The 136,517-nt window shown below is 55.0% G+C and overlaps 8 protein-coding genes and 1 long non-coding RNA gene across 47 annotated transcripts in view; 4 read left to right on the plus strand and 5 right to left on the minus strand.

Annotated features, from left to right (window-relative positions):
• The window catches only part of LOC136005664 (dedicator of cytokinesis protein 2-like), a 47,121-nt gene extending 46,471 nt beyond the window's left edge, over nt 1–650 (plus strand). The window contains exons 50-51 of one of the 2 annotated variants that reach the window (XM_065663328.1): nt 21–214; nt 562–650. In XM_065663328.1, the coding sequence (XP_065519400.1) occupies nt 21–213 (193 nt within the window). In that variant the 3' untranslated portion in view covers nt 214; nt 562–650. Of the gene's footprint in view, nt 1–20; nt 308–561 lie in introns of those variants that run through there. The other variant, XM_065663338.1, reaches the window with a different exon arrangement.
• Nucleotides 651–2,253: 1,603 nt separating this feature from the next.
• On the minus strand, nt 2,254–13,928 carry AUP1 (AUP1 lipid droplet regulating VLDL assembly factor). 2 transcript variants are annotated; one of them, XM_065663393.1, is made up of 15 exons: nt 13,600–13,928; nt 13,241–13,378; nt 12,632–12,782; nt 11,602–11,789; nt 11,447–11,519; nt 8,768–8,841; nt 7,966–8,032; nt 7,347–7,452; nt 6,937–7,080; nt 6,606–6,769; nt 6,325–6,413; nt 3,273–3,402; nt 3,085–3,179; nt 2,826–2,975; nt 2,254–2,608 (listed from the first exon to the last, which is right to left on the minus strand). In XM_065663393.1, the coding sequence occupies exons 1-15, from the start codon at nt 13,647–13,649 to the stop codon at nt 2,560–2,562; spliced, it is 1,668 nt and encodes a 555-aa protein (XP_065519465.1). In that variant the 5' UTR covers nt 13,650–13,928; the 3' UTR covers nt 2,254–2,559. The 2 variants fall into 2 exon arrangements, with proteins under 2 accessions (XP_065519465.1, XP_065519455.1); XM_065663383.1 differs by lacking the exons at nt 2,254–2,608; nt 2,826–2,975; nt 3,085–3,179; nt 3,273–3,402 and adding an exon at nt 4,577–4,682 and having other exon boundaries at nt 13,600–13,919.
• A 32-nt stretch (nt 13,929–13,960) lies between these two features.
• On the plus strand, nt 13,961–20,250 carry HTRA2 (HtrA serine peptidase 2). Of its 3 annotated transcripts, none has more exons than XM_065663417.1 (8): nt 13,961–14,403; nt 15,374–15,578; nt 15,648–15,842; nt 16,100–16,132; nt 16,562–16,670; nt 17,166–17,235; nt 19,568–19,637; nt 19,920–20,034. In XM_065663417.1, the coding sequence occupies exons 1-8, from the start codon at nt 14,027–14,029 to the stop codon at nt 19,938–19,940; spliced, it is 1,080 nt and encodes a 359-aa protein (XP_065519489.1). In that variant the 5' UTR covers nt 13,961–14,026; the 3' UTR covers nt 19,941–20,034. The 3 variants fall into 3 exon arrangements, with proteins under 3 accessions (XP_065519489.1, XP_065519476.1, XP_065519483.1); XM_065663411.1 differs by having other exon boundaries at nt 13,967–14,403; nt 19,568–19,663; nt 19,920–20,250; XM_065663404.1 differs by having other exon boundaries at nt 13,964–14,403; nt 15,374–15,842; nt 19,568–19,663; nt 19,920–20,250.
• A 1,349-nt stretch (nt 20,251–21,599) lies between these two features.
• LOXL3 (lysyl oxidase like 3) lies at nt 21,600–38,761 on the minus strand. Of its 6 annotated transcripts, none has more exons than XM_065663435.1 (16): nt 38,553–38,761; nt 31,698–31,998; nt 30,888–31,051; nt 30,241–30,452; nt 27,239–27,298; nt 26,830–27,055; nt 25,925–26,105; nt 25,537–25,691; nt 24,614–24,787; nt 24,318–24,473; nt 23,915–24,077; nt 23,376–23,619; nt 22,984–23,099; nt 22,723–22,859; nt 22,282–22,393; nt 21,600–22,145 (listed from the first exon to the last, which is right to left on the minus strand). In XM_065663435.1, exons 2-16 carry the CDS (start codon nt 31,984–31,986, stop codon nt 22,072–22,074), a joined length of 2,463 nt encoding a protein of 820 aa, XP_065519507.1. In that variant the 5' UTR covers nt 31,987–31,998; nt 38,553–38,761; the 3' UTR covers nt 21,600–22,071. The 6 variants fall into 6 exon arrangements, with proteins under 6 accessions (XP_065519507.1, XP_065519498.1, XP_065519517.1 ...); XM_065663426.1 differs by lacking the exon at nt 38,553–38,761 and adding an exon at nt 37,934–38,016; XM_065663445.1 differs by lacking the exons at nt 27,239–27,298; nt 38,553–38,761 and adding an exon at nt 37,934–38,016.
• Nucleotides 37,498–38,778, plus strand: LOC136006644 (basic proline-rich protein-like). Its single transcript, XM_065664673.1, has one exon. The coding sequence runs from the start codon at nt 37,498–37,500 to the stop codon at nt 38,776–38,778; it is 1,281 nt and encodes a 426-aa protein (XP_065520745.1).
• Nucleotides 38,779–38,908: 130 nt separating this feature from the next.
• On the minus strand, nt 38,909–57,598 carry LOC136005728 (protein O-GlcNAcase-like). 22 transcript variants are annotated; one of them, XR_010608864.1, is made up of 18 exons: nt 56,097–57,593; nt 52,210–52,261; nt 50,547–50,752; nt 48,169–48,266; nt 47,558–47,688; nt 46,960–47,131; nt 45,964–46,656; nt 45,556–45,684; nt 44,142–45,127; nt 43,898–44,072; nt 43,633–43,689; nt 42,725–42,810; nt 42,390–42,494; nt 40,767–40,858; nt 40,214–40,406; nt 39,970–40,141; nt 39,405–39,645; nt 38,909–39,305 (listed from the first exon to the last, which is right to left on the minus strand). XR_010608864.1 is itself a non-coding variant. In XM_065663491.1 (17 exons), exons 1-17 carry the CDS (start codon nt 56,288–56,290, stop codon nt 39,509–39,511), a joined length of 3,678 nt encoding a protein of 1,225 aa, XP_065519563.1. In that variant the 5' UTR covers nt 56,291–57,593; the 3' UTR covers nt 38,909–39,508. The 22 variants fall into 22 exon arrangements, 20 of the variants coding, with proteins under 20 accessions (XP_065519563.1, XP_065519717.1, XP_065519612.1 ...); XR_010608862.1 differs by having other exon boundaries at nt 38,909–39,325; XM_065663491.1 differs by having other exon boundaries at nt 38,909–39,645.
• Nucleotides 55,882–64,127, plus strand: DOK1 (docking protein 1). Of its 2 annotated transcripts, XM_065663652.1 has the most exons (5): nt 55,883–57,468; nt 57,774–58,067; nt 60,546–60,657; nt 60,806–60,978; nt 62,707–64,127. In XM_065663652.1, the coding sequence occupies exons 1-5, from the start codon at nt 56,425–56,427 to the stop codon at nt 63,790–63,792; spliced, it is 2,709 nt and encodes a 902-aa protein (XP_065519724.1). In that variant the 5' UTR covers nt 55,883–56,424; the 3' UTR covers nt 63,793–64,127. The 2 variants fall into 2 exon arrangements, with proteins under 2 accessions (XP_065519725.1, XP_065519724.1); XM_065663653.1 differs by lacking the exon at nt 57,774–58,067 and having other exon boundaries at nt 55,882–57,468.
• Nucleotides 64,128–67,844: 3,717 nt separating this feature from the next.
• Nucleotides 67,845–111,863, minus strand: M1AP (meiosis 1 associated protein). 6 transcript variants are annotated; one of them, XM_065663684.1, is made up of 13 exons: nt 111,595–111,863; nt 110,532–110,664; nt 109,750–109,891; nt 107,235–108,897; nt 91,186–91,478; nt 87,509–87,691; nt 82,361–82,538; nt 74,183–74,356; nt 73,318–73,468; nt 72,001–72,142; nt 69,951–70,157; nt 68,969–69,124; nt 67,845–68,886 (listed from the first exon to the last, which is right to left on the minus strand). In XM_065663684.1, the coding sequence occupies exons 5-13, from the start codon at nt 91,432–91,434 to the stop codon at nt 68,746–68,748; spliced, it is 1,581 nt and encodes a 526-aa protein (XP_065519756.1). In that variant the 5' UTR covers nt 91,435–91,478; nt 107,235–108,897; nt 109,750–109,891; nt 110,532–110,664; nt 111,595–111,863; the 3' UTR covers nt 67,845–68,745. The 6 variants fall into 6 exon arrangements, with proteins under 6 accessions (XP_065519756.1, XP_065519746.1, XP_065519764.1 ...); XM_065663674.1 differs by having other exon boundaries at nt 109,750–109,870; nt 110,532–111,863; XM_065663692.1 differs by having other exon boundaries at nt 109,797–109,891; nt 110,532–111,863.
• Nucleotides 111,864–121,719: 9,856 nt separating this feature from the next.
• LOC136005838 (uncharacterized) lies at nt 121,720–128,112 on the minus strand. 3 transcript variants are annotated; one of them, XR_010608937.1, is made up of 4 exons: nt 127,456–128,112; nt 125,701–125,788; nt 124,610–124,816; nt 121,720–122,226 (listed from the first exon to the last, which is right to left on the minus strand). It is a non-coding gene; the product is annotated as an uncharacterized LOC136005838 (long non-coding RNA). The 3 variants fall into 3 exon arrangements; XR_010608935.1 differs by having other exon boundaries at nt 121,720–124,161; XR_010608936.1 differs by having other exon boundaries at nt 121,720–124,161; nt 127,445–128,112.
• Nucleotides 128,113–136,517: the final 8,405 nt, after the last annotated feature.

Consider the following 136,517-nt stretch of genomic DNA (forward strand, 5'->3'; position numbering starts at 1 on the left):
ACCCCGTATGCGGCCCCCAGGCTCCCGTGGCACCTGAGCCATCCATGCTGGCCCTGCTGGCTTGTCCCTGCCAAGCACCAACAGTGGAGACGGTGCTCGGTCTGGCTGGCCCATGCCATAGCCCTGCTTCCCGTTCCCTGCTGCCCGCCCCTCACCAGCCCCAATGCTCCCCAGCGCGGAGACCCCCCCGACTCCAAAACCCGCCGAGAGTGAGGTGAGCAGGACCGAGGGCAGGGAAAACCGCTCCAGCACCTTCTTTGGGCACCGGTGGCAGAACCTGTGCCAGTCCATCTCGGAGCTGCCGGAGCCCAAGGTGATGCTCAGCCCAGCCCCGGCGCCTCCCCCCATCCTGGGGTCCGCTCATGCTCCCCAGGCCTCCTGCAGCACCAGGGACCCCAGCACGGGTGGGACTCGGGGTGCTGGTGGCAGGAGCAGCTGGGTGGGGGCACAGGGCAGGAGCTCGGGGCTGCAGGCAGGGTGCTGGGGCGCGCCAGCCCAACCAGAGGCTCCTGCGGTGCCGCCCGTGCCCCCCCGCGGTGCTGAACCTCCCTCTGCACCCAGGACGAGAAGCGGAGGCTCCCCCACGTGAGCGAGAGCACCTCCGCCGGGAAGCAGCCGGGGCCAAGCCGCACCGGTGCCCAGCTGAGCCCCACAGGTACCGCCCGAGCCCCGGCCCGGCAGCCCCCAGCCCATAGCCAGGCTCAGGGCTGTGCCCCAGCCATAGCAGGGCGGGTACGAGCCCCCCCCCCCGCACAGGCACCCTCAGCCCTGCAGGACGCTGCGAGCCGGGAGCACCGGGGGCACCAAGAGTGCGAGCGGATCCCATGCGGCTCCAGTGCCTCCCACCCAACGCTCCCGGTGGAGCACCCGCCGCTGACCGCAGCCCCGGTGCCGATGGCTCTTGGCGCTGAGCCGCGCTCCATCGCTCCCCGCTGGGCTCGCGCCCCATCGCGCTGCAGCCCCGCGGACAGGAGCGAGCTGGCCCCGGCAGCCCCGCAGGCACCCCGCCGGGTACCCCCCCCTTTCCCTCCCCCCGCAGGGCCGTCCCCGTCGCCCACGGGCTTCGGGGGCCGCGTGAAGAGCGCCAGCAAAGCGCCGCCGCTGCCGCGCAAGATCAGCTCCGCCGTGTACGAGACCTTCCTGGAGCTCGGCGACGCCGCCGGAGCGAAGGTACCCCCCGGCCCGGCCCAGCCCGGCCCCCGGTAACGGCCCCAGCGCCCGGTAACGGCGCCTCCCGCTGGCAGGTGACCCCAGCACCACCGGCAGACGGAAACAAAGGCCCGAAGTCGCCGCCGCTGCCGTCCCCCAGGTTCAAGCGCCTCTCACAGCTCTGAGCCCGTGCCCGCATCAGCCCCATCTGCCCAGGGATGGAAAACCTCACCGCGACCCCGCTCCCACTGTGCCTACGGCCCTGTTCCATCCCTGCCCCCTGTGCCAACAGCCCTGCTTCATCCCTGCCCACTGGACCCCTACCTGCACCCTGCACAGCCCCAGGACCCCCCTGCATGCCCCAGCACATGCACAGCCACCCTGGGTCCTGCCAGTGCTCGCTCCTGACACCCTTCAGGTGGCCCCAGGGCTGGGACCTCCCTGTCCCCAGACTCTTCCCCACCCCAGTGCTCCAGAGGCCCCAGGCCAGGCTCCTGCTGAGCCCAAGGGGCTGCACACCCACCTGTACCAGGCCATGTCCCAGCTGAGCCCTGAGCCACGCAGCCCCTCAGCACCACGCTACACTGGAAAGGATCTTCCTCCCTCCACCCTCAGCTGCCTGTGGACCATGGCACACACAGGGTAACAAGCCCCCTCCCATCATGGGCCCAGCTCTTCCCTCCCGCTCACACCACCAGGGGCAGCTCCCGTCCCTTGTCCCTCATCTTCCCACCCCATCCCACAGCACCAGAACCAACTCTCTGGCCCAGCCAGCTCTGTGTGCAGCCTGGGCAGTACCAGCTCTCCTGCCACATGTGGCTTTGCAGTCCCTGGCCACCAGCACTGGGCTCCCTCCTGCCTCAGTCATGGCTAATAAAGCACTAATGCACCAGCCTTACATGCTATAGCAGGGCTGAAAACTGTCTATGAGCCCAGCACTCATCCCTGCACACATCCAAGCCAAGCAGGAGCCCTTTCACACCCAGGCATCCCCCCAGCACCCCAACTGGCAGTGAGCTCCTGCAGCCTGAGCCCATGGGAATGCCACAGCACCCTGGGGAGCTTGCCTGCTCTCTCCCATGGCAGGCTGTGTGGGTCTGGCACTGCTGGTGACTCAGGGCTCTTTATTCGCACACTATGTTGCAGCTCAGGAGTCATATTTACAGTCTGTGTTAAAAAGGAGGAACATGGACCCATAACCAAGGGATGGGGAGGCAGGGGCTGCCTACCCCGGGAGCTGCCATCAGTGGGCTTCTGTCTACGGGGGAGAGTGGAATCAGCTCCTGGGCTGGGGCTAAAGAAGGAACGAGGGGAGATGATGCCTCGTGCCACAGCCAGGAAGCCTGGGAGCAGTTGGGCTGCACTGGTGCCTGGGCTCCCCCCACACAGAGCCTCACCGATCCCAGCTTTTCACAGTGGGTTGGCCGAGGAGGCTGCCAGTCGCTTCCCGATGTAGATCCTGGGTTGGAAAGAGAGGCTGTAAGTGATTCCACAGAGATGCTCGAAGCAGCACCCAAGGAAGAGCACTCCACATCCAGGAGTGTTTCCCCAGCCCAGCTCCATGAGGGCAGCCTCCTGTGACAGGCCAACCAGGGGCTCCCAGGCTACAGATACCCATCAGTGCAGGGCTCCCCCTGCGTGTCCCCAAGCCCAGGTCAGGCCCATCGGAAACTCACCCAAGCCCCAGTGTCAGCACATGGCTGAGCAGCAGCGAGGGGATGAAGAGCAGCAGCAGCTCTGAACTGAACAGTTTCTTCTTTCTGCCCACTACTCCTCCCTGCAGGCTCCACAGCACTGGCTGCGGGGAGCACACAAAGGCAAACTCCCTGGGAAAAGCACAGTTAACGTGGAAGGGAGGAGGGCAGCTCACTGCAGGAGGGCACAGGGTGCAGGACAGGGGACAGCAGGATGTGCTGGCAGGGGACATGGCCTTACTTTGGAGAAAGATGCTGAGGGTGGTGGGTGCAGGCCCAGTTGAGGGATGCTGGCAGGCGCTGTTCCCTCCGCTCGGCTTCATCCGGCATGTCCCGCTAGGAAGAAGCACAGGACAGGTAAGGCCAGGGGCACAGTCGGCACAGCACAGGGCTTGGCACAGGGCGCAGAGCACCTTGTAGCTCCCTCACCTGCCGGGGGTGCAAGCAGCCTGGATGTGGCTGGCTGCAGGGAGGCCGCAGGTCACTGTCCCCAGGCCGCTCGCTTGCTGGACCGGCTCCATCCTCATCCCAGACTGGGGAGCCCATCAGGAGCAGGGCACTGCAAAGCAACCCCGGGTCACCAGGCCTGTGCCACCCCAAGGCCCCTGGCTCACCCATTGCCGGGTCCCTGGGACTCACCCGTCACCGCTCTCGGTCTCCAGCTGGGCCTCCAGCAGCATCCGCTCCACGTCGGCATGGCAGGAGGAGAGCCGCTCGGGCTCGGGACCCCCGGGGCCGCAGCGCAGCTCCACCCAGGAGCCTGGAGGGGCCGTCAGCCCGGCACCGACCCCAGGCCCACCCGCACCCCGCTCTGACCCCCCCTGTGCATCCGGCACCACTGCCCAGGGACCACGGGAGCACCAAGCCCTGCCTCTGACCTGTGCATCCGCGACTGCCCAGGGCTGCCCCTCGCCGTGCCCTGCTTTGCCGGGACCATCAGGCACCTTCCCGGGATCCCCACTGACGCCCGCCACCCTCCCCGGTGCGCATCAGCCCCCCAGGACTCCCATGGAACCAGCCCGCCCACCACACACAAGCCTGCCCATGAGCCCCAAGCTCCCCATCGACCCGGACCCCGGTGCACATCAGCCCTCCTGGGACCCCCGTTAACCTAAATCCCCCCCATGTGCGCGCCGGCCCACCCAGGACCCTGGGCTCCCATTGACCCAGATCCCCCACGTCCGGCCAGGACCCCCAGGACCCGCATTCACCCTTCCCCCCGGTGCCTGCCCGGGACCCTGCCTGCCCCAGCAGACCCGGCAGCCCCCGGCTCCCGCCCCCCGCCCGGTGCCCGCACGGACCGTCATCGCCGGTGCACGCCATGGCCCCGCCGCGCTCGGCCGCCGCGGCTCTGCCCGTCACGTGACGCCCCCAAGCCCCCATGTAAATAAAACCACCGGCACCGGCAGCTCGCGTCTTAAAAGGGCACCGGCTCCGTGCGCCGGGGCCCGCGGGGTCGGCACCGGGGCGGTGGTGCCGGCGGAGGTCCGGTCCCCACAGAGTTCCGAGGCAGCACCGCCCCGCGGCCGCCGGCTGCAGCTCGCCGGGCCCGGGACCAGCCGGGGCCGCCGCGTTGCCCCTTTAAGCGGCGCCTACGTGCGGCGAGCGAGCGGGCGGCGGCCGCGGCGCGTGCGGGCCCGCACGGAGCCGGGCCGGCCCCGCCCCCTGCCCGGTAACCCCGCCCCCCGCCCGGTGGCCCCGCCCCCCCGCGCCCGCAGAGCCGAGCCGCGCCAGACGCTGCCGCCGTTTATTGCCGCCGCCGCCAGGGGGCGCGCCGAGCCGCGCAGGGCCGGTCAGGGCCCGCCGAGCCGCGCCGCGCCGCTCCGCTCCGCGAACCGCCTGCGGGAAACACCGGCGTCAGCGGGAGCGCCTCGGTGGGCCGGGCCCTCCCCATGCCTGGGGCTCCCCAGACCGGGCCGTGCCCGCATGAAGCTCGCCCAGAGCCCCGGAAACCGCGGCCATGCCGGCCCGCGGTTCCAACCAGGGCACTACCAGGGGCAAGCAGACGGGCGACTGGACGGAGGCATGCGGGACGCTCCGGCTGGAGCCAGGACAGGGAGAGCGGAAGGAGCGGTGACACTCGGGGACACCCCTCCTGCGCCCAACCCCGAGCTGACACCAGCTTCTGCGGAGCATGAACAAAGCACAGCCCCGCCGGGAACAACGGCCTTGCACTGGGAATGCCGGAGTGGCTGGGGGAGAGCAGCACTTGGGAGCCCTGAGCTGAGCCTGAACCACTGAGTGACGGGGGGCCGCTGTCATCAGGACCTCCAGGCACACACACACACCTGCTCTGAGGCTGGGACAGCACATTGGACCCTTTGGAGTACAGACATGGAGGAGCCCAAGTGCCTTGCCAAACCCCTCCCTCTCCCAGGAGCAGAGATCACTATTCCATAGCCAGCAAGGAGAAGAGCCTCAGGAAAGGATCACACAGAGCAGCAAGAAGTCAGGTTGGGTACCCACAGGAAAGGATTCCCACCCTCTTTTCTTTGCTGCTGAACAGATTGTGACCAGTGGATCCAGCCCTCAACATCTCCATGCTCTCATTAGGCCTGGGGTACAACCCTTGAATTCAGTCTACCACTGTCAGCGGCACAGGACTATTCCGAGATGGAACTCCTCTGAACTGCTATCATCTTTCAGCAAAACAAAGCTGTCTGAACCAAGTCCCTGGTGACCAAGAGCTACCCAGAGCCACCTGGGACCAGCCCTCTACAAATGGGCACTGAAGATTTGCTTCACTTCAGCTTCCAGACATGGGAATTTCCTTCTCTCAGCAGCAGAAATAAGCTGATCTCAGAGGTCTATGGGATCCCTGAGCCTCTGCAACCTTCTCCTGACTCTCCTGGGGCACCAGAGTGGTTCTCCCCTTCCCACAGACCCTACTGAGCTCTATGCACTCCGCAGTCGTAGAGCACTCACTTCCACTCCTACAGGGACAGGTGCCACCCCACAGGGGCCCCAGGCAAACTGCCTGAAACTCCTGCATCTCTACACCAGAACTGCACACAGATTCCAGGATCTGCCTCATTAAAACCCCACACAGGGGTCAGACTCGCTCCCTGGTCCCTGCGCTTCTCCACTTACACTGAGGAACCTGAACTGCACCCTCCCTGCTGCCAAACAGCCAGCTCCTGTCTGAAATGAGTGCCCACAGCATCAATACTCACTGCAGGCCCACAATGGCTTCTACCAATCAAATCCCTTGCACCAAAGAACAACTGAGGGTTTTTGCTATGCCTGCTCTTCAGCAGCTTCTGTCAAACAGCTTCAATCACACCTAGTCCCCAAACATAGAAGCCCAGGAACAATCCAGGAGCACTTCCCAGGAATGACAAGGGGATGCAGACAAAGCTCCGCCCAGCCCCTGTTCCTAGGCCAGAGCATGGGAGAACACAAGGCCAGCCCTTGCCTGGAGGTACCCGGGTGCTGCTGGGGGGTGTGGGGACTCTGCCAGGACCAGAGCGGGGGCTCTCACCTCCTGGCGTAGTCGTAGAGCGCTCGCTTCCGCTCCTGCAGGGACAGGTGCCGCTCCACAGGGGACCTGGCAAACTGCTTTGCAGCTGCCTGGAACACAAAGCACAGGAGCCATCAGGACACAGCCAGATCCCAGAGCTCCCCAGTGGCTCTGCAGTGCCAGGTCAGCCTTCACTTTAGAACGCTCCATTCCCTGACCCCATGGCTAGTGCAGGACACAGACCACTGTGCTCTGGCTATGAGCCATCACACCAGAGGAGACAACACAACCACCAAAAGTACCTTGGAAGAAGGCTCAGCTGCAGAGCCCTGGATGCCAGAAGCAGCTGGAGCCTGGGAGGTAGCTGGGGCGGGCAGGTCAGTACCAGCCTCCTTACTGTCAGGGAAGAAGGATACTCTCCCCTCCAGCAAGTTGGCAATGGTGGTGTCCACACAGTTGGTTTGGGCTGTAGGAACAAGGAAGATCTGTTAGAGGGAGCTGCCATACTGGGACACACACCCTTGCTGCCCTTGTGCTCTATAGCACAGCAGGGACAAGGTTTCTGCTCTCAGGTATCGCAGAGACAGTGTGGAAAGTGATGCTGTGTCCCTGCAAATAGCAGGCACAGCTTACCCAGGTCTATCCTGATGACCTCCAGAGGCACGTGAGGCAGCACCTCCTTAACCTGCTGCGCCATCGCTGCGATGCGCCCATCCTCAGGAGCTCCAGCCAGGCCGGATGGCACCCGGCGCCGCGCTGCCAGCGCCTGGCTCGAGGCTGCAACAACAGGGTGGTCTCTGAGCTGCTACAGCCCCCCTTGCTCTAGTATGAGCTGCCATGGTAAGCCAGCTTTGGGCAGGAGTGGCGGTGCTTGCCCCGGCAGCCAACTCCAATCTCAGCCCACAGCACACCCATAGCCCCCGCTCTCCAACATGCCTTCTCCTCTCCCTCCACGCACGAGGAACCAAGAGCAGCCTGAGGCCTTTCCGAAGGCAGAGCCCGAGTGGCAGCTCTCTAGTGAGGACACGACCCAGAACACCCACCTGGAGTGAAGGGGAGCAGTGATGTGTGTCTCAGTCTCTTCATGTGCTCAGTTCTGTCTGCTGCAGTGAGCCGTGTGGATACCACACCCAGCTCCATGGCCAAGAGCTGCAGAGATGCAGAGAAGAGGCACATGTACATGACACACAACACGTATGACCCCGGCATTCCCAGCTTGCAGGGGAGTGCAGCACATGTACAGGCCTGAGCAGAGCCACGGCGAGGGCAAGAGGACTGGGAACTGATTTCTCCAGAGCCTGCATGGAGTGCATAAAGGACCAGGAGTTGGCAATATCATCCTGCCAAAATAGGCTGACAGGGAGATACAAGATCCTTGGTACAGGAGTTACGAGGCACCCAGCACATAAGGGAAAGGTGGAGAACCAACTGCTTCATTTGACTTGTGGGATTATGGAAAGGGAGTGAAAGGTCTGAACTCAATGGGCAGAGCCTTGGGAACAGACAGGAAGGAAGTGAGCAGCAAACAGACTATGGAAAAACCGAGTCATTGGAAGGGGGAATAAACTGGGGCCAGAGCTCCCATCACCCAAATGCCCCCACCCAGGAACACCCTCTGCAGCTCTGCGCCCACCCTCTCCTGTGGGCACTGCTCCATCCTACCTCCTGCACCCGCAGCGCAAAGTCCTCACTCGGCTCCTCCACGCGCCGGGGGACGGACGGCAGCCACCTAATGGGGACAACAGCACTGGGCTGGCTGCGGGGCGGGGGGAGCAGCCCCCTGGGACCAGCCCTGCAGCCCCACCGCAGCTCCCCCCAAGCCTCTCCCCACCGAGTGAGTGTGAAACCTCAACATAAGCTGCAGTTAAGGGAAAGGCACGGTTTGGAAAACAAAGCTGCTCATTGAATCTCTATTAGCACTCAAGTGTAACATGCCAAGTATGTCCTAACGAAGTTCCCAGAAAGGCCCCAGACGAGGAGCCACTGCCACTTACATGCAAGTAGAAAACAGATCAGTAGGACTCCCGAATGTGACTCCAACCACCTTCTGCTGCCTATGAACCCTTATCACACAAAGCTCTCAGCCTGTCTGGGCTCACCAGGGCCCCAGAGAGGTGTCTGAACCCCCTCTGCCACCCACAAGAGACTGCAGGGAATCACCCATGGGACCTGAGGAGCCCTGGAGTGGGTTACAGCACAGCAGTCAGCTTCAAAAATATACCCAGCAAATTTGACATAAAAGCCCTGGAAGACTCCTCTCCTTCCTCAACTCAATGCAGGAACCAGGCCCACTCTGCTTCAGAAGCTGGACCAGCAACTGGACCTTGCATGGACCAAGTAACACTGAGCAAAGCCATGCTGAGACCACAGCGAGGGGCACATCAGCAGTACTGGAAGATCTCTCACTACCACGAGCTCTGTCCACCCCATGCCCTGCCCCAAATGAAAGAGAGAGGGATAGTACCTTACTTGATATACTGTGAAGGGAACAAAGAAGGTCCAGAGCAGCTCTGCAATCCAGGAGGAGTCAGCCACACTCTGGGGAAGAGAGCACAATGAGGCTGCATCCACAAAACAGGAGCTGGGCAGGGCTCCATCGGGATGCTAGTGGGTCTCTGCTTCCAGGGAACAAGGGATGGGACAAGAGGTAACAGCCTCAAGCTGCACCAGGGGAGATTTAGATGGAGATTAGGTACAATTGCTTCCCAAAAGGATCATCCAGCACTGGAACAGGCTGCCCACGCCAGTGGTGGAGTTACCAGCGCTGGAGGGATTTCAAATGATGTGTAGACAAGGCCCTTGAGGACATGGCTCAGCAGTGGACATGGCTGTCCTGGGGTAATGACTGGAGAAAGCACAAAGGTATTTTCCAGGCAAACAGTTCTATGAGTCCAAGACAGGCCCCAGGCCTGGTTTATTCCAGAGACTGGTGAGAGGTGCTGTAAGGAGGAAAGCCCAGAAACCATGACCACTGCAGGTGACTTTATAAAGAAGTTTCATCTCCCAGATGGACAGATCTCAGAAACCTACAGCCAGATCCTCACAGTGATAACAACAGCCAGACTCAAGCTCCACTGCCTTCTTGTCACAGCTGAACCCTGGGCGGTAGCTCAGCACCAGCAGCTGAGCGGGATGGGAGGAGGATGGAAGGATTGTGAACCCCAGGTGTTGAGATCAGAACAGCCCAATAACCAAAGTATAATGCAAAAGTGCCACTACTAATAAGGGAAATAACAAGGGGAGAGAATATAAAGCTAAGAAGGGAAGGGGAAAGTAAAAGTAAAGACAGGTTTACCCCATTGCTCAGCACTGGCCGACCGATCCCCAGCAACAACTAAACCAGCCATGTGTTACCAGCAGTGTTCCTGCCTGAACTCCAAGCCCAGCACTGCACCAGGTACCAGGAAGAAGGAAGCTGTCGCAGCTGAACCCAGCCCACATGTGCCACAGGACAATGCCTCCTCCAAGGCTCCAGGTGACCAAAGCTAGGAAAACTCTTCCTAAACTCCAAGCTTGGTACTTCGCTCAGCTCAATGTGTCACACAAGTACCTAAGAAAGCTTTCTGCAAGGCACTGACTGAGCCATTCAAAGTGCCACATCCCCAGTCCAGTCTTCACAAGTTTCTGGTGATTCATAACTGCATAAGGAATCCACCAGGATGAATTGGGGCAGAAAGTCCTGCTCAACGTCTGGAGGCAGCACTCGAGCCAAGCTATAACCAGTATCTTCAAACACATCTGCAGCCATGTGCATGCTGATCTCCCCAGCATTCATGAAGGAAGGGATGCACAGACAACCTGTCACATCTCACAGAATTCTTTGGAGGAGCCAAAGCCACAGGAAAGATAAGATGTTCCCTATCAGCAGTCCAGAACAGAACTCTCCCACTCTTCTTGATTAGTCAGTCAAAAATGTAGGGTCCTCACTGTCAGAAAACTGCATCTTAACCCACCACTAAACTTGAGCAGAAGCAGCATTTACCCTGCGCACATGCAGAGCCTGCTGCTGTTTGCTGTCACACACAACTAACGCCCCTCCACTCCTGCACCCTTTCTCTGGCATGCAGGCAGCCACCCACAGCACTCCCTCTGCTGAGCTGATCATGCTGAGTGCCTCTAAGTTGCTATCTGGATCCTGCCTCATGCTTGTGGCCTCCGTAAACTCCCTCTACTACTGCCTCACTTTCTTGGCTGCATGGCTGCCAAAGCTCTGCTGAGTGTGTTCCCAGCTCTCACCATCACACAAAGCACCGCTGTGCACCACAGAGCACTCACACCACAGGTCCCTGCCGCGCGCCCACTGCTGCTGGTGGCTCCCTGGATCAGTGATGCAACTTCCTCATCATCCACCACCCTGAACCTCAACAGCAGAGGTCTCAGCGCTGTCCCCTGCAGCCAGCGGAGGCACTAAATGACACTGGAAAAAACTAATCCCCGTCAAGAGCCTCCCTTGAAAAATCCTTGCAATACCTCTAAATCCACCTGCATTATCCACCACCCATCTACTGCCTTAAACAGATGGACAATAGAGAACTAACTAAAATGTCAGACAAATGTAAAAGGTATCTTGTAACCAAGTAGATTCATAAATCATATAAAGAACTCAGAAATGCAACAAGATCTCCCTCTGTAAGCAAGCTAAGAACAGTTTACTGCAGCCTGTTCAGCAGCACCAGCATTAGCAGCATGAACTTTGCCACTTCTCTGAAGCTGATGTTGCATCATGCTCCTGTCTGCACTTGGGAGTTCAAGAACATACCCAGAGGGCCTGGCCAACCTTTGGCACATCAGTCACTCTCCAAGGCAACTGGAGCTAGTCTGTCGAGAAACTTTAACAGCAGGTAGCTCACAAAGAGGAGATGTGACACAGGGATGCTGTGGTCACAGAACCCAGATAGCACACTGCTGAGCAGCTGAGCCACTAAAGCATCTCACAAATCTGCCAGTGTGACTACAAGAGTATTGACTTGGTGCAAGTTTCCTGGGAAAGGCACCGGGAAAAGAGTGTTCGCACTGAGGAGCCAGTCCCTGGGTAAGAGGACACAAGGCCAGGCTGCATCTCCCACAGGCTTCAAAGCAGAATTAACAGCACCATCACAGAGCCCAGGCTTGCACAGCCCCCCTGCCCTGTGCCCCCACTCACCACAGTGACCAAAGGCCTCAGCACTTGCAGGGCGACAGGCTGCACCACGTCCGACACTGAGAACGGCCAGGAGCTGGAAAGGAGGAATTCCACAAGGAATGACCCCAAAGCCAAACCCGAGCGCTTCTGTGTCACAGCAGCGGCTGCTCTGGTACCTGAAGTGGAGCAGCCCGGCCCGCCCGTTGGTGGCTGCCTCCTCCGGGAACAGCAGCAGCGGGGGGTTCCCTCTGTGGGATGAATATGCCTTCAAGGAATCCACCAGCTCTGCTCGGCTCCCGCTCACTCCCAGCTCCATGAACCCTCGTGACCAGCAGATGAAACCAGGGGCACTGTTCAGGGCAGGCTGCAAGGGAAAACAAGAGTCAGAGGAGCCCTGTCCTGTCCTTCCCTCAGGCGCTACTTCCCACCGGACAATGGGAAACAAAGCTCCTGCTTATCAGCAGAGATGACTCTTGGGGCAAGGGAGCAGCCTGCTGGCTAAAGGCACTATGGCAGAGAGCACGTTACTGCCCAGCCCCAAGTCCTCAGGTGTTTGATTCCTGATCTACTGTTCAGGCTGTACCTTGTCTGCCAGAGAAACAAACTCTCCCTGCCCTGGGCAACAACCGTGTTCCTGACACACTTGGCAAAGGACACACTACTCCCAAAAATTACTTTTCTCCAGGTAAGGAGCAAATCTGCCACTGTTAAGGATACAGGACCAACCAACTCGCTGCCAGGCACGTTTAGAGCCAGCTAACTTGGGAATTCCACACTTAGGGGATTTCACAAGAGCAGAGGGAGTTACACAACCAGCAGCCCAGCAGAATTCCAGCACCACCATCCCACCACGCAGCTCCACTCAGAGCCAGTGAGGGGGACACCCAGTGCTGGGGGAAAAGCCTCACATCCAGCCCTGCTCCTGACAGCACCTACCTGAAAGAGATGCAGCTGCTGGGATCTGCCAGTTTCTTTCAATAAAATCAATACCCATTCTAACACTTCCTGCTCCTCCTCACCCTACTCCAGTTTTTATGCAATGCCCAAGCGCATGACACTGAACCACAAAGAACTCCAGGCTTGTGGATTGATAGATGAGAACCGAAGGAGACCAGGCCAACACCTGGGTTCTGACGGGGCTTTCTGTGGCCTTCTCCTGGAGAAAGAACCCTCCAGACCCCAGGGAGGCTCCCGCCAGCCCCTCACCGTGTTGCAGGAGGTCAGGAGGTTGATGACGTTGTGGTCGAACTGCGTGACGTGGTTGGCGATGTACACCCTGACGCCGGCGTCGCGCAGCCGGGGGTCGCTCTGCTGCACGCACAGCCCTAGCACCGAGCACATCACCCGCACGATGAACCTGGGGGAAAGCAGCTTCCTCACATCCTGGGGCCTGAGCCACCACTGGCTGCACATCCAGCAAACAGAGGAGACCTGGGAATCCATGCGACTGGACAAAGGACACTGGTACAAAGGGGGCATGAGGAAACAGACATCTGGGATGGGAACTGCTGGGGTAAGAGCAGGGGCTGCAGGCTGCCTGCAGAGCTGCTGCAGCAAGGAACGGGAGCAGCAACCACCACAGGATCCCCACTGATCCAAGCGCTCTGGATCAATCCTTGGGCACTCAAGAGGCAATTGCCTGCTCTGGTCTTGGCAGAGAAGGCGCCTTCACGGGTTTGAGAGCAGAAAGTCCCAAAAGCTCCTTGTGAACCTCTGCACGAGCCAAGCCCCGCGGCTCAGGACCCCTCCTCCCGGGCGAGGGCAGCCCCCAGCCGCGCCCGACGCCCGCCCGGGCCCCCGCCGAGCCGCACGCACCGCCGCAGGACGCTGTCGGGCAGGGCGCAGCTGACCAGGAAGACGTGCACGCCGATGAAGAGGCGCAGGACGAGCAGGCAGAGCCCCACGGGCGCGTAGAGCAGCAGGGCCAGGAGCAGGAACCCATCGCTTGGAAACCTGCGGGGCCAAAGAGCAGCGCAGCGGCCTGAGCGCGGCGGGACCGGGCCGGGCCGGGCCGCCCGCCCCTCCCGGGACATCCCGATCTTCGCCACGGAGCTCCCTTAGGACACCGCTTCCTCACCGGGCCCCGGCCCCCCCCAGGGACACGCCACCTTTCCACGCCGGCCTCTCCCCGCCGAGCCCCCCGCGCGGCAGCGAGGGGCCGCCGCGGCTCTCACCGGTGCGAGTCGAAGAGCCGCTCGGGGCCCGGAGCCGACGGAGGCTCCATCCCCGCCGCACCCGGTACCTCAGGGGCGCCCCACACCCGCCGCCATCTTCCCCCGCGTCCGCCCGCCTGCCCGCGCGGGGCAGCTTGGGAGTGGCGGCGCCTTCCCGGCGCGCACCGCGCCGCACCCCGGTGCCCCTCTCCGCCACCGAGCCCCTTCGGCGCGGGCGGAGCGGCCGGAGCACCCGGTGAGCCCGTTAATCCTGGTGAGCTGCTCTCTGGCTCGCCCCACCGGCGGCCTCGCTGCGGCTCGTGGCGCGGCGGGACTACAGCTCCCACCGTGCCCCGCGGCGGGACTACCGCTTCCGTCATACTTCCGCTTCGGGACTACACGTCCCGGCGTGCCCTGCGGCAGGGAGGCACGTGAGCCCCGCAGCAGCATGGCGGCGCTGGCGCGGTGGGCGCGGGCCCCGCTGCGGCCGGGGGCGGAGAGGTGGTACCGGGCGCTGTGCGGGGCCGCCGCCGCCCCCCCGCTCCCGCCGCCTCCCCCCCCCTCCCCTCCGCCTCCCCCCCCCTCCCCTCCGCCTCCCCACTCCTGCGCCGGGGGCCGAGCCCTGGCGGCGGCGCTGGGCGCCGGGACGGCGGCGCTGCTGCTGCTGTGGGCCGCGCAGGGCGAGGGGCAGCGGCCCGGTCTGCCCGCGCTGCGCGCCGCCGTGCCCGCGCCGCCGCCCGCCTCGCCCCGCGCCGCCTTCAACTTCATCGCTGACGTGGTGGAGAAGACGGCGCCCGCGCTGGTCTACGTGGAGATCGTGGGCAGGTACCTGCCCGCGCCCGCGCAGCCCAGCCCCCGCGGGGGGTCCCGCTTGACCCTGTCCCGGTCCTGCCCCTTCGGGGAGGCTCCGGCCCGCCCTCCCCGCGCTCCCCGTGCCCCGCCGGCGCAGCCCTGCTCCCGGCTGCGCTCCCCGCACGGAGCAGCCCCTGCCCCAGCCTCGCCTGGTGTCCCGGCAGCCGGAACCGGGCATGGCGCGGGTGGGACCTGTCCGTCCCCTCCGTCCCCTCCGCCCGCCGCCTGCGCAGACAGGCTCAGCACGCGTCCTCTGCTGCAGGGGCGCGGTGCCCCTGAGCTGCCGCCCTCCGGTCCTGCAGGACCGTGCGAGCGAAGCCGCCCCCCGGCAGCGGCTCCAGGCTGTCCCGCGGCGCAGCACCCCTGTCCCAGGAGCATGGCTTTGTTTTTTGTACGGTCACAGAGGGGTTTAGGTTGAAGGGACCCCACTCAGCACCAGGGTGAGGTCACCCGCAGAGCTCAGGGTGATTGTTGTCTCCCATGGGGACTAGAACCTGCAGTTGTGAGCCTTCCTCTGGCTACCCACAGAACGTGTATTCATCACCTCCCAGCTCGTTGTTACCTGCTCCAGGGCAAGGTTCTGTATGTTCAGGCTACTTCTTTGTGCAGATCACAACTCCTCCTGCCTACCTCCTGCTGCCCTTTCCCAAAGAGTCCACAACAGCTTCCCTCGCGTCAGCTTCCCACCATGCCTCCCAGTGGGATCTCACCTTCCCAGTTGTGCATGCACTTCTCATTCTTCCTGCTTGCTCCCCAGTCACGTGCCTGGTCGTTCAGACTCTCCACGTGGGGAATGAAGGAGTTGTTCCCGTCACGCTATTGCCCAGACATCCTCACTGTCCCCCACTGCCTCTCAGCCTGGCCCCTGTCTGCCCTCCCCAGAGTCCCCACCAGTCCCCTCGGGGTCCCTGCCACCCCGCCCTGAGCTGCTCCCACCTTGCAGGCATCCCTTTTCGGGCCGCGAGGTACCCATCTCCAATGGCTCTGGCTTCCTGGTGTCTCCTGACGGGCTCATCGTGACCAACGCACACGTGGTGGCGAACCGGCGGCGCGTGCGGGTGAAGCTGGCCAGCGGGGAGCAGTACGATGCCGTGGTGCAGGACGTGGACCAGGTCGCAGACATCGCTACCATCAAGATCAAGCCAAAGGTGCGCATCCTGCTTCTGGAGATGCTCCCTCCGTCCCTCCCACCCGCTCACCGCCCTCCTCTCTTGCAGCACCCGCTGCCCACACTGCCCCTTGGGCGCTCCTCCGAGGTGCGGCAGGGAGAGTTCGTGGTGGCCATGGGCAGCCCCTTCGCCCTGCAGAACACCATCACCTCGGGCATCGTCAGCTCTGCGCAGCGGGGCAGCCGGGAGCTGGGCCTTGCCGCCTCCGACATGGAATACATCCAGACGGACGCTGCCATCGATGTAAGGGGAACTCAGCGGGTTGATGCCTCATCCCACTGCCCTTGTTGGGGAGGGGGGAGCTGGGGAAGGGCTGTGGGTGCCATGAGGCCAGAGGAGGCTGGAAGCCCTGGGAGATGGAGGGATTCTGGCCGGTCACCCAGGCACTGGCTGCGTTCCTCAGCCTGACCCTGCTCTCTGGACGCTGCCTCCCTGCCTTGGGTCCTGCTGTGTGAGGACGTTGCTTTATGGCCTCTTTACTGCTCTCTCCTCTGCTGCAGTTTGGGAACTCCGGGGGACCCCTCGTCAACTTGGTAAGTTCCTGGGGCAGCCGTGTCTGGGGCAGTGGTGCTGGGTGCCCTCAGCCTGCCTTGGTGGGTGCATGTGTGGGTGCTGCAGCTGCTGGGAGGGGGGGACTGTGCATGCATCAGTCTCCTTGTGAAGAGGAGCTGGGGCTCAGCCCTGTGCAGTGCCTGTTTGAGGGAGCCTGAGTCCATGGGACTTCGTGGCACAGCCAAGCCCTGCCTGGTGCATGCAACTTGCTTGGTGGTGGCAGGGCTCAGGGAAGGGCTGTGCTGGCTGCAGCTGCAGGACTGGTCCCTGCCCAGCTTGGCAGGGCCAGGCAGGCTGCAGAAGCAGCAGGCAGGGAGGGGATGGGCACACATGCAGCACTCCAGGCTTGCACAGTGGTTGCCCTCTCCCCGAGGATGCAGTGGGATAGCACAGTGCCTGCTCCCCTGCAGGACGGCGAAGTGATTGGGGTGAACACCATGAAGGTGACATCAGGCATCTCCTTTGCCATCCCCTCTGACCGGCTGCGGAAGTTCCTGCAAAAGGAGGAGCACCGCAAAAGTGAGTGGGGAGCCTCATGCTCGGGTCCTGGGGGAGGGAAGAGGGAAGCTCTGGCACCGCTGGGCTTCAGGCACCACTTCTGAGCAGGGCACGCAGAGCATTTCATTTAAGAAGATTCTCCCACCTGGCACGAAACTCCGTCTGCCTCTTCCATTGCCTTGTGTGTGCTGATGGAAATGAAGGCGCTGGATTCACCTGTATTGGAAAGGACAGGCAGTTATGTCAGTGGTGTAGAACGCTGCCTGGGTTTGCTGCTCTGGGTTGCTGGTATGCTGACACTGTGGAGGGGTATTCTCAGTCCAAAAAGCCAATAGCACAAAGCAGCACAGCTGCAATAACGTAAAACTCCACCTGGTGAATGCAGCTTAGATGAGGTGTTGGTTTGGCATCAGGATGACCCCACACCCGCTGTCTGCTGTGGGCTGTGTGGGCTCTGTGACAGCCCAGCACTGCTCCAAGTGCACATGGGTCATTTCATGTCATTTCCTTTGACAGGCTCTTGGTTTGGCAGCACAGAGACAAAGCGCCGCTACATCGGGGTGATGATGCTGACTCTTACCCCCAGGTGCGTGTTCTAAGGCTGCTCTTGTTGTGAGGCATGGTGACTGTGACATCTTCCAAACTGGAAGTGCCTGGTGTGGGGAGGGCTGAAGCATTCACACTCTGATCTCTGTGCTCGTGTTGTGTGTAGGCTCCAAGGCTGTGTCAGAGGTCAATGAGAAGCTTGCAGGTTTCTACATGTGTGGCAGAAGCTGTAACTCCCTCCAGAGTAGTTGTTACTCAGAGTTGGATCAGGGCCCTTTGCAGCACAGCAGGAAGGTGACACCACCAGAAACATTGTGTAACAGACACATGAGGGGCAGCGGAACGCTGTGATCAGAGGGTTGGGCAAGTGGTACCCTTGGCGAGGGGGGTCTGCTGGGGATTGAGATGCAGAAGCACTTCTGTAACATGGGGCTTCCCAGGTGAGCTCTGACCACTGTGTCTGCAGGAGAGGCAGCTGGGGGAGAGGGAGGAAGGCAGGAGAGCAGCTCTGTGAGCACACACAGAGTGGCTGCTGCTGGCGTGGTGGGAGGCTCCTGGGTGCTGCCTCTGTAGGGAGTGCATCGTAGTGTTAACCAGTACAGCCCTGGCAGGTGGAAGGGGATGACTTGTGGGTCTGAGACTCTTCATGCTCCCGGCTGTGGCTTGGGAAGGACACTGTTACTGCTGCATCTCAAGGAGCGCTCTGGTCAGCCGCAGGCTGCAGGCAAACAACCTGCTTGGGCAGAGAGAAGGATCACCCCTTGCTTCAGTGGGTGCCCAAGACACGCCTGTGGCCAAACACTCTGAGAGGTGCCCTGCAATTGGTGGGAGCTGAGTCCTGCTGAGGACAGCCCTGCCTGGAGCTCTGCTCGGGGCTGTGGGACAGGAGGGAGCTGCTGCAGCAGCATTCACCTGAATGCTGGCAGCAGCACCAGGGATGCATCAGGAGCACGTGCTGGGAGCTCTCCTGGGAGCAGCTCCCCCTCCCAAGGACAGAGGTGCCTGCTCTGGTTCCTTGGCTTCTGCAGCCAGCTCTGGAGAGACCTTCACCTGACACCTGGGGCTTAGCATGCACCTTGGCTTGGTTGTAGTGTGCTGGGCAGGAGCACCTCCGAGGGCTGTGCTCTGCCCTTCCCAAAGCTCCGGTGGTTTCGGTGTGTTAGTTGGTTTGTGAAGGGATGTGGGCACTTCTGGGCACCACGAGCAGGGGCTGGGGTCCTGCCTGCACCTCTGGGCGCCACGAGCAGGGGCTGGGGTCCTGCCTGCACCTCTGGGCACCACGAGCAGGGGCTGGGGTCCTGCCTGCACCTCTGGGCACCACGAGCAGGGGCTGGGGTCCTGCCTGCCACACCAGCGGAGGGGAGGGTCGCTGTGAGGTGCAGGCAGTGGGTGGCCGGGGAGCGCTCCGCATTGCTGGGTGCTCGGCCGGTGCCCAGTAGATGGTGCTGGTCCTCGGCAAAGCCTCTGGGGTGTGGGAGCCCTCCTCCTGCGCCCGGCGCACGTGGACTGTTCTCAGATGCTGCCCGAGGGCACGTGGAGCTCCTGGGGTGGGAGCAGAAGGACCCAGGGAGCAGGACACGTGGCGTGGTTGTTCTGTCAGTGCCCGGAGCTGGGCCAAGAGCAGGGGGCACAAACTGGAGCACATGGGGCTACATGTGAACACAAGGAACCACTTTGTTACTGCGGGGACAGTGGCAGAAGCCTGGCACAGGCGCCTGGAGAGGTCAGAGCGTCACCAACGCTGCAGATACCTGAAGCCTCCCTGGACAGTCCTGGGCAGCTGCTCTGCTGAGCCAGCTTGAGCACGGCCGGGGTGGGTGATCTCCAGAGGTTCATTTCCCACCCCAGCCGTGCTGTGATCCTGTGACATCGGAAAGGGGGGGCGGCTTGCACAGCGCTGTGTGAGGGGCAGTGAGAGGTGCACAATTTAAGCCACCACTGTGGGGTAGGAGGAGCCGGGGGTGTTCAGTCTGTAGGCTCTGGAGGAGAGAAGCGGGTTTACCTCTGCTTGACACCTCTGGCAACAACAGGGGCCTAGCTTTTGTTCTTGTCCTGCCCCCAAAAGCAGAGCAGTAGAACTGCAGCGGCAGACACCAGGGAGGGCACCTGACCTGGGGCTGCTTAGACAGGGATGTGTGTGTGACCCGGCTGGCAGCTGCTCTGGTAGCTCCATCCCTCCCGGGCACAGTCAGCACTTTGTCCTCTGGGCTTTGGCAGGATGATGGTGTTGGGGTGCTGCTGGGGGTTGCAGCTGTGTGCTTGTGCTTGGCAGTGTCAGGGAGGCAGGAGGAGAGGTCCTGGTTAGCTGGGGTGGGGTGAGAGCCCTGCTCTGCCGCCCAGCTCCTTTCCTGATGCTGACTTTCCCCCTGCAGCATCCTGGCTGAGCTGAAGCTGCGTGACCCCAGCTTCCCCGATGTCTCCTATGGAGTGCTAATCCACAAGGTGATCATCGGCTCTCCAGCCCATCAGTAAGCACCCTGTGCCTTGGGGGGTGGCCTGAGGGAGCAGTTCTGCAGGGTGGGATGTATTTAGCTCTGGTTTACTCCAGGGCAGCACGGCTTGGGCCCTGATGTGCAACAGAAACCAACTGGTGGCCATTGCCCCCGGCTTGGTGTCCCACTGGCTCAGGTACCTGTGGTCCAAGCCTCCTCGTGGTGCCCAGTGCTCCTTGCTCCTAGGAAGTGCCTGCTTCACCCACTGTGTGCTTGTGTCACTGTGCCACAGGGCCGGGGTGAAGGCAGGTGACGTGGTGCTGGAGATCAACGGGCAGGCGTCGCGCCGCGCCGAGGACGTGTATGAGGCGGTGCGGACACAGCAGAGCCTGACCCTGCTGCTGCGGCGTGGCCACGACACGCTGCTGCTGAGCGTCATCCCCGAGGCCACCGAGTAGCGGAGCTGCTGCGTGGGGCAGGACGTGCAGGACTGAGCCATGTCCATGGGCCAGGCACGGACATGCTGAGACCTGGTGGGGACTGGAGAGCGCCCGGCCCGGTGCCGGGGTGGACTCATGGAGCAGCCCTTCCCTCTGTACTCAAATAAAGCACTTTTATAGGGACCCCCCAGTGCCGTGGGGTCTCCTGCCCACAGCATTGCCTGTGGGAGGCTGGGCTGTGGAGGATTCTGCCCTTCCTGTCGCATGGAATCCTGGAATGGTTTAGTTTGGAAGGGACCTTAAAGAAACTCCAGCCCCTGCCCCAGGCAGGCGGGGACCCCTTCCACTGGAGCAGGGGGCTCCAAGCCCCTGTGTCCAACCTGGCCTTGAGCACTGCCAGGGGTGGGGCAGCCACAGCTGCTCTGGGCACCCTGTGCCAGCGCCTCAGCACCCTCACAGGGAAGAGCTTCTGCCTAAGAGCTCAGCTCAGTCTCCCCTCGGGCAGGTTAAAGCCATGGTGAGAGGGGTTTTGGTGCTGGACCCTGCGGTGTCTGGGCAGTGTCTCGCTGGCTGGGGTGCAGAAGGGCTGAAGCTGGGAGCCTGTCCCTGCCTGTCCCTCCTGCAGCCCGGTGCGGGTCCGTGCAGCCGCTCAGCTCCCAGCACGTGCAGCCTGGCCCCTGGGGACAGCCAAGGTCTCCCCGTGCTCTGCGGCTGGAGGCTGAGAGCCCTTCTGGGAAGGAGCAGCTCCGAGTGTTCCTGGCGTTCCTGGAAGAGCCCCTGCTCGGCTCCCACCTTGAGCCACATCCAGCCCGGCTCTGGCAGGAGGAATGCGCGCGTGGAGCCAGGAGCAGCCCGGGCAGGGGCTCCCTCGCCCCGGCCTGGTATTTGTAGATGAAAGCAGCGCAGTTACTTGGGGATGCTGCGGCGAGGCCGGCGCCGAGGCCTTGCTGCTGCCCGGCGAGCGGGCAGGGCAGAGGAACGTGCCCCCCGTCGGGCTCTCGCCGGGGCGCGCAGGGGAAGCGGAGCCGCCGCGTTCCTGGCGGCGCGGCCACGGCAGCACCGACCGCAGCTTCCCGCTGCCTGCAGCCAGCGCCGGCTGCATTCCTCGTGGATCACAGCCCCCGGCGGGACTTCAGCTCACGAACATTTGGGCCGCATGTGGGGCGAAACCAGCACTTCACCGCCTCCCTGCTGTGCCAGGGCGGCTCCGGCTGCTCCCTCCAGTGCCGTGCGGCTGCTTCAGGCTGGGGCAGCTGAAGTTAAGGTCCTGCTGGCCCCCTCCTCACCCACACAAGCTTCTCCCAGCAGGTCTGGTACCCTGTATCCCAGCAGCTGCCGGTACCGGTGCTAGTGTGGGGCTGGTCCTTGCCCAACCAGGGCTGTGTGGGGAGGGGGGACCCTTGTTCCGCGTGGGTACCGGCAGCTCCCATGTTGTGCTGGGGTGTGCTGTACCAGCCAGCCCTGTGCTGTGCTGACCCTCCCAGTCCTGTCAGGCTCCTCATCCCCCCCAGGAAGAGCCGGGAGCCACTGGGAACAACTGACAACTTTATAGAGAAAATAAAGTTCCAGCTAAGAGCGGTGTGGGAGCCGCTGCGGCCGTGGGGCAGGGGCAGCCACACCACGGCAAGGGCCCGCAGGGCAGGGGCAGCCACACCAGGAGGGGCTTCTGGGGCCGTGCAGGGCTGCAGGTCCCTGCTGGGTCCTGGGGAGGAACTGGGGCTGATGGGGAGCAGGGAGGTGCAGCTGCAGTGACCGGGAGCTGGGGGGGGCACGGTGGGGTTCAGGACCTCTGTGCCCATGTGCCGTGGCCCAGGGGATGTGGGCACAGTCCCTGGGTTGGGTGGTGGCTGCGGTGCCGGGCGGGTGCCTGCAGGTCCCGGCAGCCTCACGGAGCTCAGTGGCTGAGGTGCTGGGCTGAGGCCCCAGCAGCATCTCCCTCCTGTGCAGGGTGAGGGTGGGAGATGCCCCCCCCGGGGCTCCCCGCGGTGTCTCCCAGGCTGGGCCCTACGAGATCTGGTTGTTGAGCTGCCCCGGGTACTGCTCGAAGCGCTTGTTGGCCTCCTCGCTGAGCGCGTCACCTGCGGGAGGGGCAGGAGCCTTCAGCTCCCATGGCAGCCACCCAGAGCCCCACAGCCTCCCCACAGCCTCCTCGCTGCCTTGGGGCTTCCCTGCCCCGTGTGCCCTGGCCCCTCCGTGCTGCGTGCGGGCTGTTACCGATGTGGCAGCTGTGCACCCAGATGCGGTGCCCGTCGTACTTGCAGTTGCATTTCATGGCATTGTTGGTGAAGTCGCTCTCTGCCACTTCAAAGTTGGGGTTGATCACGACCTGCGGCGCACCAACAGTGAGGGCGGCAGCCCCCGCCCCACAGTGGCCTTCCCAGCCCCAGCCTCCCGGTCCCGGCAGGGTTTGCCTCCTGCTGCAGCGGGATGTGCTGTGGTGGCTGTCACTGGGCACCACGTGCCCATGAGGGTTGCTCAGAGCAGGAGCGCGCAGGCTGAAGCGAGCCCAAGCAGCTTCCGCACATCCTCGTCTCCATGCACAGGGACAGGCATTGCCCCCCCAGCGCACACCCACCAGCCCCAGCGTGCTCCAACCGCACCGGGAGCGGGGTGGCCATGGCTCGAGCAGAGCTGGGGCGTGGGGCAGCTCAGCACCTGCAGGATGTAGTTGCCCGGTTTGACATCAGTGATGTCGATCCACTGGCAGTCGATGTCGTGCCGGTACAGGTCCCAGCAGCCCACTGTGATGCCCTGCTCCCCGAAGTTGGCACACTCGTACCGCTTGGCCACGTCTGCAGGGAGAAGAGAACATGGTTTGTCCTCCTGCATTGCCCGCACAGCCCCAGCGTGCACAACGGCCGGGGATAGGGGACACGGGCAGGGATGGTGCCACAAGGCCCCAGCCACAGCACCCACCTTCCTCGCACTCAGTGTCCTCGAGGCAGAAGCTGGCTTTGTGCCCCTCCGCCACCTTGGTGCCGTTGGGGGTGAGGATGTCGTAGTGAGTGAAGATGTCCATGCTGTGGTAGTGCCTGCAAGAAGGAACCCACAGCGCCGTGGCTGCACCAGCCCTGCCCTGGGAGGGGACATGGCTGTTCCCAGGCAGGTGGCCCAGGCGAGCGGGGTCTCAGCTGCAGGACACAGCCCCCAGCCCCAGCACTGCACATGGAGGGACAGCCCCGAGCCAAAGCGGGCGAAACTGGAGCCTGGGCAGCAGCGGGGGCCTCAGCGGGTGCCACCCTCACCCAGTGTCACCATCACCCACGCCACTGCAGCACCGGCACCCTCTGCCCGCACCGCGCACCCACCGGTGGCACTCGTGCCAGACCCAGGAGTGCCGCCCGGCCTTGGGGCGGAAGTCGGCGCGGCCGTTGTTGTGGATCTGGGAGGAGAAGCGGAGCAGGCGGCGGTGCCCGTAGGGCCAGTTGGCGAGGCGGGCGGAGCTGGAGAGGCAGCTCTCCTCGGCGGCGCAGTACAGCATGTGCAGCGGCCGGTCCTCGATGTACGCCGTCTCCTGCACCAGCGGCGCGTGCAGCAGCAGGTCGGAGGCGGCTGCGGGCAGGCGATGCTCAGAGACGGGGCGGGCGCCCAGAGCAGGCAGGGCTGGACCGGCGTGGGGGGGGAATGTGCACCCTCGCCATCAGCTGCAGCCCCCCCCAGCACCTGCAAACCCAACTGCCCCCAGCCCCGCGGCTCACAGAGCCTTCATCTGCAGCTCTGGGCCCCACTGCACCGGCACCTGGAGACCCCATTGCCCACCCCACCACCCCAGACCCCCTTGCCACCAGACCCCATTGCCTGCCCCACCACCCCAGCCCTGTTGCCTGCAGGCCCCGTGGCCCCTCACTCTCAGAGCAGATGACGCCGGCAGCGAAGCGCGTGCCCGTGTTCCTGCAGTTGAGGCTGGAGCCGTGGTGCTGGCAGTGGCTCAGGGACATCTCGTGGCCGGCGCACTTCACCCCGCTCAGCACCATCTCCGTCACGTTGCTGGCATCCCAGTACCAGGTCTCCTGGGGAGGGGTGAGGCCGGGTGGCAGGGGCTGGTGCCGTGGGCACCCTGGCTCACACATGCCCGGGCTGCGGCCAGCACCCACCATGGCACAGCCCTGCCCATGTCCCCAGCCTGCTCATGCAGGTCTCATCCCCTGGCATGGAGCAGCTACTTCCCTTTGCCCCCAAACATCCCCACCAGGAAGCACTGGTGCCTGTGCTCAACAGGGTCTCACTGGGGCCTCCCCACCGGCACCTACCGTCACCGCATGCAGGGAATAGCCCAGGCCGAGCTGGCGACAGGCCACCATCGCCTCCTTGGTGGTCCAGCCCTCGCTGCACACCATGCCCCACTTACTGCCTCGCTTCACCTCCACGCGGCCCTCAAACGGCGTCCTGCCACCGGAGAGGCGGATCTGCAGGGAAGCCCTGGGGCAGTGAGCAGGGACCCGACCCCATCCCAGCACATCCCGGCCCATCCTGGTTCCTGTGCCCGTCCCGGCGGATCGGTGGTGCTGGCACACGCTGCCCTGGCCAAGCTGGCGCTGGCACCTACTTGTAAGCCGTGGTTAGCAAATCCCAGGCCCAGCTGGCGACAGGCCACCATCGCCTCCAGCGTACCCCAGCCTTCGCTGCAGACCAGCCCCCAGCGCAGCTGCTCCCCGGTGCCAGCCCCCACAGCCACCTCCACCCGCCCCTCGAAGCGGCTTCGGCCCCCGCTCAGCCGAATCTGCGGAGAAAGGCAGGGGCAGCTTCACCATCATCATCACAAGGGATGCTCCTGCTGCTCTGCTGCATCCAGCAGGACAGCCCAGCTCATCCCAGCGGCTGCAGCTGCAGCACCCTCATGGGCTTCAGGCACATGGGAGGTGGCAGCCAGAGCTGAGAGGAGCCAGGCACAGCTTTGGTGAGCCCAGAACTCCCCGAAACCGTCAGATTTGGGGCCAAGAACTTGGCTGTGAGTTGGGGAAGTGCCTCACGGCAGCAGGGAAATGGCTCATTTTGGAATGGCGTTCGCAATCCAGAATGGCAGAGGTGAGAGAGTTAAATGATGAAAAAGCCCAAGTGATGAAACGAGGGCCGGGCGCATGGAGCCCATGGCCCCATCTGCTCGTTTCATCACCACCTGAAAAAACCTCGCGTGGTTCTCCCACAGTGATTTTTTCTGGTGGTTCTGTTGGGTTGGAGCTGGCACAGGGAGAGCAGCAGGAACAGCAGGAGCAGCGGCCCCACACCACCCTACACACCACACAGCGCATCCTGACCCCCCCTTGGCCTCCCTTCTACCCCTCTCCTCACAGGTGCACTGTGGAACTCCCACCCCTGAGCCCCCCAGGGCAGCCCTTGCCTGAGACCAGGGGTAATGTGAGGGGTGCCATGGGGTCCAGAGGATGACCAGCCACCCTGCATTGGGTCCCCCCAGCACCAATACCGAGAGGCCCCGGGCCCCACGGGCACTGGCAGCCCCGTGGTGCGCACCAGGGTCTCGTAGCCCATGTAGGGGACGTTGCAGCGGACAGCCACATCCTCCGTGTGCTTGCAGTCCTCCTGCGTGATGTTCTTGAAGGGGCAGCTCCAGAGGGACTTCTCGGTGCCCAGGCACTGCACCTCATTCATGTGGATGGGCCCCGTCCCTGCCGGGGCGATAGCAGGGCTCAGGGACAGCGACACGGGCACAGCCGTGCCCGTCCAGCACCATGGAGAGGCTGTGGTCCCCTGGGGTGCTCCGCGTGCAGCTTCCAGCCAGGGACTCCCAGGATGAGCTCGGCTGTGGCCTGTCCCAGCCCTGCAGAGCCTTGTCCTTGGACACACGCCTCACCCACAGGCCCATGAGCGCGCTGCCCGGCCCCTGCAGCCCACACCTCACCTTGGCCCATGCGCGCCCCAGTGAGGGCCTCCTTGGCGCTGCCGAAGCCCAGCTCGCGGCACACCACGCTGGCTGACAGCAGGTTCCAGCGGTCGTCGCAGATCGTGCCCCACTCACTGCCCTTGAGCACCTCGACGCGGCCCTCACCGACCTTCGCACCCCCCTTCAGCCGGATCCGTGGCTGCAAGGGATGGAGGCAAAGGATGGAACCATCACATCATTGAATCATGGAATCAGCCACGGTGGGAAAGAGCTTCAGCATCATCCAGTCCCACTGTTCCCCAGCACTGCCAAGGCCACCCCTGCCCCATGGCACTGAGGCCTCGTCTCCACGCTGTGTGAACCCTTGCAGGGCTGGTGCCTGCAGCCCTGCCCTGGGCAGCCTGTTCCAATGCCTGAGCACCCTCTGGGGCAGGAATTGTTCCTCAGCTCCATCTAAACCTGCCCTGGGGCAGCTTGAGGCCGGTTCCTCTTGTCCCATCCCTTGTTCCCTGGGAGCAGAGCCCAGCCCCTCCTGGCTCCATCCTCCTGCCAGGCACTTGTAGGGAGCCATCAGGTCCCCCCTGAGCCTTCTCTTCTGAACTGAACTTCTCTACTGAACCCCCCCAGGTCCCTCACCCGTTCCCATCACCCCTGTGCTCCAGCCCCTGCACCAGCTCCGTTGCCATTCTCTGGGCGCAGGGGACGGCATGGCTGGCGCAGTGCTGAATGGCACAGTGTGGCACAGCACCGCGCAGCACAGAGCTTGCCGGCCATGACCCTGTGATCTGCATGGATAGGACACGGTCCCCGTACCCTGCTCCACGGGTTGGTCCCCACGGGACCCGCACACCCACCGACCCGCACTGGGGCAGTGTCAAGCCGGGGGCGGCTGTGGGTGCCCGTCCCCTGGGCACGGGGCTCACCTGGCCCTGCTGCTGCTGCTGCTGCCGCTGCTTCTTCTTGTGGGCGCTGCCGGTGGCGAACTGCGGCCCGGGCACGCAGCTGACGACGGCGGGACTGCCCGCGCCGCAGGCGGCCGACGCGTTGCCGCGGTAGAACTCGAAGGCGCACAGGGAGAGGTGCCCCTCGGTCCCCGCGCACGACACCGAGTGCAGGCGGTAGCTGAGCTGCTGCCGCTCCGCGAACAGCCTGCGGGGAGAGGGCAGCCCTGAGGCGGGACAGGCACGGACGGACTGCAGCGGAGCTGTCCCCGGCCCTGGCGCGGTCCCCCTGCGTCCGCGCTGCGCCCGCCCCACATCCCCAGAGACGCGCTCGGCTCTGGTGGGACCGAGCGGGGCTCCTGGCACTCAGGCTCCCGCTGGAGCCGTTTACCTCTTCTTGGGCCCTACGTCCTCCCTGCGCTTTTGTTTAGGCTGAGATTTGGAGGCCAGCCTGGAAAACAGAACACAACCGTCACGGAGCCCGCAGCCCCGGGCTGTCACCTCCGCAGGGACACGGAGCGCACAGCGGCCCTGGCTTTCACTGAAACTGGGTCTGTTGCCCCCAGGGAGACTCACGCGCGTCCCCTTTGTGTCACACATGGGTGCAGCAGCATCATCTGCTGCCGGCAATGAAACAACTGCCCTTCACAGCAATGATGCAGTTTCCTGCCCACATCCCACCAGGAAACTGTGCAGGATGCTGCAACATCCCGTACTGCTTTGTGACACAGCAGATCAAACACCAGCAACAGCGACCTGATCTGCGGAGTACAAGCGAGGTGGCCCATGTCCTCGTGCAGACACCAGCCACTGTCACTGCACCATGCTCCAGGGGAGCAGCACGCGCAGAAGCACAGCACCAAGCAAGCAGCATTGAAACCAGAGCTCTGCCCAGTGCAGGGCATGGCAGGACTTGCTGCAGGCATCCGAGGACCCTCTGCCAGCAAGGGAGCTTCCCTACAGGGAGAGGAGGCTGCCCAGGGCAGGACACGCGGTCCCTACACACTCAAATGCTTTGCTTCACTCATGGAGGAAGCAGCTGAGCAGGGCCAAAACCCTGACACCATGAGGAGTAAAGAGCAGACCCCAAACCAGGACAGGGACTGGTACCCTCAGGACATGGTAAGCCCAAGGCTGGCAACTGACCCCGCTGGCCAGTGGCAGGTTTGTGTCAGCGAGCCCTAGGACACTGCACGGGACTGCCAGGAGATGGGACTCAGCAGCCGGCTGGAGGACATCACCCCCCACTGACACCCATGGGACCACAGCGTAATCCTGCGCCCGGCTCTGGCTCCCAGTACAAGACACCAGCCCTGCAGTGCTGGGGAGAGCCCCTGAGACAGTCGGGGCTGACGGGGAGCGAGGGGCACGGGGCTGCTCCAGCCTGGGCTGAGATGGCCTCAGGAGCTCCAGCAACAGCCGGGAGCCAGGAGCAAGGGGCTGTGATGAAGCCAGAGCCCAGCTCTTCTGGCCAGAAGAGCAAAGACCATGAGAGAAAAGAGGCACAACCCGAGGTTCAGGATGAGTGGAAGGAACGGTTTTCCCCCATGAGCCCACGAGGCTGTGGGATCTCCATCCCTAGAGGTTTTCAAGAGCCATCTGCATGAAGCCCTGGGCTGACCCACAGCCAGCCCTGCTCTGTGCAGGGCATTGGAACAGGACTCCCTGAGGTCCCTTCCAGCCTGGGTTAGCAAGTGACCCCACATATGACTGCAGCCGAGATCAGTCAGCTCTGGCGAGCCAGGGTGTGACATTGAGGAGACAGCTCCTGCTCCAGGCAGAGGAAAGGAGAAGACCCCAGATCCATGGACTTGGCAAAGCATTTTACCCAGTGCTGCAGGGAAAATACCCCCTCACTGGGAAAGGAGCTGTCAGCGCCAAACCATAGAACCCCATCCTGGTTTGGGTTGAAGGGACCTTACAGCTCCTCCAGCTCCAACCCCTGCCCCGGGCAGGGACCCCTTCCACTGGAGCAGCTTGCTCCAAGCCCCTGTGTCCAACCTGGCCTTGAGCACTGCCAGGGATGGGGCAGCCACAGCTTCTCTGGGCACCCTGTGCCAGCGCCTCAGCACCCTCACAGGGAAGAGCTTCTGCCTAAGAGCTCAGCTCAGTCTCCCCTCGGGCAGGTTCAAGCCATTCCCCTTGGCCTGGCCCTACAGGCCCTTGGCCCAAGCCCCTCTCCAGGTTTCTTGGTGGAGGGAAAAGGGCAGCCAGGCTATCCCTTGGGGCTGGTAGAAAGGCAGGAAGAGGGAATGGACAGAGGTGCAAGAGATCCCAAGCAGACGCAGCACTCGGGACAAGAGCTGCCACACGGGTGCCAGCACTGAGAGCACAGTGGTGCCCATCACCGTGGTGCCCAGCACTTGCTCAGCAGTGCTGCTAGCTCCGCGCCCCCCCCCCCCCCCCCAAGCAGTGGAGGCTGTGCAGCCGTTCCAGCTTCCCCACTGCCGCTTTCTGCAGAAAGCAGCCCATTTCCACAGCCGTCCCCGTCCGCCGGGAAACACAGCTCCGCTCCGAGGCCTCCCGCACAGGACCCCGCAGTCCCCTGCACCTCCAGGGATCCTGCCCAAGGGTCCCGACCCCGTGCCAGGGCTCCTGCCTGGCGCATGGGGTGGGCGGTGCCGAGCCGGGGGCTCAGCTGGCCTGGGAGGCAGATCGTCCCTCCTGGGGGCTGGGGACCGCAGCGTCTGCCCAGCACTGCCCGAGCCCTCGGTCTGCTCCGCCTGGATCCCTTTGTGCCAGGATCCATCCCGATGGCAGGGACCCGTGTGGGCACATAGCCCAGCTCCGCCAAGGGCTCGGCAGACGGGTGCCCCAGCCGTTACCTCCTGCCCGGCCTCGGGCTCCGGCCCCTTGTCACGGCTGCATGCTTCACCCGCCTGCAGGAGCAACACTGGAGCTGCCTGGTCAGTGCACCACAACGGCACCGCAACTGGCACCGCAACGGGCAGCGCAATGGGCAGTGCAACAGGCACCACAATGGGCACCACAATGGGCACTGCAATGGGCACCACAATGGGCACTACACTGGGCACCAGAATGGGCACTGCACTGGGCACCGTGTCCTTGCCCATGTCCTTGTAAGCCCTGCTCAGGCCATGGTGCTTCTGGAGCATCGCTGCCCGGCTCGGCTGCAAACCTCCCCTCTGGACGGGGACCCCCCCACTCCGCGCTGGAGGAACTGTAGAGGTGCAGCTCTGCCAGGGTGCAGACACTGCCCTCTCGGGGTGCAGTGTCTGGGCAGACAGGCAGCCACGGCCCCCAGCCACGCCACGGCCCCCAGCTCGGGTAGCGAGAGCCCCTGTGGCCAGCTGGCCCCTGCTGCCCCCCAGCACTGCCCCATGTCCCTGGCACTGTCCCCAGCCCCGCGGGCTCCTCGTCGGCCTCACTCACTTGTAGAAGTTCCTGTTGACCTTCCTCTCGGCAGGGAAGCCCAGCATGCCGCAGACCACGCGGCTGTTGTGGCTGCCCCAGCCCTCGTCGCAGATCTGTGCCCAGCTGTCCTTGTAGCGCACCTCCACGATGCCCTCTGTCACCGGGAGCTGCCGCCGGGCACCGGCCACCACCGCCCGCAGCCGGACCTCCTCCACGTGGCTCTGCTCCGTCTGCAGGGCACGGGTCAGCACCGCACCCATCGCCCCAGCCCCTGCCAGGGGTGCACCCGCAGGAGATGGGGTCCCCGGCCCCAGGTGGGGAACGGGGACGGCCACGTCCTGCATCCCTGCAGGGCTCATCCGATGGCCTTGGATGGCCACGCTCCTGCTCCCACACTGTGCAGCCAGTGTCCCACATCTCCCTGGGTGCACCTCCTGGGAGTGCCCTCTCACCTGAGCACCCTGCATCCACCCCACACCCAGACACCCACCCAAGGAGCGCTGGGAACCTGGGCACGGCCAGTGGGACACAGCCCCAGCTCCTCCTGCCTGGCACCAGACCAGGCGTCCCCTGTCCAGAGCTGTGCCACATCCCCGCACGCAGGCTACCTCCTGAGCAGAGCCTTGCCTGCTGGCTCTGAGGGTCCTGGCCCGCAGCTTCCTCACCTCGATGACATTGGAGTCCTTGAAGCCTGGGATGCGCTCATCCTTGCAGATGACCCCCGCGTCTTCCTCATGGCTGCAGTCGCTGTTGCCCCAGCCCCGGTGTTTGCAGTCCCCGATGCTCTTCTCGCCTCCGGCACAATTCACATTGTCCAGCCAGATCCGCCCTGCCAGGCACCAGGGCCAGGGTGAGGGGGGGGGCCATGCAGCATCCCCAGGGAGCAGGGAGGGTGCTCATGGAGCATGGCCAAGGAGTGCAGCAGAGCATGGCTGCTGGGGGCTGCTGGCCTGGGACCATTGCTCCCCCAGCACGAAGCTGAGGCTGATGAAATGCCCAAAGCAAAGCCCTGAGAGGGGGATCTGCAGATGGGGAGCTTCCGCTCCCCCACGGGGCTGCTCTGCAGACGTGAAGCCCCCATGGCACATCCCCAGGCTCTGTACAGTGTCTCGCCTGCAGCAGGAATGGCTGCACCTCTGCACCACACAGACCCAGACCTGTATCCCCTGCACCACCCAGCACCATGCACAGCCCTGCAGCTCTGGTGCATGCCTGCAGCCGCCCTGTGCCCTGGGTACATGCACAGCTGCTCACACGCAGCTCCCCATCCTGCTTGGTGTGTACATACGTCTACATGTGCACTCACGCATGCACTCACACACTCCTGGGCACTTGGCACACACAGGACCTGCCTGCCCTTCCCCACCAACAGCTCATGTGAGCCCTGTGGCACACACACAGCCCTGTGGCAGCGGGCTCCTGCGCAGCCCCAGCCCATGCAGCACAGGGAACCATGCCCACCGCCCCGCTCTTACCGACTCCTTTGCCGTACTTGGCGCTGTGGGCCCAGCCGGTGGCAGCCACGAAGCCGAGGTGCCGGCACAGCACGTGTGCATTGGCCAGCGTAAAGTCGTCATCGCAGATGGTGCCCCACTCGTCGTTGTAGAAGAGCTCCACGCGGCCCTCGTTGTGCTTGCGCGGGTACCCAGCCAGGCGCACCCTTAGCGCGGGGCCGGGTGGGTGCGTGGGGCCGGCGCTGCTCACCCACAGCCACACGCTCAGCACCAGCAGCTCCGGTGGTGCCCATGCACGGCAGCTCCCCATGGCAGCCAGGCTCTGCAGGGGCAGGAGGGGTCGGGGTGCGCGGGATGCACGAGCTGTGCCGCATCTCCTGCTGCCCTCATCCCGTCTGTGCCGGCTGTAGCCCCCAGCTGCTCACAGCAGCCCCCAGCCCGCTCTCTCCAGTGCCTCCCTGCACCCCAGAGCTGCCGTTGCCCAGGCTCTGCCATCCCAGCACCCTGCACTCCTCTCGAACGGCTTCTACCGGAATCCCACTGCGTTGCCGGGTCACATCTCCTGTGCCAAAGGGCCCTGGAGCAGGACCAGCGCCCGGGAAAGCCCAGCTGGACCAGCCCGGAGGGGCACCCCCCCCATGCGGTGCAGCGCTGGCAGCCCACGCTGCTGCCCACTGCGAGGAGCCGCAGCCAGAGCCTTCCCGGTTCTGCTCTGGGCAGCACTCTCCAGCCCTCCAGTAACGTGTGTGGCTCCCGAAATACCCGAGGGAGATGTGGTATTCCCGCACCAGTCCTGTGGCAAACAGTAGTGAAAACACTTCTCTGTGAACCTCCTTCAGCTCCCAGTTCCCAGTGCACAATTCCCATTTATCCGTCAGGGATCACTTTAACCCTGCGGATGCTGCTGCAGCATTTCTGCACGGGCAGTGCGAGCCCTGCTCCAGGCTGGGCTCTGGGCTCCAGGGCAAAGCTCGAATGCTCACCCAGCACTGCCCACACAGGAACCCACCTGCCTCGCACCACTACAGCCTCACATCACCCTTCCAGATGTCCCTTCCACAGGTGGGAAAGAAACCCCAAATGTGGGAGCCCCCCAGGACAGGACCAGCAAAAATACATCTCCGTGCCCTACATCCCCAACCAGGAGCAGATCCTGCATTCTGCACTCGCAGCCTGTGCTTGTCGTTAGGCAGTGTTAGAGAGGAGGAAACCTGGCTCACCCACAACAGGGGGAGTCCAGGCTCCAGTGTTTCGCCACAGGATTAGAGAGGAAGGAAAATGATGACAAACCCCACACAAGCTCCCAGCTGGGGCTGCCCTGCAGGGACCCTTCGCACTGACCCTCCGCAGTGCACTCCCCTGCAAGCTTAGATCCCCACTCACAGCTCACTGGGACAGCTGGGATGCACTGGGGCACCCCTAGGACTGTGGCTGCACTTGGCACTGCTGTAGGAACCTCTTTCCCTGGACTAAGGCTTGTGCCCATGTTGCCCCTTTGTTCCTGGCCGCTCAGCACCCGCGGTGACATTCTGTCCCTGCAGTGGCTTTGGGAAAGGGTCCTTGTGGAGCAAAGGGGCTGGGAAGCCCCCCTCAGACTCCACAGAGACTCCACGAGCAGGAATCAGCCCCATTCCTGCTCTGTTCACTTTTCCAGATGATGGAGGCCAGGTCACCTGGCCTGTAAAGCATACACCGCTTTGGAGATGCCACCAAGAGCAGTGAGACCCTTGGCTGAGTGCCCGGTGCCTGCAGGGATGCTCAGGGAGAGAGGGTGAGTGGTAGCAAGGACCAACAACACTGTCCAGGCTGATGGGAGACATTGTGGTGGAAAGCATACAGCCCCTCAGGGCAACCACATCAGCCCAGGTCTGGGTCTCTCCCCTGTCACAACCTGGGGCATGGGGACACCACAGTGGAGCCAGCAGCAGGCAGGGATGTGCCCTGTCTCTGGGCTCCCTGCACCTCAGCTGCCTGCACTGGCACTGTGAGAACGTAACAGCAGGAAGCAGCTCTGTGGGCAGGCAGCAGGGAAATGCTGTGCTGAACCTTTTAATCAGCCTGTTACAGCAGGAGCAGGAGGAGGGAGCGCAAAGGGCCACCCCAGCCCTGCCAGCAGCTCAGGAAACAGGTTCATGGGCTTGTCAGGGGCAGGAATGCTCCATCCACATCCCTGCTCTGTCTGGAAAGCAGCAAAGGGATGACTTTCCCATGTCACAGAAGTGCTAAAACATTTCTTATTCCACCCCGCTGTCACCAAGGGGAGGTCCCCCTGCCCCAAGTGAAGCATTATAAACCCGCAGAGCTCTACCACTGTGTAACAGACAAATTGGAGCCCTCCCAGTGCTGACTGAGACCGAGGAAGCCACAAGCACAGAAGGACTGAAGTTCTCCAGCACTTGCACTGAACGAGGTGACCTCTGCAGACACACAGCACCGGCCGGCTCCGGGCTGGGTTGTAGCGTGTCCGTGCAGCAGCACAACTGGTGCCAGTCTCCGCAGCTCTGCAGAGATGGCCCATGTCAGGAAGCTGGTTTGACCTTTTCTGAGATCACAGGTTTGGTTAATTGGAGTAACTGTGCTGATTCCAGGCTGAGACTGGAATGTGCTCGATTCACCTTGCACCACCCTTTAATAAATAATTAGCACTCAACAGAACCAGTGCACCTCTGCTAAGTGGATTAAAACTGGTCACCTGCTGGAACTAAAATGTGGTTTCAGCGGGGAAGTCACCCCTCAGTGAGCTTTCTGGGGAGGATCACATGCTTTCCAAAGCAAAGCCATGTCTGGAGGAGGAAAAAGTCCTCTCCCGGTTCAGTCCGCAAAGGCAGAAATGGGCAGGACTGTGCAGAACTGTGATGAGGACAGACCTGAACAGCCTGGGAAGATGGCATTATGTAGCCTATAGCCTTGACTGCAAGGAATATTTAAGCTCGTGCATTTAGGAACAAAACATGTAGGACCAGAGACCAGAACACGGCACCAAAGACCACAACATGGCTTTGCAAACCAAAGCACCAAGTCCCCACAGAGCCTCAGCTCAGCAACCTCAGCCTCTGTGTTTAAATGCCACCGTGGATTTCTCTTCCTCACAGACCTTCAGTTGCTCCAGAACCTGCCCAAACTTCTGCATCCATCCCTGCACTAACCCCAGCTTGCTGCCATCCTCAGCATCCCACCCCTGGTCATGGCTTTCCTCTGCTAAGGCACCAGCATCCCTCATCCCCACCGCTCTTCCCCTGCCCTCGCAGCTCAGCCCGTCCTCACCTCCTGGCACTCATTTCCCAGTGAAATGCCTGCTGGGGGCACCGGCACTCCCCACATCCACCCCAGGCGGCTGCCGGGCGAGCAGCGTGTGCTCCGAGGGGCGCGGCACAAGCCCTTTCCCTGTTCCTGTACCAGCTCCGAACGTGCCCGGCAGCCACGTCCCGGGGAGCTCGGGCTGACAGGGCTCTCCTTGTCCACATCACTTTTTCCAGCGCGTTGCTCTGCTCCCGGCTTCCTGCTTCGCTGCCGCCACCGCTCCGGGACGGGGGACGGGGCCGCCCCCGCCCCTCGGGGCCGTCCCGGGGAGCTGCAGCGTCGCAGACGGGGATGATCCGTGCACAGCAGATCCCGGTTTCAGGCTGCGATCCCTTCACTCCAGCTGGAGGGACAGTACCAGGGGACCACAGTCCTGCCGCCTGCCACAAAGTCTGTGCTGGGGCGGGGGCTCTGTGGCTGGGGGTCCCTCCACGCTGCGGGGGCTGATCACCCGGCACCAGAGACCCAAGGCGGCCGTTCCTCTCTCCTCCCCACCTCTGGCAAGGGGAGAGGCGCACCCCTTTGCCCAGCCTCCACGGGCTATTCCCGCTGAGCACAAGGGCAGCAGCTCACAGCCCGTCTGCACATGGGACAGCTGACGGGCTGGTGCTTTCAGAGGAGCAGGAATCTGCAGGAACCACATGCGCCCCTGGACGGGGCGAAAAGCAGAGGTGCAGCCAGCCTGCGCATGGACAGACAGCACATGTGGATGGGGCAGGGGGCCAGGAATTGTCTGGAACAGGGACGGGATGTTCAAGCATGTGCCCCGGCTACTGCTGCCGCACGTCTTGGCCAGGAGCTGGGCACGGTCCTGCCCAAGCACCGGCTGCCCGCTGCCAGCTCCAGCCCAGTCTCCTCTGGGAGCAGAGCCGCTGCCGGGCTGCGCCGCGCCGAACGTGGTTGCCCTGGCGCTGCCAGTGGAAAGGGCTCAGGAGGACGGGCTGGCCTGGAGCGGCCGCTGGCCGTGGGAGCGGGAGAGCAGCTCGGGTCCTCCCCACTGCCCAGGAAACCTCAGGAATGTCCCGGCCGGGCGTGCGCAGGGCCCCAAACCACCTCTTGGCTGCGGAGCCGCTGGTGCTGGAGCCTGAGAGCTCTGCTCCCCCGACTGCATCTCGCGCGGGGGCTGCCATTCCCAGACAAAGAGACCTCAGGAAGAGGCATCTCCTGATGACTGGGGCCCTGGCAAGTAAGCGCGTTGGATCTGTGTGTGCTAGGGCAGCCAGACACGGGGCATCCCCGTGTACCGGGACAATATCCCAGGCTGCGGCAGCAGGAAGGGCCAGGCTATGGCTGATCCCACAGGAATGTGCTCTCCCAGCCCCAGCCCTGGACACATGGGGACATAGAGCAGCCCCGAAACTGACAACTGGGAGGACTCAGAAGAGCAGCACAAGCAAGCGAAGACCTGGGAAACCCGCCAGCACAAGGAGGAAGAAGCTCCCTCTGTTTATCCTTCCTTGGGAAGGGTAAGGGGTGACACGGTCACACTCTGCCGAGGCCCATGCCAGGACATCCCTGAGAGCATGGGGTCATGTCCCCAGCGCTTAGGGCAGGAGAAGGTCTGGTGGGTCCCATGGCTTCAGGCACTGGGCTCCATCCCTCCCTTTCTCCCCAGGGCCTTTGATGCAGAGCCCGGCTCTGGCCCTTGCGTAATCCCAGCTGCCGGGACAGGCCTGGTTCACTCTTCCTGCTTCCCAGCAGCACTGGGATGCCGGGAGTGTGTGTGCATGAGTTGGGGGAGCCCCCACAATCCCTGCCTGCAGGGATCCCATGGGATCAGAGCTCTGGGATGAGCACAGCCAGCAGCTGGAGAGTAACAGGGCTCTGCAGATGAACTGGTCCCAGAAGCACTGGGGAGCAGCCCAGGGCCACCACAGGAGCTTGGCCATCCCGGCAGGTTTTGTGACACCTCCCAACACCCAGGGATACTGCTGCGGGCAGCACACCCTGGCTCCTGGGGCTCTCCAGGGTGTGAAGAGCATGGAGCACATGCTGATGCTGCACTTCCCTACTGACTTTGGGTCCAGCATCATTGGGGGGCCTGGTGCCCCCCTGTCCTGCTGTCACCCTCCAAGCCAGGGCAGGTCACAGCACAGCTCCCTGCAGTTCCCAGCACCACCCAGATTCCCCAGGACACACCACGGCGATCGGCTCTGCCCAGGGCCCTGCGGCTCTGAAGGGGCAGCCCTGGCAGGAACCAGCTGCAGGCAGGAAGGAAAGACCCTGAGGAATGCGCAGAGGCTGCAGCCATCAGCAGGCGGCGGGTCTAGGGTGTCCCAGACACTCTGGAGCAAAGAGGCACCAAACTTGGAGCTACTGGGAGATAGGTGATCTGCCTGCTCCTCTGGGGAGCTGCAAGGCCAGCAGCCAAGTGACGCTGTCCCCCCCAGCCCCATGCCTCACACCACTTCATTCTTTTTTCCAAGGACTACAGTAAATTCCATCTTCATGGACACCCTGAGTGTGCACCGCCCTTTGCAAACCACAGCTCGGAACAACCAGCCGAAGCCCGCACGTGGGGATGCAGTGCGGCTGCACAGACCCAGCGGGGCACCCCCAAACTGCCGGCTCTGCGACTGCCTCTTCCCGCACCGCTGCCTGCACGGCCCGCACCCGCAGCCTGCCCCGCGGGACACGCGGCATCACACGCGCCCATCTCCCACAGCCGGGGTTCCTGAAGCACGCCCCGGCACCCCCGGCACAGCACGGCAGCCGCTGCCAACGGCCCCCGCGCAGCCGCTCCTGCCCCTCCGGCGGCGGCACAACCACCGTACACCGGCCCCGGCTCCCGCCCGCCCCCCGCGGCCCCACCGGTCCCCGCTGCCACCGCCGCCGGGCCCGGCCCGACGCACCCAGCCCCACCGCTGACGGGACGTGCCGGGATGGAGCCGGGATGGAGCCGGTCCGAGCCACGCTCCCCTCCGGCGCCGCGCCCGCTCGGCTGCCCCATGCGGTACCTCTGGTCCCCGCGGGATGCGCGGCTCCGGCAGCGCCGAGCGAGAGCGTCCAGCTGATCCGAGCCGCGCCGAGCCGAGCCGAGCCGAGCCGCACCGAGCCGAGCCGAGCCGCACCGAGCCGAGCCGAGCCGAGCCGAGCCGCACCGAGCCGAGCCGAGCCGCACCGAGCCGAGCCGAGCCGCACCGAGCCGAGCCGCACCGAGCCGAGCCGAGCCGAGCCGAGCCGTGCCGCCCCTCTCCGCCCCGGCCCGCCCCGCGCCGTGCCCAAGTGTCCGGGGCCGGCCCGCGCCCAGCGGCCCCTCTGCCGGTACAGCGAAGACGGGCCCCGCGGCCCCGGCCCCGGGATGGGGCCCCCGGCCCGGCTGGGCACCGAGCCAGGCGGGGGTCGGGGCCCGGGGGGCGCTGCCCGCTGCGGGTCCCTCCTCCAGACAGCCCCGCCCGGGCTCGGGGCGGCCGCGCGCTGCCGTCCCACCCGCGCAGCCGTGGGCACTGGGACCCAGCCCGGGAGCGCCGAGCGCCTGCAGAGCCCCGTACCCACGGCAGCGTGGGCCCGGGCCGGGCTGGAAGAGCCCCCCCCACTCCGGCCTCTTGGCCACCGCTGCCCCAACCTCCCCCTCACCTCTGGGGCTGGGGCACGGAAGAGAAACCCTCAGTGCTGGATTGAGCCTTCCCTCTCTCCCTCCCGGCGCTCTTCCAGAGGCCGCAGCAGGGCCCCAGAAACCCAGGCTGGTTTGGGTCGGAAGGGCCTTACGCTCATCCAGTCCCAGTCCCCTGCATGTTGCCAGGGGAGGCCAAGACCTGGTGAGTGCCTGGAGAGGTCGATGTGTGCGAGCTGCTTCGTTTGAGGTTGCACAGGACCAGATGTAACGACAGCAGGGGTGGGGCGGGCAGCCAGGGCTGGCTGAGGGGTGGGGATGAGGGTGTGAGGGGGACATGCTGGTACCCCAGTTGTTTCGCCCAGGAGACAAACCACGGTGAGAGCCCAGCAAATGCTTTATTGCCACCGGCAGCGCTTCCCTCAGCCCCCAGGTGGCAGAGATGGAGGCAGCCTCACTGCGTCCCGTACGGGTCGGGGAGATACAGGCAGGAAGATCCTCGATGCCGAGGGCCAGCCCCAGCTGCTCAGCTTAGGGACACGCCGGGGGTGGAGCGATCTGGACAGCGCAGCCTGCGGGGCAGGGACGCTCCCCGCACACTAATGCACTGTGCCATGCTCCCAGACCACCACCCGAAATGCTGGCCAGGTGGCTCCTTCCAGGCCTGCAGGTCTGCAGCCAGCCCAGGGATGTTGCTGGCTCCCCAGCAGAGGTGGAGGGCACTCAGCAAGCAGGAACAGTTGGGGGCAGAGTGGAGGGGCCCTGATGCCTCTCTCCTGAGATAGCAGAAATACCTCTGTCGCCAGAGGACTGTCCCCTGCATGCATCCCTGTGACTTCCTGCTCCTCCCCAAGCCATGTCCCCATCGCATGTACCTGCTCTGATCAAGGGGCCCCTCTGCTCCTGCTCCCTCTGTGCGGGATGGGTACCAGCCTGTCTCTGGCACTGCCTCCCCACACCCACACGCAATGCGGAGTGCTCAGAGGAGACGTCCCAGGAGCCGAGCACCGGGACAACTGTCCCAGGCCACTGGCAGGGCGACGAAGCCCAGCTTGCTGTAGAAGCTCAGCTGCTGCTGGTCGGTGGCACTGACCTGGCAAAACACTCCCCGCGACCCTGGAAGGGAGGTGTGGGGTCAGGCCCCTGGCACCAGGATCCCAGTGACTGGGACCCCATCCATGATAAGGTCAACTTCTGCACTGCCCCTTGGCACTGGGTGCCTGTGTGATGCCCCAAGGCACAGGTCCCTTGGTGCAAGGGGAGGTGCATGATGCCTGAGAGCTGGGGCCAGACTGTGTCACTGAGGGGATGGGGAGCCCTGGTGGGGGCACCCCGGTGGTGCTGAGAGGTGGGGTGCAGGTGGGGCCAGCTCCCAGCTCCGTGGTGGGGCAGGGAGCAGTGGGGAAGGGGTTGGATGAACGCACACGAGGGGATGCTCACCGTTGGCCCTGAGCGCACTCAGCAGGCAGAGGGCCAGGCTGCGGCTGGCCCCCGTGTCCAGCGTGCGGGCGGCTGTGCCCAGCTGCACCAGGGAGGGGAACCGCTGCAGCACAGGCAGGGGCACTGCCGCTGGCTCTGTGTGGAAGAAGAGCAGCGCTTCCTCCAGGGCATCCTGCAGGAGACAAGCACTGTGAGGGGCCCCCATCCCCAAACCTGCTCACTCCCAGTCCAGGAGCTCCCTCACCTTGCCCAGTGCCGGGGCCCCTGCGGCCAAGTCCTGGGGGTACTTGTGTCGCATGGCCGGCAGCCAGCCGCTGTCTCGCTGCTGCAGGAAGCCTTCAGCGCAGAGCACACCGGCAGCGTAGCCACAGGGACCAGCCTCATCCTCCAGCACAAAGGTGTACTCGGGGCTCAGGCTCAGGAAGCTGCCCAGCAGCCTGCGTCCAGAGCAAAGCTGCACTGAGCTGCCACTGGAGCCCAGCCTGCCCTGGGGAGAGCTCAGAGCAGCCAAACTCCTCCCTCCTGCCCCGCAGGACAGCACCCCCACTCCAGAACATCCCTGAGACCCCCAGCCGAAGCCCCCAGCCAAGGGGAGCCGTGGCAGCGGGTCCATCCCCACAACCCATCTGGGCATTGGCACAGGGATGGCTCCCCCAGCCCCTGGTGAGGCCACTGCCAGCCATGGTGTAGGCAGAGCTGGGCCCTGCAGGGACGCAAGAGGCAACTGCATCACACCACAGTCCAGCATCACCCAGCACATGGCCGGGATGGGCACACTCAGAGGGACCACGTCTCACCTGTCACCGAGCAGGTCGGGGTGGGCCACAAGGATCTCTGTGACTTTGGGGTCGCAGTCCAGACTCTCCCGGCACATGCGGTAAAGCTCTCCCTGGAAGAGTCAGATCCAGCTCAGTGCTGGCTCTGCCTGCCTGGTCCCTGCCCCACTGCTGCTCCTCCGCTGCCCCACCACAGCCCCCAACAGAGCATCGTGTGCCATCAGCTTTCCAAACTGACCAGAGAGAGGGACCGTGACCAGGGCCCAGCCCTTCAGTGCATGCTGACCCCGGGCAGGTATATGGAGGTACATGCCTCAGCAGCCAAGGGTGCTGGGGTCTGCACCCAGCGATGCACAGCGCACCACCTTCTGCTGGCCTCTGAGGCTGCTTATCCCAGCACAGAAACACTTCAGAATAGGAAACTGCCATTCCAGGCAGGCATCCCAGGGGAGCAGCTGGTGAAAACGCAGCTCGCCAGGGATGGAGCATGCTCAGAGCTGCGGAGAAACCAGGACTGGAACTCGAGTCTGCTCAGCGCATGCTCAACATGGGACATCTCAGGACCTCCTATCTCAGCCAGACTCAAGATCACTGCTGCTCACAGGACCAGTGAGAGGCACATCCCAACGGAAGCACTGCTTCCCCAGGGAAGGGCTGCCCCAGCACTGAGTGACACGACAGGACAGCGAGCGTGCTTCCCAGCACCATTCCCACCACGGGCAGTTCAGCTGCACTTTTCCCCTCCGTTTCACTGGACATGGACTCAGGCTGTTGAAGTTCAGCCCGGTCAGATGAAATCTGACAGAAGGCAGTTGGGAAGCTCTTGCAATGGGACATGCTGACAGGAGCAGTCTGCTCCTGTGATCTGCTCTCGTGCGCTGGCAGCTCCTCCTCTGCTGTATACAAGAGCTCAGCTGAGCACTGCCAGGTCCTGTGCTTGTGTCCATGATGCTGGATTTGTAGCGACTGCATTTCCTTTTGCTGGCAGAGGCAGCAGGGCAAGGGAGCCGGGCTCTGTGCTGCATGGGGAGCCCAGCGCTCTGCTGCACCCAGCAGCAGTTTAACCGGGATGCCCACCCACCTCCAAGTTTTCCCTTTCCCTCACAGGGCAATCGAACTGCGGGGATGGAAATGGGGCTGGGGGCCTGGCAGCACGCTGGTAATGGCTGACAGAGGCTGCTGCACCTCCAGTGGGGAATCATCCTCTCAACTGGGTGCGCATCTGAAGAAGGGACTGATTGGGAGCTGAACCTCATCAGGCTCAGGCAGTGCCAGAGCCACAGGCTGGTGAAGGCTGCAGGAGGTCACCATCCAGACTTGTCCTGCTCTGGATTCTTTCCTGGCATCTGCTCTCAGCCACTGCTGGAGCTCAGCACTGGGGGTGCTCTGGAGACCGCCTGATTCCTGGCATCCCATGTTGGAGCCAGTTCAAGTGGGGCTCACTCCTGAGCTGGGTCTCCCTGCTCTGCCCTGGCCACAACACCCGCTCCGCGTCCTGGAGGCTGCCCTGCCCCAGCCCTGCCTGCTTGAAGGTCCCTTCCACCCGCAGAGCCTCCGCAGCAGGCGAGTGCGTCTCGCATGGGACACGTGCAGCGCAGGCTCCCAGAGCTGAGCTCTGGCTGCTCCTTGTGCTGCAGCTCCCACCTTGTCCCGGGGCTGCAGCGGGTGCAGGACGTACAGCTGGCGGGACGGGAAGAGCGGAGGTGGCTGATAGAAGAGGTCAGAGCTGTTCCCCACGGGCAGCAGCGCCTGGAAGAGACAGTTCCAGGAGAGTGGGTCCCGCTGGCTCCAAGCCTTGTCCTGAGCAGCAGCAGGAGGGTCCCTCTGAGCAGCCTGAACCCTGGGAGCTGCAGACAAGGCGCAGAGGCCCAGGGCAGCTCTGCCTTCCCTTGCAGTAACCCAGTGCCAAGCCAGGAGCAGCAGCTGGGACCCTGCTTCCCAAGGCTCCTGCAGCCCCTCAGTGATGGGCATCCTCTCACCTGCAGCTCTCCAAAGAGGCCACCGCGCCGTGCCCAGGGCTCAGCGTCCCCCCGCGGCAGGATCGGGGCTGTGATGCTCTGGCACCCTGGAGGCAGCAGGGAACAGACACAGGAGCTGAACAGAAACCTGCTGGGCTGCGGGGAGCTCAGCCCCCGTCACACAGCGCCATCACAGTCTGCACTGGTCACTGTGCAGCCCAGGGACCTCGCCGTGACCGGGGTCCAGCACAGCCTCCACCGCGGGGCTTGGCGTGGGAATGGGGAATGTTCCTGCCTCCATGAATGTGTCAGGTAACGACAGCTCCTGCCCAGGCAGCCCTGCAGTGCCTGCGGGAGCTCGCCTGGCGTGCTGCCCTGTGGACGCGGCTCAAGGCGCATGGCCCCATCCCACAGTGAACTGAAGACCCTCTCAGGTCGTCACCTGCTGACAGCTCTTGGTTTGTAAGAGGTCACGAGGGCCACAGAACAACCAGGAAAACCTGAATCAGCAGAACAGGGGCTTCCAAAGTGAGGCCCGGGCATCCAAAATCCAACCTCGCCTACGACACCGAGGACATTTCTGCTCCCAATAGCCCATGGATCCCTTTTACTGGAAAGGCTGAGAGGTCCTCGGAACCAAAGGGCTGAGGAACCCTGTCCTAGAAATGGGCATTCCTTCAGGACTATGAGAGGCGGTGCAGAGCTGCTCCGCTATCTGCCCTGTCCCCAGCAGCAGTGCCTTGTCCTGCCTCAGTGTGCAGGGTGCGGGGGTGCCAGCCTCCCCGTGGCCATTCCTGCTGCACTCAGCAGGCAGAGCACGGGACGGGGCAGCTCAGTGGTGAGTGCTGCTGCTGCCGCGGGGCTTGGGGGACCCTAGGGCAGCACCAGGGCCCCTCACCAGGGCAGAGCCAGGCAGCACCGGTACTTACAGCCAAAGCAGCTCCCCCAGGCGCCCGTGGGGCCAGGCTCGCAGAGGAGATGGCCATCTGCAAAGGAAGAGAGGCGCTGAGCAGGGGACAGAGGGGAGGGTCTCTGTGGGAAGTGCACCCCAGGAGGGACCCTGGCTGGACACAGGGACCCCGAACCTCTGGTGGGAGCCCCAGGCACTCTCACCCCTACGGGGAAGTGGTGGAGCACCACAGAACAAGCTCCAGTGCCGCAGCGCCCCGGAGCCCGCGGACCCACAGCACGTACCGAGCCACTGGACGAAGGCGCTGGCGGCCAGCAGCACGTTGCGGACGTCCCAGAGGTAGGGGTGCAGGTCGTAGAGCAGCGCCCGCCCCGCAGCACCCACCAGGCGCGCGTGCAGGCGGCAGGTCTGGGCGCAGAGCCGCGTGAAGGACTGCGCTCGGCCACGCCAGCACCGGCCCTGCGGGCACAGCGGGCGTCACCGCGGCCGTGGCACAGCGCCGTGACACGCGGCAGCCCCAGCACTCACCGCACCGGCATCGGGCGCCGCAGCAGAGACCCCCACGCTGAGGCTGTTTGCCCGGAGCCACCGAAAGTGCTCCAGCAGGCGCTGCGCCAGCGGCCCGTGATGATAGGGCAGGTAGAAGAGCTCCACCAGCATCCGAACCTCCCCCAGAGTCAGCGGTGCCGTGGGGCTGGACCTGGGCTCCTCTGGGGTCAATGGTGCCGTGGGGCTGGACCTGGGCTCCTCTGGGGTCAATGGTGCTGTGGGGCTGGACCTGGCCTCCTCTGGGGTCAATGGTGCCATGGGGCTCAGGTTGGGCTCCTCTGGGGTCACTAGTGCTGTGGGGCTGGTCCTGGCCTCCTCCATGATCAGCAGGGACATGGGGCTGGACCTGGCCTCCTCTAGGGTCAATGATGCTGTGGGGCCAGGGCTGGCACCAGCCCCATCAATGAGCGGTGCTGTGGGGACAGGGCTGGCACCGGCCCCAGGCCCTGGGGGTGTCTGGGGCATATCAGCCCTACTGGGCTCAGGCTGGGTGCTGCTGCAGGGCTGGTGGGAGCTGCCAGCCCCCGTCCTGGCATCACCGGTGGGCAGAATGTTCTGGGCAGCGCTGGTCCCATCGCTGCGGCACACGGGGGGCCCTGGGCTGTGGAGGGTCTCAGCAGCCGCCGGCGCTCCTGTGGGCTGGGCAGTCTGAGCTGTGCTGGGCACAGCAGAGGCGGGCTCGCTGCTCTCTGTGCTCCCTGCAGCGAGCTGCTCCCTGTCCCCGGCAGGGCTTTGCTGACCACCGGCACGGGCTCTGCTCCCGCTGTCCTGCTCGGGCTCCAAGGTCACCTTCCTCCTCCCCTCCTCTGGTGCCGTGCCGCAGGGCTCAGGGCCATGCTGGTCTGTCCCACTGGGAACAGTGCCGTGGGGCCGGGGGTCAGGCAGCACGTCCCATCCCACTGTGTCAGGCTTCAGCTCTGCTCCTCCCTTGAGGCTGACGCTGGCGTGTCCCGGGCTCCTTGCTCCTGGCAGAAAGGAGCAGGGGGCACCCACATAGAACCTGCTGCCCGCGGGGCAGCACCCTGGGGTGGCCATGCTGGGCAGCTCCACCTCTGAGACCCCAGCATCATGGGCTTTGCATGGTTCTGTGCTTGGGAGCCCAGGACTCCGGGGTGGTGAGGCACAGGCTCCGCAGGGGCAAGCACTGCACAGCACTGAGCTTGGCCCTGGCTCAGTCTCTTTTCCAGAGCTGAATCATGGCCCAGATCCCACACTGCCAGCCAAGGAGACCAAAGCTGGGATGCGGCACACAAACCACAGACCTGCTGCTGCACCACCACAGCACCCACAGCAGCCAGACACAGGGCTCTGCCACCCACCAACCTCCCAGCAGAGCCACTCCAGAGGGACTGAGGGATTGGTGGATGCTGCACAGTGCGAATTCATCACCTACCTGGCTCCAAGGCTTGCTGGTTTATCTCAGCCACCCAGTCGTGCAGCGCAAGTTCCAAGGCTTCCTGGGGACTGTAGCTTCCATCCTGCGGGCCTGGGCTGTCCCCCTGTCCTGCTGCAGGCTCCATCCCTAAGGAACTGGAGCTCATCAATCTGGGCAGCCCCACTCTTTGCCTGGCAGAGCTACCCCATGGCATGCTGAGGGCAGGCAGCCGCCTGCAAGGACGTGGCCCTGGATGGATCCTGAGCCCTGGGATGTGCCCAGCCAGGTGAGCACCTCACCCAGGCTGCCATGCAAGAGAGCTTGCAGGACCATGGCAGAGACCCATGGCTGTGCCCTGCTGCACAAGCTCACTGCCCATACCGAGACCCCATATTCAGAGCTGCCTGGGGTGCTGGGGCCAGGTACCTGTGTGGTCAGGGTGGGCACAGCTCCCCAGCTCACTCCGAAACCAGCTCCCCAGTGTGTGTATGGGGATGAAGTTGGCCTGGAGCTCACAGTTGGGGTTGAGGAGCAGCCCATGGAGCCTGGCCATGAGGCCAGGGGCACGTCCCGTGTAGGGTCCCAGGAAGACACGTCTGCAGTCGTAGTCGTTGGCATACAGGTTGTCCCAGATGATGGGCCGGCGCCGCAGGACACCCTCCACCTCCTCCAGCAGCATGGGTGAGAGCTCCTGTGACACCACCTTGGGCCCTGGAGCAGCACAGCACAGGCGTGCATGGGCACGCTCACAGTAGGGACATGCACACACCTGGGTGCTGAGCAGGGGGATGAGGGTCAAATCACCCCACCTCACCCCGGCAGCCAGGACACCCACAGCCCGACCCCCTGCCTGCCCTGCCGGGGCTGCGCACCCCGGAGCTGGGAGGCTCCGTGATGGGGCTGTTTGTTTGCTGCTGCCTCTCCAGGGAGGGAGCCCGTGGCTGCAGGGTTCGCGGACCGCGCTCCCGCTGAGCAGCTGCACGGGGCCACAGATCCCACATTGCCGGGCTGGGTGCTCACCGGTCCAGATGACACCGATCCCTGGGAGCAGCTCCCGGCCGATGGTCAGCAGGTAGCAGGACTGGCTGGGGCTGGGAGAGCACAGAGAGCTGCAGTACTCTAGGGAGAGAGCAGAGAGCATCCCCTGAAGGGCAGAGACCGGGAGAGGATGAGCTGCCGGGGCTCAGTGCAGGGGCTGGGGAGGCGTGTGGTGCAGGGGGTCCCACATCCACGGGTGCTGGAGCACCAGCCTGTCTGCAGCCTTGTCCTGCCCTAGCACTGCATCTCCAGGGCTCCCTCAAGAGCATGAGAGGTGTGGGGAGAGCTGTGGGAGCTGTCGGGGCAGTCAGCTCTTAGCACACATAGGTGAAGGCAGCCAAAGGGCACCGCAGCTGGGCGAGCACCGGGGGCTGCAGGCGGTACCTGTAGGGCAGAAGAGGAAGACGGGGGGCTGGCCCAGCTCCTGGTACACCTCGTTGGCCACAGAGGCTTGAGCCTGCGCCAGGGAGGGGAAGGCGTCTCTGTCAGCTTGGCACATGCAGGGGTCGATGTCATCGAAGAGCAGCGCAAAGGCCTGGCACCCCATGGCAGCCACCTGCAGGCATGGGCATGGACACGGGCTGCTGTTGGAGCCCTGCGCTGCAGCGAGTCCCTGACAACCCCCGTGCCACTGAGGACAGTGAGGTCTGGGGTACCTGTGGGGGCAGGACGGGCAGAGCTGCCCACGCCATGGGGCAAACCCCCTGTGCCAGCAGCTCTTTACCCTCCTGGGGACTGGGGCTCAGCACCGGCCTGCAATGGCCACCAGCGCTGCCCAGCAAGCTCCGGTCCCTCCGCTGCCCAGTGCTGCAGTCAGGCACACACAGAGCCCAGCGGTGACAGGGACCCAGCGTGACAGGGACGGCTCGTCTGCCACGGGAACCCCCTGACCCGCTCCCTGCGCAGCAGCAGCAGCGCAGCCCCACACAGGCACTATGCCCTTCACCTGAGAGCAGGGGGATGAAGGAATGGCCCACGGTACCTGCCTGAGTTTTTGCTGCAGCAGGAGCCGATCCCCAGCACTTGAAAACACCATGTCCTGGCCAGCAGAGATGGCGAACACAAACTGCACACCCCGCTCTTGGGCAGCCTCGATGAGAGAACGCATGTGGGCTAGGGAAAGAGAATGGGCTGTGAGCGGTGGGAGAAGAGGGGTGGGGAAAGACAAGGGGTGGAGGGAGACAAGGGGTGAGGGGAGAGGAAACCACAGTGACCCGCAAGGAAGGAGTTGAGGGCAGCAGGAGATACGAGAGCATCCAGGGGGAGGGACGCAGGAGAGCGAGTCCCAGTCCTTTGGGACACAGGACTTTCTGCAAGGATCTGGGCCCTGGTGTATTTGAGCACATTGTGAGAGACCCATGTGAGGAGCTCCCCATGCTGGGGGCTCCAAGGGATTCCTGAAGGGCAAGGGCTGGGAAGGCTCCTTGCGCCGCACAGGATCTGGGGGTCCCCTCACACTTGGGCTCCCTGCAGTGGGCAGGTTCCCAGCTGAAGCGGTAACCCCGGCCTGGCCCCGGCTGAGCTGCAGCCCTCGCTTCCCCGAGGAACCGGGACGCCAGCAGCCCGCTCACGCAGGGCCCGCAAAGCCGGTACCTGCCTCATGCTCCGTGTAGGGCTCTCTCCAGAGCAGCCGGTGCTTCAGCTCGTCCTTGGGCGCGTACATGTAGCAGTTCAGCCCCCAGCGCCTCAGCCTGCGCAGCAAGGACCGGGGTCACCAAGAGCCGCTCCGCACACGGTGCCCTCTCCTGCCCCAGAGCTGCACCGCGTCCTGCAGGCTTCCAGCCCTGCTTGCACGCAGCCCTCTCCCAGAGCCACAGCAATGCCCTGCTCCGGGAGCCCTGCAGGAGCGTGTTGGACATGAAGACATAAACCAGCGCTCCCGGTGCTAAGGCCAACCATTGGTGGTGTTTAGGGACCTCCAGATGAGAAGGTCTCGGGGACCAGGAGGATGCTGCCTGTCCGGAGACGGGTGAACAACCTTGCTGCGGAAAAGGTGGGTGGGAGGCACCAACTTAACCTAAACAGCCTGTTCCAACCGCTCCACAAAGTCCTGTGGTGATAAAAAGCCTAAGGAATGGAGGAGGGTGAGGGGCCAGACCAGCCTCCTGGGGGAGGAAGGGGGAGATCCTTGGGGAACACTGAGAAGAGCAGCTCCTGGTCTGCTGCTCCACACAGCCCCATGGCTGCAGGCGGCCCCAGCCCTGCGGTCCTGCTGGGGAGCTCCATCAGGACAAACCAACCCTGCAGCTTGCAGCAGCACTTCCAGGGCTTGTGCTGCTGCCCCCGAGCTGGATCAGGGCAGCAGAGGGGCAGGATCCCCCCCTGAGCTGCTGCTCACGCTGTGGGGGTGCAGCCCAGCACATGGCAGGGTTCTGGGCTCAAGCGCTCACTGAAGACGGGTCATGGGGAGCTTCTCCTCACCCAACACCCCCAAGTCCTTCTCCCAGGCTGCCCTCAACCCCTACATCCCCCAGCCTGTGTTGATATTGGGGACTGACCTGACCTTGCACTTGACCTTGTTGAACTTCATGAGATTTTCATGATCCCACCTCTGAGGCAGTTCAGGTCCCTCTGGATCCCATTCCCTCCCTCCAGGTGGTAACTGCATCATTCAGCTTGGTGACCTCTGCAAACTCGCCGAGGGTGCCTGATCCCACTACATCAGTGATGAAGGTATTAAATAGCATAGGTCCCAATATGGACCCCTATGGGACACCACTTGTTACTGGTTTCCATTTGCACCTTGAGCCAGGGACTGCAATTCTTTGATGCTGCCACCCACCAACTCCTCATCCACGAGCACTGACATGGACTACTTACACGCTGCCCTTTCCTGTGCTTCCTAGAGGTTGAATCCTGCACCAGCTTCTTCATTCCCCAAGCCAAGAGCCTCAGGGGCTGCAGGTACCCAGTTACCCTCATGCCCATCTAACACAGCGTAATGTATTTGGACCTGACCTCATGTGCTGCTCCTCCAGGACAGCTCCAGCTCCAGCTTCAGCCCTGCACAGACCCTGCAGCTCCCCGCAGGGACCGGCAGGAATCATCTGGGCACATCTAAACCCCTGCCCCTGCTAAGGGGGTCACAGCAGCGCTGATCCACAGACATCACAAGGCCAGCCAGAGGAGCCCTTTGGCACTGCAGGAGCGCTGCCAAAGAGCCCCAGAGGTCTTTGAAGCAGGGCGAGTCCTGATGAAGAGCTTGGGCTGGGCAGGCAGCGGAGCAAGACAAGAGTGAAACACAGCCAGAGGCTGTGACTGTGCCGTTTGCAGGCAGTGGAGACCAAGTAAGTGGAGAATAAAGGAGGAAACACAGCACTGGGGGTGATGGGAGATAGCTGCTAAGCTGCGCTTCAGCAGGCGGCATGCTTCTTAATGCGGCCAAGCATCAAGTCCTGCCTAGGTGAAAGAAGACAGAAGGCAGGGTGTCTGAGGTGCCAGCATAAGGAGTGATCAGTTGAGCATGACTGTCCTCTGCAATGCCACTGGTAGCTCAGCAGAAAAGAGCCCCAGATGAATCACTGCAGAGTGTGCAGCGGGACGGGAGAGGTTCAGTGACCCCTGTGCTGGCTGCAGATGCTGCCAGAGCAGTGGCCACAGCATGGGAAGGACACTGATAAACTAGAGTGAGTGACAAGAAGCCCCACACAGACACAGGAGGGAAACCTCTGAGCAAGTCTTGGAGCCCAGTGTGCTCATCTCCCCGGGGAAAACCCTCACCCAGGAGTCAGGCTATGGAGGGGTGCAGGGAGACCCTTAGGGACACACATTCCATGAGATGGGACAGGAAAGGTCTCCAGCTCTCCCGAAGCTGCACTGCAGTCAGAGCTGAAGGGAACCAGGTCTGAGAGAGATTAGAGCCTGCCTGCTTCAGGAGATCCGGCTGCACTATCACCAGGCCCTTGCTGGCTTCAGAAAGCACAAATCCCTTCCAGAGTCTCCCCAGCAATCCAAGACTCCCTGGGAATTACCCGGCCGGGGCAGACACCTCCCTGGACAGCTCTCCTGGCACTGGGACAGCCAGCTGAGGTACTCGCTTGTTTGTGTTTATCTGCCCTAGGAGATGATGCTTTCCGTTTTCCCACGAGGAGCAGACTGGAAGCACTTCATGGACCGCGTGATACAAGTGCCTCATCTTGTTTCTTTCCAGGGAAGAATGCCACTGACGAACACACCGCTGACATTTACAAACATGAGAACATAGATCGCCATCTGGTACCAGACCAGGCCATCACCAGCCGGGCTCATTCCTCATGTGCTTCCAAACACCACAGAAACCGCTGCCCTTTGCTTTCTAAGCTATCTTTTTCTGCACCTCTGCTCCTTCCCTGTGCTTTCAGCTCCCCACCGTCACCAGGGCACTCTCGCAGCATGAGTGGCACATTCCCCATGCAGTGCAAGGCTGCCAGTGCCACCATCAGCACAGTGACCAGCACATGGCCCCGCTGTCCCCAGCGCACTGCCTGTGCAGAGACCAGCAAACAGCCCACATCTTCCCTTCACAGGGACAAGTGGTGACACACAGACATGCATGGGGACTCACAGGGACACAAGGGCCACCTCCAACCAGGCAGGAATGGCAGCCTCAGGATAAAGTGATGGAGTCACAGTGGAGTGATGTGGGTTTGCTGTGCCCTGTTTCCACAGGGATGAGCCTGGCTCCAGGACAGTGGCCCTGGCCGTGGGGAGCTGGTCACTTGCTGCTGGTGGCAGTGGTCATGCAGCACGTCCTGCAGCCAGGCACCCACGGGGGCTGTTGCCACATGGCACTGCCCAGGCCCACACAGCTCAGAGGTAAGGAGATGAAGGCTCATCCTGCCAGGTCAGCCCCGGAGGTGGGCTTCCAGCCCACTGAACACCCTGCATTCACCCTCATATGCCTCGGACTTCCCATTTCCAGCTCCCACCCCCAGCCCCCCAGCCCCGTCCTGCCCCAGCTGACCCTCACCACGCTGCAGCAGCTTTGCTGGTGCTTCCCAAGGCCCGCTCCTGCTCCTCTCCAAACCCTTCCTGGCTGCCACCACTCCTCCTGTAGGCCAGCTCTGCCCCACTGGCAGCTCCCCGTGGGTCTGCACCCTCACTGCAGCACCCGTGCCAGCACACGGGGGCTAGTGCACACCCAGCCCCTCCTGGGCCCCAGACCCTCTTCCCTTGGGGTGTCCAGGCCCCAGCCACGCACATCTGGCTGCAGCTGGGCTGCAGCAGAGCCCCAGCACCATCTGCCGGCAGCACAGCCACGTCTGTCCGGCTGTCCCTGGGCTGTCCCTGGGCTGTCCACCCATCCGCAGCCTCTACACCCAGCCCAGGGAAGGGGAGCTTTTCCCTGGGCTGCATCTGAGGGTGCCAGAGCGCTGGGGTGGGATGGGATGGGATGGGGTGGGGTGGGATGGGATGGGGTGGGGTGGGGTGGGGTGAGGTGGGATGGGATGGGATAGGGGACACTGCAGGAGCTGCCCTAGGAGAAGCATGGGCCCCTTCACCGGCATCACCCCGGTGTCCCAAGGGCAGATCAGCCCCAGGAGCCTCCCACCAGCATGTTTTCCTTCACTGCTCCTGCCTCCACAGCGCTCTGCTTCTACCTTGTCCCTCTGCCACAGACTGGTACCTTCAGAGAGGAAAATGCAGGGTACTTGCCATTCGAAGAGGAGTTTCCTTTGCTCCATAGACCATGGTCTCCCATAGAAGCCTGTAAGGGGGGGTGGGGAGAGGGAAAAGCCAAAATGCAGTTGTCAGTAACTGCGTTAAAACAGCCCCTCTCTGTACTATCCCCAAGTGGCTGCTGTTAAGCCAGAGATCCCCTCATTGTGCACCTCTAAGCACTTCAAACGTCTATTACCGAGCTGTGTTCTTGCTGGGCGCTGGTACTCGAGCAAGTGGGTGTAATGTCTGTGCTTCCATCCTTCCCGGAAGAAGGCAGCTGGGAAGGATTGCACAGGGTAGCACTTAACCCAGGTTGGGGAATCTGCACAGTAAAAGCCAGGCCTAGAGGAGATGGCTGCGGGCTGGCTCGGGTGTGGGGTTCACCGGGGCAGAGCTGTGGTACAGCCACCCCACAGGCTGCTGCCTGCAGATTTTCTCTTTATAGAGACCAGCTCTGCTGCCCTCTGCATCTCACTGTCTGTGTTGGTGTGAGCTGGGTCAAGCAGAGCATCACTGCTGTGCGTGCGCTCTAGGAGCTGCTCGCCCTGTCTTTAACCACCGCACAACTCAAACTGCAGCAAAACCGCACTGATGCAGCTCCCCCACACCCTGTACCCAGGACCCTGCACCACAGCAGGGCAGGGCCCTGGGGCAGTGTCCCTGGCCCATGGCAGAGCTGCTCAGCTCAGGGCACACAAACGGCCTGAAGGGCTGCCCACAGGGGCCGGGGCTGCACAAGACGGTTCAGACACCTTGTCTGTCCCCCACTGGAAAGCACCACCCCCATAAGCTTACACAGGGACAGCCCAGAGAGGGAAAGCACAACGGGGAGCAACCACGCCAGCTGTCTGCTACCAAAGGCACTCAGCAAAGAGCGCCCAGGCTGGCCCAAAGGACATCGCCCTTCCAGAAGGTTCGTATCAACAAAACCGAATGCAGGAAATGCAGATCTGGAGTCAGCAAATTATCAAGTGTTTCTTAAGATTTCCACTTGTGCTGCTGCTTTAGGTGGCTGCTGAGCACCACTGTGTGACCCAAACTGCAGCACCACAGCAGCCGATGGGCTGCCCTGTGCTCTGCATGGCAGGGAACTGTCTGTGGCTGGACATAGTGAGCAGGGGCACTGCTGGACACGCAGCACTCACTTCCCTGTTGGGAATGCTTTTGAGGAGGGACCCTTCCTATTCCTGCATGAAGGAAGACCTGGGAGGTGCAGAGAATACCCAGTGGAAAGCAAGCCAGTTCACCTGGGGACAGTGGAAGGACAGGCAGGTAAGTGGGTCAGAAAGAGGCAGATTTGACAGCTTCAACAAGGAGCAGTTAAGGGGAACCTGTAAGTGGCCCAGAACAGACCTGAACTTCAGCAAGAGAAAAATCTTCCGTCACTTTATGTCTCTGCAAGATCTGGCAGCTGCAGTGTGAAGTCTCAAAGAAACCACCCTTTGAACAGTGATGGCAATGAACCATCAAGGCAGCTTCCCAGTTTTGGATGGGAAGCTTCTAAATCCATCAATACACTTTCTGAGAGGAGCAGGTACTCAGGGGAATGAATGCATTCCCTGGACTGAGCGGCACACAAGGGCACATCACAATGACTCTGCTGGTCTGGGAGAAAGATCCAGCTCCCAGCATCTGGCATGAAGCAGCATTCCTCAGGAAACATCCCATTTCCCCGAGGTTCCAGAGTGCACTGAGTGGGTTGGCCTGCAAGAGGACCCCCATGCCCTGCCCCCTTTGGTGGAAACCCACCCTGCAGCCCTCAGCCCTAACCTTGGCCAGTGCTGTGGTTGGTGGTGCCACAGCACACATCGAACATTATCTCCTTTGCAGAGAGATCTACCTGGGTGAACACTTACACGGTGATCCCATCACCTCCCCACCCACCCCACTGTGGCCACTCAAGGATCCTGCAAACATTTCACCCTAAAAAGGTATTCCCATGACAGATAAGATTTTCCACTTCCCAATCCATAGAAACTCCTGCTTGGCCCCAGGAGTCCCTGTACAGCACCTGCCTGCATATGCCTTGCCCACCCTTGGCTGTGACCTGGCACAAGTCACACATATGCTGCTCACTCCAGCACGTGTCTTGCCAGCAGCAGCTCTGTGGAAACGCCATCCCAGTGCATTCTGCTCAGAAAAGTGGCTGAAGCTCTACCAGCAAAATCTGTTTGTTCCTGTGGCTGCACCTCCAGAGGGGTGATACTGGTGCTCTGCTTTGCCAAAGACAGCCGAGAGCTGCTGGGTGATGCTGTGCATTGGGACCTCAGCTTTTCCATGGCCCAGGTCACTACAACCCATCAATGTCATCACTTGACAAACTCTGGGATGTCCCTCAGCACTTTCTGCATTACTATCGGCAAATTCCTGTTGAACACATTGGGAAGCAGACTCAACCTTTCCCAGCCCTGCTCCTGTACTGGGTGCAGGTCACCCAGAGGCACCAGTCTGTTCTCTGGCTGCTGCTCCCCATGCCTGTGTGCCAGGAGGGAGCAGGGAGCTCTGCGTAGGACTCATCACTCCCGGTTTGGCTTAGTACTACTACAGCTGCCCCTGCCAGGGCCTGTGCTACCAGGATAGGGATGACTATCCTTCCTCACTGTCCAGGGACCTCCTCCTCCTGGAGTGGCTCTACTGGCAGCATGTGTCCTTCTCTTTCCCAGGTCAGCTTTCTAAGTCAATGATTCTTGTCTGACTTATTTCTTTTTACTATCAACTTCCCCATCCCTGCACTTCTTACTTATTTTGCATTTATTTGTGCAGTGCTTTTTGGTTCCTCCCAGGACAGGCAGTGGCTTCAGCAGTGCACTGTGCTGCCAGGGAAAGCAGAGATGCTTTTGCCCAGTGGGTGCCAGGCCTGGCCACAGAGCTGCTGCAGAAACAGGAATTGGGCACTGGGAAGCAGGAGAATGGGGCTAAACCATAGAGAGCCCACGCTTTTCCTGGCCAGCCCTGGGCATGGCCCGAGCAGTGCTGCACCGCGGGCAGGGAGGCAGCAGGGGCTCACAGGAGGATGCTGCTTCCGCACACCCAGGGCAGAGAAAAACCCATCGCAGGGAGCTGGGGGCAGAGCCGCGGATCCCCATCGCGGGGCGATGCGGGTCGGCTGTGCGGTGCTGGCTGCAGGGTGCAGCAGTGCTCTGGGAAGAGTCGGGGGTGCTGGTCCCGTACCCCCGCGCAGAGACCTGGTCCTGTGCTGCCTCCCTGCGAGCCCTTCCCGGTCCCGGTTCGCCCCAGGTGACTTGGCCAGCCCCTGCAATGGCCGGGTGAGGCCTCGGAGAGCCCGGACCTACCTTCCACCACGCCGCAGAGGAAGCGCGGCCGCCCCGCCATAAGCGGCGCAGGAGTGGCCCTGCCGGTGCTGGGGCGGGCAGGAGGTGCGGGGTGATGCAGGGAGGGTTGTACGGGGAGATGCACGGGGAGATGGAGGGATGCGCCGAGGAACGGAGGGATGCGCGGAGGGATGCGGTTAGAAGCGGAGGGATGCGCGGAAGAAAAGAGGGATGCGCGGAAGAAAAGAGGGATGCGCGGAGGGACAGAGGGATGCGCGGAGGGAAGGGCGGAGGGAGGGATGGGGGTGCGCGGAGGGACAGCCCCACCGCCTGCCCTCCCCCCGCGGAGACGCGGCCGCCGCAGCGCAAGGGGCGGCCCCGGCGGAGCGGGGCGGGGCGGGGGGTCCTTCGTAACCCCAGGGCAAAACGGCCCCGCAGTGGCCCGGGCGGTTCAGCCCGATCCGGAAATCACCCCGGGAGGAGGTACCGGAGTCACTCCCCCGGTGCGGTGCCTGGTCCCCAGCCCAGCCCGGTGCTGCACGGGAGGGTTGCAGCCACCACCGCGCACTGGCACCAGGGCCCAGCCCGATGTCCCTGCCGCCCCCACACCTTGTCCCCCATGTCCCCAGATGCCGATTTGCTCCCGGTACCGGCCGAGGGCATTTATTTCTTCCGCCTTTGCAGCTTCCCAAGACCGAATAGCCCCCATGTCCTGGAGCTGTTCCGCACTGCTCTGAGCTGTTGACACGTCTGGCTCGTGATGTCTCTGTCCCACAGGTTGTGTCTTGCAAAAGTGCTGCCATGTCATTAGCTCCCTGCCCTGCAGCCGCAGAGACCCCTGGGCAGTACCTGCGTACGCACAGGCCTGTGTTTGACGTTGCTGCATCGCTCTGCTCCTTTCCTGACCACTTTTCCTGTTTGTCAGTTTTGGTATCAGATGGAGCCGTGCTCTGCAGCACCCCTGAAGCCTTCCCCACCGCAGAGGGTGCCTGGCTGGGGCATGTGCAGGAGGGTCCTTCATGGAGTGGGGCAGGACAGGTTTTACCCCTCTTATTTCCCAGGTGACCTGCCAGCGTGTTGCACTGCTCAGATCATCATTTCAGACGTCTACAAAGACCTCTCCCTGCAGCCGGTCATTCCCTGCAGCACTTGTGTAACTGCCAGTACGTGGGGCAAGGACCGTGCTGTCCCGGGGGGCTGGACACCCACCTCCCAGGGTGCGCTGCGGGCCCTGGTCACAGCCTGCGGCTCAGCGTCCACACTCAGCTTGACCTCACCCAGCTGCCGCCAGGAGATGGCAAAGCTGCCGGGTGGGAAGGCCCTGACGCCTAGGGAGGGCGGCAGGGGTAGGGCCGAGGCTCCATCTCCTCCCCGGCTCAGGACAGCGTGGGACAGGTCCTCAAGCAGCTCTGGAGCCGAGATCTCTCCCGCGGGAGCGGAGCCGGCAGCAGCAGGAGCCAGCTCCCTCCCCCCCGCCAGGGACAGCCGGCCGCTGGCTGTGCTCCCACGGCTCCGTCCCTGTGGAGGTAGCTCCGGGTGCCACGATCCCGCTCCCGGCCCCATCCCGAGCCCACGGCGCTCCGCATGCCTCGGCCCCAGGCGGCGCCGTGCAGGGCCGGGTAGCGGGGCTCCGGTAGGGCAAGCTCCGCGCCGACAGCCGGGGCCGCAGCTGCCGGGTCCACGGGAACCACCCGGGCTCCCGAAGGTCCCTGCAGGGACTCCGCTCGGGACCGGCGCAGCGGCACCGGCGCAGGGCACGCGTCCAGTTCGCAGTACGCACGCACGCACGCACGCACGCACGCACGCACGCACGCACGCACGCACGCACGCACGCACGCACGCACGCACGCACTCCCTCCCTGTCCCCGCCCCTGGCCGGCGCCGTTCGCGGCGGGCGGAAGCGCAGCAGCGGCGCGGGATGGACCCGCCGGCCAAGGAGGGGCCGCTGCTGGTGCAGCACAGCCACAAGTTCGGCACCAAGGTGGGCCCCGCCGCACGTCCCTCTCCCTCCCCGCGGGTCGGGCTGGTGGGGGGCGGCACCGCGCTGGGGGTCAGGCCAGGCCGAGAGCGCTGCCCGGCGACGGGGGAAGCGGGGCCGGGGCGCTGCGGGCCACCGGCCCCCCTGGGCCGAGGGGTCCTGCGGCTGCCCCCTCTCCGACGAGGCTCGGCTCCCCTGGCGCCGCCTGGGTGCGGCCGGGGCCGATCGCCGCTGCCGGCCCGGCCGAGCATCGCGGGTGCCCTCGCTGGTGCCCGGTCCGGGCCCCGTGTGACCCCGCTGCCTTGCAGAAGTGGAAGCGGAGCTGGTTCGTGCTGTACCCGGCCAGCCAACATGGCGTCGCCCGCCTGGAGTTCTTCGACTGCAAGGATCCGGTGCCGCCGGAGCGGCTGGGAACCGGGCGGCTGGACAAGACGGTGGTGCGGCTGGCGGACTGCACCAGCGTGGGGCCCGTGCCCGAGAGCGGCCCCCGCGCCGGCACCGCTGTCTTCCGCCTGGAAACCAGCGACAGGAGCTACCTTTTCGCGGCTGACAAGCAGCAGAGCGAGGAGTGGGTGGCGAAGCTGTGTGAGATCGCCTTCCCGGTGAGCCTCGGGGCGAGCGAGGGGCCCTCGGCCAAGGCGGCCCCGGGCGGGGCAGCGAGCCGCGGGTCCCGGTGTGTGTGGGGGGGTGACCCCTTCCTGCCCAGTAGGAGGAGATGGCACTGAAGGGAGAGATGCCCCAGAGCATCCATGAGTGGTCGCAGAGGTCAGAGCACTGTCGCTGAGGCTCTGGGCCCCTCCCCCACGCCAGGAGGCAGGTGGCTTACAGGACTCCTCAGCACACCGTCAGTAATTCTTGCTTGCAGCACTGTTCCAGGTGGGGCTTTTCCCCATCTCTGAGCCTGTCCTCACCCCGCCCCCAGAGACGGGCTGGTGATGGCTGAGGAGCATCATTTCCTCTTGTCTCACCCACTGCTGCCTTTCCTGCCACAGCAGTGACAGAAGCAGAGCCCCAAGAGCCTTGCTGGTGCCCAGCTCTGGGACCTGCCTGGCCCCGGGTGTCAGTGGCCAGTGGCCCCCCCTTGCTCAACCCTGGGGCTTGCTCCCGCCTGCTGCTGGAACCCCCCACCCAGTGCCTGTGCCCCAGTTGCAGCTCTGCAGCCTTCCCCTGCAGCCAGGGTCAGCAGGGATGTCCCAGTTTGAACAGCAGTGGCCTTTAAGTGTGGTTGTCCAGACTTCATCCTGCCTCAGGTTCCCTGCCCTCCCTCCTAATAGATGCTTACAGAGCCCTGGGCTGTGCTCTGGCCGATTCTGGCTGCGCTGCTGCTGATCCTGGCTTCTTCCCACAGCAACATAGGTGTTTGCAGGGTAAATAACACCCTGCTGACCAGGTGTCCTGCTGACCAGGCCAAGAGGCACTGGCTGGTATTGGAAATGTCTCCATGTCCATGCCTATGTCTGTCTGGTACAGGCAGTGCTGCAGCCTTTGTTCTGGAAATGGCCTGAGGCTGAGCTAGGGACACAGCCCATGCCTTCAAAGTGGTGCGGGGTGGGGGTGAGGCAGGGGAATGTCTGCTCGGAGCAGGGATGTACTCGTGCCATCCTTCACACGGTAGTGGTCAGTTGTGTGCTTGAGGTCCAGGAGCAAGCTGAGGGCTATAGGAAGTGGTGAGCAGGAGGCTGCAAGGATGGCATGTGGTCTGGAGAGGCCTGGCCTGGAGCAAGAGGCACAGGAACCACGTGTGGCCTCTGCAGAAAGCTGAAGGTCCTCAGTTGTGGTTTCTGGTCATCCGCATGGGCAGCGTGATTTTGTGTCAGGTTCCCTGTTGCTGCGTGGAGGGTGGGAGGGGTCAGCAGTGTGGAAGTGAGGCCAGAGAGGTTTGGAGTTCAGAACAGCTTTGGAAGACGAAGGAGTGCATCCAAATGAAGCCCTAAGGGGAGGTGGGAGATCAGGCGGCCCTTGAGACCCCAGGCTGGAACCTGCTGCCTTCCATGCTTTACCTGAGCAGGAGCTGCTGCTGTTGGCTCTAAGGACACTGGGTTTTAGCAGTCCCCATTCTGTTTAGGAGCCAAACAAGAGAACCCAATGCCTCTTTTTGTGCCTCGTGTCTTGTTAAGATGCTCGTAGCAGGTTTTAAACTGAAACTGTGACAGCTTGGCTTCTGCAAGACTTACACTGCTGCAGCCCCATCCCACGTGCCCTTGAAAAACAGCTTCCAGCTCCTGTCCAAGTACAGACCCTCGTGAGACAGTGCAGAATCTGCTGAAGCAGCTCTTGCAGGGCATCTGTGAGCCTTTGGTTTGTGTGGGCCTTCCCTGGAGGAGGATCTTTGCTACCTGGGGTAGCACTGAGGGTGCATCCCCCACACAGGCCGCAGGGGACCCTGCTGCTGGGACAGGGCTGCTGACAGGGTGTGTGCGATGCACTTTCAGTTCTGCATGTGTTAAAATAGAAGCACTTGCTTCCCTTCTGCGGGCTGTGCACTGACACAGGCACCACCTCCCTGCCTGTGCAGAGGCAGGACACAGACCCTTGTGTTACTGGGTCATTTCATCAGCTCCCTGCCTTGCTCATACTGCTGGGAAAGCATGCCTGGGTCCATGCTAGGCTTTGGGCACTGGTGTGCTTGCACTGGAGCAGAACTGTTCTCAGCCTCAGCACCACGGCACCTGCATGGGCACACCACAGTGATTGAGGAGCAGCAGGGGATGGGGACCTGGGACCTCCAGGTGCTGTCCCACAGGAAGCCATGTCTCGGTGCTGGCTTGTGCTGCATGGAGAGGCAGGGTCTGCGGGGCAGGGCTGCCAGGAGATGCTGCTGTCCTCTGCACCCTGCCCAGGGCACAGCCCAGGGTCGTGCCAGGAGCCCCATTCATGGCAGCTTGGGGGTGGGCACCCTGTGGTCTCTCACTGACCCTGGGCAGGGAAGGGCTTGGTGTGGCTGCAGAGAGGCCAAGCTGTGTGGGGCGGGGCTGGCCCCTTGGGGAGGGCAGGGGGGCTGACGGGGGGCAGTGGCTGCAAGGGAACCCGGGGCCGGTGTGGGAAGGGGGAGCTGGGGCTGATCTGTTCTTCCTTGCCAGGGGAATGGCCCCAGCCATGCTGGCATGGCGGCCCGGCGTGGCAGAGAGGGCAGCGGGGAGGCACCAGCCCTGGAGATGGCCGTGAACTCCATCTACTACTCGAGAGATGAAGGTGGGACCTGCCACTGCCCCGACTTTGGGCTGCCTTCTGTGGGGCCTCTCCTGCTGCTGCCCTCTCACCAGGGCTTCGCTGCACCGGCGAGGCCTTGCCTGGGGACGTGGTTTCCTCTGCCCTGCCCTGAGCATCGCTGTCCCCACAGTGAACACCTTCTGGGTGACGGTGCAGCGGACCGAGGCTGCGGAGCGATGCGAGCTGCGCGGTGCCTATGTGCTCAAGGCTGAGCGTGACAGCCTCGTCCTGAAGGACCCACGGACAAATGAAATCCTCTACATCTGGCCCTACCGTCTGCTGCGGAGATACGGCCGGGACAAGGTGAGGGGCTGGGGGATGCTGTGTGCTGTTCCCCCATGGGCTTTCCCATGCCAGAGGGTAAAGAGCTGATGTGCCCAAGCAGCCTGTGCCAGCTGGGAAGTGGGCTCTGCCAAATGCCAGGACTGCTGCAGCCCTCGGCAGCCCCAGCAGAGCCCCCAGGGATGCCTGTGAGTCTGTCAGGCCTCGGCTCCCACCCGTGTCCCTGTGCAGAAGCAGGGGCTGGCAGGCCATGCACCACGGAGGGCATGGCTGTGCAGAGCTCTCTCTTACGTGATCCTTGACCCGCTCCCGCTGGGTCCGTTGCAGCCCCTGCAGCTGGCTTGTCCCCACTTTTCATCCCAGCACTCCCCAGCCTGTGCTGGGGACAGGCAAATTTTGTGCAGTGCAAGCTCCCCCAAGCCTCCTGGGACCTCAGCTCCCTGCAGCCCTGGGCCCACCCCAGATTCGCTCCATCCCTTCTGTAGAATGGTGGCCAGAGCAGGAGCTCTTTGAGACCCCAGGTCCTCTAGATTTGGTCACCTTATGGGGCATATTGCTCTTAGCCTGGCTGACCTGTGTAGGTCTGTCCCTTCTCCAGTGTCCTCCAGCAGTAGGTCCCCAGTCTGTCTTGCTGCTCCCCTGAGCACAAGAGGTACCTGCCGCGCTGGACGGGGAGGAAGTGGTCTCCCAGGGCTGTTTATAGAAGCGCCGCTGTCAGCTTCAGTCTGCTAATGGTGCCTTCGGCAGCACTTTACCAAAACAGGAGTGGAAACAGCCGTGCTTGGGAAGGCGGCGGCTCATCTGCAGGGTCTGTGCCAGGGCAGGACAGGAGTTGCATAGTGTGAGGAGCAGGCAGCTGCACCCACAGGTCCCAAGCAGCGATGGCTTGGTCCTTGTGTTTGGCAGCATTGACCCGCAAAAGGAAGTCTGGCCCCAGCGGCTTTTGTAGCGACCCCAGGGACTGCTGCTGCATGTGACAAAGCACCCATGGGGCAGAAATCTCACCTGGATTCAGGGACTGAGGTTCAGAAGGAAGTGAGCATCTGCTGGTGGGAACCTGAGCGTGAGCTCAGGCCTGAGAAACACAGCCTTGTTGCAAGACTTCTCTTTAGAGTACTTCATACCATTAACAGAATAATGCTGCTAAGGCAGATGCGTTGCTTACTATTGGTAGCCAAGCTGCTGCTTCTGGCTGTTCTCTTGCGGAAAGCCATGTTCCACGTCTTGTATCTCATGCTTGTGGGTCACTTCCCTGTGCCTGACTAGACCTGACTTTCCAGGCTGCCCATAATAGTTCCCTGTGCTGAACTGTCACTCGTCATCTCGCACCCCTCTGTTCTCGGTGCTACCTGCCTGGTATTTCCTAGACTGTCTGGTGCCAGCTGCTGACCCTGCCAGAGCTGCTCAGGTGAGGCAGCAGGTCTCCAGCAGGACCTGCAGGTCTGGCCCTGGGGCATCTTGCAGTGATGTCCCCTCAGGTGTGCACACAGCTCCAGTTGCACAGGTTGCTCTGGGCTGCTGGGCAGCGCTGCACAGTGCTGAGCACAGCTGCTGGCCACAGCACCCCCCAGCCCCCCGAGGAGCTGCTCACTGAGTTGCCGCCTCACTGCAGGGAGCAGAAGGAGCTGGGTGTCCTGTGGAGTCTCTCCTGTGGGATGTGCAGGATCAGTGCAGCAGGATGTGCTGCCTGCACGATGTGCTGCGTCAGCAGGTGCTGGGCAGGATGTGACCCTTCCGCTTCCCCTGCAGGTGATGTTCTCCTTTGAAGCTGGCAGGCGCTGCAGCTCCGGCCCGGGGAACTTCACCTTCGAGACCAAGCAGGGCAACGAGATCTTCCGGCTGGTGGAAGCCTCCATCAGGGAGCAGAAAGCGCAGGTGGAGGAGAACCGTCAGAGCTGTGGCTCGCTGGATTCAGACAGCCCCAGCGTGGTGCTCATCCGACAGGCCCTGGCTGACTCTCTGAGCCTGGAGGTGCCCACAGAGGGGGATGATGCCCCAGCACCCAAGGGAGGACTGGCACCCAGGCCCAGTGTGGCGGCAGAGGAGAGAGACGCAGTGTCCCTGCTGAAGGCGCGGACCCTGCCAGAGCTCCCTGTGGCACAGGCCAAGCCTGCAGTCCCCAGCACACCCCCCCGCTCCCCGCTGCCAAAGGTGCCCCGTGCCCTGCTGCTGGCCGAGGACCCGTGCACTGTGTACTCGGAGCCGCTGGACTCGGTGAAGGGCTTCCGCCCGTGCCCGGACCCGCTGTACTCGGACCCCATCGACAGCAAACCTGCGAGCAGGGCCGCGGACGAGGGGAAGCGGCGGCCGCTCTGCCCAGGCCCATACGAGCAGGTGTGGGCCGAGGCCCATGGGCAGGGCCCCCCGGCGCCCGCGCGGGGGGAGCACATCTACGACGAGCCTGAGGGCCGCGCTCCCCGCGCGCTGCCCCTGCAAGCCTGCATCTACGACGAGGCGCGTCCCGCGGGCGAGGCCTGGCGCACCCAGGGCCACGACGGCCGGGCCGGCTACGAGTACCCCTACAGCCCCAGCACCGACGACTACTCGGTACCGGCCTTCCAGGCCAAGGCCAAGGGTCCCAAGCCAGTGCCTGCCCCCAAGCCCCAGGCAGCCTTTATCCCTAAAGGTGCCGAGAAGAGTGGGGACCCGGGCAGGCAGCGGGGAAATGCTGCTTCTGAGAAGGCAGTTGTCAAACCCAGCCTCAACAGCAGCAACAACAACAATGTGGAGGTGCTCTACAGCCAGGTGCTGAAGCCCCAGCACGTGCGCAAGCGGGAGCAGTCTGTGGATGAGTGCAGCTTGTCGCCTGTCTATGAGGACTTAGGAGTGATATAGCAGCTGCTGCACTGTGCCGGACTAGGAGGGACTGGGGGAGCCCATCCATGAGCAGTGGTGTCCTCCACGGGCCCTGGGGGTGGCTTGGGGCCAGGGACTGCTCTGGCTGAGGCTCACCCGTGCTCAGCGGCTGCGTTTCCCTGGAAGTCCTTTCCACAGCAAGAGAGCCATGGCTGGTACTGCTCTGCTCTGGAGCTGGCTCCATCCCCCTGTGCCTGCTGCTCTGGCTCCCTCTCTGGGTGCAGGGCTGGGATGCCCACTGTGGTGCTTGAGAGACTTTCCAGAAGTATTTTTATACAAAAATATTTTAATATTAAAGTTTGTATGTCTTGGAATGAAGCGTTTGCCTGTGGCATGTCTGGGCTGTTGGGTACCCAAGATGGGGAGCATCTGAGAACACAGCTGAGCAGTGTTCACATGGTGACAAGTTCGTGTCGGTGCCTGAGCTACTGAGCTGTAAGAGGAAACCATGGAGGAAAGTGTGTGCTGGCTCCAGCTGTGGTTAGGATGCCCAGATGCCAGGGCGTTAAGGAATAGAGTCAGGTTCACAGATACCTTTATGGGCTGATGGGAGCAGAAAATGTGATGGCCTCCAAGCATAAGGCTGGGCAGTGCCAGGCATCAGCTCTTCAATCCCATTGACTTTAATGGCAAAACCAGTGACCACAGCTGTCTGCGTGTCTGAGGCAAGGGGTCTGGCTGGGATTGCTGTGCCCATCCTTGGCAGAAACCTATGCAGGGGGAAACCAGGTTGTACTTTTGGTGCTGGTAGTGGTTCTGAGAGATTCTGTGTCCCTTCTGTGGGGCTCACAGACACCCTGGCACTGGTTGTCTCTGAGTCTGGGCTGCTGCTGCCTTGTGCAGGCTTACCAGCCTGTGGATAGAGATGGCAGCAGAACACTCTGTGGACAGGCAGCACTACAGTGCACCTCTGCAGAGGACTGAGCATGACTTCTGCAGCCTCTGCTCAGACCCAAGGAGCCACACACCACTGGGGAAGTCCGGAGCATCGTGTTCAGGTCCCCTGGCTGGTGAGATGGTGGCAAGGTGGGGAGCTCTGACTGGGCGCTTGTCTGATGTCCATGTTGCAGGGGGGAGGCCTCAGTCCTGTAACAGGAGCACAGGAGCAATCTGTGGCTGTTCTCCTGTGCTGGATCATCTTCCCTGCTGGGCTTTTGCTGCAGGAGAAGGGAAAAACCCTAAGGGGCTTTGGGAATCTGAGGGAGACTGAGGCAGTTCCTGCTTGGGACGAGAGGTGTGAGCAGCAGCATCTGAGCCTGCCTGAGCAGCAGCATCTGCTGCTGGCAGTTGGCTGCCAGGTGGCCCCGTGCGGCTGCTCCTGTCCATGGCAGGTCCATGTGCTCATCCCAAGAGCAGTTCTGCCTGCTCCAGAGAAGAGCTCTGGGCACTGCATAGCAGCGGCTGGGCCGGCTGCCGGTAATCCTTGCTGTTGACTCCAGTGTGAGGCTCCAAGAGCTCAGTGATGACGCCCAGCCCCAGGAGTGGAGCCCCGGGGTCTCTCCTGCTCTGTAGTCACTATCTCAGTGCTCCAGGTCTGCTCTGTCCCCTGGAGCTGAAGGTGTCCAACGTGAGAAGCGGCTGATGCAGCTTTCACTGGGGAGGGTGATGATTGGAAGGCAAATGCTGCAGCCCTTGCCAGGCCCCTGCACAGCCCCACATGCCCCAGCTGCCAGGAAAGGACAGGGATTTTTCCTGCTTCAGAATGGCATCATCACTCCTAACAGCCACCTCGGGACTAAGGGGTAAATGCAGCACAGGAGGAACACTCCTGCGTTTGGCCCACTTGATTTATGCACCCTGGTGTATGCAGTGGGAAAGGCTCTTGGTCTTTGCTAATCAGGACTCTGTGTGGGGACCAGATCTGTCTCTTGCTCAGACGGCTGCCCTGTACTTCACCTTATGGCTTTCTGGAAGCAATTCAGGGTGTAATGGATGCTTTGGAAAAGCATGAGAAATAAGGCTAATGCAGCCTGAGCCTTTGGCTGGTCACAGACTTCCTGTTGCCACAGCAAGTCTGCATGAACCCTGGCTTTAGGACCAGGAGATGATTTTTCTGAATCCTGCCTAGATTAGGATTTGTTCTGTCTGCCTTCATAGGATCATGGGATGGTTTGTGTTGGAAGGGACCTTAAAGCTCCTCCAGCCCCAACCCCTGCCCCGGGCAGGGACCCCTTCCACTGGAGCAGCTTGCTCCAAGCCCCTGTGTCCAACCTGGCCTTGAGCACTGCCAGGGATGGGGCAGCCACAGCTTCTCTGGGCACCCTGTGCCAGCGCCTCAGCACCCTCACAGGGAAGAGCTTCTGCCTAAGAGCTCAGCTCAGTCTCCCCTCGGGCAGGTTCAAGCCATTCCCCTTGGCCTGTCCCTACAGGCCCTTGTCCCAAGCCCCTCTCCAGGTTCCCTGCAGCCCCTTTAGGCACTGGAGCTGCTCTCAGGTCTCCCCTTCAGGAGCCTTCTCTTCTCCAGGCTGCCCCAGCCCTGTTCTCTCAGCCTGGCTCCAGAGCAGAGCTGCTCCAGCCCCGGATCATCTTTGTGGCCTCCTCCTTTCCCTTTCCTTTGTGTCACTTCCGTTGTCTCCATACAGGTAATTTCCATGTGTTGACCAGGGAAGCACCTCTGCTGCTCTGACAGCCGGGGTGTACCACAGTGGTGTGTGCCATGGCTGGCAGTACAGTGCATGCTCCCTGTGAGTACCCTGGCAGCCAGTCCTGCTTCAGGCTTTGTGGAGGTGCTCGGGGGACGTGTGGCTCCTGCCCATTTCATGCAGTGCAGAACCGGCCCTGGACGGGCAGCTCTGCTCGCTTCTGCCCCGTGCAGGTGCTGTGGGTGGTACTGTGGGTGGTGCGTTGTGAGTCTGACAGCAGGCTCCTCCGCTGAGGCAGCCTGTGTGCTCCCTGCTCTGCTGGAAGCACACGGCCCAGGTGAGCTGAGCAATGTCAGGGGACTGGCCTAGGAGCCACAGCAGGGATGAAGCAGAAGCCCCGGTTTCCACAGGCCAGGTGGCAGTTGGAACCAGGAGAAAATGACCTGGGAGATGCTCAAAGCCCAGCCAACCTCTTCCCCTTGGGGTTGCCATTTTCTCCTCCCCATTCTAAAAGATACAGCCTCTTACAACTGCTACCTCCTCCCCTTTAGGGCCTCGCATGGTGCAGGCCATGAGACCGCTGATTTGCCAGGGGATCACTGGTCAGGTTGCTGTTAGGGAAAGCGTGGACCTTCCCTCTGGCTGTCAAGAATTAGTCACAGCAACAGCAGAGTTATTGCTCTGCTTCACGCTGTCGTGACTGGATAGAGGGCTTTTCACCCCAAACAGCCCCAGTTTTGTCATTTTCCCCCCTTATATTCCCTTTCCCTCTTCCCAAATTTTCCCTTTAGCAGCTTCCTTCTATCAGGAATAATCACAAGCCCCTGTTTATTTGCCTCTTCCCATCAGCAAGGTGTTGACTCTGGACCCCAGTTTGGTGTCTGTGATATGGTTGCCAAAGCAATTTCCACCTGCACCATCAGTTCTGTCACTAATGCCCCGTGTTCCCCCCAGTTTCCCTGACTTTGTAATTTCATTGTCATTGTTCCTGGTCTGTGTGCCCCAGACTGGGCTGTTTGTTTGCATTGCTGCCCTTTGCTACGCTCCTTCCCCACTTCCTCCCACTGTGAGCCTGCTGGGCAGGGGTTGCCCCCAGCTTGCACACCATAACCAACACACATCCCTGTGCCTGCAGGGGCATCTGCCCTGTCCTCAAGGTACCTGCCCTTGACTTCTTACTCCAAGCAGCTGCTTGAGATGCAACCTTCTGCCAGGCAAGGAGTGCTGCCAGAGCATGAGAAGAGCAGGTCCATGCCCTGGGTGGCCTGTGGGGCCTGTTCTGAGCTGGGATCCCAAGGGAAAACTGGCTCTGTTCCCCTGCTGTAGCAGTGACCCCAGGAACATGGTGTTTGCATCGTGACCTTAGCCAGCTGTGGCTGTTTCTCAGGCAGTACAGCTCGGTGCTGAGGTTGCTGTGTGCAGAGCACATCACAAACTGCAGGCACCAGGTGGGTGTTACAGGGGATACCTTTATTTTGAAACAGCTTGTCAGAACAGAGTAGAACACAAAGGGCAGCTGGTGCTGTGCATCCAGGGAGTCCAGTGAGCCCAGTGGGCTGCCATCAGCTCCTGCCCTGCCAGGGGCAGCTGGCCTATGGCTGCACTGAAAATCAGGCTAGGAGCTGTGCAAGCACCGGCCAGAAGCTCTGGAAAGCTCTAGACCAACTATCCCCATCTTCTGAACACTGCCAAAGTACTGCTGTGTTGGCTTGTGGAACAGCTCCATGGGCACAGATGGGCTATAGGGAGGAGAGCGTCCAAGCAGCCCCACTGCTGGGTGCTGTGCTGCAGCTGCAGGGAGCAGTCAGTGTGTAGGAGCCAGCTTGGCACTTGCTACAAACCCCTTCATAAGCTGGGGCAGTGGGCAGTGAGACCAGTTATGGAAGCAAGAAAATCAGCATCACCATGGGTAGTGCTCTCAGGAGGGCAGAGCTCTGAGCTTTAAGATTAAATTCAAAACCCCTGTTTTATGCCTGTTCAAACACCCTGTTCCTCCTGCAGGATGAGGGCAGCTTGACGTTTCTGCCTATTTATCTGTTTGACTTCCTCACCGCCCTGAGGCAGCTTTTCTGCACCTGCTGACAGCAATCTGTGGTTTGTGGCCTGTCCCAGCCTCGTCTCAGAAACCCAAATTTGAGGCATGTTGGTGATGTGTGCTGACAGAAATGGGAAATGTGGGGGTAGTTCAATCTCTGGACAGAGGGCCCTGGAGCAGCTTCCTGCTGACTGACTTGGTGACTAACAAAACTGTAACAACAAGGAGGAACAAACAACGGGAAGTGCTGGTCTGCCCAAGGCCGCGCTTTGAGCCTTGGCTGCCCTGCTGTGGCTGCCCAGAGCAGTGCCTGGCTCACTGCAGGAACTCCTCGTACTCTTTGGGGAGTAGGGAGCGCTCGCAGGAATCCCTCCTGGCTGCTGCTGGCCTGAATGCTTGGGCAGGAGAAGGAGCCATCAGAAGTGGTGCCACCGTGGCTTTGGCTCTGCTCTGATGCTGCAACACAGGGACAGAATAAGAATGCACACCAGAAAGGCAGAACGGACACTAGGTAGGCTAGTCAAAGGCAAGGACATACCTGCTTGGGCTGATGCCGCTCTGATCGCTGGTCCCTGGACTGGGCCTGCTGCCTGTGCAGAGGTTTGTACAACATACTCTTCAGGTATTTGTAGAGGTTGCTTTTTAGGTGCAAGGGGTTATAAGCAACTTCTACTTCCAGGCTGTTCAAGGCACTCTGCTCAGACAGAAGAAAGAGCCTAGTGAGATGTGACAGGTAGGGGCTGCAGGGTTTGCCAAGGGGGGCTGTTGGTTTTAGTGTCAGAGACTATTCTTGCAGGAAGGAGTGTTACAGATGCTCCACGCCACCCTGCAGTGATGAGAGAAGGGATCTTTGGCTGTGCTGCTACCTACAAGGACCACTCTTAGATGTGTATATAACAAGAATCATGTTCAAACAGCTCTTAGTGGGTTTAAGCATTCCCTTGCAGGATGCAGTCCTATTCTCCCCTGTACCCAGGATCAGCCAACAAACTGGAGCACCCTTTCTGGGCACCATCCCCCTTAATTCTGTGCTTCATAACGCTGCTTCCCCCTCCCCACAAGAGACATGCAACATTGCTCAAAGGACATGCATTTGCTTCTGTGAAGAAAGCTGTAGGATGTATCAGCTGCTGGTGAGAAGTTCTGGAGTGCTCCATTGTATTCCAGCTGTCACTAGATGTTCTCACAGCTGTTTCCTCCTCTACTCATCTGCTAAGACCTATAGTGAGGGCTCTGCCCTTCCTAGCATCACCTGAAGCAGAGGCAGACAACTCGGGATGCACAATTGGAAATACATAAGCCTGAATCTATTGGAAGAGACACTATGTATTGATTTATCCTGTGCCTAAAGCACCTGTCTCTGCAGACTGAGAGCCGTGTTCCCCAGCAATGAGGGAGAAAGATTCATCTTCCAGAGCAGCTGCATGTCCTGTGAATAAAGGCTGATCATTACTCTCATCCCTGCTGGTACAACTGGGATCCTTTCCACGTATGTTTATACAGGGCTGTTGGTGACTTACCTCTACTGGGCCATGCACTCTCTCAGGGTGTTCAGGAAGGAGGGCTGGGAAGGTTGATGGCAGCAAGAGCTCTCTGACAGCGATTGCTTTGACAAGTAGAGTGGCAGAGTCAGAAGGGACAATGATGTAGTAGGAATGCACCACAATGTTCCAGTTCGGACCAGTATTCTGTGGCTCACGTCTGGCCAAAAGCATCCACTTCCTTTTCTAAAAGGCAAAAGCCAAACCTGATGTGAATAATGGGCAATAGCCACTTCCTCAGCACTTTTACTATAGGGGCTGCTGGGTTCAGGGGCAGCTATGTTTATACACAGCAGAGTAAGAACATTATTCTGCATTAGGGGTGAGGACAGTATGGTGGTTGTTTCTAATTGAACGCAAGACAGTTCTTAAGAAAAAAATCCAGTTCTGCTTTACAACTTCTCAGTAATGGAAAGTCAAAGAATCCCAGCCTGGTTTGGACTGGAAGGGACCTTAAAGCTCATTCAGTTCCACCCCCCGCCACGGGCAAGGACACCTTCCACTAGAGCAGGTTTCTCCAAGCCTTGTCCAACCTGGCCTTAAAGGTCCTCCAAATCCCAAGCCTTGGCTGATTATTTTCACAGCTAAAGATGCATGTCTAACCCCAACCATGACTTCTGCACTCCATACTTCCAAACACTGGATTTCTGATGGTATTGAGTCTCTCTAAGGTTTGATGTGCTGTAGCATCTTTCCAGTGGATGCATTGGCTGGAAGGATTTACAAGCCCAACCCTGGCCCATGAGATAAAGCTGCAGCTTTGACCTAGACTTGTGCAAAGCGTTTGACACTGTCCCACACGACATCCTTCTCTCTAAATTGGAGAGAGATCAATCTGATGGATGGACCACTTGGTGGATAAAGAACTGGCTGGACAGCCGCACACAAAGAGTTGTGGTCAATGGCTCGATGTCCGGCTGGAGACCGGTAACGAGTGGTGTCCCTCAGGGATCGGTGCTGGGACCGGTCTTGTTTAACATCTTCATCGCTGACATGAACAGTGGGATTGAGTGCGCCCTCAGCAAGTTTGCCGATGACACCAAGCTGTGTGGTCCGGTTGATATGCTGGAGGGAAGGGATGCCATCCAGAGGGACCTTGACACGCTTGTGAGGTGGGTTGATGCCAACCTTATGAAGTTCAACCACGACAAGTGCAAGGTCCTACACCTGGGTCGGAGCAATCCCAGGCACAGCTACAGGTTGGGCAAAGAAGAGATTCAGAGCGGCCCTGCAGAGAAGGACTTGGGGGTGCTGGTGGATGAGAAAATGAACATGAGCCGGCTGCAGTGTGTGCTCGCAGCCCAGAAAGCAACCGTATCCTGGGCTGCATCCAAAGGAGTGTGACCAGCAGGTCGAAAGAGGTGATCCTGCCCCTCTACCCTGCTCTTGTGAGACCTCACCTGGAGCATTGTGTGCAGTTCTGGTGTCCTCAACATAAAAAGGACATGGAACTGCTGGAACAAGTCCAGAGGAGGGCCACAAGGATGCTCAGGGGACTGGAGCACCTCCCGTATGAAGATAGGCTGAGGAAGTTGGGGCTGTTCAGCCTGGAGAAGAGAAGGCTGCGTGGGGACCTAATAGCAGCCTTCCAATATCTGAAGGGGGCCTATAGGGATGCTAGGGAGGGACTCTTCGTCAGGGACTGTAGTGACAGGACAAGGGGTAACGGGTTAAAACTTAAACAGGGGAAGTTTAGATTGGGTCTAAGGAGGAAATTCTTTCCTGTTAGGGTGGTGAGGCACTGGAATCGGTTGCCCAGGGAGGTTGTGAGTGCTCCATCCCTGTCGGTGTTCAAGGCCAGGTTGGATGAAGCCTTGTGTGGGATGGTTTAGAGTGAGGTGTCCCTGCCCATGGCAGGGGGGTTGGAACTAGATGATCTTGAGGTCCTTTCCAACCCGAACTATTCTATGATTCTATGATTCTATGAAACATTTTCTGGTGCAGGTGAGAGAGATCTTACTAGATGTGCACCAACTGTTCCTTTCTATGGCAATTCCTCCCCATGAGAAGGCAATTTTCACACACTCACCAGAAGACTATAACATAAAGCATGGAAGCTCTGCTGGTTTATCTCCAGTTCATCCCAGTCTAGCTGCCAGCAGCTTGTGGGCTTGATGATGAAGGGCAAGCCATACAGTACAGACTCACAGACTCCTTCAGATTTCAGAGCCCTGCAATATACAGCTCATGTTAGTGAAGCACAACCAACATGAAACCAGCAAGAAGACTCTACCAGCTGACTAGCTCAAGTCTCTATGGCAGTATCAGCTGCAGTACTGCTACAGGCACTTAATGTCTCTACTACTGTGGCCTGACACCACGAAACCCTGCTGAAAAATCCAGCTGCAGTGAAATAAGGCTTTCATGCTGATTTCCAGATTCCCTTATATCTGTGTTGACAAAAGCATGCCAAGGAGCAAATCCAGTCTTTGTGCATTTTGTATACAAACCAGATTGTTAATCTGGCCTCTTGGGCAGTAATTCACCCAGGCATTACATGTCTTCCCAGTGATCTTTAGTGGATCATGGTTATCCTTCACTTAAACTGGCATGTGCTTTACTGCTCAGAGAGCCAAGACCACACCACAAACACCACTGCAGGTTTTACAGTGCTTGACACTGCCTGTCCACAGCACACTTCTGCTTCCTGACAGGGGGTTATTAAGTAGCTGCACTGCTTTGGCTGTGGGCCATTCATGCACAGTTCCTGAGAACTTTACAGCTACTGACAGGGTGGGAATCATTTTAAGAACAACTGTATAGCTCAGAAATCACACTAAATGTTTCCTATAAATAAGCCTCAGCAAAGACACTAGAGAGCATCACTCCTCTTGTTATGATCTCTGCTCACCAGCCACAGGCTGCTGACAGGAAAGGGAATAAATGCTCATGAGTCATAGAGCACTGTGAGGTTTTTCTTGCCTTTTAGTACTAGGCAACCAGTTAGCTGAGGCTCTGACACCCAGTTAATTGCTGGGGCCTCATTAGGTACTGAGAGAACAGCAGAACTGTATATGGAGCAAAGGCTGCAATCTGCAGAACTTCACATTGGAGGGAGAAACTGCTGCATGAATAACATCCATGGTGTGACACTCCTGAAATGCTAGTGCCATGGTAACACTGGTTTTGGTGCTGTGCTTCTGCCTGCATGGCTGCGATATGCTGGCCCATAACCCCCAGAGTTACAGCTGTCGAGAGGATCTTAAGTAGGATTTTTGCTGACTAGTACTGGGAGTCCCTCAGTGCTTTATGGTGCTGTTACTAGATGAGATTGCACACAAAGACTGAAGGCTGCTGTCATACCAGCCTTCCAGTTACCAAGTGCAAAGAGTGTAACAACACTTACTTTACAACCCGGAGTTTATACAGCACTGTAGCTGGCCAGGCTGCCATCTGACATGGTGAATTCACGTCTGCTGCTCTCGTGGTGCCATCAGCTGTCCCAGAAAGTAAAGCTGGGTCGAGCAACCTCTCCTGCAAATCACACTTGAGGCACACTGGGAGAAGGAGACTGGTTTAGATTGCTGTAAATGGCACATGCTCCAAGCACTTACAAACACTGTCAATGTTTTCTAGGAATAGCAACTACTAAGGGAAGAACAACGCTAAAGCCTGTGGCACACAGCAACAGTCAGTCCCCATCGTATGCACAAGGGAAACTTGTAACTGGGCAGCAAGTTTCAGTTTTAGTGATGAGTGACCAGCCACAGAGGAAGCAGGAGCTTTCCCCAGTGCACACGGTTTCAGGGACATACGTTTCCTGCCAGCTTTTCTACCTGTGTTTGTAGAGAAGCCCAGCACATTGATGACACTAACTCTGGTATGATAGTATATGTGGCTACATACAATTTCTCTAGCCTTCTACAAACTTCTTTAGTGTGGGAAGATGAAAAAACCTCACTGCAGTGTACCTTGGTTTGTCTTGCTAGCTGTGCATCAAGTATGAAACTCAGTGTTATAATGAAGGAAAAAATCTACCTGCAACAAAATACCTTAACTGCCTGTGCCGTTACAGCAGCAGCAGCCACAGGACTTGGCAGCAACCTGGCAGTATTCTAAGCAAATGGCCCCTCAGCCTGAGACAACAGAACTCCAGCAGCTTTCAGAGGCACCCAGAGCCCTTATTTGGGTTTCTAAACACGAGGGAACATGCAGAGCACAGGCTGTGGGATTCAGAAGCTCTCTGCAGAGGGGGAGAGAAAATGAAATACTCAGGGTGGTCTTGGGTGCAGTGGAATGGCTGAAGCCTCCTGATGGGAGAAGGAGATGGAGGTGTTCCCTCTCTGTGCTGTAGTCATGTAGCCATGATTTAAACAGCATCTCCAAGCTGATGACATTGTCCTCTACGGTTTGCACATCGATGTCCATTCCCAGGATTGCAATGTCTGCAGGAAAAAAAGGTGAAAAAAGCACAAGTATTTTCAGCCATAGAAAAGGACATTCTCTTGCACCTCCCACAAAACTGCAGCTCCTTAGTCCCCCAGGTACTTTCATATAAGCGCTTCAGAAGCCACTACCATGCCCATCACAGCACAGCACTATGAAGCCAGCCCTCTTAAAGGGACACTGCTAGAAGCTGAGCTGTCCCACAGGCCACACCAACACCCTTCCCATCAACAGAGTGGGTGGACAGGCTATAGCATCTTCAGAGTTGTGACTGGTGCAAACCTCTGCTGTGGTCATCTTAGCACTGGCCTCTGAGACTCTTCTCACAATTTAAAACTATTTCTTCCTTTTCCCTAAGCAAGGGACCCTGGATACGTGACACTATGAGAAATCAGGGAGACTGCAAAACTGAAATGCTATACATGGGGAATCGTGTGTCGCGCTGGGAAAGTCCTACACCCCAAATAGGAAGTGAATGTTACTTTGCTGCATGGCCCAGGACTACATTGCTAAACATCATCAGCATGTGTTTAAAGGAGCAGCTGGTCAGAGAGTGGAGAAGGAGTGAAGCTCGACCTGCATCTGACCAACGCAGAGGACATGTTCCAACCAGTTACTGTTGAAGTGCTGTTTGGTACACAGCAATATCCCAGTAGAACACCCTTGCAGATGAACATCAAACCTACCACCACCATTACATTACATAGAGTGAAATGTATCAAATTTAGAGACCTGTTACAAAGAATAGTTTGCCGATGACACCAAGCTGTGTGGTCCGGTTGATACGCTGGAGGGAAGGGATGCCATCCAGAGGGACCTTGACATGCTTGTAAGGTGGGCTGATGCCAACCTTATGAAGTTCAACCACGACAAGTGCAAGGTCCTACACCTGGGTCGGAGCAATCCCAGGCACAGCTACAGGTTGGGCAAAGAAGAGATTCAGAGCGGCCCTGCAGAGAAGGACTTGGGGGTGCTGGTCGATGAAAAACTGAACATGAGCCGGCTGCAGTGTGTGCTCGCAGCCCAGAAAGCAACCGTATCCTGGGCTGCATCAAAAGGAGCGTGACCAGCAGGTCGAAAGAGGTGATCCTGCCCCTCTACCCTGCTCTTGTGAGACCTCACCTGGAGCATTGTGTGCAGTTCTGGTGTCCTCAACATAAAAAGGACATGGAACTGTTGGAACAAGTCCAGAGGAGGCCACGAGGATGCTCAGGGGACTGGAGCACCTCCCGTATGAAGACAGGCTGAGGAAGTTGGGGCTGTTCAGCCTGGAGAAGAGAAGGCTGCATGGAGACCTCACACCAGCCTTTGGGGCCTATAGGGATGGTGGGGAGTGACTCTTCATAGGGGACCGTAGTGATAGGACAAGGGGTAACGGATTAAAACTTAAACAGGGGCAGTTTAGATTGGATATAAGGAGGAAGTTCTTTACTGTGAGGGTGGTGAGGCACTGCAGTAGGTTGCCCAGGGAAGCTGTGAATGCTCCATCCCTGTCGGTGTTCAAGGCCAGGTTGGACAGAGCCTTGGGTGACATGGTTTAGTGTGAGGTGCCCCTGCTCATGGCAGGGTGGTTGGAACTGAATGTTCTAAGGTCCTTTACAACCCTAACTGTTCTATGATTCCAACTGCTCCACCTTCCAGCATCAAGGCAGTGAGATCACGCAGGCTGTGCCTCTCAGGAAAGCAGGATCATCTCCTGCTTCTGACAGGAGGTTGTCCCACTGTCTCTGCTACTGAGCTCCTGTCCCCAATGTCTGGCCTGGCTCTCCTGCAGCCAAGGACATTTCATTCTTGATTCTTTTCTATTTTATCCTGTTCTTCCCAAATCTAAATACTAAAGTGAGTGTTCATTTAGTTCTGTTGCAGCTTTCTAAAACATACCTTAACACTGCTACTATCCTTACCCAGCCTTCCCTTGTGCTTATGGGGATTGGAGTTTCTCTCCCATGGAGCAATTCTGGATGATTCCTTGGCAGAAGGGAATGTCCTGCTTCTCCCTGGAGCTGTGACCACTGTCAGTTACTTGCCCTGACTGATGCTGTGAGTCTTGCTCTCATGTCCCTGTGGAATGGCCCGCTGTACCTGGAGCACATGCTGGTTGTGCTTCCACTGTGACACACTCCCTACCCTGTATTAGACTTGGGTTTCTTCCTGGGATATGCACTGAAGATGACATTAACGGTTCAGAAGACAAAGCAGCAGGAAATCCATGTAATTTACTTTGACAAATAGTGTGTACACATGTGACAAAGGGAATTATTTGTGATTTGAGAGACAGCCTTTTGGGGCTGGCAAATGCTTTAGTCCTTTCCTCAGTAAATATTTTCCTATTTTGTTATTTTCTCTTCTGTAATAGGTATGTAGCCTAACACATGCCTTAAGTTGGCACAATACACGGCAATAGTAAAAAAAATGAACTTCATTCATTGCTGTCCATTCTTAGGGAGAACAGGTTGGGGTGCCAACATCTACTGTGCAATGGGTCTTAAAATTCCTGGAGAGCAGATACGCAGAGCCATTTATTGGTCAGGAATCTGCAGTGTGCATATAGGAAAAAGGTTTCCTGTAACTTGCAGAATATGGATTACATTCATTAAAAATGTATTAGTCCTTTATCTTCAGTGCTTGCTTTTTGCTTTCCAAACCAGAAATAGAGCCAGTATCTATATCACACATAAATATTAACCTGCACTAGCAAATAATTTGGCAATGCTCAGATGCTTTAAGTGTTTGTAATGGGGTAGGGGCAGGAAAGAGATAATAATAATAGTTCTCATTTTATCAGTTAGAGGCCCCTGCATCTTATCACTTCCTCCCACACACTATTCCCACCACAAGTGCTGTAAGCTTTGCTGTCTCTGTGGGATGTGTATTATATCATGATCTTTGCTTTAGACTGCAGTCTGGCAAGCCCTGATGTTTCTTCAACAAGGAAACATTGCACACTGAGTCTCTGTCCCACAGAGAAGCTGCTTTGCAGTTTTGAGGAAGCAATCCTTGTTGCTTGTCACACAACCCTTGTTTGCCTAGAAATGACCTCTCCTGAGGAGGTTGCTCCTGTGAGGAAAGCAGCAAGCAGTTTTCATTCACAACAGGCTGTTCTTAGCACATTCAGAGCTACCCTAAGACTTGGCAACTGTGAGGCTTCAAAATACTGGAGTCTTTTCTAGCTGCATTAACCTGGAAACGAGCCTATGAGAGGGGATATCCTGGTCCTGCTTTCCTTCTTTCTTGTAACTGTGTGGTTTGGGTTTCTTCCCCTGCTATGGTAAATGAGAGAGGAAATTCTCTGGGTGAGCTGAAAAATCAGGTGCTTGCTCAGAATGTAGGTATTGCATCTCCACATCTTCTTGGTTTTGGAAAAAGCAATCTGTAGTCCAGTGCTATATAAAGCAAACTAAAGTAAGACAGATAACATTCATTAATGGTCTGGTAGGACTCCTTGCAGTGGATCAGGATCTCACTGCAGTACCTGCAGTATAAGCAAGGCAATGAGATGATCTGAGCCTTGAAGGTCTTACAGTCCAACAGAAGATCCAAAAACAAGCAGAAGGGTAATACCATGTGCTCCATAGGAGCCTAAAGAAGAAAATACAAGCTTCTCACTGGATTGTTCGTAAGAACATCTTGAAAGCCTGGAAGACGAATGCATTTTATCTGGCAAGTGACAGGTCTCACTGAAAGCCTGAGGCAAGTGCCACAGTTGCTGCCTCTGAATGGCTGAACCTCCAGCTGGTGTCTGTGCCTTCCCCAGTGCCTGTCTTGAACACTGTATTCAGCAGCATATTCAACACCACAGGGTTTTTTCTTGTGTAGACGGAAACTTCCAGCCTCGACCTGGTATTTAATAAGCCCAGTGTAACAAGGCTGTTCCTGTGCATCTGGCATTTGCCAAGGGCAACTGCTTCATAGAAACAGGGAACAACTGCACAAATGTGCCCCAACGCTGTTTCTTCCTCACGTTCATGAATTAGAATTTGTCTTATGTCCTTACATTTCAGTTCCAAAATTCCTCAGATGGCTGGGGCAAGAGGAGGCAGAAAAGCCAAGTATCTCATTCCAACAGCTATATCTCTATATAGGTTTGTTACATAAATGCTCTGCAAATGTGCAGGATTTCTTTAAAGACAAAAAGGGATGACAGACCCTATAGAGCAGATCTGAGTTAAGTGAAACAGGCTCATCTTTTCTTTTCCAAGGGTAGCATGAGCCCAGACCAGTTTCCTGGTAATGAAGAGTTTTGATGGAGGGATGGAATGGAGGGGAGGGATTTAGCACTGTTTCTTACAGTAACAACAGCTTAATATAGTTACACAAAATTACATTTTTAGTTGTTCCTGGAAGTTTTGGCAACTTCTTTCATTCCAGCATGCCCTGAATGCCACGTCCTAACGGTAACCAAGTCTCAGCATTCCAAACATCATTTGATCTAAAATAGAAAAACATAATCAAACTTGCATTTATTCCAGTGATCTTCTAAACACAGAAGATCACAGAAGATCTAAACATAAACACAGCTTTCTGGCTCCTTTATTCTTGATTTAACTGTTTTCCTGTGGTATGCTTTTGCATACAGGTATAACTAGTTTTGTTATCAAAGACTTAACCACTGTGTTATAAGCGTCAGAGAGCATGGGACTGGTTTTCCCTATCACACTGTGATTGTCATTCTCAAGCAATACAACATCTCTTGCTAGGTTTGCTGAAACAATTTTGGAGCTGTTGCAAGTTTCTTCAGGGAAGCAGCTCGTCCACTAAACATTTCTGTTCATGTTGTAAGCTGTTCTGCCTCTTTCGTTTTGAAAGCAAGTCTTTGTGCTGCTTTTCAAATTGTCACTTAAGAGAAGCTTGCTGTGCTGGTAAAACGTAGTAACAGCAAAGCTTTGTTTCCCATTCAATCACTCTATGTTGCAGCATCAGCCACTCTTGGAAATCCCGTATCCTGCATGGATTTGCCAGTAAGTTTTACCAAATCTTTTCCCAATCGATTTAGTCTGCGCCATTTTGAAGGTCACTAAATTATTACAGCTTGGTTTAAACACACATATGATGCTCCCCACTTCCTAATTCACACTGTAAGCATGTTTGCTAACTGTGCTTAAAATTTCCCTTTTGTGTCAGCTTAAATAGTGAGAGAAATGATCAGCTTGGCTTTGAGGTTTGGAGAGGATGAAACTCAGTGCTAGCATTGCATGCAGCAGACTGACTGACTGCACTAACATTATGCCTGAGTAATTGCCTGGTATTTCCAGTCAGGGATTCTGCCAGCAACAAAACTGGGGTGAATAAAAAATTAATTCTAGTAATAATCAAGAGCTGCAGCCCCCCACTGTCACTCAGTGCACATCCCTGCTGCCTCCACGCTTGGTGGTCGTGCTCAAGGGTGACTGTTGCTGGTCTGTAACAGACTTCTTCACCTCATTTCTTGACCTTAAACCTCCATGTCTTTATTCTCCAGACGCTGTGGGCTTGGCTCAGAAATCTAACAAAACTGTACTCCCATGTTATGAAGGGAACAGAATGAGGCTGTACTCTTGAAGTCTGACAGTATTCAAAAAACAAAACAAAAAATCCTTTTCTTCAGTTGTGCCATGGCTGAGAGAGTTGTCTCCCAGAGGAAAATATGACATGCAGTCTGTTAAACAGGAAAGATTCATGCATCCAAGTTAACTGGGAAGGAAAGGAGAAACACCAAACAGACCATTCTGGTCTATTGTACCAAGGTCCATGCTGGTCATTACAGACAGTGAATATACTTATGATAGATGGGTGAAGCTTGGAAAACAACATGTTACCACTCTCCTTATTGAAACAAGGAGTCATGGATATTAAGTCAGGAGAGAAACAACACCTTGATTTTAAGTCTGTTTTAACAGAAGTTTCTGGAGAATGCCGGGCTTAGGGAAGAACATGTAAGGATACTGCAGTGAATGCCCGAAGTCAGATATGGAGGCACGTGGCCCCTTCATACCCAAGAAAGGGGAAAGATACCTCCTACCAACTCTCCTGCCTGGCGGGAGGCTGTTTAGAAAGTAATACCCAGAATGGTGGTGTGAGGCCACCCAGCCAATTCTTTATTCACTGCAGGGCTCTCTGCAACACTGGCTCTGTGCCAGTCCTGACAATCCTCCTCACTGAGGAAGCCAGCATTTGCTGCCACCCAAAATGCTGCCCTCTCCTGCATGGACATGACCAGAGCTCTTAAAGAACATCTCAGCCTTGGAGCTGGAGGCACCAGTTCTTTTTTTAACTTGTGGTTTTGGTGTATTAAATGAATTTTAAGTCACATCAAAGTAACACAACCTTGATCCTCTTCCTCAGGACTCACTAAGCCCAGTGTTAACGGCAAGAGTGCTGGACAGGAAGAGAAGGTGCTTCCTTTCCCCAGCCAGGCACTTCTGCCTGCAGAGATGAGCATTCTCCAAGGCTTCTGTTTTCAAACAGGCAGAGTCCAGAATAACTGGCCATATCTCACTGAGGGAGCTGCCCCTTCAGGGCAGGAAGCTTTTAGCAGGTAGTAAGAGGGTGGATAAACCTTTGCATGGTCGCTTATACAGGTCAGTGTTTGAGTTGCAGTTACAGCAGCATTGCAATGTACAGCCTTCTACCACTGAGCTGCTGTGGCATTGGACTTTTGCTCACAGCCTGGCTGGTTTACTTACAGTCTGCTCAGCACCTTTTGCTTTGGAACAAAAAAGCTCAACCCAGGAGCTAACAGCTATTTCTGTTTCTGAATTTCCCATCACTGTAGCTCACATTCTCGCTCTTGAGAACTGTCAGATTAAGGTAGGAGTGTTTCAGAGATGTGGCCAGGAAAAACAACATTCAGGGTCTGGGGTGTACTTGCTCTTTCACTAATGAAGCACATGGCCAAATGTGTGAGGGACAAGGCAAAAGGGAACCTGCAATTTCTGAAAATTCCCAGCTCCTGCTCTGCCAGCTGACCACAAATTTGCTACTACAACCAGAAAAGAACAGCTAGAGACAGGTAAGCCAACAACAACCAACATTGACTGTCACTCAGTAAAAGCTACATTGTCATTGCTAGTAACAGATCTTACACTAACTTTGCAAGGCATTGGGGTTCAGGTATTTAAGATTGTCATCAACTCATTTTGAGGACTTGCTGTGTGGATCAGAGCTTGGTACCAGCTGTGTCTTGTGAATGGGGAGTTTAAATGTCAGCAGTAAAGGCCTCTTACATGGAGACCTGGATGGAAAAGCAGAGGTTGCAGGGCTACAAAGAACTTGCTAGTGTGTAACTACTGGTTTCTAAAGAAGTAAAGCCTCAAGAGCTCAAGAAAAACTGTTCTAAGAACAGAGAAAAGAAGTAGCAGCAGCTAAGAATGGTGTTAGTAACAAAGCCCAGCTAATCGACAGCGTATCTGCTTGGTCTGGGAATGTAAGTCTATTGTGCAATATGTAGTCTGAGGGAAAGGACTAAAGGGTAAGAATTGGCTAGGAACCAAACATCTTGTAAAAGGACAAGATCTTGGGTTGGTGAAAGAGGAGGAAGGGGTTGCCCCTCTAGGATCACTGAAGCTGTAAAAGTCCTGCCTGCTTCTCTCTGCCCCCCTGCCTGCTTCAAGGATTCTGGTTGCCTCTGCACCATGGACTTTTGATCTGCTAGTCAATTGCCCAAGGTGATGTTCAGCAGTGTGTGTGCCTGAGAGTGTGTTACCCCATAAACTCCAGGCTCTCTTTAATCCCTCAATAAATCCCTCAATAAAGCTCAATAAAGCACATGAAATCCATTTTGGGCAATACCAACAGATTCAGTATCAAGTTACTGTATCAAGTCTATGCAATTTTGCTCAAATGTGACAAAGCCCCAGAGAAGTGCTGTGGTACAAACTTGTTGCTGTTCCTCCAGGCACAGTAGTTCTGCTTACATGAGTGATACAAAATGGCACAAAGGAAAGTGGGCCAAAGGCAAGAACTAGTGGTTGCCCTGCTATCTATAGCTGTAACTTTCCTTAGTAGCCTGTCTGTCCAATACTTACCATTGCTATTGGGCTCGTCTGCTGGCATGTGCTGTTCTACATCCTCAGGCTGCAGAAAATCTCTCTTCAAAACCTCAATTACTTGTATGCTTCGCAGACTCACCAGGTCTACATCTTTTAACTTCTTTTCCAGCTGCTTTGCCATTTCTTGGCTGGACTGGCTTGTCAAAATTGTGATCTAAAACACAAATCAGTGAAAGAGCTGCCTCTGTCCAAATGCTCTCTTGATAAGTGATGATGCCTGGTCTGCTCGAACAGCACAGCTCCCACTATGAAGAGAAATCTTGTTAAAATATCTATTCAGATTTAAAAGCACTTTTCTTTAGCCTCTATTTAAGCCAACATGTGCCATTTTGTGCCACTACTGGAAGAAGCTGAAACAATCCAGAACTGTCTTATGTTCAATGCTTTGCGCGTAAGGGTATTGAGTCTGTGTATAGGAGAGACTTAGTGCCTGAGACTTTCTGAGGGACAATGCCACTCTCCATTACTGCATCAACTGTAGTTCAGGCAGACTGAATCTGGCCTTCTCACTGAAGGCTGAATGGGAGTTGCTTTTTTTGTGTGTATAGGTTGGGGTTTGGGTGGGGTTTTAAGCATATAGTTTATCCTAAAGATGTTTCTTGAGAGCAACAGTAGGTGTGATTGCCACCTTCCAGTTTTGATGTTATACGAAGTAAGCAAATGACTGCAAAGACTTTCTTCATCACTGACAATCAGCATCAGTTTCTAGAAACAGGTCAGGCATGTTTGACCCCAGCTTCTACCCTAAAATAGTAGTTTGAGAGAGTTTTGAGTTCTGACCTTGCCTGTTACTCAGTGCTGGTGAAGTACCAAGTCTTCTCAGCACACCTGCTCATTGCTCCAATGGACTGATTAGTAACTCTTAAGAATAAGGTGTATTTTAGGCAAGGTTGCTAACAAACAAACATCCTGTAGGGAACATCTGGGCAAACTTAACAGTAGACGTTCACAAATGAATTCTACTACAGAGATATTAATGCCAGGAAACAGAAGTGACAGCTCAAGAGTGAAGGATTTTTCTTGGGATGGGGCAGGGAGTATTGCCTTCTCAGTGCAGGGAGCAGGGATGCAGCCTTGGGGCTGAATGCCCAGATGCCAGCAACTGGGGACACTGGGATGCAGGAGCAGCTACTGGGCAGACTGAGTGTTTGAGCCCAGCTGCTGGAGGGATCCACATGGTACATACGAAGATGAATGCGTAGACTGTGAGGGTGCTGAGGCGCTGGCACAGGGTGCCCAGAGAAGCTGTGGCTGCCCCATCCCTGGCAGTGTTCAAGGCCAGGCTGGACACAGGGGCTGGAGCAAGCTGCTCCAGTGGAAGGTGTCCTTGCCTGTGGCAGGGGTTGGAAGTATTGACCTAGGAACTAATTAAAAACTAATGAAAATGGGTAACAGGGGCTGTTCTGGAGTTGGGGGTAGCCAAACTGTTTAAAAGGTGTAATTATCTCTTGCAGAGCTATAGACAGAGCATCTGCTACACTGATGCATCCTGATTCATCAAAACCATGGCTGCATTACATCTGTACCATATCACCTCCAATTTACCCTTTTCACAGCCTGGGTCACACTAGCACATGCCAGACAGACACCAGGAGAAATATTTTAACACATACAGAACCTGAGGTAGCTGCTGTGACTTCCCTTCATATTACCACATTTTCCAGATAGAATCCCTTGAGGCTGCTATACTTGCTAATCTAACAAATGTGCTACTGGTGGCTTGAAAGATGCTTTTCATCCCATTGCAGATTGGCCACACTTCCTGCCCTGTAGCTGCTGCTGGGACTTTGCTGATGCTGGCAGCTTTTTCCATCTGAAGTCAGGATCTCAAAAGAGTAAGTATTTTCAATACTTCTAACAAATACTTGGGTTTTAAATAACAGCTGGTTGTAACAAAGTCTGCCTCCTATGTTCACTGGTCAGGAAGGAATATTCTTGCCTCTCTGTAGTTTAAATGTTAGGAAAAGGCACACCTGCCTAAGGACTACATCTTATTGGCACAAGCAAATTGCCAGAGGTGCCTTCGTATTATAAATATTGGCTATCATTGTCTTGCACTACAGAAACTGTGCTTCTAATATAACTAGCACCTCCTTAAGTGCTTGTGTTTCTGCTGGCTCACACATGAGCATACTTCATCAACAGCTTCCAGCATGCTCCATTTCTTCATCTGACTGCTGTTCATAGTCCTGTCAAGCCTCTGCCCACTGAACTCCATGCAACATGCCCTACGGCTGCTGCCCTTGGCCTTGCCACCACTGCAGTGCCAAGTGCGCTGGTGCCACAGGCAGTGCAGTGCCTCTGTCTTCCTGGCACAGCTCTGGAGTGGTCTCTCCCACATGGACGGAAGCATGTGGAAAGATTTTGGATTAACTTGTGTTGCTTTAGAAGTGTAACAGCAAAAAGCAAAAAAGAGTGCTTGGCCTTTTGCAAGGGTGAAATATGCTTTAGCCTTTCTGAGATCACCAACTTTTATTTTTTCAACAAAGATCTGAGAATTGTAGGTGCTCTTCTGATCATTTCCTGGCTCCCTGGTGATATGATGGTGCCTATTCACCATTATGTGAAATACCAAGGCTACCCTTAAATCCCATTTAGCACTGTTGAAACACCTTTTGTTGGGGTTTGCAGAAGAGTGAATTTCATCCACAGGCTGGATTTCTGCAGCACACAGAACAGGAAGGATCATTAGCTTTGAGAGAAGTCCTTTGTCCTTGAGATTCTCTACAGAACTAACCTCTGAGCTGAAGTTTCCTCAAGGTAAGCAAGTATGATGGGTTGCCTTTCGGAAGTACCTTCTCCAGTACCTGTGGTAGAATCAAGTGTACTATAATACTTTAGATCTCTACATTATTTGAATTCTCTCTAGTTTTATTTTTGATATTTTTCAAATGAAATAGGATCACTATAAACAGTACCCACTAATGAAGCCACAAAAAAGCTATTCTTAATTTTTCTTTCCCTTTGCTTTATAAGGCATGGTTTCTTGGAAGAAACATTTGATGTCTGTCACTATCAGCTCAAAGGGAAGTAAGGCAGGGGAAATGGGGAGTGGAATAGAGTTAGCACAGAGCAACTCGGAGGGAGGACTGGAGCCGTCAAGTGTGACTGGTGTCTGTGGTATTTGCTGTTGTATAGAAATCAGGAAAATGCAGTCTCCAGTGTGGATGCTAGCTTGAATGTGGTGAAGGGAAAGGGATCATGTGTTCAGCTGTCAGTGAGAGGCTTCTATTGGAGCTCCTCTGCCTGCCGCTGACCTCGGCAAGAACTCCCTATTACTGTATGAGATGTTTGCCAGCAGAGATTTCTATGCGGCAATTTAAGTACAGTTTGCTGCATGAAGCTGCTGAAGAACAGCCACATCTCGAGTTACAGAGTTCTTGTCCTGCCTAAAAAATCTTTCAAGTTAGAATCTGTGCATGTTTGAGACTGCGTTTTTGTTTGCTGCTTGTTTGAGTGTTGTGGTTTTGCTGTTGGGTTTGGGGGTTTTGTTTGGTTTGGATTTTATTTCATACAAAACTCTGCTACATAATTCTGTGGTTTGGGTATAGGGAATTCACCATACAGATGTGGGTCAGACTGCTGCTCCAGCTCAGCATCTCTGCAGCTGCCCTGAGCATTCTGTAAATGAGGACCTCTCCTCTGGGGTCGTCTTTAGATGGAACTGAGTATATCCAGGACATCTGCAGTAACAAACCACATGAACTCGCTATTTTCTGGTACCAGGAAGAAAAACATTTGGTTATCTATCAAAATGATCAACAAAGTGGCAAGTGGTCAAACTAATTCCAGAAGAGTAGAGGACATCAAATTTTCCAGGCTGAGCCAAGTATAGGAGAGCACATACAAGTTGGTAAATAGTCAGAAGAGGGGGAATTAGTGTTGCACCTGTGTACACTGTTCCTATGAGAAAACCAAGGTAGGCGATACAAATGGTGATCAACACTTCCAAATAAGTATATTAATACCATAGCCTCTCACTGCAGCAGGTGTCTCGCATCCACATGCAATGGGAAGTATAATATAGCTGCATAATCTAGAGGAACAGGATTGCTTACTGGATATAAACTCTCTATATTAATGGATAACTTAATTTTGAATGTAGCAATTTCATTCCTTCAACTGTACTAGAAGAGGTCCTGGATTTTGTTGTGTGTTGAAAAAGGTTGGATTTCAAAAGTGTACTGTTTGTTCCAAGCCCCAGCTTTGAAGTTAAAGCACAAACTGCATTTGAAACAGTTGGAAAAAAAGTACCTCAAAGCCTTAAGAAAACACAGAGGCTTCCTGGACAGATACTAGAAGTGAGTCTGAATTACACCTGGTAGAGTCTGCCTAATCAAAGCACAACTCTGGAAGGGTTTAAGGATCTAAATAAAGTAGAAGGACTGGGGAAATTTCACTCCTGGGGTTCTGGATTCCTTTATTGGACTGACAAAACTCCAAAATCAGGTGGACCCTGAGCCTGTGAAGTCTGAAATGGAAGATAGTTTAGAGCTGATGTTTCCTTATGTCCAGAAGAAAACACCACTTCTGAGTCCCTCCCCTCTTGACAACTGTGCCCTTTCACATCAGTTGATACTACTTTAAAAAAACCACTTCTTCCTGTGAACCTTGCTCTGCTTTCTACATCTGCACAAGTGTTCTGCTTTCAGCAACTTCCACTAAGGCAAGTACAGACACCCAGCTGAGTATACAGCCACTAGTGTGGGCCTTTGTACAAACATCCTGCTGTATCAGTGGAAGGTCCTGATACTGTAACCACAGAATATCTCTGTAGGCTGACAGAAAAATTATGTCCGTAAGTACTGCAAATGGCTTTGCCTTTGACACAGTTCTGTGAAAGTAATCAAAACAGAACTGGGAAAAACATCCAATCCTAAATGCCTGAAATCAGATGCATTTTTCTAACTGCAAAGTCAGTCAGTCTCCGTAAGTGACTCCAACTTGAACCTGTCTGCTTTCCATGAGCATTCTGAGATTGCCCCGGGGGATTGTTTTGGTAGGGCTTATTTTCTTCATGACCCCCTCCGATGGACCTTGATAGCACACAGACAATCATCAGAATGTGCTGGCTAGCAGCAAGTCTGGTGGACGGCTCCTGCTACCTTCCGAATCTTTTCTTACCTCAACAGAACTGTTTGCTGAGCTTCCTGCTGCTGTGTGTCTGCTGTACTGCTTGAACTGTTGCAATCCATCCTGTACAGCTTGTACCACTCCATTTCCCCCCTGTGGGAAACAGCCTTCTCTTGGTAGCGAACGGAGCTCCGAAATGCAGGCTTGGATTCGTGCAAAGTTTTCTTTCACTTGCTGCAAAAACAGTATTCAATGAAACTGAAAGACTGGAAGTGTCAAACTAGCACTATGAAGTCATTTTGCATAATGTGTTTGAATTCACAGCACTGAGTTAAGACTGGGGGCAGGAGCCAAGTCATAAGGCAGGCAACACGGACAGGAATTAAAACCAACCTGTTTTTATACTAGTAAAACACACACGATCACTCCTCCAATTTTCAGCTGTCTACCCGTTGCCTGCTGCTAGCCAAAATGTAGTGGTTCAGCACAGCCCTCTCCTCTGACCCTGCACAGCAGAGAGGCAGAGCTTAAGACAAGTAACAGGGAGCACTGAGGCAGTGTGGCATCCCCAGGCCATAGTCACCCCTGCCGTATCTGTACTCCTTTACCCACTAAGCTGTAGACCTCTGGAACCTGTGTTCACCACGCTTTGTTCTCTACAGTGCAAGCAGTGACATCCCAGTATGTCAGTTGTCCTGTGAAGTTCACCAATCTTTGACAAATGCACCAAGTGGATGCAGCCAGGAGCCTCTTCAAAGTGCTACAGCCGAATTCCCTACAGTACAGATGCTTCTCCTGCAATCCAGGAGGCTGCTGCAGCTCTCACAGATGTAAACCAGAACTCTCAGGTCAAGTACTGCTCCTAACTGTGACAGAACAGGGCGCAGAGTGGGCTGCAGGCACCCCAAGCCCAGTTAGGTACTTGTCATTTGGAGCTAGCACAGCAGAATTGTATTTTCTCTTGTATATGCACTTTACATGTTAACTTAGTCTATGCAGTTTCAGCTCTGGGATGTACCTGAGACATCAGGTAAACTTCTAAGCACAAACTTCTAAGCACAAACTGTGTTAACTATTTATGACTGCACCCCTCTTCTGGGTGCTGACACCCAGCCTTGGTGCATAGCAGCCTTCCAGTACCTGAAGGGGGCCTATAGGGATGCTGGGGAGGGACTCTTCATCAGGGACTGTAGTGACAGGACAAGAGGTAACAGGTTAAAACTTAAACAGGGGAAGTTTAGATTGGATATAAGGAGGAAATTCTTTCCTGTTAGGGTGGTGAGGCACTGGAATCGGTTCCCCAGGGAGGTTGTGAGTGCTCCATCCCTGGCGGTGTTCAAGGCCAGGTTGGATGAAGCCTTGTGTGGGATGGTTTAGTGTGAGGTGTCCCTGCCCATGGCAGGGGGGTTGGAACTGGATGATCTTGAGGTCCTTTCCAACCCTAACTATTCTATGATTCTATGATTACCTTTTATCTGACACTCCCCCTTGTATTCTCCCAGTCTCTATTTTCAGCTTTGGGGATCTCCTGACTTGGTATGATTTGCCTAATAAGAAACCTTTAAGATAGATCTATCTTGGCTCCTCACTGAGAAGTATCAAGTTTTCCTCCAGCTAGATGAGAACATCAGTGTGGTAAACAGCATGCCCTGCTGAGACAAAGGGGCAATTCAGGACTGCAGGAAAAGCATCAGAGCCCTTGGGACAGATCTTTATCAGACAGATGTATAACTGCTCCTGATTCCAGAAGGTGCAGGGGACCAGATATCATTATTAGTGAAATCAGGTACACTGAAGAAGATACTCATCTTTAGGTCCACTGAAGAAGATAGTCATCTTGCTATACTTTACTGCTCCTAATGGAGAAAAAACAGCTCTGAAAAAGCCTTCAGCACCTGCCTGAAACAGCTGGCTCAAAAGGGAGAGCAGCCAAGCAGAGCTGGGAAGAAAGGAGAAGGGCCTCACACTAGAGCTTGTGCCATCAGCCCAGTGTCTCAAGTCTTTGAGTGGAGACTTTGCTTCTTGGACAAGTCCCAGAGAAACACAATATTATGGCAAAAAAGATGCCATTACCAGTCATACAAAGAGGAGGAGGGGGTATTTTCCAGGTTTCTACACAGCGTTGCTGAGTGCAGTATCAGAACATAGCATCCACAAAACCAGAGGAGTGTTGGAAATTATTAAGGGCCCATGGAAATGCCTTTCAACTAGACTTAGACTTTGTCCTCTTTTATTTACCAGCCAGAAGACCTGCTAGGAACCTGCTTCCATTTAGAGGAAGGAAGGGAGGATAAAATACAAGCAGGTTCTTCAGCCTAGCCAAAACAGAAAATACCTTAAAAAATCCCTGGAAGCTGAAGTCAACAAATGCAAGTTAGGAACTAGGTGCAAGTTTCACAATGACAGTGATAAACCACTGGAAGAAATTCTCTCTTGGTAACTGCTTGGTTCTCCATCTTGTAATATCTTCAGATCAACACTAGATGTCTTTCTGGGGGAAATGCTTCAATGTTATATGGGTACTTCAGTGAAATATGTAATATGTAGGAAACCAAACAATGATCTAAGGGTTCTTCTGTCTGTACAAAATGTGATTATCATACGAGGAACTGTTGCTTAAATAGAAAAGCAAGGAAGTAAGACAAGTGTCTATTCTTAAAGCCCCTAATCAGAGTGATTTCACAGTATCTCCAGAAAATGTTACTTTGGTATCCCCTGAAGTTTTCCTTATCGCATTATCTATCTACAACCTATTCTACAAACCAAACATCACCATTAACCACAGTCTCTCGCAGATCACATTTGCTAAACTGACCTCTGTTTTTTCTTCCTAGTTGGCCTCTACCTTTCCTGAGATGTGAAAACTTGACAGAGTTTTTCAGAATGTTCTCACAGGTGGAAGGGTTAATCCTGTGTGTTTACACCAGTGTGCTGTAAATGAGTGCTCACCATGGCTGTTTATAGTAGTGTGAATTCATAGACTCTTGCGAACTTCATGATGCTTTGTAATCCCAGACTTTTATTTTAGAGCTGCTAGTCACTCTCCATCTATATTTATATAGCTGCATACCCCAGATGAGTGAAATGCTTGTTCTTACTGCCTTAGATCTGTGTATTTAAAAGTCACGCAGACGTGGAACTTGGGGACTTGATTTAGTGGTGGACGTGGCAGTGTTAGGTTTACAGTAGGACTTGATGAACTTAAGGGTCTTTTCCAACCTCAATGATCTATTATTCTGCAAGTCTGTGATTTCAGGATACTTCTCAATTTTGGCAAAAATATTTTGAATTCTGATCCTTTCCCCTTAAATGACTGGAACCTCTCCCAGAGAAGTAACTTTTGTATAATCAACAGGTCTATTGACCATTTCACCACCTGAATTATTACAGCTTTAGAGCTGTGTTTGATAATTTTGGTAGAGAAGCAGTTTAGATAGTGCAGAAAACAGCACAGGAAAGGGAGAGGTACAACAGATGCTTTAGAGAGGGGACAGCACAAAACCTAACTTATGCACACAATCAACTTCACAGATCAAAGATATAACACTTCTTTTAAACATCATTCTTCATAAAAATTCACCTCTTCCATGAAGTCTACGAAACTGCTCTCTGAGAATGACTGATTTTTAGATATACATTTGGAGTAAATCATAACTTTCTTTACTGAACCGCAACAATCTGTTGCATTCATGTTTGTTAAATCCCAACAAGCATAATTTCACACCTACCGTAAAGGGGAGCAGACACTCCTGCTGGTTCTGCACAACATAGAGGCTCAGCAGGGGCACACGGCAGGGGCCGGTCAAGCTGTGTGCCAAACACAGTGTGTTTTCCAGAGCTTCAGACAGTACAGAACAAGTGTTGGCCCAGGAAGGTGATGTGACATCCACAATGAGAATCCGTGATGGCTGCTGGCAGTGTACTTTAGCAGCAGGAAATGTTCTCCGTGTTTCTGAGAGTAATTTTCTGGAACTCATGGCTTCTGAAGACGTGCATTAGATGTCCGGTTATCCATCTGCATCTGAATAGGAAAAAAATGACAAATAATAGCAGTGAACAGGGCTCGCATTTTCCCATTCACTTAAAAGCAACCTGAGACATAGACAGGAAAGAATTAAGACTTTAACAGCTTTCTCCAAAAGCAATAATTGCCCATGCTCTAAGATAAACTCACACAAAGACAAATGGAAATGCATCCATTCAGAAAACAAAATGTATGGCAGATATTCTCTTACAGATGCAACTGGAGCAGCTGAAAGTGTTAACAGTTTAGCCATAGCCCAGGGATGAGCTGTGATACTTCACATGCACAGCCAGTGTGGCTCAGGTGCCTGACATCAGTCTCCAGCAGAGGAGTGACCTCCAGCAGCAGGTGGACAGCAAGACTTTGAACTCCTGCTTCTGCAGTGGCCAGGAGATTATACCCAAACACCCCAAGGAGAACACAGCCCCCAGTCCGTAAGACCAGCATGAGACAAGTAGCTGTTATAGCCAGAAAAGGCCAGCATGATGCAGCAAGAAAATACTGCACACACAGAGATTTTACTCTGAGGATGGTGGAGAACTGACCTTTGTCCTTCAAACGTTCTAACATCTGGGGTTGGCTCTGCTCTGCCAAAAGACTCAATGAATGCAGCACTACAGCTGCCAGCAGTATCTCACACTGTTCAAGAACATGGGAGTGCTGCAAGCCTGAAAAAATCTGTATGTCAGAAACTAACAGAAAGTATTTTCAGCCAAACACCAGCTTTGATTCCCAGAGCTGGCTGGAGAAGCTGGGAATGCTATGCACAGAGGTGGCTTGTGCTTCACGTGTCACAGACCTGTCCCAGGCAATGCAGAGATTCACTGGAACAGCTCCATGGTGCTGTCAGTGTTCAGGCGACAGCTTGCTCGGGGAAGGACAGGGAAGATTAGGGGATTAAGGCTCTGCAGTTCCTGGCCCTGTGTGTGTGGGAAGAGGTGGCTCCTGCTGCAGTGCCCTGCAAGACCACGGGCCCCTTCAGCACACGAGCAGAGTGCACGGATTTTCCTTTCCAGCAACCAGCCCTTCACCCAGCAGCGCCACTGCGTCCCTCTGTGTGCACAAGGCTCGGCTGGTGCTGCGCTGAGAGAATTCCCCACAGTCTGTAGGAAAATCCGGCTGCTTCTGGGAAAGGGTAAGCAGAGAAGCCAGGGGCAAACAGGAATGTGCTGCTGGGCCTTGTGTACCTCCTGCACTCACCTGCGCAGAACAGAGGAAACCACTCAGCCTGAGCCCAGAACCAACACCTTGTAGCTAGGCAAAAAGGTTTAGAGGCAATGTAATCACATGCACTCATCCTCAGCCCTTGAATATGATATTTGTTCCCCGCCCTCTTTCCCTTCAATGCACACATCCTAAGCACAAGGGCCAGCATTTTACTGGTTTGGTTTTGTTTTTTTTTTTTTTCCTTCTTCATAAACAAAGCCCCTGCCTAAAATCTTCTTCACTAAATGCAACCATACCTGCACAAAGCATTCAGGGCTGTTCCTAAGGATACAGAAAACGCTTTAAAAATGTGTCTTGGTCTTGATAATAACAGTAGTGTGTAACCATACAGGTCTACCTGTGCCCAGAAAGTGCTTGGGTAACTGCGCGTACCTTCTCAACATGAACTAGAACGAAGTCTTTCTTCCAACAGCTGTGTAAATCCCCAGCAGGCTCCGTAAAAGTCTGAAGTGCCCCTGGGTTTACATAGTTGGGCTCTGCTCAGAACCCAGGCCAGTATGCATTCCTGGAACTCGTGTGGTATGTTCAGCTGAGACAAAGAACTCCTTTATGCTCACCAAGGAGACAAGCCACTGTATTTCCTACTGCCTCCAGCACTTCAGAGTACAAATTTCTGAGAGTCTTGAAAACAGCAAGAAATACATTTCTACTTGACTGAAGTATCACCAGAAAAAAGATTTGAATGTTTTTCAGTGAAGGCAAAACAGGCTCATCAGAGATTGACTTTCAAAACTTAAGGCTAACATTTCACTGGTGAAATGTTTTAACATTTGTTATAACATATTGTAACTGGTGAAAATGTATTGGATGGATGGACAGACGGATAGACATAGATAGATAGATCACACAGATATGTGAAAGTATCTTGCTTTGACTAGTAACGCAATATAATTTCATTGGAAAATGAAAACCTGCCAGCTGCCACTTTAATCAGTGTCTCTTCTGGAGCCTTACAGTTTAGAGGAGAGTTTACTAAATTATTCCACTGAACCTGGGGAAATAGTTCTCTGTCTATGGGTTTTGTGAGGAGATTGCTTACCACCAAGCCCTGCAAGCCCCCAGGGCTTTCTTGAGCAAGGAAACAAAACCCATCCAGCAGGCAGAAATCTAGAAAATTTGGGTCTTAGATGTGCATTAGTTTCAGAGAGGAAAATAAGCCTTGATTCTGGAAAAGACACAGTTTTCCCACATTTGAATGAATTCTCTCATTCTTGATGCTGTACAGCACTATGCTTATTTTGAACTGCCTTTAGTAAAATGGATCCCTCACCAGCTGTGCTCTCTAGCAACTGAATTTCATTTCTTTGTGATTGTGGTATCTTAATGAATCTCTGCTTAGCAATATTGCTAGGAGTTATATGAAGTTCTCTGTCCCAACCCTGCTGTACAGGGTAAACTTCCCACCTCTCTTGCAGCCTACACCAGTTACTCTTTGCTGTGATGAGGCTGGGTAACTGGAAAATTCTATGTAACAGTATAACTGGTTGCTATGATAAACTCACATCTTCATTTAAACCGCAGGTAACTGATGGAGAGCCCGGCCTAAGGGATTACACCATAATTCAGTGTGCATGAGTGAAAACTGTTAGTCCTAGCAGCTGATGTTAGCTTATTGCTCAATAAAACAGAATGTACCAGCTGTCAAAGCTAGTTGCCAGCGCTGGTGTACATTTTGCTCAATGCAAGAAGACATTCTGCACAACTAGAAAGACAGGGACAGAAGGAAATCTTTGCCACATTGAGTGACCTGTGAGTGCTGATGACATTCTGCAGTTGCATATTATCCTATGTGCTTAATTTGTTCTCATTATACAAAACCATTAAAGAATATCCAAATCTAAAACCATGTAAATGAGAAGCAACACCAAAGTTACAGGTTAAAGAATACTAAGGATAGTCTCCATCTTCTTTCTAATATAAGAACCAGCAAAATTTGGACCCAACCTCACTCTCAGAAGTAAGACAAATAACATTACTCACAGAAAGTGAGTAATGAGTATAAGAATTCCTTACTGGGTAGCTAAACCCAACAGAAGTAGGGAGTAGAGCCAGGAAAATCTTGAGATGTGATAAAAACAACTACAAGCTATTGGCAAGGGAATGCACCCAAATGGTGAACAAAAGGCACAAACAGTGACAGTCAACAGGTTTAAGAACAATAAAAACTTTGTAATAAAAACCTGTAAATTATGAAAGAATAAAAGCTACTCCTTAAACACATCAAGAACAGAAAACAATCTCAAAATAGTATAAACCTGCTATTAGCTTCTAAGGGTATGATCTTCTTGAATGATGCGGAGTAAGTGTTCAATAAATATTCTGATCTCCATTTAGAAAAAATGCAGTTAGCTGCAGGAGCAGCAGAGGTAGCAGAAGGTAAGAGCTCGTGTTACCTTCAACTGGGGAAGTCCCTCATCATTGGAGGCAGTGAGAGCTCACCCTCTTCTTACACTCCTCCCAGAGCATTTGCCGTGGGCCACAAGTTCATGGAGGAGATGGGCCTTAGGTCTTACCCTGTGTCACCGTTTTCATATATTTGTGATTTTGAGTTTCAAACATGCCATTGTCTGATTCAGCTTGGGAAATGTGAATATTCTCACATGAAAAACAGATAAAGCTGCATAAATAAGTGGGTTTACTAGAGAAAAAAAGCAGCAAGCCAAGAAGCCTGAGCTGTGAAGCTGTTGTGCAGTGGCCTCTGGTGTATGTATTTTTGTCTACGTAGCCTAGACAGGAAGACATTTATTTAAACACGTCAGGGTGAACAGGGGAATGAAAACAAACAAAAAAATAGCACAAAATCAAGCTAAAGAAAACAAAATTATTCAAGATTTTATATAACAGAAGGTACTGTATGTTCTTCTATACATCAGTGCTATAATCAATAATAAATAAGTGGCCTTAAGTTTGTGCTTTTATTGACAAATCACTAAATCTTAGTAAGAATAGTCACTTTATCATAGTGTCAAAACCACTCATCATAACCTTTATGGGTTCTTTTTTCCTAAAATTAGAGAAATTTTAACATTATAGGACTTTAGAAAAAGGCATTTTCTAATTCTGAATCGCTAAAAATGATGCAGCAAATGCCTGCGAATGCTCATCAACCAGCATGTTGACAGACAGAGCAAACCAAGGACAAGCTGATGCATAATGCATGTGACCAAGTGCCCCTACAGAACATGCAGCCAACTCATAAAACCTATCAAGAATGCTCGGAGGAAAGGGTGTTGTCACGGGCAACTGCTGAGTGATGTGCTGGAGCTCTCAGAATTAAAACTTTTTAGGTATTGTAATATCTTTTTTATGAGATTATATGTATGATTAATGAAGCCTCATAGGGCATATGCTCTATCTTGCCTGGCATCTTGATTAAGAAACTAGAATGATATAAAGTCAACATACACATTAGAAGGATAAAACCTGCATAATTCATAAGCCTGAAAACATAACTGTAGACAGGCAATCCCCACTGAGGAAATTGTGAGATACATGCGCGGATCAGAGCAGACCAGTTATTCCCTGTAATAATGCCTTACAGACAGCCCCACTTTTCTTTCTTTTTCTCCTACTCCCTGACACAAAGCACCTTGAATCCTTTTCAATGCAATGAAACAGAATGGAGCAAGAAGGACTGTTCTTTCCCTTCCACTGTACCTTGAAATATCCGTTGACCTGATAGTCAGGGCACTTTTCTGAGAAGTAGGGTATCTTATGTGAACTCTTCACCCTGACAACAGCACTGAATGCACACCTCACATGTTCTGGATGTCTTTTCTAGCCATTAATTCAGTGTACAAAATGATTAGTGTCAATAAGCACGTCTGCTTCAGGAGTGAGGTGAAAGCACAATTTATGTGTTAGTGTGTGTTAACAGCAATTCTTGTTAATCGAGAATAGAATCCCTAGAATACTAATGTATAGCAGCAGCTCAGAAACACAGTTCTGTGTGTCTAGGTCGCGTGCTTACCACCCAAAGCCTTTGTATCCTGGATATGACCTCTGAGCCTCTAAATGTTCAGTCTCACTGCAGCATTCCTATAGTTTCACAGCTCCTGTACTGTGTTTTGAAAAGCTTTAGAAAGCCACACTATCTGACGGGCCCTGCGGCTGGATGCCCAGCACAAGGGAACACAGCACACAGCAGCCTGCGGCACTTGCTCTCTGGCCCACAACTTGACATGGCAAAGCCTGCACACCGGAGCTGCGTGTCACAGCTGGAACACGAGGAAGTGCCAGGGCGGCTGTGGCCGTTGTGGCTGTGTCTATAATCAGGCAACCTGCCCCACCACAGGCCGCGGCCGCTCTGCTGCAGTGTGGACAGAGCAGCTACCAGGTGGCTGTGGATCCTCACTGCTCTGCCCGGGGGCTGCCCACTGGAGAAGGGCGCATGGTCGGGTTTCACTATAACTGGCAGAGTGGATGGAATGGGGGAGTCCCTGCCTGCGCCATTCCTCCTCCAGAAGCAGAATCACAGAAGCATTTCAGTTGGAAAAGATCATCAAGGCCACCACTAAACCACGGCCCCAGGCACCCTGTCTGCAAACACCGGTTCTCCTCTCCGCAGGTTCTCTCCCCGCCAGGGGACCCTGCCTACAGAGGCCGTGCCGTGGCTCCACACTGGGTTGGGCGTGGCCTCGCGGCAGGGGCCGTGCCTGCGGCCATGCTGGCCCAGAAGCTGCCGGTCAGGGTCCGTAGCGCACGAACGGGCCCGCGGCGGGCGGGAGGTTACCTGCAGTCCCGGCAGACGAGCCCCGGCGGGGGCGGCCGCGGGCACGGCACCGGCCCGGGCAGCGGCGCTGGGCCAGACCCCGCCTCCCTGCACAGGCGCGCGTGGGGGGGGCGTGGGCACGCCACAGGGGGGCGCTGGCACGTGCAGGCAGGTGTACGCGCATGTGCGCACGCGCAGGGAGCCAGCCGGCGAGCGCGAGGCTGAAGCGGCCGGAGGGGCCGCGGTGGCTGTGCCCTCCCGCCTCCCGGGTAATGGTGTTTAACGGAGAACCTGCGCTTTCCAGAGGGGTTTTAGTCTAAGAATACATGCTGGAGATCTCGGGCTAAAATCATGCCTGTATTAGTATATAATGCGTCAGAACATTGTCTACTAGTATATAAATTAAACATGGCAGTTAAAAACAGAGTTAACTATAAACTAAAATCAGATAAATAGGCATTGAATTTCTGTTACCTTCAGATACCTCATCAGCACAACAGTCTGTTACCTCCCATGTCTTTATCACTCATTTGAGCACAGTCAGGCGTTTGTAGTCATTGTGGATGAAGATTACAAACAGGACAATAACCACAGCAGTAAACAATAATAAATACAGACTGGCTGGAATAGAAATGTCTAGGTCTTATTTGACAAATAGGCGGGTTGCAGCCAGCTTGTGGGAAACGAGAATTTGGATCGATGTGAAAATTACAGAACATCTTAGAGGGACACGGTTTTTAAGAGAGGTGTCGCTGTCCTCTTTCGTAGTTAGGGAGATTTCAGGTCATAAGTACAGAAGTGCAATGTCTCCACATTCTAGTGCAGACGATTCTTTAATCTGTCAGACTAAAGAAGAGCAAATCCAATTCCAGACTGGAAGCTGAAGCTTGAAAAGTATTTAACTTTGAGAATATTTCCTTAAGGAAAGCGTGGCTGGAGTATCTGAACCTTCAGTAGTTGCAGTAATAGTGTTTATATGATTATATATATATATTATACAGTCATCTAGCAGGGGTTAATGTCACTGAACACTGTTTAAGCACAGAACAAATCCCTAAGAGACTACAGAAACCTGGGAGTATAAAAGCAATCAACATTTTGCGTTGTTTGAGTCCACAGTGAACCACTGTTAGAGAATTCAGGTCCTTCTGGTCCTACCCTTGTGAATGGGTTACAGTACAATTGGAAAGTCAGTTATGAAATACGTGTCAGAGTTTCTGAGTAAGGAGAGATAAAATAGATTCTGATGCCATGGTTTTTTGGAAGGAAATGGGGATACACAACAAAGACATTTAAGGTTGGGAGTGGTGTTAAGAAAGCAAACAGAAATGCTTAATCACAAGTCCAGAGGAAGCCACGAGGATGATCAGGGGACTGGAGCACCTCCTGTATGAAGACAGGCTGAGAAAGTTGGGGCTGCTCAGCCTGGAGAAGAGAAGCTGCGTGGAGACCTCACAGCAGCCTTCCAGTACCTGAAGGGGGCCTATAGGGATGCTGGGGAGAGACTCTTTGTCAGGGACTGTAGTGACAGGACAAGGGGTAATGGGTTCAAACTGAAACAGGGGAAGTTTAGATTGGATATGAGGAAGAAATTCTTTACTGTGAGGGTGGTGCGGCACTGGAATGCATTGCCCAGGGAGGTTGTAAATGCTCCATCCCTGGCAGTGTTCAAGGCCAGGTTGGACAAAGCCTTGTGTGGGATGGTTTAGTGTGAGGTATCCCTGCCCATGGCAGGGGGGGTTGGAACTAGATTGTTAGGGTAGGAACAAACACATAACCACCGGAATGGTTATATGAGGTGCTTTATTGCAGCGCTGGGAAACCAGGGGTATGCACCCAAATCTGGTTCCAACCTCGTCACATCGCGTCCGCAATTTATATCCTAAAAGTTTCACAATTAATACATATTCAACATGGGTTACAACATTTAACTAATACATATGTATTAAGGATTGCCACATCAGTCTATTACGACATCAGCCTCTTTTGCGCTTGCACAGCCCCCTCTGGTGGTCGCCTGGTGGTCGTTCCGATGAAGTAAGAGTCTTCCTCAGATGAAGTAAGAAGTCTTCCTCAGGATGTCCTCTTCACCTTTCCCTTGAGTATATTCCAATCCTTGTGTGGACCCTAGCATTTTCTTATCTTCCTTGGACTGCTTCTGGCATGCTCTTCTGGCTATCTTATGCGCAGGTTCTACTTGGGTATAGCCTCCAGTACATACTTTTCTAAATCCACCCATACACCTTTCACCATATATGGTTATGTTAGGTTTTTACTAAGACTACCATTGCAACACTGGTTACAGAACAGTCGTGATACAAAACTACAAAGTTACAGCATTTTCTAATATACAAAACCTCACTATTAATTTATAAATTTCTCAAACATAATAATTTCTACTATTTTATACAATTGTTTTATCATACAAAATTCTGCTCTTTTCCAACATTTCCCCCCTTTGAAAATACTTCACTTACTTAAGTAAGTATTTTCATTCTCTTAGGTAGCTGTTTCCTGATAAGTAGGAGGAGGTGTCAGATATTTTGGGTGGTCTCTGGTCACTGCTCCTATAATTCGATGAGTCCATGCACTGTTTTGGGCTATTTCCTTTCGGATGCAAAGATACATTAGATAGATCATCAGAAACACAATCAGTACTGTGATTATAGTCTGCACAAGGGAACGAACCCATTCCGTGAGGTGAGGGCCCAAATCATCAAAAAGCGCCTCGATCCAATTTTGTTCAATATATTCTTTTTCCTTTTCTGCTTTCTGTTCAACTTTGGTCAACTGAGAAATATTGTATTCTCTGTCTGCAGTTACATTAGGAATGTGAATACAACAATGGTCTATTCTATCCTTTAAATATTTACAGACACCATGTTCTTTGATCAATAACATGTCCAATGCCATTCTGTTCTGCAAGGTCATTTTGGTTGTTGCTTGCAATTGCAAATTTAGATCTCTGAATCCCTTTTTTGTTATTCTGGCCAATCTTTCTGTTTGACCAATCAGGTCATAAATAATTTCTCTATTTCGGTAGGTTGCTACCTGGGCGAATAGGGATTCTAGGGCCCATCCTACTTTGGTACCTGTGGAGGTTCCTGCCAAGTATCCTCATCGTCTACACTTCTTTTTGTTCGAATTTGCAAGGTTTCCAATTTGCCTCTTAATGGTGACTTTTTCCATATTGGACAGAGTGTGGGTAACCCTGAAGTGATTTCTTTAACTGGACCTTCCATTGTTAGGTGAGTAGTCCAGGTTCCATCGCTGGCTGCCCATACTAAATGTCCCATACTGTGTACTGTCAAATACCTACAGTTTACTAGATATGGGGTTTTAATAGGGGCCTGTATTATTTCTCTTCCAACTTTCAGTCCTCGACATGCACATCCAGCCATCAAGGCAATTCTAACAGGGGGCATCGTAATTGTTTCAGGGTCGGTGTCACAATCCAGAACCTTAGTACAATTCCAACAGGGGACACTCTCAGTCTTGTTTCAACTGACTCTATTTACTGCTAATAAGTTCATGTCCTCTGTTATGCTTTGTTTTCCAGTCCATCTGAAACATCAAGGTGTTTCCCCTCCGTATTGAAATTTTTGCAAAATACCTACCGACCAAATTGTATCCCAAGTTTCTTTTGAGTTATTTTTCTCTTGGCACTTCCACGTCTTTTCTCTTATTTGTTGAATTATTTTAATTTCTTTATCATAAATGCATTTTCCAATTCCTTCATAGGTAGTGAATTGGGAGTTTAATTTCTCTTTGCACCATGATTCTGTTATAGAGGTACCTAGAACTCCTTCCTTTTGATGTTCTGTAGCTGTCATATTCTTTATTGTTTCTTTTTCCTGACAGGCCACTGTTTTATTGGTTTCTGGAAGTGGAAAAGTTATTATTCCCCATTCAATTGGTTCTCCTGCCGCTTTGGGTATTGGTAAACATGCTGTTATTTTGCTCGTGGTTTTCATTTTTGCGAAATCCTCAATCAGACCTATCATTAAATTTTCCTCAGGATTTCGACGATATGATTGGATTATCTGTGTTGAATTTACTGATCTTTTAGCCCTTTTTCTCGTAACTTCAATTTCGCTGTGGCCAATTGCAGATCCAGTCTTATAGGACCATTTATCTTTTTCCAAACTACACTTGTTGGTGGTGTTCCTATCGGAATGGTTTCTGTGAACTTGCAAGTCAGAATGGCATCTTGTTTTAAGTTGTGTCAAAACATCTTTCTGAGGAATTGCCAGGATAGGAACAGTTGTCAGCTGTGTTAATGACCAAATGACAATCAAAGTTTTGTCATAGAACCCAGACATCTTATTTACATTTCAGTTTTAGTTTCGTAGGGCCTAGTACCTGTGTTTCCCAAACTTTTGGAACCTTCTTTACTCGTGTATAATGTATCCAAGAATCTATTCCTTCTACCTTTACTGCTGTGAATGTAGTTAACAGTACTTGATACGGTCCATCCCACCACTCTTTTCATGGTTCTTCGTTCCAGTTCTGGACGTATACTTGGTCTCCTGGTTGCATGTCATGTGCTGGATTTTCCAGAGATAGTGGCCTATTCCACACCACTGAGTGCTCCGCAGTCGAGTTAAGGTTCTACTGAGAGACAGCACATAATTATAAACATCCTGATTCCCTTTAATATGGCTATTAGGGTTGGGTTCCGGTGCCTCGTATGGTTTTCCATAGAGGATCTCATAGGGGCTTACTGACATTTTGCTTCTGGGTTTTATTCTAATTCGTAGCAGAGCTATAGGCAATGCTTGTGGCCATTTTATTTTGGCCTCCTGACATATTTTACTGATTTGTCTCTTTATTGTTTGGTTCATCTTTTCTACCTGTCCGCTAGATTGGGGCCTCCAAGGAGTGTGTAAGTTCCATGATATTCCTAATAGTTTACTAACTTCTTGTACTGCGGTTGCAATAAAATGTGGACCCCTATCTGATGATATCCCTAAAGGGACTCCAAATCGTGGGATGATTTCTCTAAGCAACCATTTCACCACTTCTTTTGCCTGATTGGTGTGACAGGGAAAGGCCTCCAGCCATCCGGAAAAAGTGTCAACCCCTACTAACAGATATTTGTACCCTTGTACTGTTGGTAGTTCTGCAAAATCAACCTGCCAATAATCTCCTGGTTCCATTCCTATCCTAATTCTTCCCATCTCAACTTGCCTCTTTACTACCGGATTGTTTTTCAAAAAAATTTCACGTTTTGATCCCACTGATTTTGCCATAGTTAACATCTGTGTGGAAATTATTCCTCATTTTAAATAAGTTACCAATGCCTCTGCACCCCAATGACATTTCTGATGTTCAGTTTGTAGAATTTTTCGCATTATTGCTGGTGGCACTATTACTTGTCCTGTTGTTGTTACATACCACCCTTCAGAGTTCTTTTGGGCTTTTAAGAGTCCTGCTAATTTCTCATCTTCTGTTGAATAGTTTGGGCTTTGTGGAAGATAGGTGTGGAGTGGGCTTACCTTCAGAGGTATCAAAGCCATCATGTTCCATGTCTTCCGGGCTACTTGGCGAGCCGTCCGATCTGCTAATGTATTTCCTTCAGGTATCTTTGAAGTTCCTCCTTGATGTGCCTTGCAATGCATGATGGCTACTTGTTTAGGTTTTTGCACAGCAATTATTCTAAAATTTCCTTCTGATATTTTATGTTAGTCCCTTGTGAAGATAAAAGTCCCCGTTCTTTCCATAATGCTCCATGAATGTGTACCACACCAAATGCATATTTTGAGTCTGTCCATATATTTACCTTTTTGTTGTTGCTCAGTTCCAATGCTCTTGTAAGAGCTATCAATTCTGCCCGTTGGGCTGATGTTCCAGGAGGTAGTGCTTTGGCTTCGATTATCTTTTGCTGCGTTGTCACAGCATATCCTGTGTATTGTGTCCCGTTTTCCACAAAACTGCTTCCATCTGTAAAGAGTTCCCAGTCTGGTTGTTCCAGAGGTGCATCCTTCAAGTCCGCTCTGGTTGCATATGTATGTTCGATGACATCTATGCAGTCATGTTCAAGAGTTCCTTCTTCTAAGTCTGTTCCTAGAAAAGCTGCTGGGTTTAACAGATTAGTAGTTATCAAGCTTTTATCATCCTGTTCCATTAGGATTGCCTGATATTTCATCATCGGGCTAGAGGACAACCAATGCCCCCCTTTTTGTTCCAGAACAGTGGTTACCATATGTGGCACAAATACATCAATGTGTTTTCCCAAAGTTAGTTTCCTAGCTTCTTGGATCAAAATAATAGTTGCTGCTACTGCCCTCAAGCATGAGGGCCATCCTGCACTCACCGGATCCGGTTGTTTTGAGAAATATCCCACTGGTCTTTTCCAGCTCCCAGGTTTCTGAGTTAATACCCCCAATGCCAATCTCTGTCTCTCGTGGATAAATAATTGGAAATCTTTTGTCAAATCTGGGAGCCCCAATGCCGGTGATTTCGTCAGTGCTTCTTTTAATTTCTGAAAAGCTTCTCTCTGTTGTTTGTCCCAGACAAAGGCATGTGATTTTTGGGCCTCATACAGGGGTTTGGCAATTAGTCCATAGTCCATTATCCACAGTCTGCACCACCCTGTCGTGCCCCAAAATATTCTCAGTTCATGCAAGTTCCGTGGTTCTGGGATAGCACAGATTGCCTCTATGCGATTTATTCCCAGCCTTCGCTGTCCTTGTGAAATTTCACATCCCAGATACAACACAGTCATGCATGCAATTTGTGCCTTTTCTTTTGAGACTTTATAACCCTTTAAGCCTAGTTGATTCAGAATTTCAATTGTCACCTTTATGCACAGAGATCTTTGTTCTGTTGCAATAAAAATGTCATCTACATATTGTAGCAAAAGGTATTGTGATCTCGGTACCTGTATTTTTCCTTGTGTGGTCCATGCTTCCAATCCTTTGGCCAGTTGGTTTCCAAATAGGGTCGGACTGTTTTTGAATCCTTGTGGAAGTCTGGTCCATGCCAATTGTGTTTTCTGTCCATTTTGTGGATTTTTCCATTCAAATGCAAACAGTTTCTTGCTACTTTTGTCAAGGGGAATGCAGAAGAAGGCATCCTTTAAATCAATCACTGTAAACCATTTATACTTTTCCTTCACAGATGTTAGCAATGTATAAGGGTTTGCTACCACCGGATGGATGTATTTTGTTATTTCATTTATTGCCCTCAAGTCCTGTATTAATCTATACTCGCCGTTTGGTTTCTTTATTGGTTAGATTGGCGTGTTATATTCTGATTCACATTCTTCTAAAATCTTGTATTTTAAAAATTTCTCAATTGTTTTTATCATCCCATATCTTGCTTCTAGCTTCAATGGATATTGTTTAACCCTTACTGGTTTAGCCCCGTCTTTTAACTCGACTATTATCGGCTGAGCTGCCTTTGATTTTCCCGGGATTTCTGTTTCCCAAACTGTTGGTATTACGGCCTGTTCCACTTCTTTTGGAATTTGTGGATAGGTTTGTCTTTAAGGACTAAAATCTGTCCTGTTTTGGATTCAGGGATTTGCATTATCAATTCGCCATTTTCAAAAACAATTGTAGCATCCAATTTACTCAGTAAGTCCCGTCCCAATAGAGGAATGGGATATTCAGGCACATATAAAAATTCATGCGTCAATTCTTTTCCTCAAAATCGTAAATCTAGGGGTTGCAAGAATGGTTGTACTTCTTCTTTCCCTGTGGCCCCCACAATTGTCGTAGTTTTCTTTCCTATTTTTCCGTGCAAATTGTTTAAAACTGAATAAGCGGCCCCTGTATCTATTAAAAATTTTACTTCTTCCTCTCCTAGCTGGATTTTTACAAGGGGTTTCTTATTTTCTACTTGGCTTAGTCAGCTCTGATTGACAAATTCCCCCAACACCATTGTTTTAGCCATGTCGGATCCTGCAAAAGGATTGCTTGTTGACATGAACTGCCCCCCCCGGATGGACATTCATTTTTCCAATGTTCTTCCTGCTTGCAAAGTGCAAATTGGTTATATCCTATTCTTTCTGTGCTCATTCCCTTTTTTGGATTATAGAATCCTCTGCCTCATCCCCATCCTCGCATATTTCCTTGTCCTCTTCCCCTAGGGTTAGAGAATCCTGGTTCTCTTCCCTGTATTACTGCCAGTAAATTTTGTTGTTGTCTCCGGGAGCTCTCTTTTTCCCGATTATTATACACCTTCCAAGCCACCTCTAACAGCCTATCCAGGTTTCGCAGATCTGCCCCTTCTAGTTTTTGCAGTTTCTTCCTGATATCATCTTGAGACTGCCCCAGGAAAATCAAGGCTAATTGTGCTTTAGCCTGTTCCATTTCCACATCTAAGTCCATATATTTCTTTGCTGTCTCTTTAAGTCTTTCTAAAAGGCAGATGGTGATTCTGCCTTTTCTTGTCTAACATTAAACAATTTTGACCAATTTATTGTTTTGGGCATAGCATGTTGTACTCCAAAAACTACCCAGTCTTGGTATCTCTGTAAATTTCTCATTCCTTTTTGTGTGTTATAATTCCACATCAGGTCTTCCATCGGGAAGTTTTGATCTATATTTCCCGTAACTAATCCCTGTTTTATATCTTCCCGGACCCTCTCCCAAGCACGTTGCACCACCATTTCCTTTTCTGTTGAATCCATAAGGGTATCTAAAAGCACTTGTATATCATCCCAGTCCGGGGTTTGAGTTTTCATAATCATCTTCATTACTCGAGCTACTTTATCAGGATTTTCTCTATATGTTCCTGCCGATTGTTTCCATATAACCAAATCCCCGGGAGAGAAAGGTATTTTAACGTACACTGGTCCTTCAACTCTGACTCCCTGCCTTAAAGGAGCAAGCACCGCACTAGCTGTTTGAGGCTGTGCTTTTCCTTCTCGCCCTCCCCTCCGGCGAGTTCTGTGTGAGACTGGGGTGACAGGGGAATTTATTTCTCGACCTCCCCTATTTTCACACTCTTCCTCACTCTCAAGATCACTATCGCTTTCCTCCTGCTCCCCCCTTTCCTCATCTGTCACTAGCGGAGCTACTAACAAGCCAAGATCTTCCTCCTCCTTTTGATGTCACCGACTATTCCCTAAGGCAAGGCATTTCACACATTCCTTTTCTCCAACACACCCCTTGCATTCTTCAGCATTGCTTGCCTTAACAACCATTATTCCGCAAGATTTCTGCCACTTATCATTGTTTCTTAAAGTAAAGATTCACATATGGTACTTCATCCCATTTTTCTTCTCTTTTACAATACAACATCAACTGCAAGATTGTATTATACTGTAAAGTTCCATTCTCAGGCCATTTTTCCTGATCCTCTAATTCATATTGTGTCCACCATACATTGCAATAATCAATTAGTTTGGTTTTCCTCATACTCTGCCCAAATCCACCCTTCTTCCAATGGCTTAAAATACAACCTAACGGAGATGACTCAGGAATTGGCAGCATTTTGTAATCACAAAGCAATCTCTAAACCAAGTTTCTCTCACAACACACACACACCACTATATTATAAAATTTATACAGACAGATGCTGATCCCGCAGCACAAATACCAATACCAAAACCACATTTGCCGAACCTGCAGAGCTTTCGCTAGTATCTAACGGACAGCGCCTAGGCTTTTACCCCGAGAGCTCTCTACCCCCAACCAAGTGCAGCTTTCACCGCGTCTAACAGGCAGGCTTTACTACTAGCCCAGCCAAATGCAGTTTTTCGCCGCGTGTAACAGGCAGGCTTTTACGAGACCTTACCAAAGGTCAATACACCATACATTTACTGGAAATTGGTACCATAACTTAAATAAAAGCACCTTTCTTACCATGTCAGAGGTCCGTCGTGAGCAGCAGAGGTCGGTCGTGGTCGATGGCCCCCCGAGAATCTCTCGGTGCTGGCTGGAGCGGGATCGAGACGCGATCCGCCTCAGCAATGCCCGCGAGGTCCCATCTGGGTCGCCAAAATGTTAGCATAGGAACAAACACATAACCACCGGAATGGTTATATGAGGTGCTTTATTGCAGCACTGGGAAACCAGGGGCACTCGCCCAAATCTGGTTCCAACCTCGTCACATCGCGTCTGCAATTTATATCCTAAAAGTTTCACAATTAATACATATTCAACATGGGTTACAACATTTAACTAATACATATGCATTAAGGATTGCCACATCAGTCTATTACATCAGCCTCTTCTGCGCTTGCACAGCCCCCTCTGGTGGTCGCCTGGTGGTCGTTCCGATGAAGTAAGAGTCTTCCTCAGATGAAGTAAGAAGTCTTCCTCAGGATGTCCTCTTCACCTTTCCCTTACTTGAGTATATTCCGATCCTTCTGTGGACCCTAGCATTTTCTTATCTTCCTTTGACTGCTTCTGGCATGCTCTTTTGGCTATCTTATGCACAGGTTCTACTTGGGTATAGTCTCCAGTACATACTTTTCTAAATCCACCCATACACCTTTCACCATATATGGTTATGTTAGGTTTTTACTAAGACTACCATTGCAACACTGGTTACAGAACAGCTGTGATACAAAACTACAAAGTTACAACATTTTCTAATATACAAAACCTCACTATTGATTTATAAATTTCTCAAGCATAATTATTTCTACTATTTTATACAATTGTTTTATCATACAAAATTCTGCTCTGTTCCAACAAGATGATCTTAAGGTCCTTTCCAACCCTAACTATTCTATGATTCTATTCAGTGATTCTATTTCTCTTAACAAAAGAGGTAGGAAACACTGAATAAAAAATGATCCGGCAGAAATGTAAAACAAAGGGGAAAAAAGCATTTTCTCATAAAGGGCATAATTAAGAGTTCATAGGCAGATGATGGTAGCAGATGATGGTGTGGAGGCCAAAACCATGAATGAGTTCCAAATGGCTTTGGAATTACTTCACAAAATGAAACTCCATCTGTGGCTGTTAAACTGAAAGATACAGATGAAACTTTTGCCCTAGAAAAAGTTCCTAACCTGGGGATGCTTCGGAGGGATTATCACCTGTACATGCTCAATCCTTACATTCCTGCTGTCAGCATCTCCTCCTGACTACTGCCAGAAGCACCATACTGGGCAGACAGGGCCTTAATCTGACCTAGTTTCCAAAAAATAATTTACTGTGATAAGCAATGGGCTCAGAATACCCTTTTGGCTAGTTAAGGTCCAGTGTCCTGTCCAGCTCTCTCTGGCTTCTTGTGCCCTTCCTCACTGCAGAGCATGAGCCTGAAAAGTTCTTGATCAGGGCAAGTGCTACTGAGCAACAACCAAACATCGGCGCGTTACCAGCTTTTTCTCAGACTAAAGCCCAAACACAGCGCTGCACCAGCTACTAGGAAGGAAATGAACTCTATCCCATCTGAAACCAGGACAGTTCCCCAGGAAGGCTGTGTATAGGTCCAGACCCATATTCTGCGCTCTCTCCCCATTTTTCCTGGCTAGCATATGCTGAAGTCAAAGGACTGGTGTCTGCTCTGAGAAACCTGAGGAAAGAGGAGAGGAGGTGGTACGATATGAGGGGCACTGTCTGGTCTACATGAAGAGGGCAAACTGGACTCAGTTCATCAGAAAATTGGACTCAGTCCATCATAAAATTCAACAGGCTCCAAGGGGTATGTTACTGTTCTGCAGTAATTGCTTGGAATTTGCATAATTAAATTAAAGACAATAATAAACATCCATTTTCTGGATGATGATGTGAGGCTTGTTAAATAGTCTTCACCCCCTTACATACTGTACTGGATGTGATTTCACCAGGAAAGGAAAACAATCTCACAGTGAAATGCCTCTGAGAGTTGATAGTTTGCTGCTGTACATGAAATGCCTCACACACTCTGGATGTATGAGCTTCTGAGAATTACTCAAATTGTGCTTCTAAAAATTACTGGACAATAAAGCAGGCAATCCGGTGCGACAGCTGTTGTGCTGTGTTCCAGCAACCAGCCCATTGGGGGTATTGGGGGGGATTCAATGGGGATTATGAGGGTCCCAGTGGGTATTGGGGGGGGAGTCCCGGGGGTGTGATGGGGGGCTCCCAGAGGTGGTTATGGGGGCACTGGGGGGGTTATGGGGGTCCCACAGGGGCCCAAAGAGGGTGCAGGAGACTCGGGGGGGCCTATGGTGTTTATGGGTGTCCCAGGGGGGTTATGGGGTCCCAGTGGGTGCTGGGGGGTCCCAAAGGGCTCATGGGGGGCCCTGGGTGCCCAGAGGTGTCCCAGGGGGTTACAAGGAGGTGTCAATGGGAGGGTATTTGGGGGGGTTCTCAGGGGTTTCCCAGGGGGTTACAAGGAGGTGTCAATGGGGGGGTCCCGGGGAGGGGGGGGGGGTGTCCTCACCAGTGCCCTGGGTGCTCACAGCCATCTTGGGCCCAAAGTGCCCGTACCTGGCCTCGGAGCGGGCTCAGACTCGCACCCCATAGAGCCCCCCGTGGCGCAGCTCCACCCTTGCCAACGGCACCTTCAGGAACATGGGGGGGCCCTCACCCCACCCCCCCCACCATCAGAAAATGCAAGGCTCCATTGAATCACATTGACCCCAGTGCCCCCATTGCTCCCATTGCCCCCATTGCACTCGATGACCCCATTGCCCCCAGTGCCCCCATTGCTTTTAATGCCCCTGGTGCCCCCATTATTCCCATTGCCCCCAGTGCCCCCATTGTGCCCATTACCCACATCACCCCCATCATGCCCATTATCCACATCTCTCCCAATGCTCCCAATACCCCCATTGCCTCCAATGCCCCCAGTGCCCCCATTAACCCCATTGCCCTGACCCCAGTGCCCCAAGTGACCCCTTTACCCCCATTGCCCCCCTTACACCCATTGCCCGATTGCCTCCAATGCCCCCATTACCCCCATTGCCTCCAGTGCCCCCATTATCCCATTGCCCCCAGCACCACCATCACCCCATTGCTCCATTGCCCCCAGTGACCCCATTGCTCCCACAGCCCCATTGCCCCCAGTGCCCCCATTGCCCACATCGCCCCAATCAACCCCATTACCCCCATTGCTCCCATTGCCCCCAATGCCCCCAGTGCCCCCATTGCTCGCATCACCCCCATCACTCCCATTGCCCCATTGCCCCCATTACCTCCATCTCCTCCTTTGCCCCCACTCACCTTCTCATAGTATTTGACCTCTTAGTCCAGGACATGCCTTCCACCCCGGGTGGTGAAGGTGGTGTCGGCCATGACAGCGTCATCCCGGTGGGGGAGGCCCTGACCCACACCACGTCCACCACTGGCAATGGCACTGGGGGGGGAGGGGCAATTGGGGTTACTTCAGGTCATTTCAGGTTTGCTATTGGTCATTGGGATCACTTAGAGGTCACATTGGGGTTACTTCAGGTCCTTGGGGTTACTTGGGGTCATTTTGCCTGATTTTGAGCAACCCGGGGTTACTCCAGGTCAGGCCGGGGTTACTTTATGTCAAGTGAGCTCTTTTTCAGGGCCTCTTTGGGGTTACTTTAGGTCACTTTGGGGTTACTTTGGGCCATTTTGAGTGGTTCTGGGGCAGTTTGGGTCACTTTGGGGTTACTTTTTATCAGTTTAGGGTCACTTTGGTTCGTTTTCGGAGGGGGTGTCCATTTGGGGTCACTGCGGGTCCTTTTGGGTGACTTGGGGCACCTTGGGGCACTTCAGATCATTTTGGGGTCTATTTTGGGTCACTTCGGGTCACTCCGGATCAGTTCAGGTCCATTCAGAGCACTTTGGGTCAGTCCGGGCCCATTTGGGTCCATTCGGGTCCGTTCGGGCTAGTCCAGGTCAGGTTTGGATCCATTCGGATCCATTTGGATCAGTTTGGGTCCATTAGGGTCAGTCCTGGCCGATTCTGGTCAGTCCAGGTCCGTTCCGGTCAGTCCGGGTCCGTTCAGATCCCTTCCGGTCAGTCCCGGTCCGTTCCGGTCAGTCCGGGTCCATTCGGGTCCGTTCAGGTCCGTTCTGGTCAGTCCGGGTCCGTCTGGGTCCGTTCAGGCCAGTCCGAGTCCGTCCGGGTCCGTTCGGATCCGTTCAAGGCTCGTTCTGGTCAGTCCAGCTCCATTCGGGTCCGTTCCGGTCAGTCCGTGTCCGTCCAAGGCCCGTTCTGGTCAGTCCGGGTCCATTCGGGTCCGTTCCGGTCAGTCCGTGTCCGTTCAAGGCCCGTTCTGGTCAGTCCGGGTCCGTTCCGGTCAGTCCGGATCACCTCCTGGTGACACCCCTGGGACGCGGGGGGCGCGGGCGAGCGGCAGCGCGGGGACTTCCGGGGCGAGGCATCGCGGACGGGGCAGTTCCGGCCCCCGAACGTGGCGCAGCTGCGGGGGGGGATGACCGCCAGCACCCCCGTCACGATGCCGCGAGGAGCGGGGGCAGCGCTGCAAGCTGCGCTGCTGCCGCCGGTAAACAACCTCTGCGTCCGAAACAGGAAAGCGCGTGGCCGCGCCCCACCCGAGCGGCGCCGAAACGGGGCGGAAGAGGGGCGGATCTGCGACTGACTGGCAGGCTCCTCAGCCAATGGGAGCGAAGGGGGGCGGTGCCGAAACTGGGAGGAAGAGGGGCAGGGCTGCGAATGACTGTCAGGCGGCTCAGCCAATGGGGATGGCGGGGGGGCGGTGCCGAAAAGGGGCGGAAGAGGGGCGGGGCAGGAAGAGGTGCAGGATGCAGGCAGGCCCGCAGTGTCCCTGTCTCAGGGGGCACCCAGTGGCGTCAGGCGGAGGAAGTGCTGCAGGAAGACTGCGAAGGAGAGGACCCGAGTGCGACCAACCAGCCCATTCCTTATCCAGCGAGTGGTCCGTCTGTCAGACCCATGCCTCTCCAGTCTAGCCGTCGTGTGGGACAGTGCGGGTGGGTGACACCAGTTGCCCTTTCCTTACCCAGCCATGCTGTCCTGGGTTCAGCAGCAGCAGTCATTTTTCTCCTTCTCAGTAGCCAGTGCAGTGCTGTGTTTTGATCTTTTGGCCTGGGAACAGTGCTGATAACGCCGATGTTTTCAGTTACTGCTCAAACGCTTGGTCTGGCCAAGGACTTTCTGAGCCTCATGCTCTGCCAGGGAGGAGGGGAAGCTGGGAGGAAGCAGAGACAGGACACCTGACCCAAATCGACCAAAGGGGTATTCCATACCACAGCACGTCATGCCCGGGATGTAACTGGGAGTTACCCAGAAGGGCTGGGGGACTGCAGGGCTGGTCGAGGTATAGGTCGGTGCTTGGCTGGGGGGAGTGGGGCGAGTTATTGGTTGGCTGGTGTTGAGGTGCTGTATTCTTTCCTCTTGTTATTTCTTTTATCATTATTGTTATTGGTGGTAGCAGTAGTGATTTGTGTTATACCTTAGTTACTAAACTGTTCTTATCTCAACCCGTGGGAGTTGCATTCCTTTCGATTCTCCTCCATCCCTCCAGGAGCAGGGGGAGGGCAAGAGGCGGGGGAGTAAGTGGACGGGCTGTTGGGTTTATGGCTGAATTTGTTTAAACCACGACACATGCTCTAGCCATTGTTATCAGTGTAATCAGTGAGTAAGGTGGGAGCTACATCAAATGTCTGCACCACACGCTGATAAGCCCCTCAGATACCATCTGCAGTTGTGAGGTGCTGTGGTGGAGGAGGGCAGGGAAGCGTGTTTATGTGAAACACTGCAGTAGCTGTTTGGGTCGCAGCACGGAAGAGGGATGGGAGGGTCACTGTTGGTGTTTAAGGCCAGAAGAGATGCGTGAGGAGAGCCCCAAAGAAAAGCTGTGGGAGCTGTTTGCCTGTGGTAGATGCGACTGTGTTTCTAGAACAGAGGCTGATGCTGTGAGTTACTTCTGATTGGCAGCCCAAGGCTGTCATCCTGCCTTGCTCGCAGAGTGGGTGAGATTGGAAGGGACTTCTTGATGTTTACTCCAACCTCTTGCTCAGACTCTGGTGCCTTGTCCACTCTGGTTTTGAACATCTCCAAGGCGATCTCTACAAGTTCTTCGGGCAACCCGTTCCGGTGATCACCTGGAGAGTAAACCTTTTCTCTTAATGTTTAAATGGACTTTCCTGTCCTGTGTTTCATTTTGTGCCCATTGCCTCTGCAGTTTTGGTTGTGGTGTGAAACAGGGAACAGCTACATGGGATGCTACAAAATTTCTTGAGACACCCTGGGTGATCTTTGAAGGTACCACCTTTTCCATTGGCAGCGAGATAAAAAACACTCTTAAACCTAGTTTTGGTTTTTGCCTTCCCACCCCTCAACCATGAACGTCTCTTTCCTGCACTATCCGTTTGAAATGTCACTTTGCTGTGCGATCCTTTGGGTGTCCCCACCTTTATTAAAATTCCAAAATCAAAGCTTAACTTGTTAACAGTTTATTTTCATATGTACAAGGAGGAGCAACATAAAGATGATGTAAGGATAGATAGGTTTGTAAAACAAGCCATGTGTTAAAGGGACAGCTGCAGCAATACCCTGCTTGTACGATGCTATATATGAGTGCATCTGTTTTGAATGAGTTTTACGCATGACCTGCACACTGATCATGTGTGCTTTTTAGGCTGCACACCAGCCTGTCAGCCTCGTCAGTGTTGATGCTGTGGTGGACTCACGTCAGCCGTTTCTTGAGCTGAAGAAAAACCCGGTTCTTGTTGTTCGGTAAATAAAAGAACCCTTCTGTTTCAGAGCAGCGTGCTCTCGCGTGGACACTGTGCGTGCCGGAACAGACCCTTTCGGGAGTTCCAGAAGAGTTTTTAACCTCTTTCTTTCAGCTGCAAGACCAAAAAGAAAAGAGAAGTTTCTGCTAATGGGAAGCAACAGAGGAGAGCGGAGGTATGTCTGGTAATTGTAGCAGATGCTCCTCGGACGTTGCCAAGAGAGGAAATCCATTTACCCTCTGCTTTCGCCAACTGGTCTGTACTTTGCCTGTAGTTATCCTCCCTGCTTCTGCATTTTATAGAATCCTGGAATAGTTCATGTTGGAAGGGACCTTAAAGCTCATCCAGTTCCAACCCCCGCCCAGGGGCGGGCAGGGACACCTCACACGAGAGCAGCTTGCTCCAAGCCCCTGTGTCCAACCTGGCCTTGAGCACTGCCAGGGATGGGGCAGCCACAGCTTCTCTGGGCACCCTGTGCCAGCGCCTCAGCACCCTCGCAGGGAAGAGCTTCTGCCTGAGAGCCCGTCTCAGTCTCCCCTCTGGCAGGTTCAAGCCATTCCCCCTTGGCCTGTCCCTGCACGCCCTTGTCCAAAGCCCCTCTCCAGGTTTCTTGTGGCCCCTGTAGGCACTGGAGCTGCTCTAAGGTTTCCCCCCCTTAAGGAACCTTTTATTCTCCAGGCCGAACAAGCCCATCTCTCTCAGCCTGGCTGCGGAGCAGAGGTGCTCCAGCCCTCTCAGCATCTCCATGGTTTCCTCTGGCTCACTTGCGCGGCTCCACGTCCCTCTGGAGTTGGGGCCCAAGAACTGGATGCAGGACTTTGTTTCCTCTTACATTGGCATAAATGCAGAGTGTCCCTTCAACAGCTGGACAGATCTAGATCCTCCTATAGAAACACCTGGGGCCGGTAAATCGGAGCAAAACCACGTCCTCTGCTTGAACAAGGAGGGAATTATTTTGTTCAACTTGCTTGCGTGCTTAATTCAAGAAGGTTTTTTCCCTTCCAGTCAAGTACATTCATGTAATTGAAAGCATTGTCACAGGAAATCTCAGCTTGATTTGCTTTCCTGGTTTGAGACCATTGCATTGCTTTTTGCCTAAGCAGCAATCGGTTTGCTTGCAGGCTGTTTTGCAGCAGCTCTGTGGGGAATTACCACTATTTTTCTCATCATCCTGTTGGATGTTGTAACAATGCAGCTCCCCAGTTTCCTCTTGACGTTTGGGTACTGCCAGCAGAGTTTGCAGCTCTTGGTATTGTCTTTGTTGAATTAGTACCCATGCAGTCTTTCCAACCCGATGGGAGTCCACCAGAGTACTCCCAGTGTGCTGTCCTTGTTTACGATGTCTTCCGTCTAGGTGATGTGCGCGACAACTTGACAAAGTGTTGCTATCCTGACCTGCTTGTGTGGGCGGAGACTCGTGGGACAGTTTCAGGGCTCAGAGTTGATTTTCCTGAGGTGGATCCCAGCTCTGCAGCAGAGGAGCTGCACTGCTGAGGAGAAGGCAAGGGCCGGAGGGAGGGAGAGCCGGGCACTGCAGGTCAGTCCCATTATTTTTCTGTAATGAGGGTGGTAAAGCACTGGCACAGGTTGCCCGGAGAGGTGGTGGATGCACCGCCCCTGGAGACATCCGAGGCCAGGCTGGATGTGGTTCTGAGCCCCCCGATGTAGTTGGAGATGTCCCTGCTCGTTGCAGGGGAGGGGTTGGACTAGGTGACCTTTAAAAGTTCCTTCCAACCAAAACCGTTCTGTGATCCTATGATTAGAACCCCAGGGAATGCAGGTGTTTCCCTGCAGCTGCTGAGGGTCTCTTTAAAACCCCAAAGCCACAGCTGCCCTTCTTTCTTACGGAAGGGCTTGTCCTCCTCACGCTCTTTGGTGTGTCTGGTGCGATTGTGCCCTTGCTGAAGCTCGTCTTTGGTACCTTGAGCTAAAGTGCTTTGCTGACATGAGGTTCAGTTCATCTGGAGGAACATAGTGTAATGCAGCCAGGGAGGGGAAACTGGCTTGTTTGAAATACTGAGGTCTGCTCAGTGTGTGGTTCTCATTAAATGTTTGCTACCACAGGTACCGGTACCAGCGGGAGTAACACCCAGCTCTGGGCAAATTCGCTTGCATTTCAGCCTGTTTGAACTGGTCACTTACCAGCATAGCGAGTGTCACGTCCTGAAAGCAAGGCTCCTCCGGTGCAGCTGATGGACCCCTGAGCCCAGCAGGAGGCCTGAGGCTGCTTTGCCATCTGCCCATAAGAACAATGGCACTTGAACCGCAGCAGGGTGTAGAGCTTTCGTGTGCGTAACCCCAAATGTATCTACCTTTCCTAGCCTGCCAGGCACGCAGCATCAGTGCGGGTTTCTAGTTCCCTAAAGGGTATTATCTGCCAAACATTTTACAGTGACAGGACTTCCGCTGTACCACAGCTGACGGGGGGCTCACAGACCAGAGCACACGCAGCCTAGTCCACAGATTCGCTTTCCCGGCAGCCCTGGGCACCACTCGCAGGGACAGAGATGTGTATTTAGCCCCCGATTTCAAGGAGGTGCCGTAACAGCGCGGTGCCTGCAGGCAGACAGCACATTTCCAGGGGACCCCTCTCTACTGCTGCCTTTGCCGCAGCCTGGTGATCACAGAGCCCCACAGGTGATGGGGCTGCCCGGCGCGCAGTGTGCTCACGAACCCAGCCGTATAGGGACAAGGTCCTCGGGTGCCGCAGTGAAGCACGGCAAAGTGGCACGGGAGGAAGAGGTAAGGGCACTGGGGATGTGAATGGAAAACTCTTGTTATTGCTACTCTGTGCACACGCAGCAAGCGCTCTGCCTCTGCGTTCCGTGCACGCAGCAGCATCCCCTAATGTTCGGGGGCTGGTGCCAGAGCTTATCTGCTCCGTTGGTGGCATTCGTGTCGCCGCGCAGCTAGACATTGATGGGTGGCTGTAACAGGCCGCTGCTCAGCTGCTCGCCTTAGAGAAAGGATTCCCTTTGTGCAGCTGCCTCTCACAGCTGGATGACTGCTGCAAAGGTTTGGAGCTCCACGACAGACAAGACTATTTATATTTAAAGATTCCTGCTTTTAATGAAGTCAGATAGTTGTCCTGAAAAAATAAAGACCTTACCAAGCCAGGAGCACATTGCTTTTGTCTTCTCTAATACTCTCTTACAGTCTCTTCCCTTCCCGTCTGTCTTCCCTTCCCTTCCCGTCTCTTGTACTCTTTTCTCTCCTGTTCTCCTCTATTCTCTTAGTCTCTTCCATTTTCTTATAGTCTCTTCCCTTCCCTTCTGGTTCTGTTTTCTCAGATTCTTTTATATTCTCTTTCCATATATTCTCCTAGTCGACTTTTTCTAATCTCTATTCTCTTCTCCTCCCTTATGTCCTTTTGCATTTTCTTCTATTCCCTTCTCTTTACTCTCTTCTCTTGTCCTGTATCCTCTTAGTCTCTTCCTCTCCCTTATCTTCTCTTTTATTCCCTTCTCTTTTCTTTTAAATTCTCTCCTCTTACGTTCTCTTCCCTTATCTTAGATTCTCTTATAGTCTCTTCTCAGATATTCCTTTCTCTTCTATTCCCTTCTCTTTTGCTCTCTTAAGAGTCTCTTCCCTCTTTTATATTCTCTTCCCTTTTTTTGTAGTCCTACGTTTTCTTATTTTCTCCTCTATTGTCTTACAGTGTATAGTGTTTTCACTTATTCCTGTCTCTCTTCTATATTTGCTTACATATTGTTCTCTTAGATTCCCTTCTGTTTTATTTGCTGGTATACTCTTATAGTCCCTTCATTTCCTTTTCTTAGATTCTCTAAGTTTCTCTTCCCTTTTCCTGTATGCTCTTCAATTTTTCTCTCTTGGCTTCTCTTAGATTCTCTTCTCTTCTAATCTTAGATTCTCTTCTCTTCAATGATACTCTCTCCCCCTGTATTCTCTTCTTAGATGCTCTTCAGCTCTCTAATCTTAGATTCTGTTAGATCTCTTACGTTCCCTGGTATTCTTTTCCCCTGGATGCTCTTCTCTAGTAATCTCTTAGGTTCTCTTCCCCATATTCAACTGTGTTCTTACCTTCTCTTCCATTAGATTGTCTCAGAACCTCTGCTCTTGTATTCACTCTCATTCCGAAGGAAGGAAGGAGGGATGGAGGGAAGGAAGGAAAAAAGGAAGGAGGGAAGCAAGGAGAGAGGGAAGGAGGGAGAGGAAAGAAGGAGGGAGGGAAAGAAGGAGCCATTTACGGCCATTTCTATCCCATTTTTGCCCTGTTCTCACCAGTTTAAGCCATTTTTTGGCTATTTCTCACCCATCTCAAACCTTTTTTTCCCATTTCTAAACCATTTTTGTCCATCTCTAACCCAAATTTGGCCACTTCTAACCCATTTTATGCCAGTTTTTTGCCACTTCTAACCAATTTCTGACCATTTCTAACCCGTTTTAAGCCATTTTTTGAAATTTCTAACCCATTTTAAGACATTTTGGATTTCTTTTAACACATTTTTCCCATTTCTAGCCCATTTTAATGTTGTTTTTTTTTTTTTTTTTTTGTATTTCTAAAGTGGTTTTGGCCATTTCCAACCCATTTTTGCCAAATTCTGACCCATTTTAACGCTTTTATGCCCACTTCTAAACCGTTTTAAGCTTTTATTTGCAATTTCTAAACTGTTTTTGCCATTTCTAACCCATTTTTGGCCACTTCTAACCTGTTTAATGCCATTTTTTTCAATTTCTGCCTCTTTTTGGCCCGTTTCTGACTGCGTTTAAACCACTTTTTTCTTTTTCTAATGCATTTTTGCCCATTTGTCACCAGTTTTAAGCCAGTTTTCACCATTTCTTACCCATTTTTTGCCACTTCTAACATCATTGATGCCATTTTTAGCCCTTTGTAACCCTTTTGTGTCCGCTTCTATCCTCTTTTAAGCCATTTGTCCCTTTCTAAACCATTTTTCTTCATTTCTAACCAACTTTTTGCCACTTCAAACACATTATTTCCCATTTCTTACCCATTTTAAGCCATTTTTTTTTCTCTTTCTAACCCGCTTTCCCCCATTTCTAACCTATTTTAAGCCATTTTTGTCTATTTCTAAACTGGGCTGCGGGGGGAAAAGTGAGCGTGTGCTGCCACCAGGTGTCCAGACTTCGGTACTGCAGCCGGTGGGAGGGGTGGGGCATGGCGTGGGGCACGGGTCGCTGCTGCCCTCCTGTGGCGAAAGCGCGGTACTGCAGGTGTTGGAGATGGGGGGGGCAGGTGAGTGGCTCAGTGCGGCGCTAGCTGCTGCCATCCTGTGGCCAAAACGCGGTACTGCAGGTGTTGGAGACGGGGGAGCGGTGAGTAACCCCGTTAAGCATCGACACCCCCAGGCTGCCATTGGCTGAGGCGCCTGTCAGTCATTCTAGGACCCGCCCCGTTTCCGCTCCGCCCCCCCACGGCTCCCATTGCCTCAGGCGTCTGTCAGTCACCCTAGGACCAGCCCCGTTTCCGCCCCATTTTAGACTCTCACGGGTCTGAGACTGCCTGACGGGAGCCTCAGCGAATGGGAGCCTTTGAGGGGGCGATGCTTAACGGGGACACTCATTTCCCCCCGCCCCATCCCCACCACCTGCAGTACCCACGTTTGGCCACAGGATGGCAGCAGCTAGCGCTGCACTGAGCCACTCACCTGCCCCCCCGTCTCCAACACCTGCAGTACCGCATTTTGGCCACAGGATGGCAGCAGCTAGCCCCGCACTGAGCCACTCACTTGCCCCCCCCATCTCCAACACCTGCAGTACCGCATTTTGGCCACAGGATGGCAGCAGCGACCCGTGCCCAGTTTAGAAATAAATGGCTTAAAACAGGCTAGAAATGGGGGGAAACGGGTTAGAAACAGAAAAAAAATGGCTTAAAATGGGTAAGAAATGGGAAATAATGTGTTTGAAGTGGCAAAAAAATGGTTAGAAATGAAGAAAAATGGTTTAGAAAGGGCCAAATGGCTTAAAAGAGGATAGAAGCGGACACAAAAGGGTTACAAAGGGCTAAAAATGGCATAAATGATGTTAGAAGTGGCAAAAAATGGGTAAGAAATGGTCAAAACTGGCTTAAAACTGGTGACAAATGGGCAAAAATGCGTTAGGAAAAGAAAAAAGTGGTTTAAACAGAGTCAGAAACGGGCCAAAAAGAGGCAGAAATTGAAAAAAATGGCATTAAACAGGTTAGAAGTGGCCAAAAATGGGTTAGAAACGGTGAAAACAGTTTAGAAATTGCAAATAAAAGCTCAAAACGGTTTAGAAGTGGGCATAAAAGCGTTAAAATGGGTCAGAATTTGGCAAAAATGGGTTGGAAATGGCCAAAACCACTTCAGAAATACAAACACCCCCCCCAAACCAACATTAAAATGGGCTAGAAATGGGAAAAATGTGTTAGAAAAAAAGCCAAAATGTCTTAAAATGGGTTAGAAATTACAAAAAATGGCTCAAAACGGGTTAGAAATGGTCAGAAATCGGTTAGAAGTGGCAAAAAACTGGCATAAAATGGGTTAGAAGTGGCCAAATTTAGGTTAGGGATGGCCAAAAATGGTTTAGAAATGGGAAAAAAAGGTTTAAGATGGGTGACAAATAGCCAAAAAATGGCTTAAACTGGTGAGAACAGGGCAAAAATGGGATAGAAATGGCCGTAAATGGCTCCTTCTTTCCCTCCCTCCTTCTTTCCTCTCCCTCCTTCCCTCTATCCTTGCTTCCCTCCTTCCTTTTTAACTTCCCTCCCTCCCTCCCTCCTTCCGTCAGAATGAGAGTGAATACAACAGCAGAGGTTCTGAGACAATCTAATGGAAGAGAAGGTAAGAACACAGTTGAATACGGGGAAGAGAATAGAAGGGAAGAGGACCTAAGAGATTACTAGAGAAGAGCATCCAGGGGAAAAGAATACCAGGGAACGTAAGAGATCTAACAGAATCTAAGATTAGAGAGCTGAAGAGCATCTCAGAAGAGAATATAGGGGGAGAGAGTATCATTGAAGAGAATCTAAGATTAGAAGAGTAGAGAAGAGAATCTAAGAGAAGCCAAGAGAGAAAAATTGAAGAGCATACAGGAAAAGGGAAGAGAAATTTAGAGAAGCTAAGAAAAGGAATTGAAGAGACTGTAAGAGTATACCAGCAAATAAAACAGAAGGGAATCTAAGAGAACAATATGTAAGCAAATATAGAAGAGAGACAGGAATAAGTGAAAACACTATACACTGTAAGACAATAGAGGAGAAAATAAGAAAACGTAGGACTACAAAAAAAGGGAAGAGAATATAAAAGAGGGAAGAGACTCTTAAGAGAGCAAAAGAGAAGGGAATAGAAGAGAAAGGAATATCTGAGAAGAGACTATAAGAGAATCTAAGATAAGGGAAGAGAACTTAAGAGGAGAGAATTTAAAAGAAAAGAGAAGGGAATAAAAGAGAAGATAAGGGAGAGGAAGAGACTAAGAGAATACAGGACAAGAGAAGAGAGTAAAGAGAAGGGAATAGAAGAAAATGCGAAAGGATACAAGAGAAGGGAGGAGAAGAGAATAGAGATTAGAAAAGACTAGGAGAATAGATGGAAAGAGAATATAAAAGAATCTGAGAAAACAGAACCAGAAGGGAAGGGAAGAGACTATAAGAAAATGGAAGAGACTAAGAGAATAGAGGAGAACAGGAGAGAAAAGAGTACAAGAGACGGGAAGGGAAGGGAAGACAGACGGGAAGGGAAGAGACTGTAAGAGAGTATTAGAGAAGACAAAAGCAATGTGCTCCTGGCTTGGTAAGGTCTTTATTTTTTCAGGACAACTATCTGACTTCATTAAAAGCAGGAATCTTTAAATATAAATAGTCTTGTCTGTCGTGGAGCTCCAAACCTTTGCAGCAGTCATCCAGCTGTGAGAGGCAGCTGCACAAAGGGAATCCTTTCTCTAAGGCGAGCAGCTGAGCAGCGGCCTGTTACAGCCACCCATCAATGTCTAGCTGCGCGGCGACACGAATGCCACCAACGGAGCAGATAAGCTCTGGCACCAGCCCCCGAACAGGAGGGGACGCTGCTGCGTGCACGGAACGCAGAGGCAGAGCGCTTGCTGCGTGTGCACTGAGTAGCAATAACAAGAGTTTTCCATTCACATCCCCAGTGCCCTTACCTCTTCCTCCCGTGCCACTTTGCCGTGCTTCACTGCGGCATCCGAGGACCTTGTCCCTATACGGCTGGGTTCGTGAGCACACTGCGCGCCGGGCAGACCGCATCACCTGCGGGGCTCTGTGATCACCAGGCTGCAGCAAAGGCAGCAGTAGAGAGGGGCCCCTTGGAAATGTGCTGTCTGCCTGCAGGCACCGCGCTGTTACGGCACCTCCTTGAAATCGGGGGCTAAATACACATCTCTGTCCCTGCGAGTGGTGCCCGGGGCTGCCGGGAAAGCGAATCTGTGGACTAGGCTGCGTGTGTTCTGGTTTGTGAGCCCCCCGTCAGCTGTGGTACAGCGGAAGTCCTGTCACTGTAAAATGTTTGGCAGATAATACCCTTTAGGGAACTAGAAACCCGCACTGATGCTGCGTGCCTGGCAGGCTAGGAAAGGTAGATACATTTGGGGTTACGCACATGAAAGCTCTACACCCTACTGCGGTTCAAGTGCCATTGTTCTTATAGGCAGATGGCAAAGCAGCCTCAGGCCTCCTGCTGGTCTCAGGGGTCCATCAGCTGCACCAGAGGAGCCTTGCTTTCAGGACATGACACTTGCTATGCTGGTAAGTGACCAGTTCAAATAGGCTGAAATGCAAGCGAATTTGCCCAGAGCTGGGTGTTACTCCCACTGGCACCGGTACGTGTGGTAGCAAACATTTAATGAGAACCACATGCTGAGCAGACCTCAGTATTTCAAACAAGCCAGTTTCCCCTCCCTGGCTGCATTACACTATGTTCCTCCAGATGAACCGAACCTCATGTCAGCAAAGCACTTTAGCTCAAGGTACCAAAGAGGAGCTTCAGCAAGGGCACAATCGCACCAGACACACCAAAGAGCGTGTGGAGGAGAAGCCCTTCCGTAAGAAAGAAGGGTAGCTGTGGCTTTGGGGTTTTAAAGAGACCCTCAGCAGCTGCAGGGAAACACCTGCATGCCCTGGGGTTCTAACCATAGGATCACAGAACGGTTTTGGCTGGAAGGAACCTTTAAAGGTCACCTAGTCCAACCCCTCCCCTGCAACGAGCAGGGACATCTCCAACTACATCGGGGGGCTCAGAACCACATCCAGCCTGGCCTCGGATGTCTCCAGGGACGATGCATCCATCACTTCTCCGGGCAACCTGTGCCGGTGCTTTACCACCCTCATTACAGAAAAATAATGGGACTGACCTGCAGTGCCCGGCTCTCCCTCCCTCCGGCCCTTGCCTTCTCCTCAGCAGTGCAGCTCCTCTGCTGCAGAGCTGGGATCCACCTCAGGAAAATCAACTCTGAGCCCTGAAACTGCCCCACGAGTCTCCGCCCACACAAGCGGGTCAGGATAGCAACGCTTTGTCAAGTTGTCGCACACATCACCTAGACGGAAGACATCGTAAACAAGGACAACACACTGGGAGTACTCTGGTGGACTCCCATCGGGTTGGAAAGACTGCATGGGTACTAATTCAACAAAGACAATACCAAGAGCTGCAAACTCTGCTGGCAGTACCCAAACGTCAAGAGGAAACTGGGGAGCTGCATTGTTACAACATCCAACAGGATGATGAGAAAAATAGTGGTAATTCCCCGCAGAGCTGCTGCAAAACAGCCTGCAAGCAAACCGATTGCTGCTTAGGCAAAAAGCAATGCAATGGTCTCAAATCAGGAAAGCAAATCAAGCTGAGATTTCCTGTGACAATGCTTTCAATTACATGAATGTACTTGACTGGAAGGGAAAAAAACTTCTTGAATTAAGCAGGCAAGCAAGTTGAACAAAATAATTCCGTCCTTGTTCAAGCAGAGGACGTGGTTTTGCTCCGATTTACCGGCCCCAGGTCTTCCTATAGGAGGATCTAGATCTGTCCAGCTGTTGAAGGGACACTCTGCATTTATGCCAATGTAAGAGGAAACAAAGTCCTGCATCCAGATCTTGGGCCCCAACTCCAGAGGGACGTGGAGCCGCGCAAGTGAGCCAGAGGAAACCATGGAGATGCTGAGAGGGCTGGAGCACCTCTGCTCCGCAGCCAGGCTGAGAGAGATGGGCTTGTTCGGCCTGGAGAATAAAAGGTTCCTTAAGGGGGGGAAACCTTAGAGCAGCTCCAGTGCCTACAGGGGCCACAAGAAACCTGGAGAGGGGCTTTGGACAAGGGCGTGTAGGGACAGGCCAAGGGGGAATGGCTTGAACCTGCCAGAGGGGAGACTGAGACGGGCTCTCAGGCAGAAGTTCTTCCCTGTGAGGGTGCTGAGGCGCTGGCACGGGGTGCCCAGAGAAGCTGTGGCTGCCCCATCCCTGGCAGTGTTCGAGGCCAGGTTGGACAGAGGGGCTTGGAGCAACCTGCTCTAGTGGAAGGGGTCCCTGCCCAAGGCAGGGGGTTGGAACTGGATGAGCTTTAAGGTCCCTTCCAACCCAAACCATACCACGACATTTTTCCATCCCTGGTGATAGGCAGGAAGGTGTCAAGTCCCCCGCTCCCCATCCCTCTCTGGGGATCAGCACTCACTGTAGGGGCAGCTCTCCAGCACACAGGGCAATTCTCCTTTTGGAGACAGCCTCCTGGAAGGATGCAGCCATTTCATCCTGTTTCAGGGAAACACCTCTCCATGTGCTATCGTCACAACCGGCCGCAAACTTCCCCTTTGTTGGGGGAAGAGAGGGAAACTGATGTGTTTGACTCCTGGAAAAGCTCTGGGGTGCGATGAGAAACATCCTGCACACAGAAAAAAAAAAAAAAATCAAGTAGTTTTGGGAAGGCCTGGCAAACTGCTGGACCTCGAGAAGAGCTTCACAGAAACTGCACTTTCCTGTTACTGTCAATCATTTGGGCTATACAGGCTGAGATACCAGAACATTGGAGTTACTGCAGATAAAGACTGTGAAGGTAGCATTTTACCCTGGCTGCATTCCTCAGCCAAAACCACTGCAGCAAGCTGGGTTAATGCGTGGATTCACATGCTGCCAGCACCAATGCAGCCTCTGCTGCTGCACCTTTCTCTGCACAGTCACCCCAGCTCTAAACCTGGCTCCCACCCACATTTGCCTAGGGGCTCTTGTGCCTCTCAACACTCCCTCATGTTGTCTAGGCCTGAGGCTGCATTGAAGGTGCTGCTCAAATGCTGGAAACACCAGATGAAGGGACAACACTTGCAAGGGAGGCTCTTTAAGTAATACTTAAAAAACTAGTGCTCTGACCACTGTTAATTTTCTTGCAATGCACAAATGAGCACACCGGGGCAAGCTCTCCTCATTAAATTTCAGTGTGACAGAGCAGAATCTCACAGTGTTTGTCTTAAGTGATTTTCTTTTAATAGTAAAAATACATCATTACTTTTACTGTTAAGCAGGTATCCTGCTTGTATAGGTTTACTAGATTATTTTCCATGATAGATAAAATAACCAACTAGAACAGTCAACAATGAGCAGTAACCTCCAGGTCTGTCACCTGCGTCAACTGCAGCTGGATAATATCTCTACCCTTTACTTTATACAGCACTTCTGATTTTGGCAGAATAATGTTTTAAAATACATTGAGACACTGGTTAGCCAAATGCTTCTCTATGATTCTACGATACAATGTTAGGTACAATGACCTACCTCCTTTCGCTAGGCAAAGCTCCAGGGTAATGGATATTTCGTAGTATCAGAATTAGCAGTGGAATTCAGAACGCTCTTTAGCCAGGCCCTGAAATATTTAACATGAAATAAGATACAACCTCCCCTACCTCGACTTCCAGACAATAACCCAGAAAGGACTGCTTCAGGGAAGCTTACTCTTGCCTACAGATAACAGCAAAAAAAGCATCTGAAGAAAATAACATTATTTTTCAAACCCCTTTTTTGCTCCCCAAACACATTTTCTTGCTACTTTCTGTTGCCGGGTTTCCCTTTATAGAGAGCAATGATTTATGGGAGAACTCCTGACTTTCAACCAGCTGTAGCCACTGCTGAGATCAGGGAACAAACCTGACCTCAGTTAGGCAGGGAGTAATCTGCTTTCAATCCCGCCCCCCGCCCCCCCCCCCCCCCTTAAATGAACACAGTATATTTGAGAGTATTTTTCATGTATAAATAAACAACACCATCAGCAGAAGGATATGAGGGGAAACTACAAAAAATGAACAAACTAAGTGTTCAAAGGCAAAAAATGAGCACTTTTCCACCAACAAATCCTAGTCTAGTAAGTGTATGTGCTATATTTATTAAGTAAAACAGTACAGAAATGACTTGATGATTACACTGAAGCTGACTGAAGTTTCTCCATCTATTTTCACCTTCCACTTGTGCTGCTAGAATCACACAAACTTGCTCTAAGGTTAAAGAGCTGAGAGCACAGTGTCCCAGAACATTTCTTCTCTTAGTTGTGCACAGTGTTTGATTCATAACCCAGATCTTGTTTAAACAGTCAGCTTCTGTCTGATTTCTATTGGTGTCAGTTCAAATCCTACCGCTGCAATAGGAAGTAAAAGAATTCTCTGGACTCCACCTCCAGAAGGCAGAGCCTTAAACGCCTGAAGCACACCTCCTCTGACCCTGAGACATACTCATTAATTCTACGTGCCTCAGAGGTTAGACAACATTTAAACCAGCCCGGCAGTGGTGGACGGTTAGAGACAGCAGGCCCTCCAGCTCCTCCAGCTGAAACCAAGAAGTTCTGGGGAGGCGGTGGAAGACAAAGGGACAGTTTCCCTCGGCTGTGGGGTGTCTGGAGGCTTGCACAGGGACAGGGGAATTAGCTTCAGGTACCACAGATCTGACACAGTCTCAGAATCCAGACCCAGATAGTCAGAGATGACACGCTGCAGGCTGTCTTGTGCCAGTGGGATTGTTTTAAATATGCTGCCCTTTTAAGAGAAAGCAGTGAAGCTCTTGTGAAAACCACAAGTGATGACATTTGTCGTGGTTCATTCCACAGCCTCAGGTCAGCATTCAAGAAAATTCAGTGACCTGAATGTAAACAGGTCTACAAAAGATGCACAGAGTTTTTCATCTCAGTTCTGGGGCCCTCACGGAGGGGGCATACACAGACAGAGAGAAAAATGCCTCTCCTTATCTTCATCAGGACTTAGTTATCGCCTTCCGCTTCCCCATTGTGAAGGCTGAACACAGAGCAAGTAGATTTCGAGGAACACAAGCGTTTTTCACTCTCATCACTACTGCGACTGCATTATGTCCCCTTACACACACACTAGTAGCCTTGCAGAAAAAGTATAAGGAGAATTTTGCTTACTTCTATGAGCGCCATATGCAGAGAAGATTTACCAAGGCAGAAACTGTAACAAGATCGTGACTGAATCTCCTGAATATCTATTAACAGATACCAAGTTTAAAGGGCACTCACTAAACGCTAACCATGTTTGCCTGAGCTGCAGGTACACCCTGAAGTCTCTCTGGAACCCAGTACGAGAAACAGTGAGGTCAGACCCGGGTATTCCTTTAATATGGTTGTAACAATGCCACATGCCTGTTAAAAAACAATCAAGATCAAGTGAGTGTTTCTGAAGAGTGCAAAGACAAGGCTGGGGTTGTTTTAAACCTTGACAAGTGAAGTGTTTTGCCCTCAGCACGTCAAGTAAGCGAAACCCAAACACGCATTACTGCAAGACTAGTCAGCTATGACATCACACCTATAGAAAAGCAAGATCAGTGCAAGTGAATGCAGACTAAGCACACCGTGATTAGATAGTTCAGGTTGCTACATCTGGTGCCAAGTACCAGCACAGATGGATTCTTACTAAATTTCGCTGCCATTTAAGCCCTTCTCGCTTAGCCATGTTTAAACCTAGGCACTAGCTCTCCCAGCTACAGCATCTAATTGATGTAATCACTTACTTTCCGTGCCCAAAATTAAGCAATACGTAACTCAGCACATAACTCATTAAGCACATAACTCAGGAGCCTTAAGAACCGGTTTGACACGCTCTGCTCTACCACTGTGGAGAACTTAAGTACTAAAGGATACTTGCCACAGTACCACAACCACACGGAAGTACTCCATCACCTCCTGATACGTACGGACCTTGTGAGGACTGTTAACGTAAGGCTTGCAGAACTGCTTGAAGTGACTCCACTGATTGGGTTTGTATCTGTAGGAAGCCTGAACGTCAGCGTAGGTCACAAACCTGCCTGGGCTCTCTGAGACACAAAGCTGCAGGAAAAGAAGGGTTTGAAATACCATAACTTCAACATGCACACTCTGTGCTTAAAGACAATGCCATCTTTGGGCGACAGTGTCGTGGTTTAAACCCAGTCAGCCATAAATCAGCCATGCAGTCTCTCTCTCACTTCCTCCCTTTTCTTCCCCCTGCTCCCAGAGGGACGGGAAGGAGAATCGAAAGAATATAACTCTCACGGGTTGAGATAAGAACAGTTTAGTAACTAAGGTATAACACAGATCACTACTGCTACCACCACCAATAATGATAAAGGAAATAACAAGGGAAGAGCATACAACACCTCACCACTCGCCAATCGAAAACTCACCTCATCCAGCCTGACCAAACACCTACCGATACCTTGTCCAACCACGCAGTGAACTAGCCCTTCTGGGTAACTCTCAGGTACATCCTGGGCATGACTTGCTGTGGTATGGAATACTTCTTTGGTTGGTTTGGGTCAGGTGTCCTGTCTCTGCTTCCTCCTGGCTTCCCCTCCTCCCTGGCAAAGCATGAGGCTCAGAAAGTCCTTGCAGACTAAACATCTGAGCAGTAACTAAAGACATCGGTGTTATCAGTGCTGTGCCCAGGCCAAAAGTCAAAAACACAGCGCTGCACCAGCTACTAAGAAGCAGCAAAAAATGACTGCTACTGCTGAACCCAGGACAGACAGACACGCTCTGCAGTTAAAAAGAATGCTATCTTTATACAACCTATGAAATTAAGCCACTGCAAACTGCTGTTGTAGTTAAACAGTAAGCTGGGGTACCAAATGTCTGCCAGAGAGTTCTGAAATCGAAACCTAAAAGGACATAAGTAAAGAAAGGGGCCTGCTGGACACCTGCACAGGCAACGCATGGCCAGAAGCCTGTCCACAGAGCACCAGGACAGTCTAGAAACAAGAGACTTTCCCAGAAACAAGTCCTGGAACATTTTCAATTCATCCTCAAGTAACCTCCTGTGACACTACGCTCATTTTCAGCCGCACGCAGAGACCAGCCAGGTCAGACATACTCTGTCCTGTAGGGTGCTGGATGCACAGGCTGCGCACTGGGCCATCCACAGCTGTCTCATACATTAAAAGCACTAGGATTCAAAGGGCGTTTGTAAAGCTTTAACGAGACAAACTCCGTTTCATCTTCAGACGGCATAATTTTTAGATGGAAGAAAATTCCATGAGCAGCCCTTAGACCAACTGCTCCCACATCTAAGGCCTTCAGCTCGACGGCCAGGGCAAATCAACAGCAGAGCACATAAAGATTCTGCCTGTTCTCAACAGGTTGAGACTTTAAATCATTCAGCATAAACAGAGAAGCCCTAAAGCCGCCCAGTCTGCTAGCTCGATGCGTCTCCTGCTACAAGCACCCTGCAACACAGACTGAGATCTGGATCGGCTCCCTCACAACGCTGTCTCTGCATCTGGAATACTAAGCATTTATGAAGAAACCTGATGACTTTACTGCAGCAAGCCTGGTGTCCAAAGCGGGGGAAACCAGAAGAGCAGCAGCAGCAACTGAAGTCAACAGAAAGGCTGTGATGAGCTGGCTGGGGTCCCCCAGGGCACAACACAGTCTATTTGTAGAACAAAAGGAGCACAATGAGCCCTGCCCCTGCTGCTGCTGCTGCAGACCTCACTCATTTCATGGAGAGAGAATTTCAGTCTCCAGATCTTTCAGCATCTTAATGCTACAGTGAACAGCCTCATTTCCAAACTAACTGCAAGCTTAGATCCGAGGAAATAAACAGGGAATTCCTTGGCTACTTTCTAAATGGCTATTTCCATCTTCCCCCCTTTCCCTACCAATGAAGGTACGGCGTGAATTAAGGGCCCTCCGGGTAACCCGCCCCCCTCCCCCCCCTTTCCCTTCATGGGAAGGTCTTTGTGGGGGAATCAGCCCCAAATCAGCTGTTACCCCCTTTCTTCAGAGGATTGCCCCCCCAATCCTCTACTCACCTGCTCCTCTCTCGAATCACCGCACCCCAAACAACACCACCCACCCCCGACACTCCCGTTTTTATTCCCTGCTGAAGGGGGATAAATCCCATAATGCTCCGCGCTAAAAGTGGGAATAGATCCCATAATCCTCTCCGCCAGGGGAATATATCCCATGAACCTCCGCGATAGGGGGTATATCCCATGATCCTCTGGGGTAAAGGGACTATATGTCCTGCTTACCGCAGAGGATTATGGGATATACTCCCTGTCGCAAAGGCTCATGGGATATATCCCTCCTTTAGTGAGGAGGATTATGGGATATACCCCCCTTTAGCGCGTCTCTAAGCACGTGGCAACCGCTAATACGCGGGTTCGGGTCCAGAGTGGGACGAATTCTGGACCTCCCCCCCCCCCCCAAAACAGGTCCCAAGCATTTGGGAACCCCCAAAGCCCCCCCCCAAATGTTTGGGGTCCCTCCATCCCAAATAACACCAGCAGGCGGCTGCAGTGATGGGGGTTTATTCCATTCGGTGGGGTCCAATGTACCGGGGAGGGGGGGGGGGCCTAGCGGAAACGGGGCGGGACGGAGAGTGACTGACAGGCGCCTCAGCCAATGGGAGCCGTGGTGTGGCAGAGCGGAAACTGGGCGGGACTGAGAGTGACTGACAGGCGCCTCAGCCAATGGGAGCCGTGGGGGGGGCATAGCGGAAACAGGGCGGGACGGAGAGTGACTGACAGGCGCCTCAGCCAATGGGAGCCGTGGGGGGGGGGGGGGGGGGGGCAGAGCGGAACTAGGGCGGGACTGAGAGTGACTGACAGGCGCCTCAGCCAATGGGAGCCGTGGGGGGGGGCAGAGCGGAAACTGGACGGGACAGAGAGTGACTGACAGGCGCCTCAGCCAATGGGAGCGTGGTGGTGGCGATGGTTAACGGCGCCACTCACCGCCACCCCCCCGCCCATCTCCAACACCTGCAGTACCGCGCTTTGGCCACATGAGGGCAGCAGCGACCCGTGCCCCACGCCATGCCCCAACCCTCCCACCGGCTGCAGTACCGAAGTCTGGACACCTGGTGGCAGCACACGCTCACTTTTCCGCCCGCAGCCCAGTTTAGAAATAGACAAAAGTCGCTTAAAATAGGTTAGAAATGGGGGAAAACGGGTTAGAAAGAGAAAAAAAATGGCTTAAAATGGGTAAGAAATGGGAAATAATGTGTTTGGAATGGCAAAAAATTGGTTAGAAATGAAGAAAAATGGTTTAGAAAGGGCCAAATGGCTTAAAAGAGGATAGAATCGGACACAAAAGGGTTACAAAGGGCTAAAAATGGCATAAATGATGTTAGAAGTGGCAAAAAATGGGTTAGAAATGGTCAAAACCGGCTTAAAACTGGTGACAAATGGGCAAAAATGCGTTAGAAAAAGAAAAAAGTGGTTTAAACGGACTCAGAAACGGGCCAAAAAGAGGCAGAAATTGAAAAAAATGGCATTAAACAGGTTAGAAGTGGCCAAAAATGGGTTAGAAACGGCGAAAACAGTTTAGAAATTGCAAATAAAAGCTTAAAACAGTTTAGAAGTGGGTATAAAAGCGTTAAAAGCGTTAAAATGGGTCAGAATTTGGCAAAAATGGGTTGGAAATGGCCAAAACCACTTTAGAAATAAAAAAACCAAAAAACCAACATTAAAATGGGCTAGAAACGGGAAAAAAACTGTTAAAAAAAAAAAAAAGCCAAAATGTCTTTTCGGAAAGTCCCCTCCGCAGGGACCCGAGCGGAGCCGAAGCTTTCCGAAGGGAGCCGAGGGCGGCAGCGGCCACCCGCGGTGGGCGGAGACAAATGGGAGGCGAGAATGGGGCTGTTGGCCCGCCCCCTGCGTGGTTGAGGTAGAACCCCATTGGCTCCTATAGACCCCCATAGACCCCTATAAGCAGCCTATAGACACCTATGGACAGGCTATAGACACCCCATAGACCCCTATAGACAGCCTGTAGACACCTATAAACAGGCTATAGACACCCCATAGACCCCTATAGACACCTACAGATAGGCTATAGACACCCCATAGACCCCTATATGCACGCGAGAGCCATATAGACACCCCTATAGATACCTCATAGAGCCCCACAGACCCCATAAACACTCCATAGAGTCATATAGACCCCTATAAACACACCTATAGACACCCCATAAATCTGTATAGGCAGTGCATAGACCCCTATAGGCACTCCATAGAGCCATATAAACTCCTATACACTCCATAGAGCACCATAGACCCCATTAGACCCCCTATAGACACCCCTATAGGCCCTTATAGACACCACATAGAGCCCCACAGACCCCTATAGACACCCCATAGATCCGTATAGGCACTGCATAAACACCTATAGACACTCCATAGAGCCATATAAACCCCTATACATTCCATAGAGCTCCATAGAGCCCCATAGACTCCTATAGAAACCCCCCAGACGCCCATAGACCCACCCAGACCCCCATAAACCCCCCATAGACCCCAAATAGATGCCCCATAGGCCCCATAAACCCCCTATAGACCCCCATAAACCCCCCATAGTCCCCAAATAGATGCCCCATAGGCCCCCATAAACCCCCTATAGACCCCCATAGACCCCTATAGACCCTCAATAGATGCCCCATAGACCCCCCCAGACCCCCATAAACCCCCTATAGACCCCCCCCAGACCCCCATAGCCTATAGACCCCCATAGACAGCCTATAGACCCCCATAGACCCCCCCAGACCCCCATAAATCCCCTATAGACCCCCCCCAGAGCCCCATAGACCCCCATAGACCCCCCCAGACCCCCATAAACCCCCTATAGACCCCCAACAGATGCCCCATAGACCCCCAACAGACCCCCATAAACCCACTATAGACCCTCCACAGGCCCACATAGATCCCTAAAGATCCCCCCAGACCCCCATAAACCCCCTATAGACCCCCCCAGACCCCCATAAACCCCCCATAGGCCCCCACAGGTGCCCCATAGACCGCCAATAGACCCTCATAAACCCACTACAGACCCCCCACAGACCCCTATAGACCCCCATAAACCCCTATAGACCCCCCAGACCCCCATAAACCCCCTATAGACCCCCAACAGGTGCCCCATAGACCCACAATAGACCCCCACAAACCCACTATAGACCCCCCCAGACCCCCATAGCCTATAGACCCCCATAGACAGCCTATAGACCCCCATAGACCCCCCCAGACCCCCATAAATCCCCTATAGACCCCCCCCAGAGCCCCATAGACCCCCCCAGACCCCCATAAACCCCCTATAGACCCCCAACAGATGCCCCATAGACCCCCAACAGACCCCCATAAACCCACTATAGACCCTCCACAGGCCCACATAGATCCCTAAAGATCCCCCCAGACCCCCATAAACCCCCTATAGACCCCCCCAGACCCCCATAAACCCCCCATAGACCCCCACAGGTGCCCCATAGACCGCCAATAGACCCTCATAAACCCACTACAGACCCCCCACAGACCCCTATAGACCCCCATAAACCCCTATAGACCCCCCCAGACTCCCATAAACCCCCAACAGGTGCCCCATAGACCCCCAATAGACCCCCAGAAACCCACTATAGACCACCCACAGGCCCCCATAGACCCCTATAGACCCCCCCCCTTGTCCCTTGACAGGACAAGGGGTAACGGGTTCAAACTGAAACAGGGGAAGTTTAGATTGGATCTAAGGAGGAAATTCTCTCCTGTGAGGGTGCTGAGGCACTGGAATGGGTTGCCCAGGGAGGCTGTGAGTGCTCCATCCCTGGCAGTGTTCAAGGCCAGGCTGGATGAGGCCTTGGGTGGGATGGTTTAGTGTGAGGTGTCCCTGCCCACGGCAGGGGTTTGGACCCGGATGATCTGAAGGTTCTATCCAACCGTAACTATTGTATGATTCTATAATATGCATGTCTGTCCGTAATGAATATGTATGCTCAGTGACTACAGAAGGACGGCTTGTTTAGCAGTTCGGAGACACAGGTTCGGAGGAGCTGTCCCCCGTGTCTGCCGGCGCCGCAATAAAGAATACCTGCTTGAACCTTGAACCCTTTGTTGGCGAGTTTGTTCCTGGAGTTTTCTCCGACCCACCATCGACCCCCGTATCTCCCTAATCCCCCCATAGATGCCGACAGACCCCATTATGGGCCTCCAGACCCTCAACTCCCCCCATATCCCCCTCTAAACACCTCATATCCCCCCCATAGACCTCATAGAATCCCATTTACGGAGTCCAGCCATCCATATCGCCCCATAGACACCCTGTCTCCCCCCATATCCCCCCAATGAATGCCATGTTGGCACTCCAGACTCCCATAGTCCCCCATAGACCTCCATAATAGGACTCGAGACCCTAAAATTCCCCTCATATTCCCCCATAGACCTCCATGTAGGGACTCAAAATCCCCCCATATCCTCCCATATTCCCCCACAGAACTCCATGAAGGGTCTCTAGAGCACTATAGGCCCCCATCTAGGGACTCCAGACGCCCATGTCCCCCTTAATCACCCAAGAGACCCCCAGAAAGGGTCTCCAAACCACCACAGAACCCCAAGTAGTGACTCCCGACGGCCGTATGCACCCTAATCCCCCCTCAGACCCCCATGTAGGGACTCCAGATGCCCAAATCCCCCCGTATTCTCCCACAGAACCCCATGGCGAGACTTCAGGACCACAAATTCCCCCCATCTTCCCCCACAGAACCCCATGAAGGGTCCCCAGACCACAATAGGCACCCATGTAGGAACTCCAGCCGCCCATGTCCCCCTTAATCCCCCAATAGACACACCATATCCCCCCACAGACTCCCATGAAGGGTCTCCAAACCAGCACAGAACCCCATGTAGTGACTCCAGACTGCCATATGCACCCTAATCCCCCCTCAGACCCCCATGTAGTGACTCCAGACCCCCAAATCCCCCCCATCGACACCCATAATGTGACTCCAGACCCCCGTATCCTCCCATATTCCCCCATGGAACCCCATGAAGGATCTCCATCACACTATATACCCCCATGTAGGGTCTCCAGACTCCCAAATCCCCCCATAGATCCCCATAATTGTACTCCAGATGCCCAAAGCCCCATATAGACCCCCATGTAGGGACTCCAGAACCCCATATTCTCCCTAATCCCCCCCCCAGAACCCCATGTAGGGTCTCCAGACCCCCAAATCCCCCATAGATCCCCATAGTGGGACTCCAGACCCTCAAATCCCCCCACAGAATCCCATGTAGGGCAAAGGGGGGGGGGCCTTAGGGGAGAGCGGGAGGTAAGGGGAGGCAATGGGGAGGTAATAGGGAGTTAATAGAGGACAAGGGTGGAGCCGAGCCGAGCCGTGCCGAGCCGAGCCGTGCCGAGCCGAGCCGTGCCGTGCCGAGCCGTGCCGTGCCGAGCCGTGCCGTGCCGTGCCGTGCCGAGCCGTGCCGAGCCGTGCCGAGCCGAGCCGTGCCGAGCCGTGCCGTGCCGAGCCGAGCCGTGCCGAGCCGTGCCGTGCCGAGCCGTGCCGAGCCGTTCCCAGTTATGGAGGGTAATGGGAGGAAATGGAGGGTGACAAGCGGGCACTGTTAGGTGTCGGCTCCTCTGGGACAACCTCGGAGCCACTCGGACACCAGCGGAGCCGAAGCTTTCCAGAAGGGAGCGGGGCCTCCCGCAGGGACCCGAGCGGAGCCGAAGCTTTCCGAAGGGAGCCGAGGGCGGCAGCGGTCGCCCGTGGAGGGGGGGGCCTCGCGGAGGGACCCGAGCGGAGCCGAAGTTTTCCGAAAACAGCCGATGGCGGTAGCGGCCGCCCGCGGGGGGCGGGGCCTCGCGCAGGGACCCGAGCGGAGCCGAAGCTTTCCTGAGTGACTGACAGGCACCGCAGCTAATGGGAGCCGTGGGAGGGCAGAGCGGAAACGGGGCGGGACTGAGAGTGACTGACAGGAACCTCAGCCAATGGGAGCCGTGAGGGGGGGGGGGCAGAGCGGAAACGGGGCGGGACTGAGAGTGACTGACAGGCAATTCAGCCAATGGGAGCCGTGGGGGGGCGGAGTGGAAACGGGGCGGGACGGAGAGTGACTGACAGGCGCCTTAGCCAATGGGAGCCGTAAGGGGGCAGAGCGGAAACGGGGCGGGACGGAGAGTGACTGACAGGAGCCTCAGCCAATGGGAGCCGTGGGGGGGCGGCGCGGAAACGGGGCGGGACGGAGAGTGACTGACAGGAGCCTCAGCCAATGGGAGCCGTGGGAGGGGCGGCGCGGAAGCGGGGCGGGACGGAGAGTGACTGACAGGCGCCTCAGCCAATGGGAGCCGTGGG

Source organism: Lathamus discolor, chromosome 1 (assembly GCF_037157495.1).
Source record: "Lathamus discolor isolate bLatDis1 chromosome 1, bLatDis1.hap1, whole genome shotgun sequence".
NCBI classification, from domain to species: Eukaryota; Metazoa; Chordata; class Aves; order Psittaciformes; family Psittacidae; genus Lathamus; species Lathamus discolor.

Bases quoted from the DNA above. Each gene is read 5' to 3' on its own strand.
- LOC136005728 (XM_065663484.1), bottom strand. From the start codon at position 56,290: ATGGCAGCACTTTTGCAAGACACAACCTGTGGGACAGAGACATCACGA. The intron at 47,132-47,557 runs GTACCGTGGGCC...CCATGCCTGCAG, and splicing joins TGCAGCAAAAACTCAGGCAG to GTGGCTGCCATGGGGTGCCA. The intron at 44,073-44,141 runs GTGAGTGCTGGG...CTGTGCCCGCAG, and splicing joins CGGCGCCCGATGCCGGTGCG to GGCCGGTGCTGGCGTGGCCG.
- HTRA2 (XM_065663404.1), top strand. From the start codon at position 14,027: ATGGCGGCGCTGGCGCGGTGGGCGCGGGCCCCGCTGCGGCCGGGGGCG. The intron at 15,843-16,099 runs GTAAGGGGAACT...CCTCTGCTGCAG, and splicing joins AGACGGACGCTGCCATCGAT to TTTGGGAACTCCGGGGGACC. The intron at 19,664-19,919 runs GTAAGCACCCTG...ACTGTGCCACAG, and splicing joins ATCGGCTCTCCAGCCCATCA to GGCCGGGGTGAAGGCAGGTG.
- AUP1 (XM_065663393.1), bottom strand. From the start codon at position 13,649: ATGGAGCCTCCGTCGGCTCCGGGCCCCGAGCGGCTCTTCGACTCGCAC. The intron at 7,453-7,965 runs GTAGGATGGAGC...GCATCTCTGCAG, and splicing joins TTGCGCTGCGGGTGCAGGAG to CTCTTGGCCATGGAGCTGGG. The intron at 2,976-3,084 runs GTAAGGCCATGT...TGCTTTTCCCAG, and splicing joins CCTCAGCATCTTTCTCCAAA to GGAGTTTGCCTTTGTGTGCT.
- M1AP (XM_065663684.1), bottom strand. From the start codon at position 91,434: ATGAGTTCCAGAAAATTACTCTCAGAAACACGGAGAACATTTCCTGCT. The intron at 82,539-87,508 runs GTAAGAAAAGAT...TTTGTGTTTTAG, and splicing joins CAGCAAACAGTTCTGTTGAG to ATCACAATTTTGACAAGCCA. The intron at 73,469-74,182 runs GTATTTCATTTT...TCCTTCTCCCAG, and splicing joins TGCACCCAAGACCACCCTGA to TGTGCCTCAAGTGTGATTTG.
- LOXL3 (XM_065663435.1), bottom strand. From the start codon at position 31,986: ATGGGGAGCTGCCGTGCATGGGCACCACCGGAGCTGCTGGTGCTGAGC. The intron at 31,052-31,697 runs GTAAGAGCGGGG...GGTGCCTGGCAG, and splicing joins CAAGTACGGCAAAGGAGTCG to GGCGGATCTGGCTGGACAAT. The intron at 27,299-30,240 runs GTGAGTGAGGCC...TCTGTTTTCCAG, and splicing joins GTCAACAGGAACTTCTACAA to GCTGGCCTCCAAATCTCAGC.
- LOC136006644 (XM_065664673.1), top strand. From the start codon at position 37,498: ATGCAGTGCGGCTGCACAGACCCAGCGGGGCACCCCCAAACTGCCGGC.
- DOK1 (XM_065663652.1), top strand. From the start codon at position 56,425: ATGGAGCCGTGCTCTGCAGCACCCCTGAAGCCTTCCCCACCGCAGAGG. The intron at 57,469-57,773 runs GTGGGCCCCGCC...GCTGCCTTGCAG, and splicing joins GCCACAAGTTCGGCACCAAG to AAGTGGAAGCGGAGCTGGTT. The intron at 58,068-60,545 runs GTGAGCCTCGGG...CTTCCTTGCCAG, and splicing joins TGTGTGAGATCGCCTTCCCG to GGGAATGGCCCCAGCCATGC.